This window comes from Cryptomeria japonica, chromosome 11 (genome assembly GCF_030272615.1).
Source record: "Cryptomeria japonica chromosome 11, Sugi_1.0, whole genome shotgun sequence".
NCBI classification, from domain to species: Eukaryota; Viridiplantae; Streptophyta; class Pinopsida; order Cupressales; family Cupressaceae; genus Cryptomeria; species Cryptomeria japonica.
Window position 1 is genome coordinate 114,708,817 of NC_081415.1, and position 144,179 is coordinate 114,852,995.

The following is a 144,179-nucleotide window of genomic DNA, read 5'->3' on the forward strand; positions in this document are numbered from 1 at the left end:
TCTTTGGCCAACGATCACTTCAATTAGATACTACCATATCATCTAGTTATTCAATGCCACAATTTGCCTATAAATCCCCCACCATATTGGATTCCCTAGCCAATCTAATAGTGGTGCAATCAAATATACCCACTTTTGCAACTTTAAGCTATTGGCTTTTCTTGCTATTACTTCTTTTATACATATTTGTGAAAGCCTTTCAATGTCCAAAATCCTTAGGGTTTTTTAATGCACAACTTAAGGCCTTCATAGAGGGCTCTCAACCTCATTGTTAGTCTTGATCGGCTCAAATGAAGATTCACATCCATAGGGTTTTTTATGCACAACTTGTGGCCTTTATAGAGGGCTCTAAACTCAAACCTCTTGTTAGTTTCAATTAGCTCATATGAAGATTTGCATCACACCTCTCAATATACAACCCAAACCAAAGGCCTCAAAAATTATCGAATTATAAATTCAATCTTCCTTCCAAGAGGAGCCATTACAATTTTATTTATTAAAAATAAAATTTAGAAAATAGAACACCGCTATTCAAAAGAGCCTACACTGTTAAAAAAAAACCATTACTTCAGTTAAGACTGATAAAAAACCCACTAGTTAAGGTGTGAAAGAGCAACCCATGAACATAGATTAATTACTCACTCTACCAACTAAAAATGGCCGACTAGACAAATCCAGTTACAAGAAAGGTAGACTAAATTTACTCTTCTCACAAATTAAATTGAATTGAAAAGTTCTACATTTATTTAACTTATATTAGCTTGCACATTAAAATGATAATGTAATTGTTTGCTAGAAGCCATGCATAAAACAACAGTACACTTTAATCACATACAAATAACTAAAATAGAATTAATATTAAACGATTCACTGGCATAAATACAATATAAAACTATAGCCAAATTGTAACATACAGAAAACTGGAATATATTTTAACAGAAGCTTTCTATCTTATATTAAAATAAAATAAATTGACACAATAAGCATGCATTTGAGATAGAGCGACGTTAAATAAAGCGAGCAAAAATGCTCTTAGAACTTAGCTTACAATAGAATGCCGACCAAATTATGAATGGAATAAGGGTATCCCCTCTCAAAATAAGTCGCCAGCAATTAGGGCATTCGTTAACAATAACTATGGTTGCCCTATGGTGTATTCTTTAACATCATAATCACTCTTTAAAAAGGGCTTTCCTCCTAGGGAAAAAAATGTCCTCTCCCCACCAAGTTTAAATTGACGAGGACTATTGCGCACCATTACAAGTCAACCTGCACAAAATTTTACGTCTGTAAGCATTCCAGCTACAAATTCTCTCCTGACTTCACATGATTGTTCTCTTTTGCCATCTCCTTATAGACCAAACTATTTTAGAACTGGAATCTCTATAACTGATTGAAACATATTATTGCAGTTTATGGGATTTAAATCATAGCAGCAACTCACAAATCACAGAAATCTCGTGTGAACATCACTAGAAATATATCTAACTTGTGAAGTTGCAACATGGCAAAGAAAAGAATTTCATATAGAAAATTTCACACAACCACATGTTCCTCAATACTGTGGTGCTTCATCAGAAATTATAAAACAAAAGCCCTTAAGTTGCTGGTTCTGGTTCAGATCCTGGTTTGGGTCAAGGGATTCGGAAAAAATTTAGAGTTGGGGCCATTTTGGATTTGTCCGTACAAAAAATATAGACAAATCATAAAACTAAATATTTACAGCAGAAACAAAACATATAGTTCTTAGAATTTTATATACAAAATGTTTATAAACCTTATAAAATAGTAATAAAATTAAATTAATAAATATTTATATAATAACATAATATTATAATATACAATTATCAATAAATTAAATAAAATACTAATAATATAACATTATAATAATTATAACAAATATCTATATATAGTACAGGCTCCTTGCCACACTGAATCGGATCCTGAATCTGGTTCAGACCAGACCCAGATCTGGCTGCTTGGCCAACGGATCTGGTAACATAGCCAAAGACATTTAAAAGGTTAAAAACTCTTAAAACTCGAGGAATGTCCACACCCAACGAAAGCAAGTGAGATAGTCATTCATGATGACCATTATCTATGAAAGAAACCTATTATCACTGCATATAAATCATTCATTCCTATACATAAGGATTATAAAAACGAATGTTAAGTTGTAAAATGCTAGAGCACAATGTAGGACACTATAAAAATACACATCAATATATAAGATTCATGTCAGAGGGATATCCCAAAAAAAATCAGATTTGACAAGAATGTACACACTAAATTTCGTAGGACAAGTTGCCTGCATATGGATTTCTTGTCCATACATATCACAAACAATTTTGCCCACCATGCCGAGAAAATTAGAAATCCAAAGACGTATTTGTTGTTTACAGTTTTTTCATAGAACACAGCCAAGATGTTGGATATTGCTGCTGCTAGGATATGTTGTTGTCATTGATGTCAACATATTCCTGAATTTTGGTGTTTCGATGATTGCAGAGAGTTAAGTTGGTATTTGATCTGTTGTACTCTGGTACGATCATATCTTTGGCTAAGGATTTGATAGAATGTTTGGAATGTTCTTGTGTATCTTCAATTCATATGGTTCGTGATTTGGTGCTCCGCAAGTTATCTTTCTTGTCCAAATTGTTGTTGTTGAGTGTTAGCGTGGTTATCGATGAAGATTTGATTAAGTGGTGTTGGTGTAGCTATTGCGGATGGTTCTAACGTGCTTTTGGTGTTTCCTAATTGTGTCCTATTTGTTTTGCTGGTCCGCATTGATCATTGTGCCCATTATTGAAGATCTTATGGGTCCGGTGATGTTCTTCGTGTTATGCAACATTTTCGATTGGTGTAGTGTGTTGCAAATGATCTTGGCAAGATTTCTGGTGGTGTTGTGTGTTCGAGGATTTGATTTGGGTCCTGTTGACGTGTTTTTTGTACACTATCAAACACAGAATAAAATACCCAAGGGTACCTTATCCTTTCTTGAGTAAAGCCTCTGATTGCTGAAGGTATCGCGAAAAAGGATCAATCAGGATGACTCCAAGGTTCTTCGTTGTAGGATCTCTACGTGTGGATAAGCTCTATGTGGTATGATGTGATTTGCTGGAATCACAAGGGGACTTACATTTGATGATTGAACGTCTGATCTGCTTTGAATATTGTTGGAACACAGGCTCTTACTAGCTTTGATTTGAAAAAAGGAAAAAAGATGAGGGCGAGGAAAGGATCTAATCCTAACACTAAGAATGTAAGAGCAATAAATGATCTTTGATGAAATTCTAACTAAGTCTTGTTTTGACATCCCAGGACCATCTCCACAAGGTTAGTGCGATCTTCGAAGGAAAGCTTTATGATGTTCAAATCATCACTGCAGGCATAGACACCATCAGGTTGATGCATATCAATGAAGAAGCGACAATTGAAGTTAAGCTTAAGCTGAATGATTCCAGTTGACTACACAAGGCAAGTCTGCAATCAACAAACTGCTAGTAGTATGGATATACAAATTCCACCATCAATCAAACACATTTCTTCCACTCATCTAATAACACGAAATCAAATATGAGAAGTATAGAGACCATGCAAATTGTCGAATCGACCCATAAATTTCACCATTTCTTCAATGAAGTTACAAGTCTTTTACAACAACATCTTGGCAACAACCTTTGGCTTCTCTCTCTACTCTACTCTAATTGCTATTCTAATCACCTTCTAACTACTCTCTATTCACTAACTCCTTTCTAACTGCTTTCTATCTAATGCCTTTACAAATGAAATGTCAGGGCTTATATAGTGCCCTCAATACAATTCGATGGCTTAGATCAATTCAAGATCAATGGCCAAGATTCAATAATGAAAACCCTAATTAGGGTTTGTTACAACCATTACATAACATTTAATGCTTGACCAATGAAATAATTGTATTGCTTGGACACATGTCCTCTCTGGAAAATTCCACCAATGAATAGCCGGGGTAGGTACATTGGAGTTTGTGCCATCTCCCATGAGTTAGGTACATTGAATCTGGACATGTTGAGGTGGACCACACTGACTGGAGAAATGATGACTAGGATGCCACCTCGTCTGACACTTGTAACTTGGTAGATATTCAACTTGATGTTGTTGAGAAGCTAGCTTTAATTAATTCATCTGGAACTATCTGCTTCTTCAACGAACCCTTGCTCTAACTTCTTTCATCTTTGATGTGCAGGACGATGATGTACCTCGCCTTGGAATGCTAGATTGGAAGAAGTCGCCCTTGTTGATGTTGGATCGAAGAAGGTCATCCTTGTCGATGCTTGACTGGAGGAGGTCGCCCTTGTCCTTGCTTGATCTTCTTGGAGGAGACCGTCCTTGATCTTGCTTGATCTTCCAACTCCGGGATCTCCATTTGATGCCTACACAAAATATTAAAGTTAGTCTTTTGAGCATCAAACCTCAAAGCATGAAATTTAAGACCTTTCAAAGGTAAAACTTAAGATATTAATTTGAAAAAAGTCATGATAAATCAAGAACTTCTTCAAAAAAGTAAATCTTCATACCTTCCCTTGAGTACTTAAGTACAAAACTTTGAAAAAAAATGATGAGAGAAGACTGGATTTTGATGGACAAGCTTAGATTATAGTCCTCCCTTGGATGAATTACGCCTCCTCTAGCTTGAAAAAGAATAAACTCCACTAGCCTCTTCAAAAATCTGGAAATTCGCCTTCAAATACCTTCAAAACATCTGGAAATTATCCTCCAATTTAGCAAGAAATTCGCCTCTCCAATGGCCTTCAAAATGAGTTTCGCCCTCCTTAGTCTCCACACTTAGTAGAAATTTGCTCCACTCCAGCTAGATTTCACACCTTCAATTAGCTCTCCAAATTCGCACTTGAAAGGATGATTGAATGATTTAAATTGTGAAAAAACACCTCCAATATATAGAGCGCTCACCTTCCACTTACCCATGAGGCCGACCTAGCAAATAAAAGGTGAAATAATAAATAAAACCTCAAAAGGAGTAGGCCGACTTGTCAAATAAAGGCAAAATAATGCCTTGTGCGCTCAACTTTTAATTTTAATTTCACAAAAATTAATTTTAAATGCCTTTATAATAAAAATTTGATTTTTTTTTAGGCCCAAAATTAATTTATTAAATGCCAATTTAATTGATTTTTTCAAATATTCCAAAGTTAGCAATTTGGCATCTAATGCGATTTGGAGGATATTAACGCCCAAATATGTTAAAAAATAATGAATGCCATTAACTTCGCTTTGGTCCCTTGGAGAGGGACAGGGGCGCTTTTCTCAATCTAGGCCTTGCATTCCTCATTTTCACGTTCAAAACTTCATCTAGGCATTTTAAAATGGCATTTTTGATTGGAGTCTTGAGTTTAATTCACTTGATCTTTAGAAGGAACGTGACTTTAAGACATTTTCGCCCTGGTCCCTGGGTGAGGGACAGGAGCACTTTTTCACTTTTGTCCTTGATCCTTCATCTTTTAATTGCCAATTCTCGTTGTGGGGTAAGCGATGATCCCTTTCACTTGTTCCATGCATGCTTAACTTGTTTTTGCAAGGCAAAATTGATTTTCCAAAGATTTTCGCCCTGGTCCCTTGGAGAGGGACAGGAGCGCTTTTTCTATTTTAGGGTAGGATTCTCAAATTTTGACGTCAAATCTTTGTTCACCATGCTTTAGAAGATCCTTTTCCATCTCGCACAACCTTGGCTTAGCATAATCTCGGAGGGAAATTGTTGATTTTATAAAAAATCGCCCTAGTCCTTCAGTGAGGGACAGGAGCACTTTTGAGTCTTTGTGCAAATTCTTGATCACATTAATCTTCAAATTACTCTCCAGGCGTAGAATACCACATTTCACTACTTCTTGAGTCTTGGTAATAAAAATATCATTTCAAAATGCAAGGTAAATGGGCATATTTGGAGATTTCGCCCTAGTCCCTTGGAGAGGGACAAGAGCACTTTTGCCAATTGTCATCAAAATTCGCAAGTCTTGCATCTCAACTCCACCTCGAAGCATTTCAAACTTGTGCCTCGGCCTCAATTTGTCCAAAATTGGCGAGAAAGGCTAGATAATATGTTTTTCGCCCTGGTCCCTTCATGAGGGACAGGAGCACTTTTGCAATTTCAAGCCTATCCGTCCTATGCTAGCTTTCCAAATTATCTTCAATGGGCTAATCATATCTTCTTTCATTCATTTCGATCACAAACTTGCCTTGGCTTTGCAAGAAATTTGCACTTTTTAGAAAATTGCTCTAGACCCTTGGAGAGGGACAGGAGCACTTTTTTACATCTTGGTGTATTTCCTTGTCTTTAAAACCCTCAATTGCGTCTAAGGCATAAAACATCATTCGTCCTTCCCATCCAAGTCAAGTTTTGCCATAAAATCTCAAACAAAGAGGAGAAACTTGAAAAAACGCCATGGTCCTTCAATGAGGGACAGGAGCACTTTTTGTCATTTGGGTTGATTTACTCCTTTGTAGACCACTTAAATTATATTCAATGGATAAATCATGTTTTCCTTGGTCTCTTCAAATCATAAAATTGTCTTGATCCTGCAAGAACAGTGCAAATTTGAAAATCAAGCTCCGGTCCTTCAGTGAGGGACAGGAGCGCTTTTTGCCCTCTAGGTCAAAATGCTTCATCCTTCATCTCGAAATTCCTTTGCTAGGGAAAATATCATCTTGTTATACGCCATGAATAAAAGTTCAAGCCCAAGAAAGGTCTAAAAATGTGTATATGAAGAAAATCGCTCTGGTCCTTCAGAGAGAGACAGGATCGCTTTTACCTTTCTAGACAAAAACTCCATCATTTCATTGTCTTTGATCAAGTCTGGATGTTCTATCACATTCATTTCGTCCTCCACCATGCCTTTGATGTCTCAATTTGACCAAACAAGGTCAGGAATGACTCCAACAAGCTTTTTCGCTCTGGACCCTTGGTGAGGGACAGGAGCACTTCACCTTGGACCCTTGGAGAGGGACAGGAGCGCTTTTCGCTCTGGATCCTTAGTGAAGGACAGGAGCGCTTTTTGACTTTTTGAACTCTCTATCAAGATAATTTTTATGGAATATAACATTTAAGTATAAGTCTTATACTTTAAGTTATATTCCATATATACTTTCAGGATGTTTGAGAGTGGTTTCAGACCTCCAGGAGTTATATTGCAAAATCTAGTTTTTTGAGGTTTTTCAGTTTCCAGACTTAGTCAAATTTCAGGATCAAGACTTTCAGACTTAGCCAAAATTTCAGGATCAGGACTTCACTCTAGCAGGACCTGCTATCCATGTGATCCCCTTGGCGACACTCAAAATGCAAAGGCTAACGGACAAAACCCTAAAAAACCTAGAAAACAAACCCTAAAAAGCAAAACAGCAGGGGTCCCCATTTGCAATGGGGCGATGTGTGAAAATGTCACAACAGGTCCATGCTATGTCGTCTATGGCATTGTATTGATCCAGTGGTTAATTTATGTATCGTATGATGTAATTTTGTAATTAGGTGTTTAGGGTTGAGCCAACCTTGTAGTCAAGGTTGATGATTTGTATAAATAGGTGTTATACTCATGTAATTTGGTGATCGGTGATGTATGGTGGTTCTGTCTACATTATCAAAGAGTCATGTATGTGCGAATAAGCGAATTCATCTTTTAGTGTGAAGTGTTGATCAGAGTGTGTTGCGGGCAGACAATTGTGCTTAACCGAAGCTATCATCAAACATTTGGAGATGTTAATCTTCAATTCATCTTAACCGGATTGTAGTCCGAATGTTATTGTAAGGTAGTGAACCTTCGTTGAGGGTTGTAGCCTTCCGAGTCATTATATTTTGAGTAGTGAGCTCTACGCAGTGTGCCTGAATGCATGTGCATTCCCCATTGTAATATTTACACATACTACTGCAGAGTATCATCTTATTGTGGGTAGGTTCTCACCGTGGTTTTTCCTTTAGCCAAGTTTTCCACGTCAAAATCTCTGTGTTATTGTGTTTATCTTTATTCTTGCTGCAGTTGATCTAATCTGAGATTGTGCTTAAATTGTCTAATGAGGTGAAAATTTAATCATCTATTTTCTTAGAGAGGAAGATTTATTCTTCCTTTATACCTATCGGTGGTGCCCCTTTACCAAGGGTCACCACTTTTCCAAGTTGGCCCTCAATAATAATATCATTATTATATTATCACAATAATATAATTCTCAATATTATTACAACCTCTATGTCAACCTGAAGGAATCCGACTATAGCTACAATAACATTAACAAAATAAGGAGAGGAATGCTCCTTATATAGAAAATTACAAGAGGATCTTTCCATAACTGAAACGATCAAGAATAGAAACATGAAAGGAGACATTCTAAAAAGAAACTAAACATGAAAATGGAAAGATCCTAAACTAACTGAATGACCATTATAGAAAGATTACATAATTACTTTAATATGTTTATAGATATATTAGATGAGGAAAAAAATATACATACCCAACTTTTGAAAATTCTTCCTTCAATAATTTGGGATGTTTTTCTAAAGAAATTGCCAAGACTACCAACTAAAAGGATGTTTGAATTGTATCAGGATCAGAAATTGTGTCTAAGACTCTATTAAATCAATGCTCTAAAAAGGTTTGGGTACCCACATTCAACAATTCAAATCAAACGGGCCTTCGGAGCGACGGTTTACATATCAAATGTTGTTCTATTTCCCTCCCCTTTGTATTTTGGGTCATGGACTGTTGGTCCATTTTGTACGGTGGCAGCCATTTTTAACCAGTGTTCCACGAGCGTTGGGGACGGTGGGGGGGGGGGGGGGCAAGGGCCTAAGTTTGGGGACGGTTTGGGGACGGCAGTGGGGGGGGGTGGCGGGGTGGTGCTGCTGATATAGTTATACATATACATATAGTACTTGAAAAACTAGTTTTGACAAGATGTATGACAGTATTACAGTATAAGAATTACATTTTCAAATGAGACTATAAGAAATTTGAAATACTAAATCTAAATACCAATTACCTAGATTTCTAAGTAGTGTTGTTATATGGAGCCTAATCAGACTCGGAGGTTAGATTTTCCCTACTTCTATCGGCGCGGTTTCCCCCTATATTTTTCAACGGGTTTTTTGGAGGCAGCGCCCACAAGTTGGGGTCAAGGGGCAGCGCCCCTTGCGCGTTGAGGCCAAAAATACTTTTATTATTTTCTAAAGGCGTTGGGTGTTATTTTTCTATTGGCCCACGTCCAATTAGAATTACCCCTTAACCCCCAAAAAACTTAAAAAGTCACCTTTTTTTTTTAATTTTAATTTTAAACATTGCATATACATGGGGGCGACAGGAGACGTCTGGGCGTCTGCACGTCTCTTGAAGGACGGGGAAACGTCTTCCAAGGAGACATGGAGGCGTCTCCATGTCTCTCTGGGAGACACGGAGACGTCTCCCCATCTCCGGTGGCGCTTGGGTGGCAGGACGGCGGGGGATGTTGCGTCCCTGTCCCCCTGTCCCAGAGACGTCCCCATCTCAAAGACGCAACCAATAAGAGGGGGGGGGGGGGGACGTGTCTCCGTGGAACACTGTTTTTAACATACGAGCTTCTAATGTAATTGGTTGGCCACGCATGAACTAAGTAAATATTTTTTTTATTTGAAATTAATACAAAGAACCACAACAAAAGTTGTCTTATCGAGAAGAAATAAATTTTTTAAAAAAAAACAATTCACATCAAACTTAGACTAAAAAATAGAACTACATATATATTACAACTTTATGATTATCCCATTCGAAAGTGCGAATGTAGCCAGTCTGAGTAATGAAGAATGTTATTAGAAAGTGTTGTGTACCCACATTCGACAGTTCACATCAAACTTACGAGAATAGAATAGCATATATTACACCTTAATCCTATTCGGAAGTATGCAGGCAATCTGGGTGACGAATAATGTTACCAATACTCAATTTTTTTAGGCAAGGTTAAGAGATATTCGAAAAGTTGGATATACTAACCCACACTCAACAACTAATAAATTCAACTTAGTAACTAAGCAAATTAACTTAAGAAAGAAACACACTAAAAACACAAAAGAAAACCTCAAACTAAATTTCAACATAAATTAAATTCATTGTATACTCGGAAGAATCTTGAATAGATTTATTTTGACTTCCCAAAGTTTTAGGCCAAACTTCAAGACAAGACTCAAAACCTTTTTATTTTATATAATCCTAAAAACAATGGCATCAATGCACTTCCATTTGGCAATGTAGTTTTCAATGAGAGACTAAAGATCCAAATGGTAATTATGAGTCGAAGTCTATGACCAGGGCATTACCTATCTCGTTTGGATAGATGACTATCATGTATGAATGGATGTCTATCTTGTTTGGATAAGTGTATATTTGTATAGACGGATGCCTATCTTGTACGGATGGATGCATGTCTCATATGGACAGAAAATACCTAAGCATACAGTTAAATGAACTAATTGAAATAATACTTAGATAAATGCAGCATGCAGTAAAAAATGGGTGAAATTTTGAGATACAGCTTGAGGGTTGTTACAAACACATTTCACAGGTTGTAAGCAAAGACTGAATAATAAAAGGATCCCTAAATTTATTTATTTTTGACTAACTAGTTAAATGTTTTAATTAGGAGTAGCACATGCTTCTGGTTCACAAATCATGGAAGGAATAATGATTAATAATTTCGGTTCTTGAGATGAAACAACATCAAAAAAAGGTGAAAATCCCATTAATCTACTAGTGTCCCTTTTTTGAAATTTCACCAAGTTGAAACCCAAAATGCCCATCATACATTTCCAATGGGTTTTTGGAATTTTGCACTCAGAAAATGGGATTAAAATTATAATAAAGAGGGTCTCACATACAGCTAAAATATAAAATAAGGTCTTATAATTAAAGTTTATTTGAAATAATTCCTCTCAAATATAGGTGAAGAATTATGCCTTTCAAAGGAAAACTCTAAGATAGGCCAACCAAGGAAAAAGAGGCACATTAATCATGCATTCTATTTTATAATTTCTACTCCTTATTGAAGCATCGGACTTTGGTTCAATTAATCTGAGAATGAAAACCCTCTAGGTTTGGAATTGGAGGACGAAAACACACAATTCCTTGGAGTGATTTCAAACATAAATCACCATTGCGCAGACTTTTCCAAATTTTCAGATGGTAATCAAGATATATCTTTCTAGATTTCAATGATACCATCTAGGGTTTCAGGTGGGTTACTTGGTGATAGTTCATGGCAATTTGTAATCGGTTGATCACATATTTAAAGGCAGAGTTATACTTAAAATCAGCACAGCCATTTTAGGGTTCTAGCTGCTCCATTCTTGAGAAAGTTTGTGGCAGTTTTAGATCTGTTTAGGACAGATAGGAGGGCAAAGTCAAGTTGGAAAAAAGTGCCCACACTTAGGGTTATGTTGACGTGTATTTTGTACACCATCATACACAGAATAAAATACCTAAAGGCATCTTATCCTCTCTTGAATAAAGTCTCTAACTGCTGAAGATTCGCATGAAGGATCAGTTAGGATGACTCCAATGTTCTGGTTAGTAGGGTCTCTACGTGTGGATAAGCTCCAGTGGTATGATGTGATTTGCTGTGTCCTCAAGGGGCCTTACACTCCGAAAGTCTTACTAAACTAAAGAAGCTTTGCAAAAAATAACAAAAGGATAGGGTTTGTAAGAGGTCTAATCTAATCTAACCCTAAGAATGACTTCATGTGGACAAGACTTGGCAAAATTCTACCAACTTCAATTTCGCCATAAAATAACAACTCAATTGAAATTGATGCGATCTTCTAAGGTAACGAAATGATTTTCAATGCATCAAAGATCAAAGACACTACCACGAAGGTACATATCCAAGATGCAATAATGGTTGAGGGTTAAGTGATTCAAATATCTCCAGTCGACCACGCAAGGCGTTCCTACGATCAGCAAGAAGCTAGTGGTTTGGATTACGAATCCTACCAAAGATCAAGTCTCACACTTTATCCTTCAATTTAACACACTACTTTGATTGAGCATGATTCAAGTAAATTGAACAACCATGAAGATAACCAAGAAAGTTGCAACAAAACACCATAACTTCAATATTTCATTGATTTCAAAGTCATCATGTACAACAATTGTTTGAACTCCTTTCCTCAAACTCAATCTTGCTACAAAAGTAAAATTGCTTCTAACTCTAATCAAACTCTCTCTCTAATCTCTTCACTATTATCTATTACAAATGAAATGAAAAATGAGGGTATAAATAGCATCCTCAATTACAATGAATGGTCCAGATTGAAAGCAAATCAACGGTCAAGATCATGACACCTAAAACCCTAATTAGGGTTTGTTACAAATGGCCTCCTTTTTACTGAACAATATTAAATGCATAGCCAAATATTAAATTTGGCACAAAAACCTAGGAGACATAAACCAATGACAATTAAGGTGCCATGTCATCTATAACAACCTATCATCTAGAATCTTATTCCCTTTCCAATGTTCCTTTTTAGCATATGCAATGAATCTTGATACGATTCCTTCGATTTCAGCAATTGGAATCTCGGGAAGATTCTTCATACTTTCTTCCAAGTGGATGACCTGATCGAATGCATCTAGAAGAGCTGTGTCCCATGTAAGTTCAAGTTCCTTTGTTCTTTCAATCAGGAGCATGGTGGAAAACATCTGATCATATTGCTCGTCTGTGACATTAGCGTCCTTACAACAGATGACCTTGATTCTATCCTCCAATTCCTGCATATCCACATCTGTCTCGACCTCAATCCTCCTACCAAGAATGGTACGTAGTACCTCAAATACTCTGTCCTGGATCGGATTGATCACCTCCTCAACTTGACTGCATCTAGTACTGATGTCCTCAAAGAAAACACTCTTCATATGGAGTAAGGTTGACCACTGAAGCAAACTGTGAGGTCCTCCATCCATGATCTTTTCTTGCGCTAAGACCTTCCTTGATGTGTGTCTAATTACTTTCAAGACAGGAATGATAACATCTTTGGTATGAGCAAATGCGGCCACTATTATCATCAAATTGTGGATTATCTCAAGAACCTGGATAGCTTGATGAATAGTTTTCATCATCCTTGTTACAAATTCTATGGCAACTGTATGAGATTTATCCATCCAAGTACTCGTACGCTGGACCATATTCCTGAATCTTTCTGCCTCATTAATTGATTGAAGGGGAAGTGCCTGCACTGGTGATCTAGCTGGATCCTGACGTCCCAAAGGCTCATTGAGATGACTGAAATATGTCCTCCATGCACCGACCTCTCTCTCAAGCTTTCTATTCTTCTCCATTTCTTCTCTAAGCTTGTCTTTCAATGCCTCAAATGAATTGGTGGTATCATCTAGTGTCTGCTTTGTTGTGGATGGTCCTAGCTCAAAAGTCTGTATATCATATTCCTCTGCTAGGATCTCACCTTCATATTTGTCTACTGCCGGTGTAGCTATCTGCAGTTTTCTGGATCCAGTCTCATCTCTAATCATCTTGGACATCTTGGTAGCCTTCCTCTTCTCTGTTACTTCGTGAGAACGTCCAACAAGGCTTTCTAAATCAATTGCATTATCTTCATCCTCTATCACGATCACCTTGGTTAATCTTTTCTTCAACCAATCTGGAATGGCCGATCTTGTCTCTTGAACCTGAATTTCCTTATGCACTACTTCTTCTTCTCTGGGAGGAGATGTTATTTCGTTATTTTCTCTATCTTCATCTAGCTCATAATCCTGGAGAGATCCATCTGGTGACCCTTGCGGTGCCTGTCCTTCTTCCTGCCTATCGTTCTGTACCATCGACTCCATGGATTCTTCCACTTGAAGTGTCCTCTTCTCTGGTCTAGAAGAAGTACCGGATGAACGATCTCGGTTAGCCCCTTGCTTCCTCTTGGAAGATTCCTTCTTTTTTGATCTTTCTTTCCTCTTCGAACCTCTTGGATGGAGATTGCCTTCACTGGCACATCGAAGGTTACCTTCACCTGAATTTCTAGGATTAGGATTGCCTTCACTCACACTGGCTCCACCTTCGGCTGGTTTCTCTTCCAAAGTGAAAGTCATAGTTATGCCTTGCTCTCTCAACTTCTGATGTTGTACGTCAACCCATCTGCGAGTACAAGACAAGACTGGAGCCATCAAAGCATCTAAATCCACGACCTCGGGCTCATTCCAATCTAACCTTATTGTTTTACTTTCTCGATCATAGGATGATTGGATATGTCTGCCACTATCCTGTGCTTGGTCGGCCACTCTGTAAATCCTGCATTTCCTGATAAAATCCAAAGGCAATCTAGAATGCATTTTTCGTTTCACTTCAAGATCATCTAAGAGATTCATCATAAAATCTTCTATTTGATACTCATGCTTAAACTTCCTGCCGACTGTCTCCTCTAAATATCCATGTGGATCAAAGCTTTCTCTCAAAGCAAAAGATGAAAAAGAATACAAGGCTAACTCCTTCTCTGCGTCATCCATGGCTAAAGCATTAGGACATACCTCAACTGAATTGCCCAAAATGATAGGTACAGGAACTCCATTCCCATGTCTGTGTCTGAACGCCTTCGCATATGCTGCCAACTATCTTGTTACTTCAAGTAACACAATTCTGTCTGTCGGATATCTCGGCAACATGTATGGAGGTAAAGGACATCCATGAACTCTGATATAAGTAAACTTCGGAAATTGAATAAACCAAGCACCATACCTCTTTATTAATTCCTGTGCATCCTGAGATAATCTGTTGTGAATCCCACTTTGCAACGTCCTTGTGATGTTCATCGTGAAGGTATCATTAACTAGCTTGTAGTTGCTTCCTGGCGGATGATGCAAATGGACATAGGAATCACAAACTCTGACCTCGTCGGGTCCTCTTCCAATCACTCCTCTGTGAGGTAGTCCTGCGTACTCAAAACTCCTAATCAAGGCATAGATGACGTATGAACTCATGTGGAAGGACTTGGTAGCCTTGAGTCTCCTCAACTGTACGTCCAAGCAATGGCTAATCATTCTAGCCCAATGTATGGTTCCTTTCCCTTGAATAATCACCTGGATGAAGTAGAACATCCACTTCTCAAAATAGAAGGCGTGAGGGGCTCCTGTAACTCGGTTGAGCATTGTGATCAAATCTCTGTACTCCTCCTGGAAATCAATCCTGTGTGGTGTGTTCGGGATCTTGCTCAGGCGAGGACGGCTCTTGAGTAACCAATTCTTGTTGATTATGCTTAGACAAGCATCTGGATCATCCTCGTACATTGACCTGGCTCCTTCAATGCTCTTATATATCATGTCTCTGTGCTCTGGAAGATGGAAAGCTTCACTTATAGCTTCCTCTGAAAGGTACGCCAAAGTGTTTCCTTCATTAGATATGATCGTTCTGGACTGAGGATCATAATGACGAGCACACTCGATCATCAACTCATGGCACTGAACAGCTGGAGGGAAGCCGACCGCCTTAATGATGCCACTCTCGATTATTCTCCGGGCGACAGGTGATGGCTTGCCAATGTAAGGGACCTCTCGAAACTTCTTCGTGCTGGACGACTAGTGGATGCTCCCGCCTTCGAGGTCGCCATACCTACACAACATTTCATAATGAGAAACTAGATTTTGCAATGCATAACATAGATTAGAGAATAAATTTTAGGAAACCTCATGATAAGTCTTTGAGTTATCATTTCCTAAAAAACGATTGAGGTAATGGAATTCAAAATTTCAAAATTCAAAATTTAAGCTATGACGATCAACGTTCAAAATTAAAACAACAAAACCAATATCGCCATACCTCACTAGAGAGCTAACTCTAGAATGCAAAATAGAGGATTCGCCTAGGCAAAATATTGAAATTAGATGGCCCTTTTCACGTGGTCTTCAAATAAACGTCCCCCTTATCAATATCGCCACCCTTGGAGATGTCTTTGACGTGGTCTTAGGCAAGTTCTCCTTAATTCAAACTCCAGGTTCGCACTCCTTGGATAATACTTCGCACCTCCTTGCTTGAAATGAAATTCGCACCACCTTGAATACAATTTGCACTTCTCTCTTGTCTTCCTCAAATTGCATGTGAATGAAGATGGTAAAACGATAATGTGAAAATGAAAATCTTCACCTCCCTTTATAAGCGCTCATACCACCCATCCCCTCTAGGCCGACTTTTATAAAATTAGGCAATTTAAAATGATCTTTGAATAAATAACAAAGGCCGACCTTCATAAACCAAGCGCTCCATTTAATTTTTTAATTAATTAATAATTAATTATTAAATGCCATCGTTTTTTTAATTAATAAATTCAATTATTTACAAGGCAAAAATAATTAATTAATATTTTGCGATATATTTTAAATGCCATTTAATTGAATTTTCCAACTTATCGAATTTTCTAGCATTTAAATAAATTCAAAAAATGTTTGTTTTGGCGCCAAAATTTGAAGATGAAAAAATACAAACCTCATCGCCCTGGTCCCTGACTGAAGGACAGGAGCGATCTATCAACTTGGTCTTGATTCTTGCACTTTTGACGTTCAAAATCTTCATCCTTACGTTGAAGTTGGCATTTTTGCTAGGAATTTCAAACTTGGGTGACTTGACCTTGAAAATGAATGTCCTTTTGTGGTGATATCGCCCTGGTCCCTTGGAGAGGGACAAGAGCGAACTAGATGTTTTCTCCTCGATCTTGTATCTTTGATCTCCAATCTCCATCATAAGGCGAGTAATAACGTTGTTTCTTTACTCCATGCTTGTATCACTTGTTTTATCAAGGCATTTAGATGTTTGGAGGATTATCGCCCTGGTCCCTTGGTGAGGGACAGGAGCGATCCTTGTGTTCTGGCTCAAATTTGCTAACTTTTAATCTTTGCTTCTTGTTCATCACCTTCCAAATGGCGATCTTGATCTTGTTCGACCTTGCTTTGACATGATTTTGAAGGAAAATTAAGGATCCTGTGAAAATCGTCCTGGTCCCTGACTGAGGGACAGGAGCAATATAGCTTCCTTGGCTCAATTGATAATCGTTTGACGTTTGAAACCTTTGTATATCACCTTCCTAAGATACCTTAGACTCTTTACCACCTCGCATGATCTTGACTTAACGTGATTTTGGAAGGATTTGGCCAATATGATAAATATCGCTCTGGTCCCTTGGAGAGGGACAGGAGCAATCTTCAATGTCTTGTGCTCATACTTGCTTTCATCAATTTGCCATTACTTTCATCATGTAAAATGAAGTCCTTTTGATCCCCTTGGACACTTAAAACGTGATCAACTCTCAAAATCTAGGCTCTCATGAAAATTTCGCTCTGGTCCCTGACTGAGGGACAGGAGCGAACCTAGGTATTTAAGTGCAAATCCTTCATTTTGGTGGTCCTTTGATACTTCGTTCTTCATTGAGACGCCTCAAAACGTCCTTGCCACCCTTCACTTTGACTTGGAGTGGTTTGAATTTGAAGAAAGGGCAATATAACCAACATATCGCCCTGGTCCCTGGCTGAGGGACAGGAGCGATCTTGCTCTTGTAGGCTTCATCTCACTTTGCTAACCTCAAAAATTATCTTCGATGGTCTTGTAATGCTCCGTTTTATTCACCTTTGGCTTGGAAATCATTCAAACTTGGCAAGAAATTCGTCTAAGGCAAAGATCGCTCTGGTCCCTGACTGAGGGACAGGAGCGAACTTGGGCATTTGGGTCCCTTGTTGATGTTTTGTAATCTTCAATTTGTCTTCAACGGGTTCAATTCATCGTCTTTGCTTGCCTCAAACCTAAAACTTACTTGATCTTTGCCTGAATTTTGCCTTATAAGAAATTTCGCTCTGGTCCCTGGGAGAGGGACGGGAGCTACAATGGATTTCGCCCTGGTCCCTGACTGAGGGACAGGAGTGATTTTGCATGTTAGTGCATTTTTCTTCATGTTTGTGCCTTCAAATTATATTCATCTGGTAAAATGTACTTCCTTGGACCTCTTCAAATCGTCAAGTTGTTAAAATCCTGCAAGGACAAAGCAATATTTGATTTTAAGCTCCGGTCCTTCACTGAGGGACATGAGCGATTTTGCTTCCTGAGGCATTTCCGTGTTCGTGAAATTCTTCAATTTATATTCAATGGAAAGATCACGCCTTTCTTTATCACTTCCAATTCGAAATTTGTCCTGATCCTGCAGGAACAATAAGATTTTTGAAAACGAGCTCCGGTCCTTCACTGAGGGACAGGAGCGATTTTGCTCCTACAGGCCAAAATATCATGATTTCACAAGTTTAATCACTTCACAAGGCAAAAACAAATCATTCCCAATGCCCAGGATCAAAAATCAAAAAACTCAAAATTTGATCAAAAATTACTTAATTGAATAAAATTCACATTTTCATCATCAACATTTAGACAAATTAAGACTCTGTACTCAAAATTCCAATTGAAAATAGACCATTCTGGCGAATTCATTTCATTCAAAATTGCATCCTACAAAAGGAAGCTTAAAAAGCTCTCAAGACTGACTGGACTCTGGCCTGAAAAGATCGAAAAGGGAACCCTAAGGCTTGACCCTAATCCAGACAATTGACAAACTACCAAAACCCTTAAAAAAACAAAACGAAAGGCGAGCGCAAAACGAGCAAAAAGAGGGGGCCCCCATTTTAAATGGGGCGATGTGTGAAATGGTCACAACAGGTTACAGTGCTGTAATTTGAAGGACAGCTCAATGCTCAACAACCTTAGAGAATGTGATGGTTTTCAAGGCAGAGTTTAGGACATAACTATTGCTAAAACAACACCATATTTCAGGGAGAAACCATTGTCTTTTGTGGTAAAAAAATTGCAACCATTTGAGGTATTTGTAAGTACCATTCATTTCTGATTATGGTTTGGTGAACTTGTGCAAAATGTTTGTGGCGACTCACTTCCACAATGTTAACAGACAAGGAGAAAGACAAGGTCAGCAGCACGTAAGGAAAAATTTATAAGTATGAAAGTTAAAAAAATATCCTCTAAAAAATAACCTTACAGGTAAAATAGGAGAAAATCCAATAAAAATTGAGCCATGACAATCTGATTATCACTCAAATAAAAGGTAAAGGCGAGTTTTTTTGTCATTGATGTCAAGAATGTTGTTCTGTTTCTAGCAAAGAAAATTGGACTGTTTGGTTATGTGTGTGTGGTAATTTCTTGAGTGTCAACGTGTTCCAGATAGCTGTAGTGTGCTTCTGCAGATTCGGATTCCAGTATAGCAGATTCAGATTCAATTTTAGATTTCAGCGTATGAATCTTTTTCGCTGATTGTTTTAGATTTGGTATCTGTTCTATATGCTAAGTGTTATTCTTTTCAAACTGTGCAAACTGTGTGTACAGAGGCGTTTTTTTTTTTTATGATATTTACAATTTTACGGCAGTGGTAATGCAGTCTTTACACCAACACAATCATTTAAGATCTGGCGCACGTCGGAAGTGTACGGGGTTTCTTTTTCTTTGGCACATATGGAGCATAAACGTCTTTTTTGGAAAAGGGTCGATTTGGTTTTTCAGAACAGCAGGTGTCGGTTTTTTAATGAAACTCTCATAATTGCTAAAAAATGTGTACACCTTGCACAGAGCTATGAGGATGAATAGGGTCGTTTTTTTTTCACAAAAAAATTAATCCTCTCATTTTTTTGAATATGTGTGGCTTTGTGAGATTTTACGGGGCAGGAAAAAGGGTGTTCGAATGCCTATTTTGATATTATAGTTTTGCGATACAGTAAGGGGATTAAAAAAAAAATTAAATGAGAAGGTAGTGATGCCTGTCAGTCTATGATTATTCTGCAGGAGAAAAGATGTTAGAGGGATGTCTTCAGTTTCTATAATTATAGTCGACTCAGAGGTTCAGTGCAGCAACTTCAGTTTTTATAATAATGGTAGACTCAGAAATTTGTTACAGCATTTTGTTTTGTTAATGCATGTTTATTTCTGGGTTATTTTTTGAGTTCTCTCTTCTGGAATCAGGGTCTTTTTTGGACAATGAGATTATCATCTTCTGGGTACAATGTGAGGAGAGTTAATACTGTAATGTGCAGAGACTTTTTTAAAAAAAATATGGCAATGCGAAGTGAGCCTAGTAGTTGAAATACGTGGAGAACTTACTTTCGTTTTAAGATATACACAGCTGGGTTGGTTTTTGTTGGTGGTGGAGTGTGTGCATACGTACAGATGAACTTCAAAAAGAAAAGTTTGTAAAAATACTTTTGCAGCTGTGCCTGATTGAAAGCAGTATTTATAGTGGACCTTATTGCAAAGATGAGTCTTGCTGAAGGTGTCAAGAAGATAATCAAAGAATTCGGTATACACTCTAGAGGAGATGTTCTTGCTATCTTCCAGTGGTGTCAATACTTCAGAGACTGAGTTTGTTTTATGCAGACAAGAATGTATTGAGTCTTATGTGTTTTATTTATAGCTGAATAAAACAGTGATCTTATTTTTGTAATCATGCCCTCAAATCTAAAAATGGTACTTATTGAGTTGGTGCTCAAGTAGAGGTTGGAGCCTCTAGTGCTTTGAGTTGGTGCTCTTGTTTGTAACTGGGTTGAAGCCCATTGGGTTGGTGCCCATATCTGATAATAACAACTATTGTATGCTGTGGTTTGCCCGAAAGGGTTTTCCACAAGATAATCTGTGTTTTCTTTATGCTTAGCTGTTAAGTTCTTTTCTTTTGGCTCAATTTGTTCAAAATTCTTGAAATACTGATTCACACCCCCCCCCCGGCCCACCCTCTCAGTATTTCTGGTTTAGCTTTCAAAGGCCAGGTACAAAATACAAACATGCAATTTACCCGATTTCAACTAAAATGAGTATTAAACTAGGGCATAAAAGTATTGAATGTAGCCACCTATCCTTTCACTATAAAACAAGTCACTATCAAAAGTCTTGCAATTTCAAAAAGCCACATGATACATCAGCGGGTAACAAAAAATAAGACTCTTAGTGTAATTGCCATTATTTCACTACAAATGATTTCAATACCATAAAAATTTAAAATGATGAAAAGATGTATTACCAGCCATCATTTTTTTCCACCAGTAACATTAAATTTAAAAAGGATAATGTCCCCATCCTGTACTACATACGTCTTCCCCTCCTGTCTATACTTGCCTGCAGCCTGCATCACTCCAAAATTTGCACATTAATTAGAAAATACTTTTCTAAGTGTAAATAAAAGGAGAGATATCATAATGGGTCAGGTGGCATAGATAGTACCTCTTTAGTTGTGGACAAAATGTCATCTACCGACTAAACAAAATATATCTTTCATTTTTGTTTTTCCATTCTAGCAATTTTAATAAATATGAAATGCTAGCTTATTGGACAAAAGACTGCAGCTGAATTCATTATTGAAATGATATAATAATTAGCAAAAATGTGATACTGTTCCCATATAGTGGAATCTACAACATAATGATAAGAGGCTGCTTAGCCATGATTTGGCATCCCAAGAGTAATCGATATTTTGATCAGACTTCGGCTCACAGGGTTATCTCTTGGGATGAACTCAGGAGAAATTTGGTCTCTCTGAAAATAATAAAAGAAGTTGCTCAATGCTGCTTTGCTCTTTCATTGTTTTTCTTTCGACTGACTTGCAAGCTGATAAAAAAATTGTTTTGACAAAATTAGACGAAGAGATGGACCTAATTTGATGAGGGCCAGTTCTAATCATATATTGCTTACTTGCATTTTCAAAGATGGTTTTTACCAAATTCAATAATGTGTGGGAGATGTGCAGCCCTCCTGATATGTAATCCAAAAGGGTCAAACATGTTTGAACATCATGTCTTAATACAAAAAAGGCATTTTTTAGATGGTAACTGTTGCTTAAAAAGTTAGCAGTTGGCTTCGTGTGTCCCTTACTTATTGATAAGATGTTGTTCTGTGTGTGCTAATGTTGAGTCTGTCTAATGTTTGTTCTTGACAGTCCCTATGCTCAAGTAGTTTGGAATGTCTTTTCACTACCTTGGAGTAGGATTTCTGTTCAAAGCATATCAGTCAGTTTGATGTTTTATTTGGTTCCCTTTCCAGTGCTGTCAAGAACAAATCCTTATCATAACTTTGGTGCATGATGGCTAAAATTCTTTAATATTTATAGAATGCTAGAAATAAAGATGTGTTTCAAGGTTACAGAAAGGCTCATTGGCTTCCCTCGAGAAGTCACTCTACATTGTTATGCTGCAGGTTAATTTACAGGCTAGTGCTGAAGTTAAAAATTAAAAAAGAGAAATAAAAATTGTGACTGAGGATGAACCAATTCCTTATCTTGGGGATCATTGCAAACAAAAAGATGCAACTCCTTGCAGGACTGCAGATGTGCAAAAGGGTAACTATGGTCATAATGGGCAAACTATTTATGACGTTGACACAGACAAGCATTCCAACAAGCTTCACACCTGCTGATATTTTTCCTCTAGCAATTCAATCTGATTTGTCTTCTGATATTGAAATGAAGCTGGTTCTCTATACAATCCTTTTCCTTGCAGGCTGTAGCCACATTACCGGCTACAGTAAAGTGTTGAACAAAGGATAGAGCTGTTAGATAAGAAAATCAATGCGAAGAACAAAGCTAAGAACACAAAAGATAATTAGGAATAATTATTTTTATATTGAGATTTTCTTAGTTTATGTCCTAAAGATGTACAGTATTGGGTCTGATATGTATTTCGGATTTCCTCATAAATTTGTTGTGTTTGAACTTTGAACATCATAGTTTGATTTGTTTTGTTATGTATATCTAGTTTTTGCTGCTCGGCTTCTTTGTTGTTAGTGAGGTTAATACTTTGGACACCTTCATATTTTGATTTATCACAATTATTTTGTTACAATGATGCTCAACTGGTACTGTGTCCATGAGTCATAAATATTCATTGCAGCCTTGCAGCCTATTTATAATATGACCATAACTTGATATAATTTTCAAGGATGGCAAAATCCACTTCCACAAACGTATGTCTGTTGTACAAAAAATATATTCTCTTGAGATTGTGCAAGAGATCTACCATTCTTTGGAACAGACATTTATGTCTTGAAAGTATTTTATTAATAGGTTCCATAATACATGCATCACTACTTATTGGCAAAACGATTTCACCAAAGAATAATTTATAGAAATGAATCAAACCCTTTCTCAAGGTGTTCTTTTGATAAAAATAAATAAAATCTACTTCTTGTTTTTCCTCAGAGCAAAGTTTATAAGCTGTCTTACAAAATGGTTCATTGTTGGCACTAATTCAATTTCATACTCTGCATCTTTTAGGGTTGCTACCCTTCCCAGGTTCCATGTTAAAGATGTTAGAAGTTGGTACAAAGGTCTACAAGCTATTTTGTTACAAGGCACTAATTCAATTAAAAATTGTCCCTTTCCTAGGTCTGTTTCCATACTGAGGATCCATGTTGAAAGTTGTTTGCAATGAAAAGAGGGCACAAGTGCAATCCATGAGAGATTCACTTATTGCATATGAATGTTATCAATAGAGCAAATATAAAATATTGAGTGAGATTAAACTCATTCAAAGGGGGGGACATGAATGGACAAGCTTTGTCAAGTGCAGATGATGACCAAGCTAGATGAATCTCTATGTTGTCTTCTGTGTTCCCCTTGGTATGATCACCAAGAAGACAAAAAAAATATTAGTAAAGGTCTTTTTGAGTATAACTAACTGAATATGACAGTATAGACGAACAACTCATGAATGACACATCTACTTCATTATTTTAAGTAGGAAAAAAAATCAAATCAAAAATTTCTAACAATTATTTACTATGTTGCATGATACATCTGGTAACCCTCTGGTTTCAGTACCTAAACACCAAAAAATTGAAAAGAAAAAGACCACTCCTGTTGCTGGAACCAACTCAAGACCTTCAATGACTACCACAACTATCTGAAAGCTGTTTACACTATAATCTCCCCACAAGAGCCCACTTATCGCCCAATCTTTCATTGAGACAAGGAGAATGTCACAGCCTTCGAGTCTGATATCTCAAAAATCTTCTTTGTTAATAAATTAATAACCATTGTCCTTATACTTCCACACTTTTCTATATGACTTTTTGGAAACTTAGACTGTGTAACTGTTCAAAATAGCAAATTACTTGGAAAGTTACCAATTAATGTCTATTGGCAAATTTTCATTTTTTTGCAGGGGTAGACACATTTGCAATCTGTCATATGATTGGACGCTGGTAGATGACAATTTCTATAGATAGATTTTCACTTTTTTTTGTCCTTTCAAATGATGTATCAACAGTTTTTACAAATCAAATAAAATAAATATCTGGAAATTACAATCATGCTATTCAAGAAATAAAGAAACTGAACACTACCTTGGCGGCTGCTTCACTGCCCAACTCCTTCAAATCCTCAAATTTCATCACCTGCTCATAACTTTAAAAATCAGTATTTTATTGATGCCTTGCGGTCTTGTGGCATGTTTACTGACTACATATCCAAGGATATATTGATTCTAAGACACCTTTAAAACCAAACACTACAAATAGCTACTGTTAGTTTCATATCCAAATGTCCATAGCATCAAGAGAAACTACAACGAGTCAATGAGTAAACATGATCAACAAGACCTCGTAACTGGGAGAAATTACAAACCCATTTAAAAATTTATCTGCATAATTTGAACGAAACATAATCCCCATTGATAGGTCCAGCCACAAAAAGCATAAGAGGCGAAAGATCTTGTGTAATCACCAAACCATTATCACTTGGATGCCAGTGTTACATCATATAAAACTTGACCCCTGTAATGTCCCCTCTCCTCTGGTCATCACTCAGTTGCATAGTTTTGCCTGTTAGCCGTCTCCGCAGGCAAATGCAGAGGTTAGGATGATTGGCTAACCAAGGGGCACCTTACTTAGTCATTTGTCTGGCCTTGGTAAGCTTATAAGGTGAAAACTTTATAATATTTCATTATAAGTCACTTTTTCTAAAAATAGAAATATTTTATATAGTGACTTTATAATGAAGGTTAATTAAATAAGAAAGATAAATTATAAAGTTAAAATAAGTTTTATATTAAAATGGCCGCATTTAATGATGTGTTAACCCTCAAAAAGATATGCCTAAGTTGGGAGGGAATATTATTTGGAATCTTGGAATTTGGAGACCTAATTTGGGCGTAGGATTTGTGTAGTCATAAAACATCATGTACGGCAATCATTTGGACATTCTCTTCAAGCAATTTTTTGTGATTTTCTCTCCATGGAAAGGGACTGCAACAGCTGATACAGAATTGTGATCAGTTTTGAGGACGAAAACCTTCAACCTTTTGGTGTTTGGACACAAACCCCACACATCAGCAGCAAGTCAGCACTCATTAGCAAACTTCTATCAGGCTATTTGGGAGCTAAAATCAGAAGTCTTTTGATTGTGACAGGGACTGAATTACAGATCTGGGTGGAATTGAAGACCATTTTCAGCAAAAGAACATTCATTATTGCAAATAATAAAAGGGTTTTAAGTCTGGAATAAGCAACAAAATTTGTTGTCATCAATAAATAAGAGCAGATCAGGGGTTATTTTGGAGCCAGCAGAGCTTATGTGGTTTGCATCAGCAAATTAGTAAGGAAAATTGTCAGAAATTGGAAATCTTGCCTGGCCACCCTGAAGGATTTACATCATTCTTTCAAAAAATTGCTTTTAGTAATTATTGTGGAAGGCAATAAAGCACTTTGGTGCTGTTGGAAGTCCTTGGAAGACTCTGTATCACCTCAATTAGCAGATCCATCAATAAATCAGGCTCATCCAGGCTAGCGTAGGACACCTGGTATGCCAATTTGGGCTCTAGATGCTAAAATTTGCTCATTCTTTGCATTTATTAATTGCTGGTAATAAAATCAGAATTCTGAATTTTGTTTCAGTCCATTATTCTTTCATGTATTGCATTTATAATCCATTCAGCATTGTCAAACACTCAAGCAAAAACCTCAGAAAACTGAAAACCCTGAAAAAAAAACCAAAAAATACTTTGCTGGTCAAAGATTGAAAATCAAACCAAAACCATCAGTTCGGCAAGATTCCTAGTTGGCATCTTACAACCCCATACAAGAAAACATATTTTTGAATAATTTCTTAAAATAGAATTTCACAACATATTTTCTATATCAACGACATCTGCAAAAATAAAACCTAATCCAACAGCATAAGCTAAAGGAAATGCATTCAAAGAATCACCTCAGCACAAATGAAGCCCCTTTCAAAATCAGTATGTATAGTGCCTGCAGCCTGAGGAGCCTTGATTTGCTTTCTAACTTGCCAGCATTTTACCTATAAAAACATCTTTTTTGTGCTCAATATTTTATAACAATAACTTATTATGATCAACAAGAAAAAACTCAAACAAAAATAAAACACTGTATTTCATAAAAGAATGCAAAGCCACTAAAAGGGCCACAACAAAATAGTACATCCAAAACAAAACACTATTTACATTAGGATTATGGCAAAGTTTGATCATATGTTATCCAGGGTGTGATTTGGACCTGACAATTTGCAGTTCTTTCAATCGTCTGGGAAACACATTTTTGAGAAATGTTTTACCATCAAATTTTGCACAAAGGCATTTTTTGATAAATGTTTTGTTTGTGTAAATAGTGACTTTATCAAACTAGTTAGCTTATGTCAAACTTACGGATTTTTAGAGTTTTGTCTCACATTATGTGGTTGAGACATATGTCATCACTTTGTGAGGCACCTATTGTATACATACTTGCCATTTGCTCACAAACTTATCAAGAGAACTCACAATTGTCCCATGTTGGAGAGGTGGTCAGTCATAGTCTCCTACTTTCTCACCTCATCAACCTTGCCTATATAAGCAAGGTCACTATGTACATTACATATACTCTCATTGTGCATGTCAAATATTGCCATTTGTGCTAGTTTGGTTTCACTTTTAGAAGGTTGTATTGTGCATTCTGATTCTGGCTAATTCCAACATGCTCGAGGGGTGTTCGTGTAAATAGTGACTTTATCAAACTAGTTAGCTTATAGCATAATACCTAGAGAGAGTCCTATTCACATTACTTTAGTCTTCACTTAGGGATTTTTAAAGTTTTGTCTCACCTCATGTGGTTGAGATATGTGTCATCACTTTGTGAGACATCTATTGTATACACACTTGCTCACACACTTGTCAAGTGAGCTCACAAGTGTTCCATGTTTGGATGGGGTAGTCAGTCATTGTCTCCTACCTTCTCACCTAATCAACCTTGCTTATATAAGCAAGGTCACTGCTGTCATTTTATGACACCCTTGGTCCATTAGTGAGAACCGATTAGAGATATGTTCCATGGACCAGCACTGCCCCAGTTGATCAAGGATAAAAGCAGTATAATCATGGTTTGAAGTGTTGCCTTGTCCGAAGTTCCTAGGCCCTCTTTTTCTCTTCCCCTCCGAAACTCCGGAACCCCGAGGTTCCGAAGTTCTTTACCTTAGCCGCTTTCTTTCCCGCTCCAGAATTCTAGAACCTCCAGGTTCCAAAGTTCCCTTCCTTCCCTTAGCTTTTCTCCAATTTCTCTAGAATTTCGGAACCCTGAGGTTCTGAAGTTCTTCTCCCTTCCCCTTCACTTCTCCGGAATCCTTCCCTAGCTTAGCCCCTCCTCTTCTTCACCCTTCTCCCTCCTCCGGAACCCTAAGGTTCCTAAGTTTCTTCTTTCCTTCTCTCCTTTCCCGAAACTTCGGAACCCCGAGGTTCCGAAGTTCCTTCTTTCCTTCTCTCCTTTCCCAGAACTCCGAAACTCTAAGGTTCTGAAGTTCCCTTCCCTTGCCTTCTCCGGAACTTCGGAACCCTCCCTCCTCGCCCTTCTTCCTTCTTTTCTTCGGAACTCCGAAACCCTGAGGTTCCAAAGTTCTCTTGCTCACTTCCTCTTCTTCTCTCTCCAGAACCCCGAGGTTCCGAAGTTCCTTTCCTTCTCTTCCTCTCCTATCTCGAAACTCCAAAACCCCGAGGTTCCGAAGTTCTTCCCTTGTCTTCCCACTTCGGGAGTCTAAACTTCCAAAGTCTCTGGACTTCCTTCCGACTGGCGACACTTCCAGATGGCGTGATCGAAACTCAAGGCTTTTAATGCTCCGACAGTTTTGGTGACTTGTGCACTTTCTTTTGTGGAGCCACAAGGGTACATTAAATGTTTTTGGCAGGATTTCCATCAAGGGGGTACGGGGCCATGCTTGATGACTTATGTCATGTCTGCCTTTCAAAGGTTGGTCAATCCACCTTCTCAGAATTGCCCCTTGTGGTTATGGCTAGGTTGCTTTGCATGTACAAGTCAGGTGCATGCACTTCCCTGCACTTCCAGACTGACATGCAGGGATCATGATCACCCTTGTAACCTTTTTTTTCTATATAAAGGTTGTTAAGCCTCATTGTAAAGGGTTCTCTCCCTGTTGGTTTGAGCTATTCCATGCTCTCCCACTTCTCTTGTATTTATCTTGCATTTATGCAAACTGTAAGTTTCGCCATTGGCCTTATAATTAATTGAAAACCACCATTCTTGCCTTCTTTCAACCAATGTATGTTATGTATGTTTTCTTACCTTCATTATAGGTGTATGTCTTTTGGCTTTTCTCTCCATATATGCTGTGTTAACTTGTTTTCTAAGTGTGGCTTGTGGGAATCCTTCTCCCCTCATGCAACTGAATTTTGTGCATCTCCTGGGTGTTTCAATTAATTCTTTGTGTCTTCTAGGTAGGCTTAGGAATTAGTTTTAAAGTGTTGAGTTGGTTCAACACCTGCACCTATTTGAAGAAGGAAGTCGGCCTTCTCTAGAGATTCAACCCCTTGCGCAAGGTCCCACACTTCGGGGTTGTTTCCATGTTTCACAAGGATGTTGGGTTGATAGCTTAGCAAGGGTGCATGCTTTTGTGATAACAGTCACTATGCACGTTACATACGCTCTCATTGTATGTGATAGATATTGATATTTGTGATAATTTGGTTTCACTTGTAGGATGTTGTATCGTGCATTATAATTTTGGCTGATATCAACGTGATGTTAAATCTAATCTTGGTTGAAGATGCTACTTTGATGCTTGCATGAGATTGCTCGACTTTCTTGGCTTCTCGCATACCAATTCTCTATCCAAGTTTGCAACTCTCCTTCTTGCATCCAAGTGACTCCACACATAGTTCTCCATTAGAGTGTCATAGAGTCAAACTGTCATTACCATTGAGTACGAAAGGTCCAAGAAATGAAAAAATACTCTTTGTTTGGTGAAAAATGGTAACTTCATTTTTTGCATTTTTTTTGCTACTGTAAACTATACTATATGAAATTCCATACCATACGAATTTTCCGATGAAAAAGCAATTTTTTTAGCAGAGGGCTAATGATCCCTTGCCCATTTCATATCTTGGCCATTTTGGCTTGTTTGGAGGGTTGAGTGCCCTTTATTTTCGAGAGGTCCGTCTATGTTTTGCATGTACCCTTTATGTAGGCATTATACATGGTGGGGCATTTTGATCCCAATTGACTAGTTGACTAACACTCTCCAAAAGAACATCATTCCTCTTCATGATTCCTTCTAAGAGTTCTTTTTCTTCTAAATCAAACAAAGACAAAGTTAAGGCACTTGCTATAGTTGTAACTTCCTCTTCTAGACCATGGGTTCTTCACTTAAATGGCTTCTAAAATTCTACTAGAGATCAATTCTTGGTATTGAAGTCATATTCTACACCTCAAATTTCATGGGTGATGACTCTCTAGTAGAAGTTTGTCTTATATGTTTAGTTGATGTGGGTGAAAAAAAAATCCATGATGTTCTTTATGCCCTCTTTATCAACCAAATTCCTTTCAATCTATTAGATCAAACACAAGTATAGGAAAAAGGTTTGATTTCACTCTAAATTCAATTGTACATCCCTAGAGGACTAGTCTCGCCTCAGCTCACCCCTTCCTGGCCCCAACTTGGCAATAAGTATGCCCAAGGTAAGGCAGGTTGGCCGCTAGGCTAGGTCGGGGGGATACCTCTAGAGTAGAAAACAAAAAAAAAAAAAAGTGTACTACAAGATCATTCTCAAATCGAAGTTGGTAAAGTAGATCATTAGTCTGAATTGTATGTTTTCTCTCACTTTATGTCAACCATCTCAACTACCAGTTTCTTCAATAGCTAGATATAGTCACGAGACTTCCTTAGCTCTGATGAAGTCTCGGTAGGCTACACAAGTTTTAAAATACGTATCAAAGTCCTTTACATCCATATCTTTAATAAGGCCCTACATGTTCCAAAATTTATTTTTACAAATTTTCCATATTCACTTAGGTCTATTTTCTTCGGCAAAAGAATGTGATGTTTGATCACTTTAAAGACTTCAAGGCTCTTGCAAAAAAACAATTTAGAGAAGGTATTAATATTCATCAAACAAATAATGGTGGCAAATATCTCAACCACCGCTTTGAGCAATTCTATATTAAGCAAAGTATTGACCTTCAACATAAAATTTGTCAATCAAAAGCAAAACAAGGTTACTCAATAGAACAAATCCTCAAAAAAAATAGTCAAGTATATAATTCATTTTAGGTCACTTGCTCGAGTATCAAACCAATATGTTGTAGATGGAACAATTGACAAGTCCAAAGCAACACTTTGGCAAAAGCGTTCTCTCAAGCTCCAATGACTCATTACAATGAGACCTCTGTCCTTATCGCAAAGATAAGCACCAACCATTTGACACTTGTCAGTGCCGCTACTCAAAATTGGGATGTACAATAGATGGATGTGAAGAGTGTCTACCTTAATGGAGAACTAAAGAAGGGGATATATATGGAGTAGCCACATTGTTTATCTCTACTTCTTTGGGGAGTTGTCTCTCTTTGTAGGGGAATTTTTTCTACATGGATATCTTAACATGCCTATTTCTTGTCAAGACCCATCTTCCCCAACTTGAGTTGTATTTGAAGGGGGTATTTGGTATGTTTATGAATTTATTACCCCTTAGATTAAGCTTACTTAATTTCAGTTTTGTCTTTTTGGAATGAGGTGCCACCCTCTTCCATGGAAGTTATGTTTCTCTCATTTGGACATTGAGCGGTCATATCATTCCATGTGAATTACAGTTCTTGGAGCATGAGTTATCATTGTCCTCACCTTCATGAATTTTCTATAAATGTGTTGTGACCATTTCACACATCGCCCCATTGCAAATGGGGACCCCTACTTTTTGCTTTCTAGGTTTTGTTTTTAGGTCTTTTAGGGTTTTTTCTGTTAGCCTTTAGCTTTCGAATGTCACCAAGGGGATCACATGGATAGCAGGTTCTGCTTGAGTTAGGTCAAGTTGGTGAGAAATTTGACTAAGTCTAGAATGTCCTGATCCTGAAATTTGACTAAGTCTGGAAAACTGAAAATCCTCCAAAAACTAGATTTTGCAATATAGCTCCTGGAGGTCTGAAACCACTCTCAAACATCCTGAAAGCATATATGGAATATAACTTAAAGTATTCTATCTTTCTTCTTTCTTATACTTAAATGTTATATTCCATAAAATTATCTTGACGGAGAGTTCAAAAAGTCAAATTTCGCTCCTGACCCTTCCTGAGGGTCCAAAGCGAATTTCGCTCCTGACCCTCTTAGGAGGTCCAAGGCGAATCTCGCTCCTGACCCTTCCAGAGGGTCCAGGGCGAAAATCAATCTAGGACTCATTTCTTGCCTTATTTGACCAAATTTTGACTTGCAAGGCATTTTGAAGGGAAAGTTGGAAATGTTTGAAAACCTTGAAAAAATGATGGATTTTGGCCAAGATTAGGAATTTCGCTCCTGACCCTTGCTGAGGGTCCAAAGCGAAATTCATTATAAACTTCATTTGCCACCTTGTTTGAGCTTGAAACCTTGTTCCTAGCCTTGAAAATGATCTTACCTCGCCCTGTGAAGTGGTTTGAAACTAAAAGATTGAGCAGTTTAGCCTAGATTGTGAATTTCGCTCCTGACCCTTGCTGAGGGTCCAGAGCGAAAATCTTATTGGAGCTTATTTTTCACTAATTTTGGCTAAATTGTGATGTGCAGGGTACTTTGGAGGGAAGCTTGGACATTCTTATTGCCTTGGAAAGGTTGGAAAGCATTAAAGATGATGAATTTTGGACAACAAAGGTAAAATCGCTCCTGACCCTTGCTGAGGGTCCAGGGCAAAAATTTGAAAATCCCCTATTTTGCCTTGCAGGAACGAACCAAGCTTGGATGGAGTGAAAGAAGAAGACCTTTACCTAGCCTTGAAGGGTGGATTCAAGAAAAGTTGATGAAGGAGTAAGCACAAATTTGAAAAATCACTCCTGACCCTTGCTGAGGGTCCAGGGCGAAAAAAAATCCTAAATGCACTTTTCTTCCAAAATTCAAGTGAAATCAAGCCCAAACTCCAGTAAAAGATGCCATTTGGAGTGCCTTGGTGATATTTTGGATTTGCAAAAATTGGATATTCAAGGTCTAATTTGGAAAATCGCTCCTGACCCTTGCTGAGGGTCCAGGGTGAAATTATTGTCAATCTTCATTGTGGCCTTAATCAAACATTGATATTCCTCAAATCCCCCCAAAATTGCTAACTTCGAAGCCTTTGGAAAGATTAAATCAAATTCGCATTAAATTAAAGGCATTTTAATTTAATAAATTAATTTTTGACCTTGAAATGATCAAAAAGGACATCTTGGAGGCATCTAAAATTAATTTTTTGAATTAAAATTTGTTAATGAGCACTCAAGGCATTATTTTGCCTTTATTTGGCAAGTCGGCCCACCTTTTTTAAAGGTTTTATTTATTTTTTTACCTCCTTATTTGCTAGGTCGGCCTCATGGTTGATTAGGGTGAGTGCTCTATATAATGGGGGAGTATTGCTTTAAGTTTCAAATCATTCATTCATCCTTCTAAGTGCGAAATTGAGGAGCAAATTGGAGAGGAGAATTTCTTGCTAGATTGAAGGATAATTTCCAGATTTTGGAAGGTATTTGAAGGCGAATTTCCTGATTTTGAAGAAGCTAGTGGAAGGTAGAGCTCTTTTGAAGACTAATGGAGGCGTAATTCATCCAAGGGAAGACTTCAATCTAAACCTTGTCTCGGAAAATCCAGTCTTCTTTCATCATTTTCGAAGGTCTTAGAGTTAAGTACTCAAGAGAAGGTATGAAGAATCATTTTTGTTTGGAGTTCTTATTCAAGATTTGTTTTGATTTTCATAGGTCTAAGTCTTGAAAATCCAATTTTCATTCATAATTAATTTGGAAATTTAGAATTTCTGGATTTATCATGTCATTTTCAAATTAATGTTTTAAACTATTCATTTGAAAGGTTTGGAATTCTATGCTTTAGGGTATGATGCTCAAAGACTAACTTTAATCTTTTGTGTAGGCATCAAATGGCGACCCCGAAGTCGGAAGATCAACTACTTGGCGGACCCTCATCAAAGAAGATCAAGTCAAGACAAGGACGACCTCCTCCAGTCTAGCGTCGACAAGGATGGCCTTCTTCAGTCAAGCATCATCAGGAAAAACCTCTTCCAATCCAGCATTCTAAGGCAAGGTACATCATCATCCTGCACATCAAAGACAAAAGAAGTCAGAGCAAAGGTTCGTTGAAGAAGCAGATAGTTTCAGATGAATTGATCAAAGCTAGCTTCTCGGCATCATCAAATTGGATATCTACCAAGTTGCAAGTATTAGACAAGGTGGCATCCTAGTCATCACTCCTCCAGTCGGGTTGGTCCACCTCAGCATGTCCAGATTCAACGTACCTAGCTCATTAGAGGTGGCACAAACTTCGATGTACCTACCCCAGCTATCCATTGGTCGAATATTCCAGAGAAGACATGTGTCCAACTAATACAATCATTTCATTGGTCAGAATTGAGTTTGTGTAACAAACCCTAATTAAGGTTTTCATTGTAGAATCTTGGCCATTAATCTCAGATTGATCTTAGCCATTGAATTGTATTAAGGGCACTATATAAGCCTCGACTCTTCATTTGTAAAGGCTAATAGAGAGTGGTTAGAAGGTGAATAGTTAGCTAATAGTAGATAGTCAGTTGATAGAATAGCAATTAGAGTAGAATAGAAAGAGAAGGCAAAGATTGTTGCCAATGTGTTGTTGTAAAAGACTTGTAAAACTTCATTGAAGAAATGGTGAAATTTATGGGTCGATTCAACAATTTGCATGGTCTCTATACTTCTCATATTTGATTTCATGTTATTAGATGAGTGGAAGAAATGTGTTTGATTGATGGTGAAATTTGTATACCCATACTACTAGCAGTCTGTTGATTGCAGACTTGCCTTGTGTAGTCAACTGGAATCATCCAGCTTAAGCTTAACTTCAATTGTCGCTTCTTCATTGATATGCATCAGCTTGATGGTGTCTATGCCTGTAGTGATGATTTGAACATCATAAAGCTTTCCTTCGAAGATCGCACTAACCTTGTGGAGATGGTCCTGGGATGTCAAAACAAGACTTAGTTAGAATTTCATCAAAGATCATTCATTGCTCCTACATTCTTAGTGTTAGGATTAGATCCTTTCCTCACCCTCGTCCTTTTTCCCTTTTTTTCAAATTTAAGCCAATGAAATCCTGTGTTCCGGCAATATTCAAAGCAAATCAGACGTTTAGGTCGTCAAGTGTAAGTTCCCTTGTGATTCCAACAAAATCACATCATACCATAGAGAGCTTATCCACGCGTAGAGATCCTACAGCAAAGAACCTTGAAGTCATCCCGATTGATCCTTTTCGCGACATCTTCAGCATTCGGAGACTTTATTCAAGAGAGGATAAGGTACCTCTAGGTATTTTATTCTGTGTTCGGTCATGTACAAAATACACATCAACAAAATGCAAGCTTGGTGAATTTAAAGCTTGCAATTATTATTGACAGATCATATGGAATAGCCATTATTTTTCTTATTCGCATTTCTTGTTGTTTGAACTATTTACTTGTTTGTAATTAGTTTTAGGCATTTTTGTAATGTCCCTAATCTTATGTATGAGGATGTCAAAGTCATTTTCCAACCTTGGGCAAGATTTCAGACTTTCTCAAATTATCATACCTTTGTTCCATTCCCTACTAGTATGAAATATCGCAAAACCCCAAACCCTAGCCTCCTACCCCCTTGCTATTTGCAAACCCATAGATTTTTTATTCCTTGAGCACCTAATATCACCAACTCTAATCCTTGCTCCCCCCAACCATTGCATCCTTTTGGCAAGCATTTCCTCAAACCCTGCACTAAAGAATGCACTTCCACAAAACACCACTATATTTATTGTTTTCTACCCCCTCTATTATCTTTAAATAGAGGGTGTGTTCTTTTGTATTTTACATGTAGGAGCATAACAGAAATTGACTATTAGAAATCTCTATTTATAGAATCAATATTGGATCTTGTAAGGCTTACCCCTTCTCTTTTGTTTATAATTTCTGAATATTTATTTCTGGTGTCTTGCTGGAAGCACAGATCTCAAGATTGAATACCAAATCTTTCATGTAGTCACCATGGATTTGGAGCAGATTTTATTTATACAAGGTACAATCATTGAGTCGTGTTTTTGTTTACAATCTTGTTTAGGTATATGTATATCCATGCTAACAAAGGCCATAAGCAAGGCTTATAGCCATCGGGATGCCTGAAGACGTTGGGGATGTCCAGAAGTCTTGGGGACAGCTGAAAGTCTCTTGTTCTGGGACGTGAGAAAAAGCATTTTTTTTTTTAAATGGTGAAAATGGAATCCTTGTCTTCAAGTCAGTCTAATCCTCTTCATCAGAATATATACATGAAATATAACATTTAAGTATAAGTCGTAACTTATACTTATTTCATGTATATATTGGCAGGATGTATGATTATGGTTTCAGATCTCTAGGAGTTACAATGCAGATTTTAGGTTTTAGAATATTTATAAATTTTCAGACTAGTGAAATTTCAGTAATCAGCAAAGCTCCTATCAGCATTCCCCCGCTCTCTATCTTACTCTCTTCATCTCTTGTGAACTCTAGACCTATCTCCCTCCATATCACTCTTCCTCCAAATCCAAACGTATCTCTCTACATCTCTCTCTCTCAGCCCGACTCCCACAAGGAGTGCTACCCTCAACCTCGTTTTGGTGTTTCCCCCAAACCCCATGAAACTATAAATCTAAGCAAGTAATAGGCCAATTATGAATCATGATCATAAAAATCTACCTAATACATATCCCTTGGTTGCAAATATCTGCATGTTTCATTTACAGTTCTTATGCTTATTCCTTACACATCTTTTTATAGCTAATTTTGCAAGTACTATATGTATTTGCACCACCCCCTTGCCGCCATCCCCAAACTTGGGCCCTTTGTCCCCATGTCCCCCTGTCCCGAAACTCTCTAAACACTAATAATAAACTAAAATCTCGATCTAATTACAAATTTGTAAGCCTTGTCACATAGGTGGCCAGTCTGGTCATACAAGAACTCCTTACCACAGATGGCCAGACTAGTCATACAAGAACTAAGTGTTGGAAGAAATTGGAATGAAGAGCACACAATTATACTTGCGGGGGTGAGAGGCCGAATCAGTATAATAACAAACTTTTACTTTTCAACACTTAATTAATGACAGTAGCAAAACTTTGAAAATTAATTAACTAAAAATGCAAGATCAAGCAAGTAGAAACACAAGAACACATGATTTACATGTTAACCATTGCAGGAGAAAACCATGGTAAAATATTCCTTCTGCATTAGAAACTTCTTACAATCTTTGTAGGCACCAACCCACAGGAAAAACCAAACCCCTTTAGATGATTTGTAGGCACCAACCTACTAGAGACCAATCCCTACAACTGCTTCCTTGCCCTTTCTGCCCTTTGAATCAATGACATTTTCCAACATGCAAGCATTTGAGGAAGCAATAAAAAAACATAAGACCATTGATTCTTCTCATGTCTATTCCAAAGGCAAATAGAAAGCAACCTTCACTGAAGCATTTGTTGCATCTTCAAACAATTGGACCATTACTTCAAGGGCTTTACATTACAAGACACATTCACATGAGCTTCTCACTTCTCTCATCAATAGGAGCACTTCTACAGAGTGCAATTGATCTATGCACTCGGATCTAGCATAATTGAATTCCTCAATGGATGCTTCAATAATGTCCTTTATGTAATAAAATACAATAGAGTTTTCTCTATATGCGTGCTTTGGGGCATTAGTTGTAAAGACAATAGAGTATTTTCCTCCTAGTGTTGTAATCAGACTTCAAATATCCCAGGGTTATTGTTGATCATGGTTCACGCTTATCTAGATGTAATGGAATTCAATCTTTAACAGATTCATTCCTAATTTCTTATGTTGATTCTTTCAGCAAACTATGGCATTAATGTTTTGGACAAATGACTTATTGGTTCTTACAACAAATGAGCAGGCAAGATTTGGTACTTGACCTATCGTGTCTATCATGGTTCTATCCCTACCAAACATTATCAAAACCATTTTCCCAAAGGAAAACTTGTATGTGCTAAGGTTCCCTTAGAGTTCTTTTGTTTTTAAAGGTCATGAATGTGCTCACTTCAATAGATAATTTCTCACAATGCGCAAGTACAAAAGTGAGGTCTTTGCAACTTTCAAAACCTTCAAGGCATATGTTGAGAAGCAATCTTCTTGTCAAATCAATATGCCATGCAAACATAGCAAGCAGTGAAGAGCACGCAGTTATACTGAGAGGGGGGGGAATAAGTATAACAACAATCTTTTACCAGTTTAAACTTTTTAAACTTCAATCATAAATATATAACTTATCTCATGAACATATTCATTGAATCCAAACATTCATATATGATCTAACTAAGTAGAACACAAGTAGAATACGTGGAAACCCTTACGGGAGAAAACTACGGTAAATCAAAGCTTTAATATATTTCTTTTTTTACAATATTTCATAGGCGCCAACCTACTAGAGGCACCAACCCCTAAGTCTGTTTGTGAGCACCAACCCACTGGAAGCACCAACTCCCTAATCTGATTTTTGTGAGCACCAACCCACTGGCAGCACCAACTCCCAAATCTGATTTTGTGAGCACCAACCTGTTGTGACCACATCATACATTGCCCCATCAAGATGGGGACCCCTCCTTTTTTAGTTTTTCCCTCTCTAGGATTAGTCTCTCTTTGCTCTCTCCTAGTGAGTGGAGTGGAATAGATTATCAAGTGTTGCAAAGAATTGATTAGTAGATGAAGGACTCAAGATTCAATAAGCTAAGCAAAGTTACGTGAAAGAGATAAAGAAGAATCATCCATAAGGTCGCCTACCTTGCCCCAGTTTGAGAACAAAATTTTCATCAAAAACCGTCATTGGAGCGAAATTTGCTTAAATGCCTTGACCCCATACCTTGCTCAAGTCCTAGAGCGAAATTTTGTTTTAGGTCCCATCCTTCTGAAGGTCACAGAGCGAATTTCCTCTATAGGTGTTCTTAAGGGTCAAATTTATGATGCTTTCATGTGAAGATATTGGAAAACTTAAGGCTCAAATCGATGAGGTAAAAGAAAGTGGTGTATTCCAAGTCATGTCTTTGGATAGGTCCTAAGGCGGATGTTCAATTGATGTCCTTGGAAAGGACATAGAGCGAATTTTTTCTTCAAGTCCTATCCTTCCAAAGGACGTGGGGCAAACTTCCCAGTTTGACCCTGTCCTTCCAAGGGACATAAGCGAATTCCATTATGTGTCATGTCCTTGCCAAGGTCTTGGAGCGAAAACCTTTTATAGGTCCTGTCCTTCCAAAGGGCGTGGAGCGAATTTCCTATCTTATTCCTTGTCCTTCCAAGGGTCCTAGAGCGAACTTCATGCCTTGTCCTTGTTGAGTGTCCAGAGCGAACTTTATCATTTGAGCTTACCTTAGAAAGGTCTTGGAGTGAATGCCATTATAGGTCCTATCCTTGGAAAGAACACGAAGCGAATTCTTGATTTAGGTCCTGTCCTTGCTAAGGACATAGAGCAAAATTTCTTTTTCAGAGTCTTGTCCTTCCAAAGGCCATGGAGCCAAGATTTCACTAAGGTCGTGTCCTTACTAAGAACATGGAGCGAATTATGTGTGTATCTTACAAAGGACCTAAAGCAAAATTCATCAAGACAAGCATTTTTGGCGCCTAAACTTGTTCAAAATTCGAATTGGTAAAAGGAAAACTATAATGTGTCAAGTCGGCCAGCATGAGGAAGACAATTTGTGATTTTATTTTTGCCAGACCAAGTCGGCCTTTTACCCAAAAGACACATCTCTACCCTAAATCGCATATAAAAGAAGGATCAAGATATTCATTTTAATCATTAATTCAAGTATTTTCTTCTTTCAAGTGCGAATTTCAGAGCAGGTTGAGCGAACTTCTCCAGCAAGGAAGCGAATTTCATCCATTCATGAGCAAATTTCACCTAAATATAAACGAATTGCTCCAACACAAAGGTGGACTTGGACATCAAAAGTGCAGACCTGAGGATCAAGGCAAACAAATTTAAGCATTAAGGATACAGCTATGATGTTTTAGGAAGTCGAACTCACCTTAAAGCACCTGAATTGATCAAGAGGAAGCAAATTTATTCAGCTAGAGGCCTATCATCAGTGAATTCACCTTTGGACAGCCCAGATTTGTATTAGGCTCAAAGTCAGAGGTAAGGACTGCATTTTAAGATTAAAATCAGGTCTGATTAAAGACTGAAAGGCATAATTCATTCAAGTTAGGATGCATGTTCAAAGTTAGGTCAGTCTTATGAAACATTCAATTATCTTTAAAATGTAGGACTGGTTTAATTCAGTACTTCATCTTCATTTCTAAGGTTTTGCAAGCTCAAAGTCATTAATCTTCATAACCTTGTCAAGATCCTAACTTGAGCATCTCTCATAGGTGAACGATGGCAGCACCCAAGACAAGCGGATCTACCTCAAGGCAGGCTCTCATCAAAGAAGACCAGAAGAATGATGACTTGGAGACCAAGATTACGTCCCGGTGGAGCAACATTGGAGATACAAATCTTGGGAACTTCAATGTGAAGAAGTTTTGTGAGGCACCATACATTGGCAAACCATCACCTATAGCCAAGAGGATAATAGAGAGTGGCCTCATCAAAGAAGTCGACTTCCCTCCTGCAATTAGATGTCATGAATTGATGATTGAATGCGCCAAGCACTATGATTCACACTCAAGGACAATTGTGGCCGAGGATGGAACCGTTCTTGCCTACCTATCGAAAAAGGCCATAAGTGAAGCCTTCCACCAAACAAAACAGAGGGACATGATTTATAGAAGTGTAGAAGGAGCCAAATCAATTTATGAAGATGATCCTGATGCATGCCTATCAATCATCAATAGGGATTGGTTGCAAAAGAGTAGACCTCGCCTAAACAAGATACCTAATGGGCCACATCAAATTGACTTCCAAGAGGAATTCAGGGATTTGATCACCTTGCTTGGTCGAGTTATAGGTGCTCCTCAAGCCTTTTGTTTTGATAAATGGATGTTCTTCTTCATTCAAATAATTATTAAAGGGAAAGGAATGATCAATTGGGAAAGAATCATTAGTAATTGCCTAGATGTACAATTGAGAAGGTTAATTCCTACCAAGTCATTCCACATGAGCTCATATGTCATATATTCTCTAGGAAGGAGTTATGAATATGCGGGGCTACCACATAAAGGGTAGAGTTGGAAGAGGGCCCGAAGAGATAAGGATTTGTGATTCTTATGAAATATTGCATCACCCACCTAAACAACACTATAGAACAATCAATGATACTTTCACAATGCACGTCACTAGGACTCTACAAGGTGGGATCCATCAAAGATTGTCTCCAGAGGCACAACAACTTGTCAAACAATATGGTGTGTGGTTTATTCAATTTCCCAAATTCACATATATAAGGGTTCAAGGATGTCCTTCTCCTCCTTATATGTTGCCACGTTATCCCACAAACAGGATAGTACTTCTCGAGGTGGCAAGACAATTGTTAGCATGTACCAAGTCATTGAGGTACAAACACGGAGCTGTCATCACTAATTCCATTTCACTTGAGAATTCAATAGAAGTTTGTAGAAGAAATGGTTGGAAGACAGCATAAGCATGTGTTTCAAGTAGAAGATTTTTGGATGAACGTACAAGATGACTTCGAGATAAAGAAGAAGATGCACTCCCGACTGCCTCTTGATCTCATCAGGAAATGCAAAATCTATAGAGTGGCCGATCAAGCACGAGATAGTGGTAGATATATCCAATCTACCTATGAGATGGAGGATAAAGAAATAAAGATTAATTGAGATGAAAAGGAAGTCACAGATATGAGGGAATTAATGAATCAAGTTTTAACTTGCACACGAAGATGGGTAGATAGTCAACATCAAAAATTGAAGGAGCAAGATGTGACAATGACATCCAATTTGGAGACAAGGATAGAAGAAAAAGAAAGGGTAAGTGTCCGTGAGAACACCTCTCATTCCAAAGGATCAAAAAGGAAGAATGAACAAGAAAGGAAAGAAGCATCCAAGAAGAAGCAAAAGACAAATTCCAATCAGCCTCCTAGCGCTTCTTCTAGACACAAGAAAGAAAATCAAGGTAAAGATCAAAGAATAGATGAAGGCATGATCCACGAAGTAGATGAATCAATAGAGTCTACAATACAAAATGACAAGAATGATAGGCAAGATAAAGGAAAAATGCCTCAAGAATCCTCAAATCCAGCCCTTCATATCCAAATTTGTGATGATGAAGAACAAGCAGACAATAATGAAGTAACTTCCCCTCCCAGGAATGAACTATTGCCCGAAGAATTGCAAGTAAAAGAAGGAAGATCTTCTATCCCCGAATGGCTCAAAGAGAGGCTTACCAAAGAGGTAATAGAGGAAGAAGAAGAACAAGCATTTGATTTAGAAAGTCTTCTAAACGGACCTCAAGAAGTCATTGAGAGAAAGAAAGCTCCAAAGATGTCTAAAATAATAAGAGATGATGCAGGCTCCAAAAAGATACAAATTGCCACTCCAATGGTAGATAGATATGAGGATGAGATTATGGCAGAGGAATATGATTTGGAGACATTTGACTTAGGTCCACTCACTTCTGAGCAAGCCATGGAGGAAGCAACTGACTTAGTGAAGGCGGTCAATGAGAAGCTAAAGGCCGAAATAGAGAAGAACAAAAGGTTAGAAAAGGAGGTGAATGCATGGAGGAACTATGTTCAACAATTTCAGCAACCATTGACACATCAAAGTCCGGCAATCACACCACCTCCCTTGCTTCCCGCAGAGTCAGTTGATCATATGGAGAAAATGAGAAACTCAGCAAAACTTCTAGAAGCATGGATCAGCAAATCCTTCACAATGGCCAATGAATTTGCAAGAAATATGATGAAAATACTTGGTAGAGCCATTTGAGTTCCTGAGATAGTTCATAACCTCATGGTGAGAGTTGATGCCTTCACTCATACTAAGGACATCACCATTCCAGTATTGCAAGCAATAAGGAAAGCATCTAGACAAATACTGGCACAAGAAGGGGTAATTAGAAAAGAATCAACTCCTAATCTGTTACAGTGGTTGACCTTGCTTCAAATGAAGAAACTCCTTTTTGAAGACCTTAGTAACAAATGCAGTCAAGTTGAAGATACCGTCCATCCTATTCATGACAAGATAATTGAGGTGATGTGCATCATTCTTGACAAAAGGGCAGAAATTGAAACAAATGTGGACATTCAAGAATTGGAGGATAGGATAAAAGTATCTTTCAGGGAGAAGGTGGACTGATCACAGAAAAACAGTTGGATCTTATGCATGCCACTATGTTCCTTATTGATAAGACAAAAGAACTTGAGCATGGATGGGAGATAACACTTCTTGCAACCTTTGATGAAGTAATACACCTAGAAGAACGTATGAAGAATGTACCTGAGATTCCAATTTCTGAAGTTGAAAGTATGACATCCAGATTCATTGAATATGCCAGAAAGGAGAAGGAGAAAGGAAACAAAGTTCTACAAGAAAGTTTGTTATGATTCCACTTGGCATTTCATTTCCCTATTGGAGGATGCTTCCTCGATTTTCATGTCGGCACATGTTGTCTTCTTATTGGTTGATTAATGATGATGATTATCTTGATAGGGTTTTCATTTGTATTAAACCCTAATTAGGGTTTAGGTGGCAAGATCTTGGCCCTTGATCTTCATTCGATCTCGACCCTTCATTGTATTTCATTTGTAATGGTTAATAGCAATGTAATGATGTTAGTAATAGCAATAGAGTAGAAGAGAGAGTAATAGTGTTAGAATATTGGCAAGAGAAAGACTTGAAGAATTGTTGTTGTTTGGCTATTGGATCAATGAAACATTGATTTTATGGTGTTTTGCTCAATCCTTGAAGCTTATTGCATGGTTCTTTTGTAATCTCAAGTCAATCTTTCATGTTAGTTTTAGTAGATTAAATGATGGAATGTCGCACTTGATATATTGTGAAACTCGTTATCCATACCACTAGCCTCTTGTTGATTGTAAGGGAGCCTTGTGTAGTCAACTGGAACCTTTGAAATTGCTTAAGTTTGATTATTGCTTAATCATTGATATGCATTCAATTGATGGTGTCTATGATTAGTAGTGATTTGAAAATCTCTAAACAGCCTTAGAAGATTGCACTAGTTCTAGTGGAGTTGTTCAAGCTATGGCGATGCTATAACTAGTTGAGTTTCACTTGTGTTATTTCTTCATTCATTCATTTTACGATAGCTTAGAACTTCTCTAAATCCCTATCTTTTGCCATTTTTTGATAATCATTTAGTAGTCTTAGGAAGAAATTTCATTGCATATCATCTGCCAATCACTTTATGAAATCTTTTCGAACCATAAATGCCCCTTGATGAAACAACAATCACAACGACCAACTAAGCTTATCCACACGTAGTGATCCTACATATATGAACCTTGGAGTCTTTTTGGGTGATTCTTAATGTTGATTTTAACACTTTCAAATTGATATAAACTCAGAATTTATATTTAGTTTCTAATTAGTTTGATTAACTGAAAGAAGTTGGAATTAGTGACAACATAGAAATGGACAAACTGAGAACAAGACACAGTTACCCTGGGAAAACCTTCTAGGAGGAAAAACCCAGCCAGAAAAGATCCTTAGATCTGATATGGATTATAGTTATGTAATCATTACAACACTTATCTCAAGTACTTGTAGGTTCAGATGTTGCTGTCACAAGAAGGATGGCAGATTGAGGTGGTTGCCTTCAAGATTAGCTTGTTGTCACCTGAGTGATGGTTGCTGCCATTTTGCTGCTCATTTAACGTAGATTGCAAACCTTCAAGGAATTCACTGTGTATTCACCAAGTTTGCTGACTCCTAATGATGAATTTCGCACCTCAACTAGCAGATGTAAATTGCTGATGTGGCAGAGGTAATTGTTGTAAGTGCAGATGTAATATTTCTCGCTGAAGTTCGCATTAGCCAGGCATATGCATTTTGCATGAATGAAAACTGAATGATTGAATTGTGACGTGAGGTTTATACTTATTTATATGTGGAGCAATACTCCTAAACATGTCGGCTTGCCCTATGAATTAAAACCTTTTTAATTTATTTAATGTGAAATTTATTGGGATAGGGTTGGCCCTATCATGATGGCGTTTGAATGTAGCATGGAGACTTTAGGAGATGCCGAGAGGTATAGGGTCCTGCCCTACACGTTGGAGAAGGGGTTGGCCCCCTTAGGCGGATTCCAATGTTGCCCAAGGCAATTGGAATCCGCCATCCCTAATTACAAACAACACTCCCTCATAATTAGGGAAGAGAAACAAAACCATAATCTTCCATCTTGCACACAAGCAAAGTATGGATTACATAGTCAGAATATTGTAGTCTTCCATCTTGCACACAAGCATATAATGGAACTACATAATTTTAATCTTCTAGCTCGCACACAAGCATAGACTGGATCCACCTTATATTGCCCGCAGAGGGTGGAGAGGATCTTTTCTACCATCTTACATTGCCTGCAGAGGATGGTTAACAATTACACTTCTCCCTGAGAAGATTACAATACCATCTTACATTGCCCGTAGAGGATGGTTAACAATTACACTTCTCCCTGAGAAGATTACAATACCATCTTACATTGCCCGCAGAGGATGGTTAATAATTACACTTCTCCCTAAGAAGATTACAATACCACCTTACATTGCCTGCAGAGGGTGGTTTGATACAACACAATGTATCACTGAGGTTGAGACTCCCTCTCAATCAGGGTTTCATTTCCACAACACCAAATCTGTCCCTGAAGTACACAAACTTCACTTTGGACAGAGGCTTGATAAGAATATCTGCAACCTACTCATCAGTGCTGACATACTTCAGCTGAATGGCGCCTCTTTGCACCATATCCCGAATGAAATGATAATGAGTTTCCACATGTTTTGACCTATCATGAAACACTGGATTGATAGATATTTTGATACAACTCTGATTATCACAATGAATAACTGTAGGATCCCAAGGCTAACCAAACAGCCCAGCAAGAAGCTTGCAAAGCCATATTGCTTCCCTAGAAGCTACACTTGCTGCAATATATTCAGCTTCAGCAGTACTTAGTGCCACTGACGATTGTTTTCTACAAGCCCAAGAGATCACTGCGGATCCTACATTGAAGCAAATGCCGGAAGTGCTTTTCCTGTCTTTGACGCTTCCAGCCCAATCTGCATCTGAATAACCTTCCAAGGTTATTGAAGTTTTAAGTGGATACTTCAGCCCATAGCCAATTGTGCCTCGCAAGTATCTTAGAATGTGCTTGGCTGCAACAAGATAAATATGTTTGCGCATGCTCATAAACTGGCTCAGAGCATTCACTGAAAAACATATGTTTGGTCTAGTGTTAACTAGATACATTAGTGATCCAATCAACTGCTTGTACTCTGATGGATCTGCAAAATCAGAGTTAGCTGCAGAAACACTTAACTTCTTTAAGTTAGATTCCATAGGAGTAGACATAGGTTTACAATCCATCATTCTAAATATTTTCAAGATATCAATAGTGTACTTTCCTTGACTTAGAATTTCGTTAGATCTTTGCCATAATTCTAGACCTAGAAAATAATGTATTAGACCTAAGTCTTTCATTTCAAATTCTGAAGCTAGTTCTTTCTTACATCTAATGATAAGTTCATCTTTACCAGTAAGAAATAAATCATCCACATACAGAACTAGAATTAGCATTTCATTATTGGATAACTTAAAGTAGATGTTAGAGTCAGCGTCATTTTTACAAAAACCTAGACTTAACAAATATTTATCAATTCTTTCATACCAAGCACGAGGAGCCTGTTTGAGGCCATACAGAGTTTTCTTCAACTTGCACACATGAGTTATTCTATCCTGAATCTCATAACCCTCAGGTTGTTCAATATAAACCTCTTCCTCAATGACACCATTAAGGAAGGCAGTCTTAACATCCATCTGATGTAGCTTCCAACCTCTAGCAGCAACAATAGCTATTATAGTTCTAATAGAAGTATATCTAGCAATAGGAGCAAATGTTTCTTCATAGTCTATGCCTTCCTTTTGAGAAAAACCACGAGCTACAAATCTAGCCTTATACTTTTCAATACTACCGTCAGCATTTTGTTTAATTTTAAATAACCATTTAGAGGAAACAACAAATTTACCTTTGGGTCTAGGCACAATATCCCAAACATCATTCTTGATGATTGATTGATACTCTTCATCCATAGCAAGCTTCCAGGCATGATGGTTCAAGGCTTCTTCAACATTGCAAGGTTCAGATTCAATGAGATTGTTCATCAATGCAACGTAGTTGGAGAATACTTGAGGTCTCTTGATTTCACAGAAGGTCCCACTGGGAGCAGCAAATCTTTTGGATTCTTGAATGGTGTTTCTTACCCAAAGTAGCCTCTTTTTGGTAACAACAATGTCACTAGGAATGTCAGTGGGATTCATGGGCTCTGGTGGATCATCATGTTCTTCTTGAGGTGGAGGTTCAACAGGCTCCCTCTGAATCTCAAGGTTAGTATCAACATTCATGTCTTGATTGTCATTAGCTTCATCAATAACAAAAGAACCTTTTGATTTCTTAAAAGCAATATCTTCTTCAAAGGTAACATCCCTACTTACCTCAACATACCTTTGACCAGGGATGTACATCCTAAATGCCTTGGAGGATTCACTGTATCCGACTAGCATGCCTTTCTTCTTGGAGGGTTCCAACTTGGTTCACTTTTCCTTGGGCACATGAACATAAATGGGAGTTCCAAAGATTTTGAAGTGACTAATGTCTGGTTTGGATCCTATGAAGGCTTCTTCAGGGGTCATGTTCTTTAGAACACGGTGTGGACATCTATTCTGGATATATATTGTTGTTCTAGAAGCCTCAGCCCATAGGAAGGTCTGCAAATCTTGATCATGAATCATAGTCTTTGCAGCCTCAACAATAGTTCTATTCTTCCTTTCAGCAACTCCGTTTTGTTGAGGATTGTATGGAACACAAAACTCCCTCTTAATTCCTGACTCAACACAAAAATCATAGAAACTACTGGAGGTGTACTCACCTCCATTGTCAGATCTTAAACATTTAATTCTTTTACCAGAGGAGTTTTCAGTTAATGCTTTAAACTCTTTAAATTTACTTAAGACTTCATCAGATTCTTTAGATTTTAAGTAGATCCAAGTTTTCCTAGAAAAATCATCTATGAAGATTACGTAATAAAGAAATCCACTAGGAGATGCTATAGACATAGGAACACATAAATCAGAGTGAACAAGTTCTAGTTTATCTTTAGCTCTATTTTCACTTTTATGAAATGGACTTTTAACATTTTTACCTATAGCACAACCTTTGCAAGTTTTATCATGAATTTGATTGAGTTTAGGCATACCTTTGACTAACTTTTCAAGAGAGGGAAGTGTTTGATAGTGTAAGTGTCCAAGTCTTCTATGCCATAGCTCACAGGATTCGGGAGCCTCATTAATGAGGGTTTGAACAAGGTTAGTAGAGAGCTTATAAAGACTATCATATCTATTACCAATTACACGAGCAGATTTAAAACTAGATTTCTTAGGCCAAGCAAGCACTTTTCCCTCAGAAAATGCAATTTGATAACCTTAATCTTCTAGAGCAGAAATGGAAATTAAGTTTCTTTTAATTCCAAGAACAAACAAAATGTCACTAAGATGCAGTGAAATACCAAAGTTTAAATTTGAAGTAGTGCCAAAACCTCTTACCGAATAACGAGCATCATCACCAATTACCACGTGAAGGCTGGTATCCTTTTCTACTAAGTCTGAAAGATGATCACGGTAGCCTGTGATGTGCCTGGAAGCACCACTGTCAATCAGCCATGTATTACTATCTGTAGGTATGCTGCTAGACAGAGCAGAGATGAATAAGAAGTCATCGTTTTGTTCTGAGACGTCATTTAGGTCGACATCTCTTTGAGTAGGGTTATTCTGACATTCTTTAGCATAGTGACCAAACTTGTCACATTTGAAACATCAAACACGCGAGGTATCTCTTAGTTTCTTCCAAGAGTGCTGGGAACTAGATGGTCTGAATTCCCTATTTCTCTTTGGATAAGGCTTCTTCCAATTTCCACCTTTCTTGAATTGGGCTGCAAGCATGTGTTGATCATCTACATGAGGACTTTTGGTTTGCCCTCTTGTGATGAGGCAAGACTCTTCTTGGATGCAATCATTCTTAAGGCGATCAAGGGTAGGTAACTCAGTTCTACCACTTATGGTTTGAATAAATGACTCCCATGAGTGTGGTAAACCATTTAGGGCAATCATGACAAGGTCCTTATCTTTAGTTCTGAAATTCTCATAAAATAGGAAACAGCAGAATCTTCTTTTGACATTTTGATATTAAGTAGTTGTTGTCTTAAGGTAATTGCCCTACTGAGATTGTTAATTTCATATGTACCTTGTAGATGATTGAACATTTCCCTTGCAAAAGTAAATGAGGCAATGGAGGTGACAAGGTGGTCTTTAATTGAATCAATGAGGAGCTTTCTGGCCTTGATAGCATCCTTCTTGAATTGTTTTAGCTCAGCAGCATCTGTAGGTTCAATTAGCTCTTTTGCTTCTATGAAGTAGAGAAGATCTTCTTCTTCTAGAGCCAACATGATTCAAACCTTCCATGCAGCAAAATTGATATTTCCATCAAGCCTATCTTCAACTTTCAGCCCCATTGACTTGACCTGCAAATGAAACAACAATCTGGAAATAAAGGAGTACTAAATTCTGAAATCTGAAAGTTGATCTACCCTATAGCTCTGATACCATGTTGATTTTAACACTTTCAGATTGATATAAACTCAAAATTTATATTTAGTTTCTAATTAGTTTGATTAACTGAAAGAAGTTGGAATTAGTGACAACATAGAAATGAACAAATTGAGAACAAGACACAGTTACCCTGGGAAAACCTTCTAGGAGGAAAAACCCAGCCAAAAAAGATCCTCAGATCTGATTATGGATTATAGTTATGTAATCATTACAACACTTATCTCAAGTACTTGTAGGTTCAGATGTTGCTGTCACAAGAAGGATGGCAGATTGAGGTGGTTGCCTTCAAGATTAGCTTGCTATCACCTGAGTGATGGTTGCTGCCATTTTGCTGCTCCTTTAACGTATATTGCAGACCTTCAAGGAATTCGCTGTGTATTCACTAAGTTCGCTGACTCCTAATGATGAATTTCGCACCTCAACTAGCAGATGTAAATTGCCGATGTGGCAGAGGTAATTGCTGTAAGTGCAGATGTAATATTTCTCGCTGAAGTTCGCATTAGCCAGGCATATGCATTTCGCATGAATGAAAACTGAATGATTGAATTGTGATGTGAGGTTTATACTTATTTATATGTGGAGCAGTACTCCTAAACATGTCGGCTTGCCCTATGAATTAAAACCTTTTTAATTTAATTAATGTGAAATGTATTGGGATAGGGTTGGCCCTATCATGATGGCGTGTTAGGCTTGAATGTAGCGTGGAGACTTTAGGAGATGCTGAGAGGTATAGGGCCCAGCCCTACACGTTGAAGAAGAGGCTGGCCCCCTTAGGTAGATTCCAATGTTGCCCAAGGCAATTGGAATCCGCCATCCCTAATTACAAACAACACTTAAGCTAGTCTTCAGCATCCAAGAGATTTTATTCAAGAGAGGATAAGATACTTAAGGTATTTTATTCTGTGTTTGCATGCGCCTAAAACACACATCAACACAACTCACAGGAAGCACCAACTCCCACTTCAGAATTCGTGAGCACCAACCCACTTCTCATAAATCTGATTTTCCACCTTTACAATGTCGCTATAACAACGGATGATGGATTCTATTCTTCTCAAATTTCCTTCTTCAAACTGTTACAATGCTGATGATAAATCTGCTATATGATGACAGAATTTTCTTCTCATCAACTACTTGTATATCCCTTCTCGGATATGATATATAGTATTCATCTACAGCCCTCTAACACTGAGCTGTATATGAATAATTATTTATTTCATAACACATATACACAGCATACTTCTCTTCTTACTGTTTTCTTACTTTTGCTTATTTCTTCAGCATTTTCTATCACATACACCACACACATCATATTCTTCTTCACACTAAATACGTGATTGTCTTCACACACACATCATACATACACAGCACATTCCTCTGCTTAAAATCTGAAACTGTATTTTTTATATTCTTTTTCTTTCACACTCACACATGTTATCTTCTTTATACGTGAAACTCCTTGTGCATATGAAATGTACCTTATTCTTATAATAACACACTTCTCTCAAAACACCAATTTCCTTCTACATATATATGTTTTATTTTATGAGTCATGCCTTTATCGAAATGGCATGTCCTTTTGTTAAGTTTTGTTAATTATATTAATCTGAACCAATCGCAACCTTATGGATTGATATCTTAATTAAAGCGCTGCCTTTAATTAATGATTTCTAACTTTACAAATATAAAACTTAACCTTAAAAATCGTTCAGCTTCCTTTAATGGAATCGCACCTTATATAAGTCAATCTCGTCTTATTTAACTTTTGTCTCATCCCTATTTTGTCTTTTTCTGGGTTTTGTCTTTTCCTGTGAATAAGACAAAGGAATTCACCCTTTTTGAGTGAGACGAATTTCTCCAATTTTTTGAATAAGATGAATTTTCCCAGTTTTTTTAATAAGACGATTTTCCCCAGCTTTTTGATTAAGACAAGTTGTCTTATATGCCTTAAATATGGATCGCTGTATTTCCAACCTCTGATTGCTGTCTTTCAAGACTCTCTTAATATGATCAGTGTCATAGTGTTTTGTTTAAAACAGACTGCTACCCTTGCCAAGTGTAAAAACTAGAACATACTGTAAACTGTAAACATGCTGTCATTGTATAATCAGACTGGGACTGTAATCACTTTATGATCAGACTGTAAGTTGTTTTTTTTTATCAGACAGAGACTATATTGATCAACGAATTCAACCTTTCAGTGTATGAGATCAGACTGTAACTGTAAAGTATCAATCAACATGTGATGTAAAGCATAATGTAAAGCATAGTAATCCAAACTTAGTATGTTATATACTGTTGTTCTTTGACAGTGTTTATCGCTGCTTTGATGGACTCCACTTCTTATACATTAATTGCTTTTATAGGCTACACACATCAATCACTGCCCATTAGATATCTGGAATGAATTGCTACACATAACATTCATCTGTGTTTATTCCTTTCCATCACTGCTCCATTGCCTTTAATTTCTGTCTTAAGTCACTGTTCTCTTATATTGAAAATAAAGTTGCTGCTTACAATGATAATGGGAGTCTCTTCTTAAAATAATTGCAGCTCTTTATTCTCTTTCCCAATCACTGTCTCCTTGTCACTAATTGCTGCATTATATCCTTCTCACTAATTTCTGCTAATACATTTATTACTTCCTTTTATTAAGATTTCCATCAATAAAGTCGTTGTTCTCCTTATTGTCTACTCTCTGCTCTTAATGACAAACACTGATTCTTCTTTTGTTCTTTGGTTTGCTGCACCATAGTCTCATATCTTTCTTACTGAGTACTCATAGTGACTAATAGATCTAGTTTATTCATCTTACATAGAATGCTACAACTGTACAAAAACTGATATACAACCTCTATATAATGATGTTCATGCATGACTATTATCTGTAATCTGAACACAAGAATTCTCCCTGAACTTTGACATCAATGACTAACACTTGACATTAGTGACAACATTGTCTTTGCTCCTTTGACATCAATGACAACATCTCCTACAAGCAGAAGTATGTCAATTAAGCATTTTAGTATTTTTATTAAGTATAGGATACAGTTGACACCATCAATATACAATCCCTTACACAACTCAACAAAATGTTGTTGCTAAAAGGGGACATAGGACTGAAAGAAATGGCTAATTTTAAGATTCATCTAAAACATGCCACCTACCTTTTGTGTTGAGGCTATCAATTGTACCAACTACATATAGAACTACATGCACCACAAATTCTTGGACCCACGTCAAGGCTAATGTTTCTTCATTCATAGTATATGGTAAATCTCAAGCATTTATCCCTAATGGTAACACAAAGCCATGGACACAAGAGTGAACAACTCATTTTTCTTGGTTACCACAAGGATGTGAAAACTTGTCAATTGTTTCACCTAGTCACACGTCATGTTCTAATAGAATGTTAAGGTTAGATCATACATCTACAACTTCTTCCTCAATCACTACACTTCCATCTCTTGAGAATTCTTTACTTCTTGAGGATGATGATGATGTCACCATAGATCCTACTCCACCACCTGTTGTTGCATAGTTTTTGCCCCATTGGGTTCACACAACTTGACAAGAGGCAAGCCCTTTAACAAATGACCTGACAAAAACCACTGTACCCATTCTCATGCTATTTCAAATAATCCACAAAAAATTTCAAATGTGATAGGACACACTAGAGTGAGATGACGCTATGACTAAGCAGTATGAAGAATCACACTTGGGATCTTGTACCTCTTTCTAAAAGAAGAAAGTTGGTTCAGAGAGAGTGGGTCTACAAGACCAAGTATGTAACTGATCATTCCATTGACAAGTATAAGGCACATCTTGTGTCCAAGGGCTTTTCACAAATTGAGGGTATTGATTACTACATAATTTTTACAACAGTTGCCAAAATGGACTCAATTCACCTTGTGCCTTTATTAGCTGCCTCATGGGAATGGTCCACATACCAAATGGATGTGAAGAGTGCTTTCTCACATGGTGCTCTCCGTGAGGAGATTTATATGGAGCAGCCACCAAGTTTTGTATAGGATTCTTCATTTGTAAGCAAGCTTCAACATTCAGTATATGGTTTCAAATAGGCTCCTAGCATGGTATGTGAAGATGGCCAATTTCCTGCTTGCTTTTGGTTTCACCCATTGGCATTCTAACCCCACAATATGCACTCAAAGGGATGGAAATGACCTTTTGATTCTTGTCCTCTATGTTGACAACTTGATCCTTACACATAGTTCTCTTTCTATGATACAAGGTATACAGCATGATTGGATGAAGCAGTTTGACATAAGCAACTCGTGATTTCTGCATTATCTTCTATGGCTAGAAGTCATCTAGTCTTCCCATGTGATCTCCATTTATCAATAGAAAAATGATCATGACTTGCTTCATCATTTTGGCATGGCTGATTGCAAGCTTGTCCCCTCACCTTTTTAGTCCAGGATTCAAATATTCGCCACTTGCATTTCACCAAGAGTTGATTGTACTTTGTATCCCCAAATGATGGGTAGTATTTTGCATCTCACACAATTATCCCAGTATCTCCTTTGCAGTTGGTCAACTCTCAAGTTTCTCCCAGGATCCTCATGAGAATCACTGGAAACAAATCAGACGTATTATAAGGCATATTCAAGGCACTTTACACTTAGGCAAACAATATACATCAAGAGCTACTACTCGGATTGTGGATTTCACTAACTTAGATTGGGCCAGTGATATTAATGATCAGAATTCCACTTTTGGCTTTATCTATTGGCTTGGTTCTAGTCTAGTTGTATGGTCACACAAGAAGCAAACGGTTATTGCATTATCATCTAAGCAAGTTGAGTATTAAGGAGTTGTTCTAGCTACTAAGGAGGTTCTTTGGCTTCACCTATTGATGACAAAGCTTGGCTTTTTATCATGATTATCCCACTACTCTTTGGTGACAACCAAAGTGATATACACATTTGTAACAACCTAGTGGAGCATCAATGTACTTGCCTACCAAGAAGCAGGTGGCAGAAGTCTTCACTAAGCATTTAGCATCATCTCATTGTCTTTAACTGCAATCAATGCTTGGAGTGAAGGAAGTTGTCCTTGAGGAGAATTTCTCACAAGTCCTTCCTTCATTGCTCCCATTATACATTGTTACTTGGTCAAGCCTAGCTGTCAAGATCAATAATTGAGCATCATTTTTCACTACTCTTTCTCTCCTAAGCTTACACTTTACACTTAAGTCAGGGGCAAATGCATTGAAAGTTGTCTATTCTAACCACTCATTTATTCTTTTATAACACCTCTATTTTCTATAAATAGGAGGTGTGTTCTTCCTGTTTTATCTTCATATTCTATATGTAGAAACATAATAGAAAATTGAACATTTGAATTCTCTCTTTGTAGAAGCATTACCATGCTATGCAAAGCTTCATGGTTATAACAGGCAAGCATCTTCAAACATGGAGGAAATCCAAACTTGATTTTCTATGGTCAAAGATGATGATTTTATTGTATTGACACAATACAAGGATACAAACTATGCAAATTACCTGAGGATAGTCATTTCAAATACCTTGAGATCAGCAGTTGGAGAGAAAACTTCCAAGTTCCAAACCTCTTCCATACCACTGACCACATATTCTCAGTACTCCACCATCAGCTATCAATGATGAAGGTAAATTCTTTTGGAAATTTCATAGATTATGAAGCCACAATTCATTTTTTATAAATATTAAGCTAAATAAGAGTAACAGGAAGAAAGCCACCACTTTGGTTGGACAAAAACATATTTCCTATGTTATATGTCACTACCTTTTAAGAGATTGCTATGCAACTCGGTACTTTAGAAAATTTAATGGCCTTGGCTTCGGCCAATCTTGAAGACCAGCCATACAGAAGCTGAAGGATGGACATGCTATGATTGTCTAATTTAATTCATTAATTAATAATTAAAATGATAAATTAATTTTTAAAGGTGCCAAAATATGCATATTTATTAACTAATATCATTATTTATGAATTTTACCACATTAATTAATGTAATTTTGTCTCAAAGGGCCTTATCTACAGAGGAAAAACCAAATAATTTTTAAAAAGTACTGCCAAATTAAACACAGTATCAGAAACAGTAGTTAAGTAACTATATATTCCATTGCGTCATCCTTTAGCTTTCACCATTCCAAACATCGTCAGTTACCTCCATAAATAGTTAAAGAGAAAATGACTATGAATTGGAAATATCAAATTGTAAAAAGATGTACCTCATCTGGCCCTGCAGTGAAAAAGTAGATGAGGTTTATTGCAGCAAAACCAGTCTTTATAATCTTTGGAAGGCAACTGCAAAAGAAATTACAGAACTTTAGAAAAAAAATTATATGTGATGTATTATTTCACCGTGCACATTTGAGTTGCCAGTATGTGTATCCAATCTAATTTTACAAACACAAGTAGAATTATGAAATTCAAAAATTAGGAGAATGAAATAATGCAAGAAAATAACATATTATTTATGAACCCTGTTCAATTCAATCACATAGAGGAGCAATCACATTATGACAAAAATCTTCTTGCCATTTCTACAGGGAAGAATGTGATACATGATGAAGAAGAAGAAATATGTTTCAACAAAGTTGACTGTAGGAATATTTTATGCACTCCAGAAAAAAAGTTACCAAATTGAGGGAAGCTACAATAATTGTTTCTGTACATTGCTGTTGATAAAAGAAATGCACCACCAGCATGGTGTTAAAGTGGTAAGAAATTCCTTAGAATCTTAGCTTTAGAATTACAACTGAAAAAAGATCAAACTGTATGGATGTTCTTTGGTAGGAAGAAAGCCATATCATCCAACTCACCATATATTACCAAAAAACATTTTTTTCAATCCTTGACAGATTTTGAAACCTATAAATCACTGCATCCTAAGGAAACAACTAACCAACCCAAATGAAGAATCATATCCTAAGAAAACAAGAGAGTGTCTCAAAGAAAAAACAACATGATCTCAAAGAGAATCAAGCATCAAAACACTTCGATGCAGAAATTTTTATATCACACAATTGATAGTCAAAATCATCTCCTATACCTGCTGCTATGACACAGGTTGTGAAAAATCAAAAGCACCTATTGATTTAACAAAAGAGTTGCAAATTGGCTTTAAAAAAACCCACAAGTTGGTAAGATCACAAACTAATTCAATCCATCAATTCCTTAACTATAAATATTTTGTGAAATTAGCTACTAAAGATCCCAGTTCACTTTATTTTTTAAAAATCAAAGTCAATTACTTGTACCTTTACTACCCTTCGTTCCACGAAATTTGAGGTTACTAGACCCAATTTAAATTCAATGTCCCTCCAAGTGAGAGAATTCATACATCCAAAAGGAAATGGTATAAATGCAGCTAGTAATGCATATGATTCTTTCCAATGTGAACTAGACCCACATACCCCATCATACCAGATTTTCAATATGGACTTCAACTACATGTTCCTCATAGTCACATGCACTGGTGAATACTATTTCAGAAAGACATCAAGCAGCTAGTAATGTAAATGATTCTTTCCAATGTGAACTAGACCCACATACCCCATCATACCGGATTTTCAATATGGACTTCAACTACATGTTCCTCATAGTCACATGCACTGGTAAATACTGTTGCAGAAAGACATAAAAAATTCAAATGAAGCACAAAGCACAAATATCTACACACCTAAACTACCATATCATAGCAAATTTCATCACAAGCCACATTGCTGTATAATAGCTGCTCATAAAAATTTGAATTCCTGCAATTGTGGTCACCAGGAAATATTCTTACATTTGCAACTGCAAAGTTAGTTATTTTAATTTACATGTTCCTCATACTCACGTGCCCTGATAAATACTGTTACAGAAAGACATCAAACGAAGCACAAAGCACAAGTATCTACACAACTAATCTAGTATATCATAGAAAATTCCATCACAAGCCACATGGCTGCATAATAGCTGCTCACAAAAATTTAAAACTTGAAAGTAAACAATTGAGTTTTATATGTTTCTTTAACCTTCCTATCTTGTCTAGTTTCATGCTTATCAAGTTATCAAGATGCATTTTAATTTTCTACCTGATAAAAATAACTTGTAAACAGGATCTAAAGTAAAGTTAACTTTGTTGTCCCTTTATTTTGTTTTTCCTAACAAAATTTGGCAGCTTTATCCAGCAACATATCAGCCAGCTTCTGCTCAAGCTAATTATTTTAATTTGCTGCTCAAGCTAATTATTTTAATTTGCTGCTCAAGCTAATTATTTTAATTTGCAGTGCCAGTATTAAGTATTCTCCATAAATTTGATATTCTTGTAATCATTACTCATATTGAAACTTCAATGTGGACAATAATCCTTCATGTGTTTCTTTCATCTTTCTATTGTGTCCAATTTCATGCTTATCAAAATTACATTTTACCTGATTGATATAACTTGTTAACAGGATCTAAAGTAGAGTTAATTTAATGTACCTTTGAATTTTGTTTTCCTCACAATATTTGGCAGCTTCGTCAGGAGGCATATCTCCCAGCTTCTGCTCTAGAATGCCACTAAAGGGAATTATGGGTTCACCTCCATGCTCCTGAACCCTGAAACCATTAAATTTATGAAAAGCCTATCAAAAGGAGCCTAACAGAAGCACATATAAATAAAATAATATTTGGTTTGAATTTTGATCAAGCAGACAGGAAGATTGGCCATAACACCACAGACATTAAGATGTATTTGCAAGCAATAAACCACAAGTTTCATGGCTACTTTTTTAAAATAGCAAAATGATGGGAACCAAGGTAGCAAACTCAGAAACATTGATAATAGAGAACCTTGAGATAACTAGTAACATTGAGCCAATTTGCAACTATTTGGTAAAAGCTACGTATTGTCACGTATTGCTTGTTATCATACAACTAACAGGCTGCAAAGAATTTTGAATCAGTTATTAATTCCAATTCAAATATTTATAATTGCATAGAACATAAAAAAGCTAAATGTTTTCACTCATCAACATTTTAGACCATTATATAAACTTATATATTGATTGAATCCATATAGATCAAAAGCACAATTTGTGTATATATAAAATATGTAATATGTGCATGCATATATAGAAGGAAAGAGAGATAGGGAAAGAAGAAGATAGAATTTAACAAGGATAGGAAAAAAAGTACAACACTGACTGATGATGTTACTTACCAAGAATGTATCTTTGGGAGGTATTTGTTCTTCTTTCTATGGTAGTCCTTTTCTGTCATGTTCACCTGCATGGTATTGGTCATTAGATTCACTATAGCAAATAGAATTTTAGATAATCAGTCTCTTCCTTTGGAATGGAAACCATGTTTAAAATATTAAAGAGAACACAAAACTATGTGTACACCCATGCAAGAGAGAAAACAAAAATATTTGAACTCCAAGGAGGATCTTGTATACAAAGTGGTCCAAAGGAGGAGGCATTCTTAAGTGTTCCCAAGAAGCAATGCCCTTAAATTTCCAAAAGCTTTTGCAGTAAAAGGTCCCATACAAAATAAAATCTGAAACTCATCTGTCAGCGTTCAGGATACTAATTAGCAAATTAAGCTAAAATTGTCCTTAAAAAGTTTTCAATAGAGACAGGCCACTAGAAAACTGCCTTTCGTAGATATGACAAGCACTTTTATTTAGAAATATTAGAAGATAGTTCAAACTTCTTGCCCAACCATTGCTAGTAGAAGCTCCAATTTTTATTTCTGAAAAATGGCTCTTCCATTTTTTGTGGAAGATTCTAAATTTTGAAGTTTCGAAGTCTTTTGTGGGACCATCTGCACCACAGAAATAGCAGGAATAGTTTGCTGTAGAATCTTAAGAAAACAAAAAGGTGTAATAGCTAGCTGCTAAATATCTACTTTAACACATCAGTAACTAAACTTGGAAAGCACAGCCTCATGAAATTATGTGAAGCTTTAAATTAAAATGAGAGCATGAAGTTAAAATGATTACAAAATTGCTTTAATGGTGTCCGGATGACATGCCTGCAATGCTCCAAAGCCTCCAGTGGGGAGTATTTCATCTCTAAATTGGCAGATTATTCCTGAAACATCTCTGTGAACTTGATTGTTCCATCTTTTGTTAATTGGGCATTTTGCTGGCATGTCTATTGTGAATCCAAAGGTGGAAACAAGCTATGAAAAAAAGTAAAGGCTGTGGGTGATGGCTCTCATAATCAGAGAAGAAAAGCTCCCAGTGGACTTTGCAGTAGACGGTGAGAAAGAGAAAAGATGATGCAAGAATTACTGGTGCTTATTGCGTTGACAATGGTAAGGTGGCAGTGAGTCTCATGGTGACCCATTACAAGGGTCCTATTGAGGTTTCTAGTAACCATACCATTCACATTTTTTGTGATAATAAAGAGCATAGATCTCAGCAAGATAAGGTGATATTCCATGGTGTTTGTTTCCCATTGCTCATTCCTTATGTAGGCAGGGAAGATGGCTAGCACTTCAATTGTGGTTGTGGTTAAGGATATTCTTGGAATGGGGTGAATGGACAATTCTGGCTTTGGAAGGTGGGCCATGTACTGGATTTGAGTGGTTTTTGGTTGGCTGGATAGTATGTGTTGGCACATAGTAACTATGTTTTTGTTTTTGGCTTCAGTTTTTAGCTAATAGGATCGATGCTCACACATTTGATAATGTTGGAGACAACAACAGACATCTTTGTTGCATGTTGCCAAGATGGCAGCATGCTACTGATCATGTGGCTATCCTGGGCCAGATGGTTGGTATTCTTTATTAATAAATGAGGACTTCATTCAACATCGCAACCACTGGCTTCAGTGAAGATAAGTAATCAGAAACCCCTAACACATGCTTAAGAAATGTAATTTAATAGAGGTTCTGCAGGAATCCTGGGTAACAGATTCTATCAGCTTTGATCCTGCAAAAGTATTAAGGACTCTGGCCAAAATTTTGGATGCAAACAGCTCTGCTGGAATGATTCAAGCCTCAAAAACTCAGACTCGTGATCTTACTCAGGAAATGGTCAAGCACACATTCCCCGTTCCTTCAATATTGTTTTTGCTTCAAATGCTATACTGTTTCATTTAAATTCTTACTGTTTCCACTATCAGAACCATTCAATTTGGACTTTTTCTGTTTTTTGAGTGTTTCAGGCCAAGGCCAACAACTCTACATTGTGAGACTTTGGTAAGTTGATGCAATGTAAAAAGGATGCTGTAAATTAGAACTACTAGTCTATTTATTGACTTGCAAAGGAGTATAGACCTACCAAGTAAACAACAGGCTTCGCACTTAGCAACTGAAACGAATTCATAATCTCAACTTCAGCAGCTTTCCAATCGCCCAATCTTACGTCTTTTCCTCCCTCGAGCCATGCTTTCACCTGCCAAGAATACTCAAATCTTTGTCAAGAGTGAAATTGCAAAGGCTGCATGCAATTTCTAGCATATATGCTATTTTAACACTATTCTGTCAGCTAGAAAAGCATTCAAGATGTGCAGAGACAAACCATAGATGAGGCCTAAAATTAAAATCAGAAGGCTTTTGAGGGAATATTTATTAAAATATCACTACATTATTTTGACACAATGCAAGCAAAAAGAAAATCAACAATTTCTCTAATCTAATTTGTTATGAACCTCCCTATAAAGTTTTAGAAATACCAAATGATAATGTAAAACAATTCACTAGATCATCTGCAAGGAGATCTTGGCAATAATAGAGCGAAAGCGGTAGTCAGTTTTTGCTTTTATATTCACTCAAAAAAGTTGAAAATTTTAGGACCCAACCATCAATAATGATGGTAAACAAACATAAAAGAAACAGCATTTAGATTTTAGAACATACAAAGGCATATAATTAATCAATTACTATGACATCTGCCATGAAATCTCATAACATGCATACCAAAGCATAAGTCATATTGAATCAAGGCATCTGAGATCATATTCTGCTCACTTTCAAGTACCAGGTCTCAAGATAAAGTAACTGAATAATAATCATCATTGAAAAACAAAAGAAAAAATAAAATTAATAAATATAAATACAATGATCCAACAATCTGCCCAAACACAAGAATAAGAACAATATAAAAGGCTTGTGAGCCTGCAGATGTTTCAATCGCTTTGGCTCCTTTGTTCTTGAAATATTATAGAAATTTTCTGACAAATTTTCTGGCGAATCTCTCCACCAACTTCTCAAGAAAAAAAAAATCTTTTGAAAAGAAGAATATACAGCAGCAGTTGGAAAAAAAAACACAATCATCTTCCTACACTACACATGGCCAACAACAGAAGATTTTATGCTCTACACAGGTGCCTCTGATTATGCAAGGGGAGGTGTCCTTTGCTTTGTAAACGAAGACAAAGAATTTGTAGTTGAGCATGCTAGCGGACTATTTGTTGAAGGAGCCCAAAAGTGGAGTTCATCTGATAAAGAGATATATGGGGTAAAGAAATGCCTAAAAAAATTTGCTCTAAAACTCATGCATCTCTCAAGCATTTCATTTAAAAAAAAAATCATTGTACTAGATTCTTAACATTCAAAGATAAGGATCATGGTCGCAAGGATGGGAGAGTTGAGTATGTACAGTGGAAAGATTATTTCAATCAGTTTAATAATGCTACTCAACATATTCCAAGAAACAATATTGTAGTAGACTGGTTGAGTAGAGACTTCCCTACAACAACCTCCTAGACCTCTAAATCCTCCTCTTATAGGCTTTAATTGTTTATTTCATGTTACTTTAATTCCATGCAAAGACATGTCCAAATGCAAATATTAAGACTTGGTATAAATGAACAATATAATCATTATTCAAAAATTGCTCACCAATAGTTAGCAAATCTGGCTTACATCACCACCATATATGGTAGGGAATCAAGGACATTTTGTCATATTATGAATTAACACAGATCTATCACATCTAAGATTCATTGCTCTTGTAAGATGGCCAAAATTTGAATGGAGAATTTCAATCCAAGCAAGACTATCAGATCAGTTATATAAATTAAATATGCAGGAACTCCATCCCTCCATCAAAATGAAGAATTCACATCAATCTTAGCAGTGACAAGCGACAACTATCATTCATCGAAACTAGTTAGGAACCTTATTTCACAATCAAACTCAGGCAAAATGATGATGATACAAACTGGAATTTACAATATCACTTTTAAACCACAACTTTATGAAGACCCATTGATGTTGAAGACCTATTTAATGGGACCAACAGAACTATATTATTCTAGAATCTTCATCTTCCAATATAGTGATGGAACTTCCCACGGTTCTCAAAACCATAAGAACCTCCAACGAGATTCCTAGTTCCTACATAGCCTCTCAGAGAAAAAAAGACAAGTTAACAAGGGTAAGACCAAGAGAACCAGGCATAAGCCTCCAATAAAGTAATAAAGGGGGCCCACACGAGAAAAGGAGCCAAGGCAATAAGAAGGTGACAGATAAATTGCAGGCGGCAACAAAAAGAACAAGAAAGAGGATGTTGAAGCTTCCCATGGATCTCGGAACCACGCAAACCTTGAACAAGTTCCACTTCCCACTTACTCCCCAACAAGAAAAGTAGAAGACGGGAGCAAAAGACCAAGAAAAAGGAATGCAAATAGAGAAAGGTAAGCAGTCAGATGTTCCCAAGGTGTTGGAAGTCCCAACAGAAAAGAGAAACATTACAAAAGACCAAAAAGAAGAGAAAGAGGATGATTAAATGAGAAGGTAAAGAGTCGATGATTTTGATGATTCCTAGAACTAGTGCAACCTCCAACTATTTCCAACGACCCATTCTTTTACCAATTCGCACTGCTTTCTGCACCTGCGCCCTCTATAAAGCCATTAATCATTCACCAAACCCCCCAGTGACATAGGGGCTTCATGAAGGCCTTTAATGCATTTTTATCGTGATTATTGGGGAAAAGGGGCAGCCATGGTTCATTCATTGTTGCAGACCCACTTTTCCATCAGGAAGCCTTTACTGGGCCACCATTTTCAACAAATTCATGAGAAATTTTTGCAATTCATCCTTAAAGTTAAAATCATCAATGCAAAAGTACAGCAAGGGTATTTGGGATGAGTTTCCACACCTTCAGCCGTTATTTTTTCGTTCAAACATGTCAGATTTTGGCAGGGTCGTGGCTAGAGTTTTTCTCCCTGCCACATCCTCTCTCTCTCTCTCTCTCTTACCATTTTAAGGAATAACAAACATTTTGCATTCAAGGAAAAAGGTTCTTCCCCTGTTTTCTTTGGCATAATATGTATTTTTTGCATCTTCTGCAACTGTAAACTAGCTCATGCCTCTTTATTAATGAAAAATTACCATTTTCACCTCTTCTCTCTTCTTACATTCTATGTTAAAACTTATTACCTCTGTGCATGAACAAATGTTTACCTTTTTTTTCATGTTTGCATGTTATATTTGTAACGCCCCGCCAGGAAACCCTGGAGGGATTAAACTAAAACACTAGAAAGAGTGCAAATAATTTATTTTTTTTAAACTTAATAAGTTTAATGATACATTGAGTTAACATTAAGTTAGATTACACAACGGAAGACTTAACTTAACACCTAAAGGGTTTCCCAACTTGGTTAACTAGGTTTACCACTAACATCACTAACGAGAATTAATCAAATTATGTTGATTAAACTTAATAACGTAATTACACTTAATCAATGGTTAATTCATCCAATAGTCTAAAATACAGATGGCATGTTTAAGTTCATTCATTAGGAATCTAACCATAACATTACATCTAATATTTAAATGAAACATATGCATTACAATAAATTTTCATACATTGTTTGCATCATAAGGTAGAAATTACATTGCATTCCAATAATCACTAAGTTACAAAATCCGATAATGTTACATTACAATTTACATCTTGTCATGAAGGCATAAATGTCAATTTAATAACAACTGGCCATGAAAGGTCCAAGATATACAAAAAATGATCCATAACAAATGGGATCCAACTAGATAACAAAACGTTCGAATCCAAGCGCAACTGGAACACCTATGAAGCCAACTCTCGCAAGGGACAAACACACCCGATGGAAAGTGGCACTACCACCCGACCATGTGGGTCAAAAAGAACCACCCCACCGTGCTAAGAGATATAAATAAGACCTACTAGCACCCTATAGGTATGCACACACACACGGTCAAACTCACAACATCGGAGAAACACACATGAAGTAAAACTCGCAAAACATGACTCCACATCAAAATCAGATGTAACCAACAAGACTACACACTAGTGACTATAAGGGAAGAGTGTCATCACATAGCTTGGTATGGTTACCCTGGCAGGCCTCCATAGGTCCCAGCCCCCTTCTTGGGTTACCCTAATAACCTCTCCCAAACCTCCGGCCCCATCCAAGACTCATGTGGACCCAAACAATCCTTCCGTGAGGACAAGGTTGTTGGTTTGCCATTCTAGGCCTTCTCATTGCATCCTGAGTCTGTACTAGCACTCAACCATGAGCAAGGCATAATTATCTTACTTGGTGTTTTCATCTACCAAGCCCCCTAATGTATTATTAATTTATCACTTACTTAAGCAAACTTTCGATGGTTTACCCTGCTAACCACTTTCGGTGCGGCCCCCTATCAAAAGCCACTCTCCCTTATGACACTTAACCAAAAACCAAACAAACTCCCAAAACCAAGGTACACACATGAAATAGTACACGGAGTTCAAAACAACAGAAAACCACTTGGCCAAATCAACCCTCACACAAGGTTAACTAACTGACAAATCCTTGACAAGAAACAATCACAGCCATGAAGACAACCACATAACATTATCTGATACATTCGACAAAGGACTCGCAATTTCGAAAATAAATGCGAATACAGTAATTAAACACGCATCTTCACTAATCTAAATTGACAATAATTTTCCATTTCGTTTAAAATACAAGTCGACCAAGGTTTTCTAATTCATCTATATTTCAAATTACATCATAAAAAAATATCACCATCTCACAATAAATTAAAAAACCAAAATCTCATTTATATAATTATACATATTTGCTATACATATAAAAAATATAAATTAATTTATATATTAATTAAACTAATATTGATAGGGGTGGGTTGGGAAGTCTAGTTATCTAACCTGTATTGTCCACGAAGCCCTACTATCTATAGGCTCCAATTATAGGCGGCTCGGGGCAAGGCTTTAGCGACTAGGATAGGAACTAACCGACCTTAAATTTTAAGCACAGAGAAGAGTTTAGGTACTCGACCGGTAGATTGAATGGACCTATCGACTGAACACAACCCCACCATCCATGAGGAATGTATGGGTGGCTTTTAAGAAGCGCTGGGTGGATAGATCCAATCTATAGTGAAAAGGTTGACTGAAAGTCGCTCCGTTTTTCTAAAATAAAAATATTATTTAATTCCCAACAATAACTATTTCTCTTATTTCATTTTTCCAAATTTCTAAATAACATATTTTTTTTATAACCACTAAATATAAAAAATAGAAAATATATATATATAGAAAATATATATATATATTAATAAAATAAACTTTATTAAATTAAATAATAATAAAAAATAAAAAAATAAAAAAAAACTTAATTTAAATTTTATTTTTAGCACCATATAATGGTGATGCCACTCCACGCAACCCTTCCATGAAGGGAGGTAGTGGCTTGGGGGCCACCGCAGCCCATGGCTGTGGGCTAAGTCACAAAGTTCGAATTCGAATTCGAATTCGACGGCCATGAAATTCGAAAAAAAAAATTCGGATAAAATTCGCCTTATATAATTTTGTTTATTTTTTAAATATATGTATACTTCTAATAAATTATCAAAATAGCTTAACATTGCTAAATAGATTTGAAGTCATTATAAAAAGATGGCACAGTTATAAAATATAAACCATAAGAAACATGTGAAATCACGATTACGAAGATGTTTTCTTTTCAAAAAGTTGCAATAAAAAGTTAAGACTTTAGAACTTCAAAAAAGCTCTAAGTCATCAAGTGCACTTGGCTCAGATGGTGTAGCATCATCATCTGCAACTGGAACTTCTATGTCTTGTGGAATGCGTTGTTGTGAAGAAGATGTGGAGTCGCTTGCTGATTTGTTCATGAACAATTTCAAATTGCCGCGAACGTAAACAAGATCTCCCAACTTTCCAGACAACAATTTGTTCCTCTTCTTGGAATGGTTGCAGAAGTTCAAGAGTTTGTGCTCCATAGCTCATACGCCATCTATAACTAGGTACCGCATCTCGTTTCATATTATATTTGGCTCCTACCACTCCAAACAACCCTTCTACTCACTTGTATAGCCAACTTTGGTCTCTGATTAGACATCCAATTGCTGGATCTAGTTCAAATTTGCTAATGGCTTCATGAAACCTTGCCATAATTTCAAAATCAGCTTGTCGATCAATATGAAATAGCTTAGGCTCAAAATAGCAAGTTGTTGGATGTAAAGGTGTGTGCATCATTTTCCATCTAGAATCAACTGCTGCCCATATCTCCATGTACTCTGCATCTAAATTATTTAGTGCTCTCTGAATAGCTTCCTTACAACGATCCATGCTTTCATAAAGCATGCCAAGGCAAGGTTTGTTACCATCAACCGTACGAAGCACATCAACAATTGGCTCACATATACTCAAAACCTTCGTTCCACTTTCCCAAAAGCTGCTATTTAAAACAATTTGCTCTATGTTCTTGCCCTTGGCACTTTTAGAAAGCGCTGAATTTTCCCACTCATTGGAACAAACAACTGATCTCAAAGCTGCTTTCTCTTCAACAACTCTTTTCAAAGTGATATAAAATGTAGCAAATCTTGTGTCACAAGGCCTCAACAACTCCCTAGATGCATGTTGCCTGTAAAGACTCAATGTGAGACGATGATTTCTTATGAAGTTTGCAATTGCTCTCCCTCTATGAATTGCTTCATGTATCTATGGAAACTTAGCCAAATCATGAAGCAACAAATCCAAACAATGTGTTGCACATGGACTCCAATATATTTGTGGGTATTTCTCAACAATCAGCTTTCCAGCTCCCACACAATTTGTTGCACTGTCAGTTACCACTTGAAGCACATTTTCCATCCCTACTTCAAGAATGGCTTCCTCTAATATTTGAAATATGTATTCAGAAGTTTTCTTGTGGTTCATGGTGTCAATCACTTTCAAGAATGCAACACCTTCAGAACAAGCCACCAAAACATTGATCAATGGCCTTTGACATATATCTGACCATCCATCACTCAATATGGTGCAACCTATTGCCTTCCAAGAGGCTTTGACCTCAACTAGTTTCTCAGTCACTCTTTCCTTTGACCTCTCCAAAAGACTTGTCCTGAAAGCCTCAGAAGTGGGAGGTGTGTACCCTTTGCCAAACTCTGCAACTTTTTGAATTGCATTGCGAAAATGCGGATTTCTAGCTACATTGAATGGAATAGCACTTGTGTAAAACAAATATGCTAGTGCATCATCCACCTGTTGTTTCTCTACTGGTTTCCAAAGACTCTTCAAAGTTCCACTCTCTTTGGATGTCCCTGTGGCCTTGGGTAGACTCGAAGAGGAAGACATAATAGATGTGGATCTAGACACATCCTCTTCAATTCTATATTTCTCTTGTGCCGCCAACATCTTTCCTGCAATCGAAGAGGCTTGCTCTTTCTCTAAAATAGCTCTAATTTCTTTGGACACATTTGGACATGCACTAACACCTCCACCTTTACCCCCTGAAATACTAAAGCAAGTGGTCCTTTATCCTTGTTAAAGTTCCGGTATAAACTTTCAGGCACAAGTTGCAATGAAGATAAGTACCATTGCGGGTCACATGTTTCCATCCCTCTGAAGTTGATTTGTTGGGAGCCATTACAATCTGTACAATTTAGAAGAAAATTTATTTTTAATATTTAAAAAATGGACTAAATTTTATACTGGAATTGAATACAGTAAATAAAATACTGGAATAGAATACAGTAAATAGAATACTGGAATAGAATACACTTACAATAAATAAAATAATACAATAATACAGTAAATAAAATCATACAATAATTAAAGTAATATAGAATACAGTAAATAAAATATACAATAATATTATACATTGTATAATATTATTGTATATTTTATTTACTGTATTCTATATTACTTTAATTATTGTATGATTTTATTTACTGTATTATTGTATTATAATCTAATAATAATAAAATATACGAAAGCACAAAAAAAAATCACTATAATAGAATATATATAATTCCCAATGCTATATGTTAAGATGAAAATCACAATAATAAAATATATAACACAAAAGAATATATCTTTAAAAAAATAAAAAATAAAATAGTTTATAAAACATATAAAAAAAATATAAAACAATGCAAACTATATTATTGCGTTATATATTTATGAACTATATTTATCATAATATATAGTTCATAGTTCATAGTTCATAAAATTGAAATCACCTATCTGAACAAGCAGCGATGCGACGACGGCAGGCTTGGCAGCGACAGCGACCCTTGAGAAGGCCTTTGTAGCCCCACCACGAACTCCAGTCTATTGTAAATCCGGCGATAATCACTGGAGTGATTACCGGCGACGATTTGCAGCTTTTTCAGCCACGGGAGTGAATACCCGACAGTCGATACCCGTGACCCAGCAGACACAAGATCACCTCTTCACGCCGAAAATCACCTCCCGCCGAAAATCTAAGAAAAAACCTAAACGCTTTTTAAAAACCCTTTTTAATTGTTAGCTTTAATAAATAAAAAATGACGTCATGGTCGTACGAATATATGGCCGAATTTGAACGAATTTTTGAAAAACGTTTGAAATTCGAAAAAAATTGGGCTTCATGCTTGAAATTCGCCGATTTTTGTGACTTAGGCTGTGGCGAACCACGACGTGGTCCCAGCCACGGCTCCCCTCCCATGGGAAGGGGGGGACGTGATGGCTGGCCCACCATGTAAACCCCAACAAAAACAAAAAAAAATTTAATTTTTTTTTTTTATATATTTTTTTTTAATAAAAATTTCTAAACAAATTTTACCAGCAAACATACAGAGAACTTAGAAAACATACACTCAAAAATTTTCCGAGTCAAAATAATAACCAATAAAATTAAATTTTTCATCTACTTTTTTGTTTTTTTTAAAGAAAACCCCCAAAATAAGTATACTCAAAACAATTTCTGAGTCAAAGAAACAGAGAAAGGATAAAAAATTTTGAAAACAATCAACTTCCAAGCAACCAAATCTGGGCAAATTTTGTAAGCATAACCCCATACAGGGGTGAAATTCAACCAATTTCAAACTTTCCCCAAATAAAATACAGTGTAAAAACTAATTTTCTATTTTATAAACAAATGGAAAACTTCACAAATGAAATCTTTTTCCAAATACACAGTGAACAGCCATTCACAAATTTCAACTTGAAACTAATTTTTTTTCAACAAATTTAAAAATGATTGGGAAATAGAAAAGAACTAAAGGGGTTTAAATTCCAAATTTAAATGCTACCTTTCCCTTTTTAACAAAACTAAAATGAGTCTGCAACCAGATGAATTCAAACACAGAGAGATTTTCTTCAAATAATAAACTTGAAAAACAGAGTTTTTACAAATCTGAGAAGAGCTATATCCTGCAACTGAACAAATTCCTTCACCAGAGATGAAGACCAAATTTCCAACCAAAAACTCTTCCTTCTTTCTTCCCGTGAAAAACACAGATAAATAGAAAAATTTCAACCTAAAAGTCTATTCTAGGTTAAAATTATTTCTAACCAATCAAAAATTTCTCATGAAGTACATTTCCAAAAAGGCCTTTCTCCTCAAAATTCCATTTTCCAATTTAAATTAAAACTAAAATTTTCATTTCAAAAAGTCAATAAGGAAGATATTTTCTTTTTCCAATTTCTATTTAATATTTTCAAAATGCATACACATTTAATTTCAAAATTTAAAATAACCATTAATTAAATTCTCTAAATTAATGAATTGAACCAATTGATTTAACAATTTATAGTATTAAGGGGTCTAGTTAACTTTTATCTCTTTATTAAAATATGCAAATAAAATACATTAACTAATTAAATACTTTAAGATTTAATAGTTAATTTTACAAAATGCATAACATGCAACTCAAGTAAACCAAAAAAACACATGACCCGCATACCAAACATACGGAACTGACGGACGATGCTCACTTTGAACAAGGGTAGGATTAAAATGTAAGGCCTTGCAACTATCTCCTCCACTTCCATCGGGTCAATAAGGTACGCTGAGACCTGTGAAGCCAGGCAGAGACAATACCCTGTACCTACACAGTACTTGTACCTGCAATTCCCTGCATCAACGAACCACATATGCATATATATACAACCACAATAAACACACCGGTGAAAGAGAATCGTGACGTTCCACGTCTCATCGAAGTGAGTGAAGAAAAATCATCTCCTCACACCCCATACACTTACAAACATGAAGCATGTATATAACGCATCGCACGTATAAAACAAATGTGTCAGTCCATGTCAGTAATCCAATAAAATAACATTTAACCATTATTAAGGGAAATAATGCGTAAACAACATACACTGAAACTTAAATCAAAGTATAACACATCATCGCATAATGTCTGAGTATACTTTGATTTAAGTTTCAATGTATGTTGTTTACGCATTATTTCCCTTGATGATGGTTAAATGTTATTTTATTGGATTACTTACATGGACTGACACATTTATTTTATATGTGCGATGCGTTATATACATGCTTCATGTTTGTAAGTGTATGGGGTGTGAGGAAATGATTTTTCTTCACTCACTTCGGTGAGACGAGAAATGTCACGATTCTCTTTCACCGGTGTGTTTTCTGTGGGTGTATATATATGCATATGTGGTTCGTTGATACAGGGAATTGCAAGTACAAGTACTCTGTAGGTACAGGTTATCGTCTCCACCCGGCTTCACAGGTCTGAGCGTATCTTATTGACCCGATGGAAGTGGAGGAGATAGTTGTAAGGCCCTACATTTTAACCCTAGCCTTGTTCAAAGTGAGCATCGTCACTTGCCCATCAGTTCCCTATGTTTGGTATGTGGGTCATGTTTTTTTTTGTTTACTTGAGTTGCGTGTTATGCGTTTGTAAAGTTAATTATTAAATCTTAAAGTGTTTAATTAGTTAATGTATTTTATTTGCATATTTAAATTAAGAGATAAAAGTCAATTAGGACCCCTTAGTATTATAAATTGTTAAATCAATTTGTTCAATGCATTAAATTAGGGAATTGGATTAATAGTTATTTTAAATTGTGAAATTAAATATGTGTATGCATTTTGAAAAGATTCAATAGAAATTGGAAAAGTAAGTATCTCCCTCATTGACTTTTTGAAATGAAAATTTTAGTTTTTAATTTAAATTGGAAAATGAAATTTGGAGAAAAAAGGCATTTCTGGAAATGCACTTTATGAGAAAAATTTTGATTGGTTAGAGAAAATTTTAACCTAGAATATAGACTTTTAGGTTAAATTTTTCTATTTATCTGTGTTTTTCACAGGAAGGAGAAAGAAAAGTTTTTGGTTGGAAACTTGGTCTTCTTTGGATTAAAAATTTGCTGAGTTGCAGAATTTAGCTATTCTCAGATTATCTTCCAAGATAGCTCATTAAGGTTGGTTTGTAAAAACCTTTGTTTTCAAAGTTTACTTGATTTAAGAAATATCTCTGTGTATGAATTCATCTGCTTGCAAACTCATTGAAGATTTTGTTTGGAAAAGGAAAAGTTGCATTTTATCTTGAAATTTAAACCCTCTTGTTTCATTTAAAAATTTTCAATCAATTTCTTATTTATTTGTTGAAATAATTGATTTTCAAATTAAAATTGGTGAATGGAAAAAGATTTCGTTTTTTTTTTTTAAGTTTTCCATTTTTTTACAAAATAGAAAATTAGTTTTATTTATTATGGTTTTGATTTGGGGAAAGTTTGAGATTAGTTGAATTTCACCCCTATATGGGGTTATGCTAGCAAAAATTGGCCCAAATTTGGTTGCCTAGGACTGGAAATGGTTTTCATAAAATTTATCCTTCGTCTGATTATTTGACTCAGAAATTTTTCTGAGTACACTGGTATTGGGGGTTTGTGTTTTAAAAAAAAAAGGTTCATTCTTTGTTTATTGTCTCTGAAAATTTCTAAGTTTACTATATGTTGGGGGTTTGATTTTAAATGTATTATTTAAAAAGAATTTAAATTTACTATTATAATTTTGACTCAGAAAATTTTTGAGTGTATATTTTCTGAGTTTGTGTTTCTGGAAATTGTGTTTTGTTAAAAGAAATTTTTAAAATATTTTTTATTATTTTACGTGGTGCGTAGGGGAGTTCGAGGGCTCGACCCCACACACCATGGTGGGGAGCGCTGCAACCACATATATGTGGGCAACATTGTTACCCACATGTATGTGGGTCAGCCCCCAAGTGGGTATAAAATATGTTTTATTTTTATTTTTTTTGTATTTAAAAATTATTTAATATTAATTAAATATATATATATATATATATAATGTTTAGTTTTTTGTTTTTTTAGTGGTAAAAAATATATACTTTGGGAAAAAGAAAATAGATATTTATTTATTTTTTTTAAAGATTATTTTATTTTGAAAAAAAAAAAAGAAATATTAGATTAATAAATGTATAATTATATAGTTGTAATTGTGGTATTTATTTTATAGTGAAATAATGATTTTTTTTATATGATGTATTTTGAAGGGTAGATGAATTAGAAAACCTTGGTCGATTGGCATTTTAAACGAAATGGAAAATTATTATCAATTTAAATTAGTGAATATGCGTGTTTAATTACTGAATTTGCATTTATTTTCGAACTGCAAGTCCTTGGTCAGATTGTTAGATGTTGTCATGTGGTTGTCTTCATGGTTGTGATTGTTTCTTGTCAAGGATTTGTCAATTAGTTAACCTTGTGTGAGGGTTGATTTGGCCAAGTGGTTTTCTATTGTTTTGAACTCCGTGTACTCTTTCATGTGTATACCTTGGTTTTGGGAGTTCGTTTGACTTTTAGTTAAGTGTCATAAAGGAGAGTGGTTTCGATTGGGGGTCGTGCCCAAAGTGGTTAACAAGGTAACCCATCAAAAGTTTGCTTAAGTAAGTGATAACTTAATAATACATTAGGCGGCTTGGTAGATGAAAACACTAAGTAAGATAATTATGCCTCGCTCATGGTTGAGTGCTAGTACAGACTCAAGATACAGTGAGAAGGCCTGGAATGGCAAACCAACAACCTTGTCCTCACGAAAGGATTGTTTGGGTCCACATGAAACTTAGATGGGGCCGGAGGTTTGGTAGAGGTTACCAAGGTAACCCAAAATGGGGGTCAGGACTTATGGAAGCCTGCCAGGGTAACCATACAAAGCTATGTGATGACACTCTTCCCTTATAGTCACTAGTGTGTAGTCGTGTTGATTTCACCTAATTTTGATGTGGAGTCATGTTCTACGAGATTTCTTTCATGTGTTTATCCAATGTTGTGAGTTCGACTGTGTGTGTGTGCATACCTATAGGGTGCTAGTGGGTCTTATTTCTATCTCCTAGCACGATGAGGTGGTTCTTTTTGAGCCACATGGTCGGGTGGTAGTGCCACTTTCCATCAGGTGTGTTCATCCCTTCTTGCAGGAGTTGGCTTCATAGATGTTCTAGTTGCACTTGGATTCGAGCATTTTGTTATCCAGTTGGTATTAAAATATTTAATTATATTTTAGTCACCTATATTTAGTTCCTTGTTTAATGGTCATTTAGTTTTTTAGTTAATTAGCTTTTAAGCTTTATTTAGCATTTAGCTTTTTCTTTTTAGTTAATTAACTTTTAAGCTTTATTTAGCGTTTAGCTTTTTGGTAGTTCACTTTACACAACTTGTTCTTAATTTAGAACGTCATCTTGTAATCTCTATAGATACGCTTGTATACTGTTGAATAGATTATCCGATTATTGAATCATTCATTCAATTTATTTTTCATGGTATCAGAGCGGGTCGATGGGATTTTTTAAAGTTTGGCGAATTTTTTAATAAAAAATCATGGCCTTCTTTCTGGAATATTTTCCAGATTTTTTTAATTGTTTTTTTATAAAAAACCATTTTGCTTTTTTGAAGGCTTTTTTAGGGTTTCAAAGGTTTCTAGTTCGTGGGCGAATTTCTTTGTGTTGGGCAGCAGTTCATGTTTTTTTTAGCATTCTGGAGATTTTCGAGCCTGCAACCTAGCGTTTTCTTTTGCAGATTGAAAATTTTCCTAGGGTTTCTACAATTTTCGACTAGGGTTTTGACCCTTCAGTTCAAGTCGAAATTTTATTTTGCTTGCAGATTCTTGGTGGGTTTTTCGAGCCCTCAACTGGGTCGTCATCAGATTTTTCTAGGTGCATTGTTTTCCGTGCCTCGATTTTTGAGCTGTCTGATCTACATTCTATTTTCAGATTCTTCGTGGGTTTTTCAAGAGCTTTTCTAGGTTGGTCTCAGATTTTTTGGGTGCCTCGTTTTCCACACCTCGAATTTTGTGCCAACAAATTTGCCTTGGAATTTAAAAACAGTTCACAATTTCTGCAATTTCTATGGACGTTGGGATTTTTGCTGTTTTTTTTGGCCACCATTTATGCTATTTTAAGTTTGCAGAGATTTTTTAATTTCTGGGTTTCTTCCAAACCTCGAAATTTGCACCTTAGAATTTGTGTCAGAATTCTCCTCCAGGGTTTAAAATTTTTTGTGTAGCTGCTTTTATTCTGATTTTTGAATCAAATTCTTCTGTCTCATGCTTTCACTAGGCTAACCTTGTTCAACCTCCATTTTCGTGATGGCATCTTTGACCAACATCATGTTGGAACACAAACAAAAGTTCAACAGCTACCACAACACCTGGAAACAGTGCATGTTCACGATATTTGAATATTGTTGCCTTGATCAGATTGACTTAGGCCAAACCTCGTCTTACAGGTCCCAGGGTTTTTACGATTTTTTCCTGAAAAATTGTCTGTCGGTTTTTTGATTTTTTCCACAAAAATCATGGAAGGGTTTTCACGATTTTTTCCTCAAAAATTGCTCGCAGGGTTTATAATTTTTCCTTAAAAATTATCTCATCTGTAATCTGCGATATTCGCGTAAGATTTTAGTTATCTGGGTTTTACCCTTTTTTTCCACAAAAACGATGATTTGTAACCTCAGATTTCTTGGTTTTTCGATTTTCTCCTCAAAATCGTAAATCCTCTTTTCAAGGGTTCCCATTTCAGGGTTTGACGGTTTTTTCCTCAAAAATCGTGCTTTGTTGCAGTCAAATTGGGTCGTACCTGCTAGGGCGAACATCTGCAACCGTGGTATCTTGGAGTCAATTTTGGAGTTGGTACTCTTCTGCAAAAGGGTTTGCTGATTTTTTTCTCAAAATCATTGTTTCAGGCTTCAGTAATTCGCATGTGTCAAATCTCTAATTAGCGCGTGAAGGCTACATTAGCTTGGATGGCTTTTAGTATTCTTGGTCATTAACACTTTTTAGATCTAGGGGGGGTCTCCACCACAACAGAGTGTTCTTTTCATTTGTGATCAAAAGACTTGCAGTGTATACTAAAGGGTGGTTAGTAGATAGAATGACCATTAAGGGAGGGTATTAGAATATTTAATTATATTTTAGTCACCTATATTTAGTTCCTTGTTTAATGGTCATTTAGCTTTTTAGTTAATTAGCTTTTAAGTTTTATTTAGCATTTAGCTTTTTCTTTTTAGTTAATTAGCTTTTAAGCTTTATTTAGCGTTTAGCTTTTTGGTAGTTCACTTTAAACGACTTGTTCTTAATTTAGAACGTCATCTTGTAATCTCTATATATACGCTTGTATACTATTGAATAGATTATCCGATTATTGAATCATTCATTCAATTTATTTTTCAGTTGGATCCCATGTGTCATGGATCATTCTTTGGATATCTTGGACCTTTCATGGTCAGTTGTATTAATTTGATATGTATGCCTTCATGGCAAGATGTAAATTGTAATGTAACATTATCTGATTTTGTAACTTAGTGATTTAGTGAAATGCAATGTATTTATTATCTTATGATGCAAACAATGTATGTATGGAAATTTAATGTAATGCATATGTTTCATTTGAATATTAGATGTAATGTAATGGTTAGATTCTTAATTAATGAACTTAATCATGTTTTCTATAATTAAGACTATTGGATGAATTAACCATTGATTAAGTGTAATTATGTTATTAAGTTTAATCAACTTAATTGGATTATTTATTGTTAAGTAATGTTAGTGGTGAACCTAGTTAACCAAGTTGGGAAACCCTTTAGGTGTTAAGTCTTGCGTTGTGTAATCTAAACTTATTGTAAACTCTTTGTCTCATTAAACTCATTAAAGCTTCAAAAAAAAAAATTATTTGCACTCTTATCTAGTGTTTTAGTTTTATCCCTTCGGGGTTTCCTGGCAAAGCGTTACATTATATTAATTTGGTTTGTACGAGCTAATTGTGGATCTTTAATTTCCCTCTTAGTTCCTTGTCAAACCCTAACCTCCATGCAAACCTCTAGAAATCAGTATAACAGAGAACATCCCACACCTTGTAGATCAATCCCATTGTGTCATTGGAATGTTGGACCAGTTCCAGCAACGTGACAGCAATTATAAAACAAGACTTTATATCTTTAGGAGCAAAAAATTCCGTGATTGTCATTGTTAACATATAGTATTCAACTTAGTTTCTGACACATCCCTTAAATACCCAGCTTATGTCATTAGATTTTGCATACTAAGATTATTACTTAGTCTAAAAATTCTCCAGAGATTTTGATAGTTATCTAGCACAAGACTTCCAACTTAAGAATAAATAATCTGTTAACTTTAGTACTTTCAGATTGAATAAAACTCAGAAAAATCAGAATTAGTTTTAGCTAGGTTAATTAATTTATTGTTTTCCAGATTTAAGCATAATAAAAAAATTGAAATGCAAAAGGAACAAAACACAGTTACCCTGGGAAAACCTCCTAGGAGGAAAAACCCAGCCAAAAGATCCTCAGATCTGATTATGATTTGAATCCAACTGAATATTACACATTTATCTGGAGTCTAGATATTGCAGTTACAAGGGAGATGACATAGAGGCCTTTGGATGTCATGAATTGCAGTCCTTACGACTTGCTGATTGTAACAATGGTGGCAGCAACCCTTTAATGAAGTTCTTTATTTCTTTGGAGATGATCTGCTGCCTTACTTAGGTTCGCTGCCTTCTTTTATCGATCTGCACATCTCTTAGTATAGTTCGCTGTGACTTAACTGCCTTAAAATGTGATTCGCTTCCTTAGAATATTTTGCACCTTATTCAAAAGACTGGAAAAAAATATGAATGTACATTGTGTGTAGCTTGTGCTTTATTTATAGGAGAGCAGTTTAAACATATTATTCATGTCGGCCTTCTTGCATTTAACATATTATTCATTTAATCCCTTTTAACCAAAATGCATAGGGTTGGCCCTATCAAGGAGTGGCGTGGAGACTTGTAGCGTGGGGACCTTAAGTGTAGCGTGGGGTCCTTTTGGAGTGGCCGAAGTGTATAGGACCTGGCCCCATATTGGAGAAGGGGTTGGTCCCCTTAGGCGGATTCCAATGTTGCCCAAGGCAATTGGAATCCGCCGGGCTCTACTTATAACCAACATAATCCATTAATCAACTAAACTTGAATTGTACTCTTTACATACCCAACTTATGTTCACACATCAATCATGCAGGCAAGGCTTATTATTTATGAAACCACATTCAACAGGGTTGTTTGAGATAGTCTAAATCAAAGGCTTCAAATGAAGAAACAACAGTATAAATGAATTGTTCCAGAATATCATCAGAGGAATTTTAGAATAATAAAGGATGATGCCAGTAAGCAACAATTAGAGCCATTTAATCTGCATTGTTTAGAAAGTTGAAAAAATAAGGCACAGCTAATCTAACTTGATAATCAAAATAAATGTGTAAAAATTGGAAATATCAAAACTGTTACCTTTTGACAGCACTCCATTTCAACTTTTAACTGCTTATCATTGCTCCGCTTCATAGTCTTTTCTAGATCTTCAATGCGCCTTTCCATAAATTCCAGATCCTGCAATGAAGATGACCCAGAACCAGATACAGAGATTAAATTAAGCCTAGGCATATTGAGGGCACAATCTTAAGAGCAAAAGATAAATATCAAATATGCATACACAAACACAGCAATACAAAAAGATTATGCATGCATAGTAGAATGTCAAATGCTTCATTAAAACAGAAGTAAAATGAACATCTCACTTTCAGTGCATTAGAAACTAGCAAAAGAAAGAGTAATGCTTAAGATTTAATCAGGAAAGCTCTACAAAAAACATCCCAAATCTTGCAGCCTAGTCACACAACATGATGATTTCCACAATTTTAAGGAAGCATCCTTGTTCCCAAACTATAAATGATCACAATATTCATTTTGGAACACTGCCAATGCAATGTTTAAATATGGAAATAATGATCATTATGGTATCATTTACTTGATATATATAATAGTTGATCCTTCATACTGACATACCCAGCTGTTAACCAACCTATGTGATAACCAGTAAAATATTATATTAAAAATGTCTCATCTATTTGTCACTTAAAAGGATGAATTTCAAAATAATCTTCATAAATGATATTATAAGAAAGACAATGGGCTTGATATGTATAAGATTTGGTTGTTCAATTAATCTTCCTTAGATTTTAGCTGAGAATATATTTACTATTAGTTCAGTTCAGTGCTTGTATATCATTCAAAAAATTAGATTGCATTAACTAAGATTGATTTTTCCAAAATCTGTAATTTGCTTCTAATCAACCTTGTTCGAGTTATCATACTTGTTAAAGAGAAATAAATAAGCAAAAAGCTAAATGAAAAACAAGCATAAATAACTGAACCCTACAATAACACTTCAAGAGAAAAAATAATTCCCAACTGAATAAGTAGTTATCCCATTCTGTCCAAACAAAAAGTTCAAAATCTATATCACCATACATTAAGCCATCAGTAATCTGACATTACTGACACAAAATCCATGAAAACCAAATAGCGCCTTCTAAATCAATGGTGTCCTTACCCTGTTTCCAGAAAAATAAATCAATCAAGGAAGAAAAGGCATTTGTGCAACTTCAACTAAAAGTATTATACTCCAGAAAAACTGACATGTAAAATTCACAAGCCAGATAAACTGGTACATATTTAAAACAAATCTTCGGTCCGAACTCTGACCTTTCCAGTTTCCACAATGCCAATGATAAAGAGAAATACAAAAAAGTAATTTGTAAAACTAAAGACTGATAGTCTCAACAAAAGGCTATTCCAAAAAGATAAGCTAGACAATGAAATATTCAGCTTCTCCTTTGTTGCAAAAGTAACCATAATGACTACAAGTGAAAATGATATAACATTCCACCAGCCATATAAAATTAAATTTACTTTACAAACAAAAGGAGTGCCCCAAAAGATATCTTCTGATATACCTTTAATCGCAGTTCCTCAGTTATCACCTCTAGATCCCTTACAGGGTCCACAATATCCTCCACGTGAATAACTTCTGGATCATCAAATGCTCCTACAAACCAAAAGACATATTCATAAATTCCAGAGAACAACCAAAACAAAGTCGATTGTACAAATAAACACCACCTGAGTCGTGTAATTTCAAAATCAACCCAAGGCCAATTTTTATAGGATTATGTTTTATCTCAACTAGGTAACATTCATATTCAACAAACTCAAGAATTCTATTATTATTTAGAACACATAAATATTTTTTCACTTACTTTCACATTGTTACCATTATACTGACTTTGCAAAACCCATAGAAATCAATCAATCGCTTATGACACTTTTAAGCCATTATAAATTTATAATATGTCCAATAATTAGATAATACACAGTATACTTCTTGAACTTATTAGTGGCAAGAAAATTCTATGTTTCCTTTTCTGTTGGAATTATGTGTTATAAGAAAACAAAGGATACATTTTTCCTTAATTTCATACTTTCACCCAACAGAATTTGAAAGAATCCCTTGGTTGATAGTCACTAAATTTTCAAGAATATCTGCCATATTATTACGTAAATCAGTTTACCATTACTAAAATTGAGATCTGAGAAAAGTAGACCTCTCCTTTCCATTTCTGCAGAAAAAATATGGAAACGCTGGTGCAATCCTAATTAAAGTTCTTCAGAGTTTCAGAATGGGGAGACAGGGGGGGCCAAGCACCTAGATTGAGGAACGTCAGAGATAAAGCAGGGGAACACTGGCACACATAATATATAATAATAATAGTTATTTAAGTATAATTAACAGTAAATTATAATGTATAATAATATAACATAAATATTTTTTAATAATTATTAATTAATATATTAATATTTATAAGATTTTAAGAAATTATTTATAATATATTAAATTCAATATATGCAATTATATTATATAATATATTTAATATTTTTCATAAATAATATTATTATTATATAAATATTTACATATAGTTAAAGTTTAATATTTATTTATTAATTAACTAATAAACTATGTTACAATATCCACCCACTGAAGCTGTATGGACACGGATACATATAGGGCCATTATTGAAGACCCTCAATATGGATACGGCTGGATAGGACATTCATATAAAACACATACACATATTTTTAACACAATTTCCTAAGTTATTAGAGGAGATTTTCATTACTTCACAAGCAATATAGACATAATTGCTACATAAATAATTATAAGTTGATTTAACAATTTACAATATGCAAAAAAAGTAGAGTTGCATTGGAAGATAACCCAAACAATGGGTCACTGAAATAGAAAAACATTTCGTCAAATTAAATTCAGGAAGATTTATGTCAAATTTTAAAAAAACAAATCACATGGTATCCAGCATGGTTGGAAAATCAAGGTTTTTGGGGCACGTGTGGGTACAGTATCAAATACATATTCAGGCCGTATTGGATATGTATCTGTTTTGGATACAGGGATATGTGTGCACAGGGAGGGACAAAGGAGTTTCTGGCTACTTTGCCATCCACAGATCAGCTGAATCCAGGTTCCGTTCAAACTGGAGCCATGTTTCAATACAATCTGCCTGTGGGCAGGTTGTGGGAGAGTGGGATTGTATTCATCTAGGACAAAACATGAACCCGAGGATGATCCAAGGGAACCTAGGGCAATCTGTCCGTTGATTGTTGAACTTAATTTAACCATTTACACTGCCCTGTACAATATTTCAGACAGGAAATTTGCACAACTTTAGCAATTTTTATTACAATTGGCTATCCTCCTCCATACTGGTGTTAATAATTGTGGAACTTGAGACCCCATTTTTGTCACCAAATTTTCACCCAACTCCAGCAACACCTACAGCAGATGTCAACGATAGCAAGGTTTGAAAATGGTATCATTCAATGATCATCTAAAACAGAAACATCTTAGATTTCTGGGTCTAGTATTTTTTGTCCGGAACCAATATCTTTTTATTTTTGCAACTTAAAAGAATTTAGGGTTTCCATTTTTCACAGTTTTTGGGGACACTGGAGTGACCACCAGCTGTCCCTAACAGAAAGGGCATTCCAGGAATGTCTGTGCTTCTGCAGATGGACCAAGGGCATTTCTCTTCTGCTGGTGATGATGGCAGGGTGACAACTCCCCAGGGTCATCCCTATCCCAGATACACGATAAAAAGAAGTTCGATGGGGGGCATCCCTATGGAACATTGATCCTAATTTAGTCAAAGCAATAGTAAGTATGGTACAATCTTATACAAAATGTCTAGTATGAATCAGATCACCAGATCACAAGGCAAATTTTACACAGATTGCAGATCCATTTAGCAACCCTGTTCATAAAAACCACATAAGCTGAAACGACCTGACCTCAATCATCTTGGATAGCATCATCATGCCACTTTCACCCTGAATTTTAGTTTGATGCTCCAACACGAATGATTTGCAGATGGCACAGCTGCCAATTTCAAAGACTGCAGAAAGCATTGCTTTGCTGTGCCACAACTGGTTCAGAAAATAATGATCCAGATTTTTTCTCAACATAATTAAGAGTTTGATTTATGTACTGACATATTCTGAAATCATTAAGGCAATGTAAATTGGTAGACCCTTCTTTGACTGTCGGGAATAAAAGAAACAGAGATGAATCTCTTAGACAACAAATTGCAGAATTGACACAATGTTGAAAAGTAATGACATTCAACCTAACCTGATTAACTTCCATAGTTCACTGAATTCAGCGAGTCTAGAAAAGAAGGTCAAGACGGAAGAATATTAAAACCAGATATTTAACCAACTTAAAGAAACTTTTAATCAACTGTCACAAAGTTTGATATAAATCCCATGGTGGAGAAGCCAAGGGTGTTCTGTAGCTAGAGTCAATCTATAATGTTTCTCAAGTTAGGATGTTTACCAAAGGGCACATGGTTGCAGAGGAGATGTCCAACATTATCCAAATCCATTTTTTCTTCACTGAAACTCCCACACCAAAACCAGGAAGAACTTCTCAGTGCATTTCAAAATATTGGAACAACTATATGCAAAGCAAATCTGTACAAAAACCACATGATTGCCTATGAGATATCCAACCTTATACAAACCATATTTCTTCACTGAAATGGACAAGCCAAAACCAGGAAGAACTTTTCGGTGTGCTTTGGCATGTGGAACAACAACATGCAAAGGAACAGCAAAAATTCTGTCTCTTAATGATTGGACGGGTAAATCATGAAATCTAAATGTCAAATGGAACCCTCCATCACTTGTTGGCTCATGCTGAATGCCTGCCACTGCATTCCCTGAAGAACACTAGGCCATACTGGATAAAAGTGGACATATGTCAAAAACACAAGGAGACACCCATATTCTGAATTGCCTTTGACTTCAGCAAGTTATCAAATAACATTACCGAAGCATATGGGATTTCATATAATGTGAAGGCAGCCCAAGAGCACATTGTCAACATCTTATTTTAGAAACCAATGCTCAAATTTTGGGGAACTTCTCAAGTGTATTCTTCAAATTCTGCAAATTGTTTGCCAATTGCACATGATTATCAAAGAAAACCATCACCTCCTGAGGTCCTTCTCCCTCATTTGAGTGGCCCATCAACCTTATGGAAGGAACAAAGAGGTTGCATGCGATTAGGTCATGCATACGTGTAGCAAGCCCTTAATATTTTACAAATGCCATAGAAGGTACCCTGAAAGAAGTCAAAGAGAAGGTTTCAAAAGACAACTAGAAGGTTCCAAAAAGAATTAAGTAGAGATACAAGATAGAAATGGCATCATAGAGCACAAACACAAGTTAGAAGAGAAAAAAATACTAAGGAGAAAACCAAAGTAAAGCAAAAAAAGGAGTGATCAGAACATCCATTACAATTACTGTGTTCCTTATAAAAACGTCCTTTATATGTATTCTGTTCCTCAAAAAATTATCCATTATAATTGGTGTAACACTGATGAGGACATTCATCACAATTAGTGTTTTGGATAAACTATACCCACCTCAAAATAAGTATTTTGATACCCACCTCAACACCTTTCTACCTCCTCCGATAGTTGAATACAGTACCATCAACACCATGTCAAACTTTCTCCTATCACTTCAGATATATCCCACTTGTTTTCCTTTAGCCAAATTTAAATTCAATGAACCAATAAACTCTTTATTGCCCATTCCATTTCTCAGTTGTTCGCTACACCTGATCCTGCATGAACTTCCTCATGAATCCAAGATGGATTCTTCACAACTTTAGACTTGGTATCTTATCCTAACATGTATTGTGTTCTTAAGCAAAGAGAACATCCACCAGATCTTCTTTCAGCAACTCTTATGATTAAGTTGCACAGTACAAAAATCTTTATATGAGGATTGTTTTGGCATCAGCAAAGCCTTTAACTCTGCAGGATATTTCATTCACAGATGCTGCAACTCTTCTCATTCAACTCTATGCTTATATGAGTTATGATGCAGTGGTAAAATATTGAATTCGTTCAAGAGAGGTCCCCAATTCAAACCCCAATACATGCCTACATAATAATATGACAGTTTACAGCTTTTGATCAACAGAAGCATTCATCCACTGGCAAAACAAAATATGCATATACTTACATCAGTAAACCCTGAGGTTGCCTAATGGATTTCAAGTGATTCATCTTGTTATAATTTTTCTTCTTGCTATAATTTCCAGTTCCACTTCAGTCCCTGCAGTTTACCATGTATCTTTTAGTACAACCACAAACGCTGGCACTGGATATAGATTGTGTCCTATCGATCAGCCACTCTCCAGGACTGATGGTGAACTATCCAAGTTGGTCCTGCTCTCAGTTTAGGTCACAACACCTGGTTTTTCTGTGGCTACTCTTAATGGAGTTGTTGGCTCCACTTTGCCTAGCCGTGATCTTCTTCATTCCACTGTCCCATTTGTCACAAGGAGTCAGACACCTTAGGGGGCATTGTCATCTCCAATGGTGCTCCTAGGGTTGTGGTTGGTGTTGTTCCAAGGGATCTTTGTTCCTCTTTTAAATCAGTAGTGGGCATCAAAGTTGTAATGGAGGTGCCCTCAATTCCTCGCTCAAGGCAGTCCACCCTGATTATCTTGGGTTCTGAGGTTATATCAAAAGAAGCTTGTTATGTTGAAAAGGGTTTGATTTGCAAATGCAAAGGCCAATCTTAGCTGGTCTTCATTATAAGAACTTCAAGACTTGAACACATTTCTTGGACTTAAGTGTAGACATTTACCTGTATCCACATCGATTTTATGTTATTGTTTGTCAATCCTTTTTGGATAGGAAATTTATTTTAAAAAAGGGGCCCCCAGTTTGAGGGTTAATGCAGCTCTGTTGTTGAAGTGCCTTTAATCATCTTTCCGAATCTTTTTCAATGACCATTGTGCAGGTCGGTCTTCCCAATCTTCCTCTTCAGTTTTAGATTGATTCTAGTCTTAAGGCAATTGGTAATACCTTGGGGTATTTTCTTTCTTTCTCCTCCAAAACCAATTTACTCCCACAGCCTACTTTTGCTTGGATTCTTATTAAGACAGACTTGTCAAAGGAGTTAATGGCTGAAACTCAGGTCCAAGAGAGAAATTAGGTTTGATTCAACTGTTAGACTATGAGAAGCTGCCATTAAGATGCCATATCTATTATAGCCTTGGACATTTGGCTTCACAATGTGTCAAAGCAAAACATATTGCTTGTGGTTTAGCTTGTTGGTGGATGGATGCAAAACTCCACCTTTATGTGTATAGAGCTCAAAATCTCTCAAAGGTGTCTAATCCTCCCACTTTATATGCCCCTTTATGTTGTAAACCTCTAGAAATGTCTAAGAAGGTTTATCCTAGGACTTTGGTTGAGTCTTGCACTTAGGCCTCCCTTGTTATTCTCAAAACCTTAGGTGTCACCAATTGCTCTAGGTTCTTCTCAGACCCTGGATCCACCTTCTATTAGTAGTTTATCCTCTCCTTCTGCAACTATTGGCACTTCTCACCCTCCTTTTGAACATTCTTCTTCCTTATTAGCTTGTAGGTAGATGTCAAGGATCGTTCTGATTGGCCTTTGTTTGTTCCCACGGAAGCCCCATGTTCTTCAATTCTCATGGTAGTAATTTCATTGGTTAGCTTGGCTTCTTGCTAGAAAGTAATCTCAAATCTTGATATTGATGCTTCGAGTGAGGATGTTTGAACTATAGTTTCGATTAAGAAATCTTCCTTAAAAAAGCAAGCTTCTGTTCAAATGTTTTAAGGATCTCGTAAGCAATATAAGTAGTCTAGCAACTTGAAGGCTAGTTATTTAGTTTATTTTGTTCCTCGATTTTGGGGCATTCAACTCCTCCTTGTATACCTTGTTGGCCTTTTTGTTTGTTTTCCCCAAGTAAAGGCCCCCGTAGAGCACACATTTGATTATCAAAAAACAACTTGAGGTTACTTGATGGTAAAGGTGTCTATACTCCAAAATCATAAGTTCAAACCTAAAGGGGTGCAGCATTGTACACATTGTTTAACAATGAAAAGAAAAATAAGAGAGAATGCTTACATAAATGAAGTCTCAATTACCAAATTTGTGTCTCATCTAGTAGTGAACTAAGAACCACCTTTATCTTGATACCATTACAACCATCTTTGGATTCTAACATCTCTATTTGTAGTTAGCATGTACTTTGAATCCCACCAAATCCCATTTTTTTCTAGCTCATCTTGGCAGCTACAAGATCATTTTAATTCACCTATGTATGTGGGTGACAATTATTACAGAAAGTAATGACACAAAGAATGATTAATATTCAAGTTACAAACAATTTATCTGATAAGGATCATCGCCAACCAAGAAATGTAGAAAACTATAAGAATAAAGAATATTCCTAAAGTATATCCTAACAACTTAACTGACCATTATAACTAAATAATACAACATTGCTTTAATACCCTCCTTTAATGCTCAATCTGCTAGCTACACCACAAATTTGTCAAGACACAAATACTTGGTAGGAATGTTTGCAGTTTGGTCCATAGTTGGAACATACTGCAACATCAATGATCCATCATTTACAAGATGTCATATGAAATGACAATAAAGCTCCACATGTTTTGTTCGCTCGTGTAAGACTGGATCCTTGGCCAACTTTAACACCCCTTGATTGTCACAAAACAAGTGTGAAAACCCTATTTAAGACATTTACATGTTTGAAAGCATCCTCCATAGCCATGCTACCTCACATGTTGCTTTGATTGTTCTTTGATACTCTGCTTATGTCTCAAGGAAATAGCTACTACCTACTACTTCTTACTAGTCCATGTGACTGCACCTATACCAAAACTAAATACATACCCAAAAGTGAACCTCTTGTCATCAACAAAACCTGCCCAATATAAATATATGAACCCAACTAGTCTGAGATCTTCGCTTTTGCTCTACAAAATGTTAAATTCGAGCATCCCTTTCACATATCTCAACACCCTCTTCACTCCAACCCAATGTTTTACCGTATTTGATGTCATGAACCTTGAAATGTAACTTACAACATAGCTCACGTCAGGTCTAGTGGCTTTAAGATAGAAAAGGTTGCCCACTAATTGCCTGGATGTCGACTCACTGACCACCTTTGAGTCTGTTTGGCTGAAAGCTCTAGCCTTTTCTACATAGGTGTAGATGAGATCTTGCTATCTACCATTCTAAACTTGTGTAGCAATCTACTATCATATTTAGATTGAAAAATGAAAATATCACGCCACCTATGTGTTGACGTGTATTTTGTACACAATCATACACAGAATAAAATACCCAAAGGCATCTTATCCTCTCTTGAATAAAGTCTCTAACTGCTGAAGATATCGCAAGAAGGATCAGTTAGGGTGACTCCAATGTTCTTTTTAGTAGGGTCTCTACGTGTGGATAAGCACCAGTGGTCGTTGTGATTGCTGTGTCATCAAGGGGCCTTACGTTTCCGAAGTAGAATTTCCTATACTAACAAGTTCTCAAAAAGATCAAAAGAGTAGGGTTCACAAGAGATCTAGTCTAGTCTAACCCTAAGAACGACTCAATGTGGACGAGACTTGGCAAGATTCTACCAACTTCAATATTGCCATAAAATAACAACTCAATTGAAATTGATGCGATCTTCTAAGGTAACAAATGATTTTTCAATACATCAAGGATCAAGGACACTACCATGAAGGCACATATCCAAGATACAACAATTATTGAAGGTTTAAGTGATTCAAGTTTCTCCAGTTGACCACGCAAGGCGTTCCTACAATCAGCAAGAAGCTAGTGGTTTGGAAAGTGAATCTCATCGACGATCAAGTCCAACACTTTGTCCTTCAAACTAAAACTACTTTGATTGAGAATGATTCAAGAAAATGAACAACCATGAAGATAACCACGAGAATTGCAATAAAACACCATAACTTCAATATTTTATTGATCTCAAAGCCATCATGTACAACAATTGTTTGAAATTCCTTCCTCAAAGCTCAATCTTGCTACAAAATAACTTGCTTCTAATCTCTAATATCTTTCTAATTCTCTAATTTCTCCTTAATCTCTAGTTTTCTAGTTACAAAATGAAAGAAATGAGGGCATAAATAGCATCCTCAATTACAATGAACGGTCCAGATCGAAAGAAGATCAATGGCCAAGATTATGACACCTAAACCCTAATTAGGGTTTATTACAAATAGTCCCCTTTTTACTGAACAATATTAAATGCATAGCCAAATATTAAATTTGGCACAAAAATCTAGGAGACATAGACCAATGACAATTAAGGTGCCATGTCATCTATAACAACCTCTCATCTAGAATCTTATTCCCTTTCCAATGCTCCTTTTTAGCATATGCAATGAATCTGGAGACGATTCCTTCGATTTCAGCAATTGGAATCTCGGGAAGATTCCTCATTCTTTCTTCTAAGTGGATGACCTGATCAAAAGCCTTGAGAAGAGCAGCGTCCCATCCAGGTTCAAGTTCTTTAGTCTTCTCAATCAGGAGCATGGTGGCAAACATCCGGTCCCGTTGCTCATCAGTGATAACATTAGCATCCTTACAAAAGATGACCTTAACTCTTTCCTCCAATTCCTGCAAATCCACATCTGTCTCAACTTCGATCCTCCTGCCAAGAATAGTACGTAGTACCTCAAACACTCTGTCCTGGATCGGGTGGATAACCTCCTCAACATGATTGCATCTAGTACTGATGTCCTCGAAGAGAACTTCCTTCATTTGGAGTAAGGTTGACCACTGAAGTAAACTATGAGGTCCTCCATCCATTATCTTTTCTTGCACTAGGACCTTCCTTGACGTTTGTCTGATTACTTGCAAGACAGGAATGATAACATCTTTAGTATGAGCAAAGGCAGCTACCGTTATCATCAAGTTGTGGATGATCTCAAGAACCTGGATAGCTCGGTGAATAGTCTGCATCATCCTTGTTGCAAATTCCATAGCAACTGTATGAGATTTGTCAATCCATGAGCTCATAAGCTGGACCAAACTCCTGACTCTCTCTGCCTCACCAATTGATTGAAGGGGAAGTGCCTGTATGGGTGATCTTGCTGGATCCTAAAATCCTAAAGGCTGATTGAGATGGTTGAAATATGCTCTCCATGCACTGACCTCTCAAGCTTTCTATTTTTCTCCATTTCTTCCCTAAGCTTGTCTTTCAATGCCTCAAATGAATCGATGGCCTCATCTAGTGTCTGCTCGGCTGTGAGTGGACCAAGCTCAAATGTCTCTACATCATATTCTTCTGCGAGGATCTCACCTTCCTACTTGTCTCAGGTCTCTCTTTCCTCTTGGAGCCTCTTGGATGGAGATTGCCTTCACTTGCGCTTCGAAGGTTGCCTTCGCTTGCATTTTTGGGATTAGGATTACCTTCACTTACACTTGCCCCACCTTCAGCTGGTCTCTCCTCCAAAGTGAAAGTCATAGCTATGCCTTGCTCTCTCAACTTCTGATGCTGCACATCAACCCATCTGCGAGTACAAGACAAAACTGGAGCCATCAAAGCATCTAGATCCACAACCTCGGGCTCATTCCAATCTAACCTCAATGATTTGCTTTCTCAATCATAGGATGATTGGAGATGTCTGCCACTGTCCTGAGCTTGGTCGGCCACTCTATAAATCTTGCATTTCCTGATGAAGTCCAAAGGCAATCTAGAATGCATCTTTCTTTTCACTTCAAGATCATCTAAGAGATTCATCACAAAGTCTTCTATCTGAAACTCATGCTTGTATTTTCTACCGACTGTCTCCTCTATATACCCATATGGATCAAAGCTCTCTCTCAAGGCAAAGAATGAAAAAGAATACAAAGCTAACTCCTTCTCTGCGTCATCCATCGCTAGAGCATTAGGACATACCTCAACTGAATTCCCTAATATGATAGGCACAGGAACTCCATTTCCATGTCTGTGTCTGAATGCCTTCGCATAAGCTGCCAACTGTCTAGTTACCTCAAGTAACACTATTCTGTCTGTCGGATATCTCGGCAACATGTATGGAGGTGAAGGACATCCATGAACTCTAATATAAGTAAATTTCGGGAATTGGATAAACCAAGCACCGTACCTCTTTACTAGCTCTTGTGCATCCTGTGATAGCTTGTTGTGAATCCCGCCTTGCAACGTCCTTGTGATGTTCATTGTGAAGGTATCATTAACTAACTTGTAGTTACTTCCTGGTGGATGATGCAAGTGAACATAGGAATCACAAACTCTGACCTCGCCGGGTCCTCTTCCAATCACTCCTCTGTGAGGTAGTCCTACATACTCAAAGCTCCTGATCAAGGCATATATGACGTATGAACTCATGTGGAAAGACTTGGTAGCCTTCAGTCTCCTTAACTGTACGTCCAAGCAATGGCTAATCATTCTAGCCCAATGAATTGTTCCTTTTCCCTGAACTATCACTTGGATGAAGTAGAACATCCACTTCTCAAAATAGAAGGCTTGAGGGGCTCCTGTGACTCGGTTGAGCAGTGTTATCAAATCTCTGTACTCCTCCTGGAAATCAATCCTATGTGGTGTATTTGGAACCTTGCTCAGGTGAGGACGACTCTTGAGTAACCAATTCTTATTGATGATGCTTAGGCAAGCGTTCGGATCATCTTCGTACATGGACCTGGCTCCTTCTATGCTTTTGTAGACCATATCTCTGTGCTCTGGAAGATGGAAAGCCTCACTTATAGCTTCCTCTGAGAGGTAAGCCAAAGTGTTTCCCTCGTTGGACACGATCGTTCTGGACTGTGGATCATAATGACGAGCACACTCGATCATCAACTCATGGCACTGGACTGCTGGAGGGAAGTCGGCCGCCTTAATGATGCCACTTTCAATTATCCTCCTGGCGACAGGTGATGGCTTGCCAATGTAAGGGACCTCTCGAAACTTCTTCGTACTGAAGTTGCCCAAGTTGGTACCTCCAATGTTGCTCCACTTAGACACAATCTTGGTCTCCAATTCTTCGTTCTTTTGATCTTCCTTCATGAGAGCTGGACGACTGGTGGATGCTCCCGCCTTCGGGGTCGCCATCGTAACACCTACACAACATTTCATAATAAGTAATAGATTTTGCAATGTAAAACTATAGATTAAAGATTAAATTTAGGAAACTTCATGATAAGTATTTGAGTTATCATTTCCTAAATACGATTGAGCTACAGGAAATTCAAATTTTCAAAATTCAAAACTTAATTGAAGACTATGACGATCAACATTTAAAATTAAGACAAAAAGAAGACTTCGCCATACCTTGCTCAAGAGCTAACTCTAAAAATGCAAAAATAAGGAAATTCGCCTAGGCAAAAATCGAAGTTTGAAGTCTCAACGTGATCTTCCTCTAGCAAAGGCATCTCCCTTGTCAATTCCACCACCCTTTGGGGTCTTCAATGTGATGATGGCAAATTCGCTCCACCTCAAACCAAGTTCGCACTCCCCTTGAATGGAAATTTCGCACCTCTCCTTGATGAAATTTGCACTTCTCCAAATCGCATGCAAATGATTGTTTAAATGATGATTTGAAATGTATGAAAGTACCCTCCTTATATAAGCGCTCATCTCCTTAATTACCTCTAGGCCGACTTTGTAAAAATAGGCAAATAGAAACAAATTTTAAATAACAATAGGGGCCGACTTTGTAAAAATATGAAAATATAATCCAAGCGCACTCCCCTTTTTATTTAAATTAATTAATTAATTAATTAATTGCCTTTGTAATTAATAGTTTCGATTTTTTAAAGGCAAAATTAATTAATAAATGTTTCATGCGCACCCATTAAATGCCAATTTTAATTAAAAATTTCAAATTTCATCGAATTTTAGCATTTAATATAATTTGAAAATTCATTAGCGCCAAAACATGGGAGATGTAAAGGGGTACAAACCATATCGCTCTGGTCCCTGGGAGAGGGACAGGAGCGATTTAGCATTTTGCTCTTGAATTTCTCGCCTTTTACGTTCAAAACCACTTCCTCTACGTTGAAACTAGCATCTTCATCGGGAATCCTGAACTTGATTGATTCAATGTTGTAAATGAATGCCCCTTAGATCATTTTCGCTCTGGTCCCTGACTGAGGGACAGGAGCGAACTTGCATTTACTCCTTGGTCTTCGCCTCTTTAATCACTAATTTATATCACAAGGCAAGTAACAACTTTATTCTTTCATTCCACGCATACTTACTTGTCTTTTACAAGGCAAATTTGATATTTGAGTGAATATCGCCCTGGTCCCTTGGTGAGGGACAGGAGCGAACTTTACATTCTAGCTCAAATTTGTCACCTTTTAACCTTGACTCCTTGTTCATCACCTTTCAAATGACATTTTCAACCTTGTGTAAATTTGCTTTGATGTGATCTTTGAAAGAAAATGATTGATTTTATGAATATCGCCCTGGTCCTTGACTGAAGGACAGGAGCGATTTTGCCTCTTTGCTCAAGTTAGTCACTTTTTGACGTTTGGTTCCTTGCTTATCATCTTCCCAAAGACATTTTCGACCTTGTGCGACCTTGCCTTGACGTGGTTTTTGAAAGAAATGACCAGTCTAGTGAATATCGCCCTGGTCCTTGACTGAAGGACAGGAGCGAACTTTAGTCTATGGTGCAAATCCTCCATCATATTGATATCAAATTGTCTTCAAGGCGTAAAATGATGTCCTTTATTCCTTCTTAAACGTATGAAATGGGAGTGACATTCAAAATTTAAGCACACTTAAACATTTCGCTTTGGTCCCTAGGAGAGGGACAGGAGCGAACTTTAACTCATAAGCTCATTCGTGCTTTGCCAACGTTTAAAACTATCTTCAATTGATCCGCCATGCTCCCCTTCACTCATCCTTGACATGGAATTTGCTTCATCTTGGCGAGAAATTTGTCTAAGGAAGAAATCGCTCTGGTCCCTGGGAGAGGGACAGGAGCGCCTAGGACAATATGGGCTTTGTTTGGTGTCTTGCAATCTTCAAATTATCTTCAATGGATTCGTTACGCCCTTTTTGCTTGCCTCAAACTTAAAACTCACTTGATCTTTGCCCAAAACTTGTCTTATAAGGAAAATCGCTCAGGTCCCTAAGAGAGGGACGGGAGCTATCACTAAAATTCGCCCTGGTCCCTGGCTGAGGGACAGGAGCGATTTTGCTTCTAGGGCCAATTTTCCTCATGATGGCACTTTCAAGTTATATTCAATTGATAAACTGTACCTCCTTTGATCTTCTCAAATCGCGAAATCGTTCAAATCTTTCAAGGACAAGGCAATTTTGGATTTTAAGCTCCGGTCCTTCAGTGAGGGACAGGAGCGATTTTTGTTCCTGGCACATTTCCTTGTTTGCAAATTTCTTTAAATTATATTCAATGGACAGAACATGCCCCCCTTTATCTCTTCCAATCCAAAAATCGTCTTGATCCTGCAAGGACAGTGAAATTTTGAGAAACAAGCTCCGTTCCTTCAGTGAGGGACAGGAGCGATTTTTGTCCTTGAGGGTAAATGTTCATCCTTTCGTTGCAAACGACTAAGTCTGGACACTCCATCATGTTGATTTCACCTTCCATCACGTCCTTAACGCTTTAGTTTGATCAAAATGAGGTCAAAATGGCCTAGGCAAGTCACTTCACCCTGGTCCCTGACTGAGGGACAAGAGCGATTTGGCCTCAAACTCCAAAAATTTGCCATTTTGAGTCTCAAAACTCTTCCAAATCTTTCAATTCGCGTTCAACTACATCTCCTGGCGACTCTGCACAAGACAAATGAAAGAAGTCAATTCACAAGATGCATAGAAATATGATTTTCGCCCTGGTCCCTGAGAGAGGGACGAGAGCGAACTTGCTTCCATAGGGCAAAATATCAAGATTTTAAGGCTTTAGTCACTTGACAAGGCAAAATTAAGCCATTTCCAATGCCTAGGATCAATTATTAAAATTTCCAAAATTTGGTCAAAATCATTCAATCAGACAAACTTCCATAATTCCATCATCAACACTTAGGCAAAATTTGGACTTGCATTCAAAATTCCGACTAAACCTAGACAGACTTACTTGACCTCTGACGAATTCACCTCATCTCAAAATTGCATCTTACGGGAGGAAGCTCAACAATTCTTCAAAATGGACTGGACTCTGGCCTGAAAACACTAAAACGGAAACCCTAAGGCTTGACCCTAGTCCAGACGACTGACTCACTAACCCAAAACCCTAAAAGCAGAGAGAAGGACGAGCAAAACCGAGCAAAAAGAGGGGGTCCCCATTTCATGGGGCGATGTGTGAAATGGTCACAACACTATGCAATAATGGAGGAGGCCTAAGTTTATCATGTTAGAAACCTTGCTCAAATTCCATTTGATTTGCTCAATCAAATGTGCCTCACTACCTATTATAATGTGATATCGTCCACATAAATGACTAGAAGGATGATGTCATTGCCTACACTTTTGAACTAAAATTTAGGATCTGAAGGACCTGTCTGAAACCCCTATTCATCCAAATACTTGTCAATCTTTGTGTACCATGCCCTACGTGCCTATTTTGGGGCATTAAGAGCCTTAGTCAATCTACATACGTGACACTTCTTTCCTATAACCTGAAATCCCTAAGGCTGAGTCATGTACACTTCTTCCTCTAAGTCACCATTGAGGAAGGCACTCTTTACGTCAATTTGATGGGCTTTCCAACCAAACTGTGCTACAATGGTCAAAACCAATCGGATGGTGCTCATCTTTGTTGTAGGACCAAAATTTTCCGTATAATCAATACCTTCTCTCTATAAGAATCCTTTAGCCACTAACCAATCTTTGTACTTGTCAAGTGTACGATCAGCTTTGTACTTGACATTGTACATATGTTTGCAGCCAATGGGTTTCTTCCCTAGTGTAAGATCTAAAAGAGCCCAAGTTTTAATCTTCATAAGACTTTGATGTTCGGGTTCCATGGCCTTTTCCCATTTTGGTTTACCTTTCGCCTCTACAAAATCTTGTGGCTCATAAACACTTTGAATTGTAGGCATAGGAGTAAAGTTAATTGTGTTCTACTTGCTCTTGCCTCTAGATGAGATATCTGTCTTTGATCATTTCATCATCCCAAACAAGACCAACAAATTTTCAACACCACTTAGGTCTCTTTGTAGAAACCCCTTTATCCAAATCAATGTGGCCATCATGACTTGGGCTGCCTAGTACTATATCATCTAGATGCTAATCCAAGTCCTCCTAAAGACAATTTGTTGGACTATACCAAGGAGATTACTCTTGTTCAAAATCATCAGTCCCCCTTTCAGGTCTTGCTAATGGAAGACTTAGGTGTAGATTTCTCTTGGACAACTAAATCTTTAGCCTTCATAGGGTGATCTTCAAAACTCTTGATGTCAAAAGAAAGCTGAAAATCTCAAACTTCTTCATCAATCACCACATCCCTGCTGAAAGTCAAGTGGTCAATGTCCACATCAATCAGCCTGTAGGGTTTATAATTGTCATTGTTCCCTGTTAGCATTAACTTTTGACTCTTGGAGTCTAGTTTGATTCTCTTGAGATTTGGAATCCAAATGTACGCAGTAGAACCAAAAATCTTAAGATGGCTCTTTCCTTGTTTCCTCCCAAGCCATGCTTCCTCTAGGTTCTTCTCCTTCACTCCCTATGTCAAAGACAAGTTGAGAAGGTACATTACAATGTAAACTGCCTTTGCCAAAAGCTTCTTAGGAACACTCTAGTTCTCCAACATACATCGAGCCATCTTCGTAATCGTATGGTTCCTCCTCTTAACTACACCATTCTGCTAAGGGGTATAGGGTGTTGTGAATTGATGCTTAATACCCTGTTTAGCACAAAAGTCTGTGAATTCCTTTGGGCAGAATTCATCCCAATTATCAGAACTAAGAGTTATGATTGCACATCTCAACTCTTTTTCTACTAATTACTTGAACTTCTGAAATTTTGTAAACACGTCTGATTTTTCTTTAAAACACTTGCATTTTCCTACTATAGTCATCTACAAACAAGAGAAAATACCTGGCACTAATGACCGATGTTGTATTCATTGGTCCACATACATCTTACATGAACCAGCTAAGAACCTTCTGCGTTCTCCAAGCCTACGATTCTGAAGCTCCCCCAAAGCACCGAAAACTGAAACTGATGACGCCGAGATGTAACTGATGCTGAAGAATGAAGTTGGGTGCCAAAATAGGCACTTACTAAAAATAGAAATGTTATTCAAGAATTGTAGAGAACAATCCAGAGGCCAAAAACACTACAACGAGCATCACCACCAACTATAATACCAACTAAACATGCACACAGTTGTCAAAAGCTAATAAAAATGAAACTGCATTCAAAGACTCAATTTTCTTATCAATATATAACTTGTGTGACAACTTGGTGTCTAAATTACTATCAAGATGTAAATCTTAAGCAAAGATATTAAAATGGAGGAAATATAGCTAATAAATAAGGTTAACTAGGGTGTGCAAATTGTTAAAAAGATCGTGTGATATCTGTCGATCCTAAAAAAATATTGAAATTTAAAAATTGTGGTGGTTTTGTTTCAAAATAATAAAGAATCCATCAAATATATGAAAAACCAAAGAAAGCCAAAACTAGATGATAAAAATGTCAGAAAAAAAAAAAAAGAAAGAAAAATGGCAACATATAACCTCTAAAAGATAAACAACTGTGTGGAAAGACAACAAGAACATAATCGATGTGTAGAATACTTACTTACACAGAAATTAACTCTAATTAACTCTAATGTCTAAAAGATTATTGGAAGTTAAGAAAAAGAGGAAATTTGAACCATCGACTATTATATAAACAACTACACAGACACTTATGACTATCAACTGTCAAGAAAGACAGCTCCACCAAAGTTTTGGGTTTCACTATCCCAAGAAAAGTAAGCAAGAGGAAATGGAGGGCAAACTTCAGCAAGAGCACTGAGGGAAAGTACACAGAAGCAATGCTAGAAAAGAAACAAAGAAATTTGCTGCTTGCTTTAAACAGAGTAGAGGAGGATTATGACAATCTCAAATGGTAAGAAAACAACATGAAGACAAGATCGAAAACAAATACAAAGTGCAATGGAAGAAAATAAGGCAGAAACAAAGAAAAAACAAATGGTTAGTTTAACAAATCCTTTGAAGAACATAAAAAACGGAAAAGGCTTGGCTCAGTCACAAAGTTGATCAAAGCTAGCCCATGCAGCAAGAGTGATTGCAATCAAGGACAATTAAAGCTTGTGTTTTAATATAATGCTTCTTCACAAAAACAACTCTACCCAGAAAAGTGGCATGACTCTTCCATATAAGCCAAAAGCAGTGGACTCAGCACTCTCAAAAAAAGAAGACCCAAGGGAAAGAAACAAGTTGAAGGCAACTTGCAAACAGGCTTCTCCATTTTGAAAAACCAGTGTATTTCCTTCGCCAGTACCAAGGCCCTTATTAAGTATTAACATTCCCAGATTTCTCACCTAAGTAAATGCAGAGATAAGAAAAAAAAAAAGACATAACACAAAGAATTCTCAAGTGTAGTGGTAACTAAGAGCGATATGAGAATGTTGTTAACTACAACTTTGCTGATGAATTCATTGATTTTGCATGGATAAAACTTCACAGTGACAAGTGTTATTCCAAGTATGAGGGCAGTAACTTGTACACATCTATATATAAGATTGCATAGAACTTGGATAAAAGAATAACAACAAAATGAAAACCGAAGCTCCATTTTTTAAACTTGCCAGTGCTTAAGGATTTCTTATGAAATTGATAAGAGCATTAAACTAGCAAAGTTTTGAATACACTTACTGCAAACATGAAAAATTCCATCAACTGCCCTTATGTGAGAAAGAAAGTTGTTTCCGAGTCCTTGCCCATCATGTGCTCCTCGTACCAACCCTGCTATGTCATGCACTTCCAAAAATGCAGAAACCTGCAAGAAATAGTAAAGGAAGATAGAAGTTAGTCCACTTAAAATCATTATCACCCATTTATACCACCCCTTATCATTGCCATATTTACTAGCTGATAAAATAATTAGTAGTCCACCCACAGCAATGTAAAGTTGAAGTTACAAGAATAAATACATGTCATAAACATCTAAACCAATTTAAATCTTTTGCCCTTTCTATGCCTTCAGAAAATTGATAGCAAGAGACATAATGGAAAACATAAAGAATCCTTCCAGGCAGACAAGTCAAAGTAGAATATTCTACAAGTCAAGACCTTGCCATTCTACAATACCTTCATTGCTGCCTATAGAACTCTCAAAAATACCTGATTTATAATCTTTAATGGAATAGACTGTTTTTATTTCAATACATCAACTCATACTATAAGAATCAAAACATTAACAGTCAACCCACATTAAATCATGTGAATAAGTGCTCAAATGCAATCATTTTTATACAATGTGTGACTTTGCATAAGCACAAAATGGATATAAAGCTCAAATAAGCTCCACGCATATCAAACAAATAATTTCTAACATTGGTTTACTTCTACAGATTTGAGTTCTTATTTTTCAAAATACAATACATGGACCAACTAGAACTTGAACCTAAAACCTTACAGATGCAACTCAAGTTCTTTCCACTAAGCCAGCAGCCCTTCACAATTTCATAAGTGTGGATTGAACCTGCGACACTTTTGTAGACTATAAAAAGTAGCTTCTCATTTATTTTGCTAAGATGTTGTGCAACCTTTCAACTTATAAAACAGAAAAACGTTTAACAGATTATTTAAGTGTGACATGACATTAAAAAAATCAAGCAAATTACAACGTAATCTTCAGTGTTTTGTTTCAGGCATACAGTTTCAGCAACAGCAAAAGAAGTCCATATTTTGGGAAGGGCAGAGGCACAGCAATTAAAAAATTATTTAAAAAATAATTACAAAAAGGCTCAATCACTGAAAGAAGCTTCAATTTTTCCCTGCTTGTGGATTGATAGTTCATAAGAAAAATGGAAATGCAAAGTGGCAGGCTCTAGAGGAGTTAAACTAAATTTGAAGGGGTGTTCCAAGGCAACCCTGAGTTTACAGTGGCAGGATATCTCATTTGTGATTCTCAAGGTGATTTTGTACAGTGGCTCAATGCATATAGGACAGAAGTCAGCCAATAAAGTGGAATGGGAAGACCTCCATGCTGTTATAAAAGTGGCTTATGGGGTAGGTTATTGATCTTTAAAGATGGAGGGTGACTTAAAAATTGTGATTCAAGCAGTTAAGCAATTCTGTCCTGACTGGAAGCTCCATTACAAATTAGAAAAAATATCTAATAATATATTTCTAACACATTGCTATAGAGAACAAAATGCCCTATCTGACTATATAGCTATAGCAAGATACTCAAAAACCAGTTTTTTCTTTGTTTAAAAATGTGTATGCCAAAGATTGGAGATTGTTCCTAATCCAGTTTGTTGGAGCAGCCTCTACAAGCATAGTGTTAGGCACTAAGTTTATATATTTTTGATAACTTGCCTTGGAAGTGCATGTTTATTTGATGGGAGATCAAACATGCTCAATCATTATTTCATTACTTGTTCTTAATTATTGCATGGTGAAGCTAGGCGTATGTAAGGCACAAAGATGAGCTGTATTTGTATAGCAATGGCAGCTTCATGTGATGTCATGTTTGCTTTTGATAGTCGGTAGTTCTTTGTATTTTGCATTGGGGTTCCTATCTCTTAGGAGGCATACAAACTGGTAAAGGAGTCTCTTGTGACCCATTCCACCATAGTATAAGACCATTGCCTACAAAGGAAATTCAATTGTTTTAGGGTTGTTTGAAGGTCGTTAAAGCTATTTAATTCCCAAGGGTTTGTGAGAGAATGGCACAATTAGGTTATGTGGTACTATCTTAGAGGAGTTCAAGCACAATATAAAGGTGGAAGTCAATATGCTGCAGTTTGGGAGAGCCTAGAAGAATTGTTGTTGGCCTAGCCAATGGAGGAGTCAAAGGATATGGAAGAGAAGGATATTCAAGACAGGTTGTGGCATTAGGTCAAACATAATGCAAGGGTTTCTAATGAGAATGATGTTGATACGAGGCTTATATAAGCTAGGGTTATAGTGCATATGGAGCATGTTTGGGTGCTAGAAGATTATTGCTAGAATATCAATTTAGTGCTGAGGCATTTGGTGGTTTCACATCACAAGGATGTTTTAAAAGTCTTGAATAATTATACATTGCCGAAACTAGATGATGAGCATACCGTTCGTGCAGTTAAGCAAGCAAAATTAATCACAAAGGTTAAGATCAATGGCTTCATGAATGCCCAAGGCCCTATGTCACTAGTCCTAGAGCTACTATATGTTTCTAGCAATGGAGATACATAATAGACATTAAATTTCCACAATCCGTGTAAATGAATGAGTGCTTCTAGTAGAAAATTGTGTGAGCATGAGTACATAGTCATACATTTGATCATTGGAAAACACTACCTCAATTTGCTGGTTTAGGAGAATATGGAATTTCAGATTTGTCAAAATGATGTGTGCCTATGTCTTTTTTTTTTGGATCTGCATATTTAGCGCATGCTTAAGATTGTAGTAAGTTGTGTGGATTTTAATATTATGTAAACCTTGATCTCCTGCTATGCCCATTACAAGGGTCATTCATGCTGGATAATATAGAAACTATATGTTTTGTTTTAGAAGGATGAGCCCCCTACAATAGAACCCTAATACTATATCTAATAAAAGAAGCTACAATTTATCATTTATCTGAGAACCGAGGAAAAGAAGCTGAAATCTATAGAAAATTAGACAATTTGACATTCGAATTATCCAAATTATCCAATGATCAACAACAAGCATCTATAGCATGATATTTAATTTATTCTTAAAATTCAAGGCAGAAGAATAACATAGCAAATAAAATAAAATGGTTAATCTAACTCACCATCCAATGAGAAAGTAGTGGCATAATCTTCCTCTTCCTCTCATTTTCTCTTCCTCTCATTTGTCTCCCTATTTTCTTCCTCTTCTTCATTTTTCCTTTTTTTTTTCTTTTGGTGACTACAAAAGAACATTGCCCACAGTTTTTTTTAAATTTTTCAAGGTTGGAAGGACTTGGTGGTCAGCCTTTTTAGGTTAAGAATGTTGAAGTTGCACATATAATTTCACAAGAGCAAGAATCTTCTACAAAACCAAAAAACCTCCCACAAGAGGAAGAAGCAAGAAATAATGCTATATTTCTGATATTAGTACAACAGATACAATTGCAAATATACAAAGATACCCTTGTATGTAGATAGATGTTGTGTCTCACCCTTAGGCAAGGGTGAGACAAGACAACATGTAATGGTGACAAGTGTTAGGATTGAATGACTTTAGACACAAAAAGTAAACGCCCCAAGTAAACTTAACTAACTAGGTGTGAAAAGGATCCAAAAAAGAAACCAATTAGGTAAAAGCCCTATCCACACCAAAAAAGGATTAAGATATCATTTTTTTTTGTTTGAACTTTTAAAATAGGGTACACTGTAACACCCTAGGATGGCTGACGAATGTTCAAGGGGGCCCAAGGAATCCCAAAAAAACAAAAATTAAAAAGGGAGACATCCCTTGGATATCCTTGTAAATTCATCAAAAACTGGAAAGATGGGTGGTACATTCCTCCCTAGTCCCCATGTCCCTAAGACATCCAAAATGTGGGGTTAGAGCACGAGGGTATGTCCCTACGGATCACTTGCAATTTTGAAGTTGATAGACACTGCATTTCCACCTATCAGACCATGTTCTAGTGGCAAGTAAAAGTGATTGCATCAATATGACATTTTCAGCACCATTTCTTACCCTCTAAAAAGTTGAGGGAAAAACATAAGCTTGGCAGATTATTGTAGGGTGATCCAGCCTAAAATTGCTTAAAAAAGTGAAAACATAGAGCATGTTAATGCAAGTAGCTTTAGGAGTTCTACCTGCGTTGGGATGCAATTCTTCTTGCTGTTATTTCTCCCTCAGTTCGTATCTTCTGTTCATTACCGTGAAGTTGTCTCTATGGATTTATTTTTTGCTCCAATGAAAGCTGTTTATGTTTCATATTCCTATGCTTGCCGTCATTGACCTTCATCTCCGACTTGTGCGTTGTCCATGCTGGCACGACTACCGTCGTTATTGATTTCATCCATTGTGATGCAGTCATGTCTCACCTTCAGTTCCTGTCGGTGGTGGAGTAAGGAACGGCATATTTTTTTGTAACTGTCGATGAGCTGTTTGGTGCCTCTTGGTCTTTCGTCTCCACCGTAAAGAGATTCTTGGAGCCTTGCGCATTTGATATATTTCACTACCTGTTTAATTTGCGGGTTGTGAAAATTTCTAAAAGGAAGACAATCTATTTCTTTCGTATCTGTCATCATCCGTGTTGTGTTCGAAGAAGGATATCTCTGCAGCTACCTTGGCCTGTTCGAGTTTTTCTAATATAATCTTCATGTGTTTGATTGGTGTGTAATATCTACATATGGTAAAAGGTGTATATGCTGTATGAATGGTAGAAGCTATTTTTCAGAAAGTTTTATTTATCATACTGTCGATTGTTAAAGTGAAAACAATCATTGCCTGTTAAGCGTGAAAGCAGTGTATCAGATTTGTGTTGATAATAAAGTTCAATTTTGGTGTGGCTGGGTTTTTCACCCTCAAGTGGAGGGTTTTCCCAGGATAAGATTTTGTGTTTTGTGTTCTTGTGAGAATTCTTGTTTCAGATTTCTAAGTTTTATCTTTCTGGTTCTAAATTTAACAGAGCATGGCAATGAACAAAGTTGCCAGGAACTATTTTAGTTATAACTTATTAGCCTTTAAACTTGACATGTTTCTGTCCATTGTGCCATGGTCTAGCAGTAAGCATAACAATTGTCGTGCTATATTTTTCAGGACCTTTTCTTATCACCTAACAAGTTACTAAAATGTGTTTCCCAGATAGCTTTAGATTGGCATAGCATTAAAATTACTGAGCAGAGAAAGCAAGGTAATTTAACACATTAATTGGTGTTGTGAGAGTTTGGCCAAGATCCAAAACCTAATAGATTTTCACCTTGATGTGTTTCCATTTGTCAGGCCATAGTCTAGCAGTAATACAAAGTGATTACTATGATGATGACCCAGTTCCAGATCCCAACAGGATTGGTCCTCCAGTGTTATGTAGGTATATTATTTAATTGCCACAATTGAATAAGGTGTGATCCGGATTACTTCCACTTGTTAACTAAATTTCACTGAATCTACCAGAACATATTTTGCACGCAACAAAATTTTCACTAATATTTGCCAAATTTCCATTTAAAACATCCATAATGTTCTTAGATCCACTAAAAATGATTAACCGTAAATGCTGTTTTCTGCAGAAATGGCCTCAGAAGATATACTTCAAAAATAAAGATTCAAAAACACTCTATAGTTGTTAAAAATTTCATAACTTAAATTTTCCTTTTCTCACCTTTGACCAAAAGGACATTCCTCACCATGGCTTGTTAGCCAAAAGGTTTCCTGTGTTTAATTGCCTGCTAGTAGTAGTAGTAGTTAATCGTTTCCTTATTTACTCAAAAACTGGAGCATGAGAACTAAAAAAGACCTAAAATATTTGTTAAACATGATGTTGTTTGAAAGAGTAAATTGATGCTTCATTTTGTTAAGGATGTAGCCTCATTCAGATTGAAGCAAGCAATACATTATGAGTGAAATAATATATATATATGTCTGAATAGAAATATATATATATATTAAATCATATACATATTGAATGAAAATAACATTATCATATTATCGTTGTATTAACCGATGACTTTCAAGTCATGTTCAATATTACTACTATCGTATTGTTATTGTTAATCACGATAAGTATCGAGCACGATAGATGATTCAGCACATAACTAATGGCGGTTGACAGTATATGGTGAAGTGCTATGGATACGTAGGGTCATGACCCTACGTGGCATAAAGCCACGTAGGGGTCATGCCTCTACGTAGACATAACCCTTCACCGATATATATATGCCAATGATATCGGTGCTTGCTGATAATGAAATCAATAACCGTGGCAATTACATTATACAGCAAGCAGTCGCTAAGTAATATATTCATCAGTCATTATTTGTCAGAATCGAATACATATCAGCAATCACTTTGAAATAAAAGACTATTATTTTTCTCTATCACTGATCTGGATTCCTTAACATGGTATCAGAGACAAGTTGGTAGAGAAATAAATAAAAGATAGTGACATTTTTTAATTAAAATTCAGACTTGCATTCCAAATCAAAGGAAGAACAATCATGGTGAACAGTGTTAGAGTGGAGGATAGACTCGAAGGCTCATCCAATTTTGTCTCATGGAAAATTCGAATAATAGCAATTCTTCAAGAACTTGATTTGGATGCATATATAGAAGAAGACACAAAAATGCCCGAAGACGAACCAGAGAAAACAAACTGGAAAAGACACAACAACAAGGCTAAGAAAATAATAATTGATGCTGTTAAAGATCACATTCTTCCAACCATATCAAAACTAACTACAGCTTATGATATGTTCAAGACCATCCAAAATACATATGAAATAAATAATGCAAGCAGATTTCTTACTTTCATACAGCAATTAATGCATATCACATGAACAAAGGAGAAACAATCACGTCCTATATTATGAGGATTTCAGAGTTGAAAGACCAAATGTCAACTATTGGAAATAATGTAGATGATATGGAGTTATCTCTAATAGCACTTAAGGGATTACCATCCAGTTGGGAATCCTTTATTCAAGGCATTAGTGCTCGACCTACACTACCGAAATTCGATCAACTCAAGAACAATTGTGCTCAAGAAGAATCTCGACTAATTACAAGAGGGATGGGTCCAAACAAAGAGGGAGAAATTCAAGCACTACATGCTAACACAAACAACAAAGGGAAGAAAAAGAAGTTCAAACAGAAGAGAGGAAATAACAATCAAAATCCAAAAAACAGAGACTTCTCCAAGATTCAATGCTACAGGTGTGATAAATTTGGACACACTCACAGGTTCTGCCCGGAAAGAAAGAAAGCCCAAGCAACCATAGCTGAAGTCAAGGAAGTAGAGAATCCTCTATTCTTCTTAGCCTTATCAAGCGAGCTAAATTCAAACAAAAATATGTGGATAATCAATAGCGAAGCATCACGACACATAACCGGATTTAGAGATCAATTTGAAACCTTTGAAGGGCATTCAACTGAAGAAGTTACAATTGGAGACAATTCCTACCTATCCAGTGAAAGGAATTGGGACCTGCTCAATTCAATTAAGAACAAGAGTTACATTACAATTGGAAGATGTTCTTTTTGTACCGAGTATCAAAAGAAATTTGGTCTCTATTTCAGGACTAGCTGATCAAGGATATCGTGTCACCTTCCATGAAGGTAAAGTTTTACGCTGGCCTAAAAATTCTAACATAAAGAATGCTATTCCTATAGGATCTAGAGATGGTAGTTTATATAAACTATGTAATGCTCAAAAACATGCACTAAATCATGAAGTATCAAATTCTAATGAAATTTGGCATAGAAGATTAGGACACCTTCGGTTTAGTGCCCTACCTTCTATAGGAAAGACCACCACAGGATTACCTAATCTAAAATCTGATCATGTTGGAACTTGCAAAGGATGTGCTCTAGGAAAGAACTCAAAAGGGTCTTTTCCTTCAAGCGAACACAAATCAAAAGTTGTACTAGAACTTGTCCACACTGATTTGTGTGGTCCAATGTCATTACCATCACTAGGGGGATTTTTGTATTACGTGATATTTGTTGATGACTACTCTAGGAAAACTTGGATCTATTTCATAAAACTTAAAGAATCAAATGAACTGTTATTGAAATTCAAAGAATTTGAAGCCTTAGTGGAAAATCAAACTGGGAAGAAAATAAAGACTCTAAGATCAGATAATGGGGGTGAATATATCTCTGAAAATTTTAAAGAATTCTGCATTTCTGTTGGGATTAAGAGAGAGTGTACAATACCTTATAATCCTCAACAAAATGGAGTCGCAGAAAGGAAAAACAAAACCATCATTGAAGCCGCTAAAGCCATGATGCATGATCAAAATCTACATATCTCATTCTGGGTCGAAGCCTCAAATACAGCTGTGTACGTTCAAAACAGATACCCTCATTCAATCTTAGAAAATATAACACCTGAAGAAGCCTTTACAGGGAATAAACCAGATTTAAGCCATCTAAGAATCTTTGGTTGTCACGTGTATATTCATGTTCCTAAAGAAAAGAGGACCAAACTAGAACCCTCCGAGAAGAAAGGCATATTTGTTGGCTACAGTGAAACCACTAAAGGATACAGAGTCTATATTCCAGGACGAAGATCTATTGAAATCAGTAGAGATGTCAAATTTGAAGAAGATGCTGCTTATAAACTCTCTCTAAGTGCAAAAGATGATCAAATCACAGAATCAGATGAAAATCTTACAATTGAGAATCAAAGGGAGAATAGCATAGAAGAACATGAACCTCAATCATCTAATTTTGAGAATGCTGAAAATCCTAACAACAAGAAAAGACCACTATGGGCAAGAAAGATGATTGAAGAAAATAATGTGGAACCTGATGAAATCTTCAGAGAGAATAAGAAAAAAAGAAGTCAATCATGCTATGTTGCACTCATGACCAAGCTTACAAAATCTGAACCATCAAATGTTGAAGAGGCTTTAACATGTCAAGCTTGGAAAGATGCAATTATTGAGGAATACCAATCTATCTTAAAAAATGATGTCTAGGACATTGTACCTAGACCAAAAGACAAATCAGTTGTCTCTTCAAAGTGGTTATTCAAAATCAAATATGCACCAGATGGTAGTAAGATTCGTTGCCAGGGGGTTTTCTCAAAAGGCTGGAATTGATTACGAAGAGACGTTTGCTCCAGTTGCCCGATATACTTCTATAAGAACCATTATTGCCATTTCAGCGTCTAAAGGGTGGAAGATACATCAAATGGACGTAAAGACCACATTTCTGAATGGTGTTATTGAGGAAGAAGTATATATAGAACAACCTGAAGGCTTTGCTACACATGATAGAAACCTCTGTGTGTAAACTGAAAAAAGCTCTCTACGGCCTTAAGCAAGCTCCCAAGGCATGGTATGAAAGGATAGATAGTTATCTCTCCAAGCTAGGATATTCCAAAAATGAAGCAGATCCTAACATATACTTCAAAATATCGGATGGTTACATGTTAATAGTTGTTCCCTATGTTGATGACTTGTTGATAACAAGAGAAGATCATCTTATTGCAAAATGCAAACAAGATCTTGTGGCTGAATTTGATATGAAGGATCTAGGTCTTCTGCACTATTTTTTGGGCCTAGAAGTATGGCAAAAAGAGAATTATATTTCATTAATCAAGGAAAATACACCACTGATATCTTGACCAAATTTGGTATGATGGATTGTAAACCTCTATCCACTCCAATGGAAACAAATCTTCACAAGCTTAAAAGTGAAGCAGTAGATTCAGAACCTACAGATCCTACATACTATAGACAAATTATTGGATCTCTTATGTACTTGGTAAACACTCGCCCTGATATTTGTTATGCTACTGATGTGTTAAGTCATTTCATGTGCGAACCTAAGAAGATTCACCTAATGGCTGCTAAGCATATTATGAGATACTTGCAAGGTACTATTGGACTTGGCCTAAAGTATGAAAATGTTGAGATACAACTCCAAGGGTATTCTGATTCTGACTGGGCAGGCAGTTCCATTGATTGTAAAAGTACTATGGGGTGTTGTTTCAGTCTTGGATCGGCTATGATATCCTGGTTTAGCAGGAAACAATCAGCAGTTGCTCGGAGTTCTACTGAAGCCGAATATATATGGCTGCCTCCATGGGAGCTCGTGAAGCAGTGTGGTTAAGGAAATTGCTAGTTGGACTATTTGGGAAGCCCCTGAACCCCACAGTGATTCACTGTGATAATCAAAGATGCATCAAACTTTCCGTAAATCCAGTTTTTCATAATCGATCCAAGCATATAGAAATCCATTACCATTACATAAGAGATATGGTAGACAAAGATGTTATCAAATTGGTCTACATCAGCACTGAAGAGAAAAGTGCCGACATATTCACTAAACCTCTTGCAAAGTTGAAAGTGGAGTACTTTAGAGGTAAACTTGGTATGACCAAATTGTGATTGAAATTTCTGACATTAAATCTAAGTCATATGTAATTTGATATTCATGAATATTTTGGATGCAATATCGCAATTGTGTGTTATGTCATGAAAGGTGACGATCTTTCATGTGATGTATGTGTAAGATCGCTATTGTAAGGTGACGACCTCAACAATAGCTTGATATGTTATCAAGATTGACTACATTAAGTTGCTGTCCCGGAATGTGCCGGAAATCTTGATACTAAATTTGTTATGTTTGAGTTATTGATTTGTTGTCATTAAGTGTTGTCTCAAAATGTGTCGGAGACTATGATAACAATCATATCATGATTGACTACATTAAATTGCTGTCCCGGAATGTGTCGGATGTCATGATACTAAAATTATTGCTCCTGTGATAATGACAAAAACTAATATGTTGAAGAACATAATACCTATGATAATGACTATCTTACAGTTGTTACTAGAATCAAGGTTGTTATCTGATATACTTCATATAGTTGTTGTCCCAGAGTGCTAGAGTGCTGGAAATCAGATAATCCATATCTTCATGAGATATGAAGTATTTCACTAGTAAGCATTACTAAGTGAATGTATATGCTCATGCCAAATGAATATATATCTAGAATGTTGTTCCTTAAACATAATTATGAAATTCAATCCTCTTTTCGCTAAGAGGGAGTGTTAAGGATGTAGCCTCATTCGGATTGAAGCAAGCAATACATTATGAGTGAAATAATATATATATTATTTAAATTTAATCATATACATATTGAATGAAAATAACATTATCATATTATCGTTGCATTAACCAATGACTTTCAAGTCATGTTCGATATTACTACTATCGTATTGTTATTGTTAATCACGATAAGTATCGAGCACGATAGATGATTCAGCACATAACTAATGGTGGTTGACAGTATATGGTGAAGTGCTATGGATATGTAAGGTCATGACCCTACGTGGCATAACCCTACGTGCCAATGATATCGGTGCTTGCTGATAATGAAATCAATAACCGTGGCAATTACATTATACAGCAAGCAGTCGATAAGTAATATATTCATCAGTCATTATTTGTCAGAATCGAATACATATCAGCAATCACTTTGAAATAAAAGACTATTGTTTTTCCCTATCACTGATCTAGATTCCTTAACACATTTCTTTCAACTTGACGAACTGAACAAATTTTGAATTATTTAAATTTACTTGGACATATGAATAAATAATCATCAGCATAATAATGTACCTTAACCAAATGCAGAAAATCAATTTATAAAATATGAAGTTAATATAATACAGAGAGCTTCAGTGTAGTAAACGGCAAACCACATACCTCACTCTTAGGCTTGTACAACTGGCAAAGCCAATCAAAACGTTCATCTGGAACATTTACACGTGCTTCATTGGGCTCAATTGTGCAAAAGGGAAAATTCTCCGCTGGTATTGAAAGCTTTGTCAAAGTATTAAACAAAGTCGACTTCCCCACATTTGGCATGCCAACCTTTTAACAAATTAATATCATTAGATACCTTGGCAAATAATACATGGCTGAAAATGACAAAAACTTAGTTATAGTTGTCAATTTAAATCTAAAATCAGGAAACCGTAATATGGAATGAGGACTTCAACAATCAAGCCCTAGAATTGGATTCTACGATATGTGATAAAATGTTAAACAGGCTGCTAAAAACAAATTAATAATCTCAATTCAAACAAATTATTAATCTCAATTCAATAGTAGTGTAACTCCCAGATCAATCCCTGCTCGAGTTTTGGATCTTAGGAGAAATGACAATGTGTTGAAAGTAAAACTCACGGTTTAAAAATTAAAACAATTAAATTTAGTTCTAAATCTCAATTCAATACTAAAAGAAAAAATGATGAAGCGTAGTAAAAGTATTCAGGTTTTACTGTTGAACTTGCAGCTAAAAAGATAAAAACAATTAATTTTTTTGTTTTGAATGTCAATCCAATACTAAAAAGAAAAAAAGTCAAATGCTATAAAAATATAACCAAGTTCTGTCCTGGGGTTCAAATCGCGTAACATGTAATTAAAGTGTTCAAATCATGGCTTAAAACCAGTTAAAATTTAGTTCTGAACCTCACTTCAGAATCTACGGCCAAAAGATGTCTAACGTGATTAAGAGATAACCTTGGCTCCAACCTTAGGAGACATGATAAAGCGTTCAAACTCATGGCTAAAAATATATCAAATTTAGTTCTCAATTTCAACTCAAGTCTTAAAAGAAAAAACATAGTAAATGTGGTAAAGCCCCCAGTTGAAACCCTCGGAAACATAATTAAGTGTTTAAATTCATGGATAGAAATAATTAAAATTTAGCTCTAACTCTCAATTCAATCTGGAAGCATGAGCTCGCGCCCAGGCTGAAATCCTAAGAGTGTGATATTTTAGGCATTTTTATTCAACAAATTGGGTTAAACTTTTAAAAAACAGTTCAAGAGGCATTTTATTTAAATAAAATCGGTTAGACGCAAAGCGGGCATATTAAATAAGGCTTTTGAATTCGATAAAATACTGCATCCAAGCTGCTAGGCAGGACGCATTCAACGGGGGAGGGAGGGTGTAAAATTCCAGGTGAATTTGACGGAAAGAAAAAGAAACAGATTATTTTTAATTTAGATTGTCTACCCGACGAGACAGTGTATAAAATCCGGGTAAATTCTACAGAAAAGATATCCCACCTCAAGCAGGTAAATGAAACATTTGTCTTAAAAAACTGTAAACTGAAGTAAAAGAAATTGATCAAACCAAACACCAATAAATCAGATTTTTTTGTATGGAAAGAAAACTTACAATGCCAATCTTGAGATGCGAAGAAAAGCGGCCCAAAATGAGGCGCTCTGGAGGGGCATCCTTCTTTGCTGATTTGGGAGGCATTTTGCGGGCTGCGAGACCGGAATTTTTCTTTAAAAATTACAAGCGAATTTCTAATAGCAATTTCTGATTTGGAAGATTACGCCAACAAGGGGAGAAAACCAAAACCCAAAACCCTTTCGTTGAATTTGTTTATTTATAAACCCTAGGCTAGCCTTGGATATGGGATTTTGTAGCGTTGGTCATACGCTGTTTTTACAGCATCTTAGGTTGTTTATAATAAAAATACGATGTGGAGAATCAAGAAAAAGGTATGAAACTTTTGACAGGGAATAATTAAACAGATGACACTTTGATGTCCAATAATCGTAAAAAAAAATTCGAAAATTTTTGAGGTGGTGGTTGATTAATATGAAGGTATGTTTTTTGATTATTGGGTTAGATGATCATATTAAATTTTGTTCTTCTAAGGAACATTGTCTACTTTCTTAAATTAAACTAGCAATTACACCTTGGTGTGGAATAGGTACGTCGAAAAGGTGTGGAGGGTTACAAAGGGAAATTTCTTGTCTATGTTTGTATATATTCATATAATACATCATAGGGGTAAGAAGATGGAGATGAAGATGGAGAGGGAGATAAAGATGGAGAGGATATGGAGAGGAGAGGGAGAGATAAAGAGATAGAGGATAGAGGAATATATAGAGAAGGAGAGAAATATATAGAGAGAGGGAGACATAGAAAGATAAATACATAAATAGGAAATGATATTCAAGAGAGGTGGAGAGAGGGAGAGATATAGGGGTAGAAAGAGAGGGAGAGTTAATGAGATAGGTAGATAGAGGGAGAGATGGAAGAATAAATGTAAAGAGATCGAGATATAGAGGCAAAGAGATATATAAATAGAGGTCTAGGACTTGAGGGAGATGGAGAGAGATGTAAGGATAGAGAGAGGGATAAATATAGAGATAGGAAGTGATAAAAAGAGAAGTGGAGAGAGGGAGATTGGGGGTGGAGGGAGATGGAGAGATGGAAGAAGAAATATTAAGAGATAGAGATAGAGAGGCAAAGAGACATAGATATAAATATATGTTTATGAAGAGAGAGAGAGAGAGAGAGAGAGAGAGAGAGAGAGAGAGAGAGAGAGAGGGGGGGGGGGGGATAAGAATGGGGAGACAAATAGATGGAGAGATAGAAAGAGGGAGATGATGAGATATAGATAGAGGGATATAGGGAGATGGAGAGGTATAGAGGAAGAGAGAGGAGAGCTAGAGAGAGAGAGAGATGGTGAGATAGAGTGATAGAGATATAAGGAGATATAGAGAGGGGGAGGGAGAGAGAAAAAGATTAACAACTAAAGAGAAGTAGAGAGACAAATAGGGAGGGAGGGAGATATATGTGAAGAGGAAGAGAGATATAGAGATATGTTGGAAGAGAATGGGATAGAGATGGACATGGTGGATAGGGAGGGAGCGGGGGATGGAGAGATGTGGAGAGAGAGAGAGAGAGAGAGAGAGAGAGAGAGAGAGAGAGAGAGAGAGAGAGAGAGAGAGAGAGAGAGAGAGAAGGAAAATAGCTCAATATAGAAAAAGGGGGAGGGAGAGGGAGAGGGAGATAGACCTATAGCAAGAGAGTTATAGAGCTAGGGAGATATAGGCAAATAAAGTTATGGAGAGAGAGAGAGAGAGAGAGAGAGAGAGATAAAAAAAATAGAAGAGCAAGAGGGAGACGAAATGTGAGATATATAGATATAGAGATATAGAGCAAGAGAGATGGAGTGGACGGGAGAGAGGTAGAGATACTGAGATATAGATAGAGATGAAGAGGGAGAGATAGGGGGATAAATATAGAGGAGGAAAGAATGAGAGAGAAAGAAGGTGAAAGATATAAGTAATAGAGAGAGGGAGAAAGAGATAGAGAGGGGGGAAGAGAGAGAGAGAGAGAGAGAGAGAGAGAGAGAGAGAGGAGGGAGAGATGGAGAGAGATATATAACTTGGGAAAGATAGAGGGATTGAGAGAGATATATAAAAATACAAAGGGAGAGAGGGAGAGGAACAGGGAGAAATACGGATAGAAAGAAGGAGACGATGAATGAGGGGGAGATAGAGATAAAAAGATAAAGATGTAGACATATAGAGAGAGAATATGAGAGATGGATTTGATAAGAGAGTGAGAGGGGGGCACAAATGAGAGACAAAGGAGGTGATAGAGACAAGTAATAGAGAGAGAAGAGTGTATGTGAGAGAGAGTGTATATAAGAAGACAAAGAGAAGGATTTTAAAACATATTTCAATTTTCTTATTTATTATTACTCTTATTTTTTTCCAACTATTTATTTTAACAAGGTAGATACATAAATATTGACATTGCTAAATTCAAAATATTAAATAAAATTAAAATAATAAGTTTTGTATTATAATAATAAAAAAAAGTGTTTAGTTTTTAAACTTAAATTTAAATTTAATATTAAAATAGAATAAATTGAATGTAAAGTCCAGATGTATCAAAATCCAAATATTAATATAATGATAATTTTTTAAAAATTAGAAATAATAATATTTTTAATGTTAAAATTAAATACTTTATTTTAATAAATATTTTATTTTTAAATAAATAAATTTAATAAAAAATCAAATCACATATAATTTTTTCAATTTAAAAAAATTTATAAATTTAAAATAGAAAAATATAGAAATAATTATTTTTTTATATAACACTTAAATGATCCTCATATTTCAATGTTTTTTCTTAAAAATATAAACTATTATGTGTGGCATGGACAAGCTTTTATAGGAATAAGGGGCATTAATTTGTGTAAGAAAATAATCGCATAACTTATTTGGGGGTAAGTTCAGGGTGGGACTTGTCCTCAAAAACTTCAAACTTTTTCATTTAATTTTGTACACTCGACGATACTATGGTGGCGTTTTCCTCGAGATAAAAAATGATAAGGTAGATTTTGTAGAGAGATCTACCACATAACTATGTGGTAAGAAAAAAAATATTTTTTAACATTAATGGGTGCTTACGTACTACGAAGTTTACAAAAAGTGGGTTGCATTATCAACAATCTTTGAGTTCAATAATATCAATACAATTGCCATGTCAATACCATTTACCATCATTTCTCGTAGAAGTTTGTGAGGAAAGTGCTACCCTGGGTAGAGTTTGCAAGATAGAAACAAAATAAAAATTTGACGAAAATCGATCGACGGCGGCAGACATTTCGATCGTCTTGCATGCCTCTATGTAAATGTAAACCGTTGATTTGAGATATCAGGTCATCCATCAAATAAGGAGATGCCTTCAACATAATTAAAGATGTGCTTTTTTTTATATGTATGTTTATTCGACATATTAAAATCTATTTAAATAGTAAAGATTTTTTTGATATTAAAAGCAGCAAAATAAGGATGTTGACCCTTTACACTAGTAGTCTATTGGTAACATTAACAACTAACAGCACACTAACATGCAGTATACTAACAGGATATAAAAAATAGAATAGAGTTTTTAACAAGATAGTAAAAACAATATTAAGTATTAACGGCATAAACCAAAAGGCCTAGAAAGCTAAATCCAACCAACCAATGGCTATTTGAGCACATGGCTCTAGTCGTTAGTGAGGAACTTGAATAGTTCCTTATAGTTCCCTTCATTGTCAACATCTTTCCCTGGGGCTTTTTTTTGCATCAAACACAATGAAAAGGTCGAGTTGTGCATCACCCTCAAACTGAACTTGGAGACATTGATCATCTTCTACTCTAACTTTGTCACCTTCATCTTCGGGGCCTCTAATTCCTCCATCGTTGTCCTACAATTAGCATAGTTACACACACACTCCCCTTGGTGGTTGTCCACCTCCTCTGGCATGGCATCTTGGGTCAAGTCCAAGGGTTCATTTTTATCACTGTGCTCAGAGTTGTTGCTAGTTACTTTGTTCGAACTCTCAGCCTTCCATGTGCCATCCTCAATGGCGTCCTCATTGTCAGTTGCTTCCTCCTTCAATTCCTCCTCACGATCAAATAATAAAGATGTTAGGGTTGATATAGTCTAGTTGTTTGGAAAGAAGCATTTTTTGGAAGGTTTTATTTGGTCTTTTGTTGTGTCACTTAAGTAAACTAATCATTTTTGGGGTTAGATCTTTTGACTTCACAATACTTATCTTTATAGGTTTGCTTCATAGTAATTTATCATTTGAGTTTAGTTTATTTGATAGTAATTTTTTATTTTATTAATACGTGTGTCAATTACTATTAATAAGAAAATATAGTACATATATCCACACAAAAAAATTAGAGGGACACAAGTTCACCCCTTAGAGTCATGCGAGAAACGCTCAAAAAGCAAAGTCGCATGGCATAGCCTAAAAAGTAGGAAACTTATCCAAACAAAATAACAATGGGCCAAGCCTAAACAACAAATAACAGAAAGATAACTAAGCAGCTAGTGCAATCCTGGATGGGGGCGGAAGGGGGTCACGTGTTGAACACTATCAAAATTTGAGAGGGGGGATGAATCAGCATTCACAAAATATTATCAAATTAAAGTGATTCTAACTTCATCATTCATCCATATCAATGAGCTGAAAGTAATTAATAGTAACGACAAATAACATTGACACAATAACACCAGTTTTTTACATGGAAAACCCAAACTGGGAAAAACCGTCGTGAGAATTAAACTCACAATATATAGTAACAGTTCTACAAAAGACAAGGCCTCCTGCCAGAAAGAGCTTACTGCTCTGGACTTGCAAATTGAGGCACACAGCCTCATGCAAGATACAAAAAGAGAGACTTGCTCGATTGAAGATCACTTATTTAAGGTGTAAAGCAGAAAATCGCAAGCGAACCCTAAGTGTTCCCCCCCACCACTCCGAGGAGAGGGGAAGGAGGTCACTAGGGTTGACGGTTTTCACTTAGGGGAGACTTTACATTCAAAAGAGGGGTTGAAACCCACAAGATCCAATCCCACACAATGCAAGATTGGATTCTAAATGAGTTTCAAGGGTTAAGACAGCAAGGCTACCCTCTTTTGTAAAGAATGTAGATAGAAGGATCAAGCTAGGAATGCATGAAAAGTGAGAAAGATTCACTTATAAACAGAGATAGGAATATAGGATGAAGTTGCGGACCTGGAATTAGCAGTAAAATGTCGAGATGATGTTGTTCTGCAAATTTGAACGAAAGTTGACAGGACGATGGCGCCCGGCGTGCACACGGTCCTCCGAAAAATCCGTGAAACGAAGGGGGATCTATTTGTCTCTGCATAAGGATTCCAGATCTTCAATTACAGCTGCATACCTGCCACCTACACACAGAAAAGCAAAGACGATTGGGGGGTTAGGGATTAGGGGTTTGCCCTCAGGTCAAACCCCGGTTTTGGAATTAACCAAGAAATGAGAATGTTGTAAATGTAAATGTTTGTAATGTAAAACAAGTACTAGTACCTTGTTGTAAGAATGTTTGTATTCTTACATGCGAAGGTGTAGATGTTGTTATATGTTGTATGTTGTATGTGGTATGTGATCTCCTCTTCAATGGTTGAATCCTTGTCTTGAATGCAACACTTAGCCTTGAATGGAGACTTAGAATGATCAATTGCTTGAAGGAATGCTTGAATGCTTGAATATCGTTTCCACCTTTTTTCCCATCCACAAAAATGGGAGAGGAAATGTAGTTTATATACTTGTCAATTAGGGTTAAAATACTAATTTTTCCGACCTTAGGTCGACCAGGAAACATTATTTTCCAATTTGCAAACATAAAGACCCGAGACCCAAAAGAGACTGGGCCCAAAAATAGGGCCAGGGACCAGGGCGCTGGGCGCCATGGTCCCACCTCCAGGGGCAGCAGGGTGCAAGGAGGATCAGGCCTGGATGCTGAAAAATGCAGTTTTTGATGTCATGAACAAGTTTCGGGGTCTCCATTCAGGTTCAGTGTTGCGTCGCCATCGTGAAGACCCAAATGCGGTCGAAATTGCAAGTGTCACAATTTTAGGACGCTACATAAGGTAAGATACAAAACTGATCTCATAAAGGAGTAGGAATAATAGATTGAACTATATACAAAAAACATTGTTAGAATGTAGATAACAGTTCTCTAAATATACTCACATGTGTGCTTTATACACCTTCGAACCTCTGCACTTACTCACTTTGCATCTATCAATCATTAATTTCGCTCTATGTATCCACGCATTCACACCACTTCTCCTTTTTTCTCATCGTCCTTATCTAACATAGCCAATTTGCTCAACAGATACCAATTGGATCCAAAAACAATCAATGCTAGGTCGGCCAAAAGAGTATGTAACATGTACATAGCATTGACCCAAAAATATATTATCCAGAAGGTAAAAAGGATGTGTACCAAGTTGGCATTCCTTCCAATCAATATCAAAAACATTTTACACCCAACTGCTTGGACCAAAGTGCATAAACCGATAGAAAACTTAATCTGCGCAACACATTATTTAATCCAAACCAAAAACAAATAAAGTGATTCATCTAAGAGAACCATGACATCTGTCTCATCAAAATAGCTACCTATAATCTCTTGAGATGTATCTGATATAAATGCTTATTCTGGTACATGATAAGTTTCTCCAAAGCAAACAATAGGAGTACTTTTAGACCAGGTGAAGAACACCAAACCTTCAAAAACATACTGAAAGATCATTTAATATCATTTCATTAGCAAAATGTGAACCTATATATATCTCTACATCATAGTATCAAGAAAATAAACATCCAAAACATCTGGGCCGCCAACTACACATCAAATGAGTCTATCCAATTCTGGATCACTAATAACAATCGAGGCAACATGAGATTGACAAAGGTTTGATATCAACGACAATAATGGCATCCATATTGTAACAATCTCCCCTTTTGTCATTGATGGAAAAACAAAAATATATTCTTTCTCCCCCTAACAATATTTCTCCCCCTTTGACAACAATGACAAAGGGTAAATACCTTTAAAATAGAAACATACAAAACCAAAATTACAACCTCCTTCAACAAAATATTTTAAAAAACAAATGAGAGAAAAGAAATGCCAAGCAGACATTCCAAGCCAAATGTCCTTGTATTGATTCTTCAAACCAATAATCGATGAGTTCCAAGCATGCATAGTGGTAGACAAGATCTTGTTCTGAATTTCACAATCAACACATAAATTTACCACAAAATCAAAGATATTAGAATTAAATACACTTTGTTCAACTTTTTCTACATCAGCCAACAATCTAAGAAACAAGGACAACCACAATTCCATGGCATCTTAAACTTCACATAATCTTCTCTTTGCTTATGTCTCACAGCCAACTGGGAATGAAGATCTCGAGCCTTGGATCTCATGGAACTATTTGCATCTTTGTAAATATTGAATGACAAGACCAATTTTGTAAGTTGAGACTCAATAGAGTCTATCTCATCTTTGAATTGCTTCATCATTGCAGTTTGCCTTAGACAGTATCTATTAGCTGAAATACAGTGTCCACCATCTTCCTAAAATTTATCAAATTTAACTTGAGATCATGGTGTGCCTTTAGACACCTTTCAATCATCTTCTCCAATATATTACCTTTAGTGAAAGGTTCACTGGATTCACTTTCTTCTCTGGCAACTATGGTCATCCTCTCAATCAACAATTCTATCAATACCTCTAGGAGAACATCAACAACATTCAAGGGAACAAGATTGTTCCAAAGCAAATATGTAGCACAAGCCTGCTGAATAATGTCATGATCATAGGACGAAACAATGAGATACAACTCACCAACTCTTTTCAAACCATCGAGCTTTGAGAGCATCTCAAGAACTATATTCTCATCAAATGTACCTTTAGGGGAAGCAATCACCAACTTCATAATTGAAGCACCCTTCTACACATTAGCCTTCGCCAAATCTTCATCATCACTCTTTATTGTAACAGCTTTTGTGGATCCCATTGAAATTCTTTTACCTTTTGACACTTTGGAGGAAGAAGTAGATGCTTCATTAGATGATTTTTTCACTTTCTTTCCTTTCAACACCAATTCAATCTGCTAGATCTTTTTCCACCAGATTCACTCATAAAATCTTCAAAAAGTTCCAAATCTTCCTACATTCACATCCTTAGACATCTTAAGGAATATTTCAGTAATTTCCATACACTCATCTTTAGATACTTCATAAGACAACTTATCAACCCATGAAGTTCGAGGAGTAACAACCTCAATAAAACAATTGTCTTTATCCACTAGGAAAGTAATGTCCTCTTTGTACCACTCAACAATCTTTAGAGGAATCCAATTCCTCATAATCAACTCTTTTCAAATATCCAAAAAGTACTTTTGACAACCAATATCACAATAATTCAACTTCAACAAATAACCTTTTATCCGAACACTAACTGGAATATCTCTTCGCCATGCTATATTGGTCAAACTGAGTAAATCATTAAGAAAGTAAAATAGTAAACACACAATGAGTGATCCATGCTAGAAGGGATATAAATCAGTCTTCATCAGTTAGAGATTATGTAGCAATTGACACCTCAACAATTCACACAAATCATAGTCAACATTATCCTTTACCATCTTATAAGCCACATACACAACAGTAGAGGAAGTTGAACCTTCTCGATTCTTGTAGTACACTTTATAAGAAATACCCATGTTTGCATATCTGATAGCTAGGTCATCAATAGTGTCAATTCGTAGGGCTCTTTTATTAGACACAACAGTGGTCAACTTGTTCACTTCGTCATTCTTAATGGACTTCAAAGCAGGTCAAACACAACACCAGTCAACTTGTTCACTTCATCATTCTTAACGGACTTCAAAGCAGGAACAATTTTGAACAAACATAAACCAATTAAGTCACTTAGGGCCAATTTCAAAATTTGATATGGTCGATCTAGCCATAGACAATCCTCACGAGTTCTTCTGAAAACTATCCTTATAATCTTCTCATCATAAAATATAGGAAAATCGCTTCATGCATCCAAACCCTTGTGCCCTAAAATAACATATTCAACCCTTAATCTTTGTGCGTTATCTATCAAATGAATTCTCTTGAAATCTCTAAGCTTGTTATGATCATATTCTTGCAAAGGAGCATTAATATAACTGAAAATATCTTCTTTGCATACCACATTGTTGGGAATAGCATAAAATGCTCCAATTTGATTGCTTGATGCCAAAATAAATGGTCTGAATTTTGAACCAGGTCTTTCCTATTCATTATTATTGATAATTTTAGGATTCACCATCCAAGAAAGATTTAAACAAGCAAAATACCTTGAAAAATTCTCCTTCACTTCTCCTTGCACTCTGCTTCTCTTCAATCACAATTTGTACAAATGACTTTTGAATAAGCAATATATAATCGTCAATTAGGCTTCTTCTAAAAAGTTGAAACATTGTACGCCCACAATTGCCAAAAATGTTATGAAACACAAAAGTCACTTAGAATCCACCCAAAAAAAATTCCACACATCTATAATGTTGAGAGAAACCCAACACCAATCTAAGAGGGAATGAAATATATGCTTTTAAGATCTCCCCCTCAAACACAGTTGTCTTAGCTAATTACTGAAAGAAGGGTCTGCACCCACAAAAGGTGTGGATTCATCCTCAATCTTTTCTTCAGTCTCAACGTCTGATTTCTTTATCCATTTCATCTTCATCTTCACCTTTTCCTTATTGATATCAATTCTCCTTTTTGGATCATTAGATATTTTTGTTCTACCTTTGCAATGCCTCGCAATATGACCCATCTTGTTACAATTATGACATGCCAGACCTCTCTAAGATTTGCCACCATTCATCTTGATGTTTCCAAAAAAAATGTTTTTCTTGCACTCAACATCTTTGTTTCTATATGTATTGCAAGCATATCATATTCCATTAAAAGCATGAATATAGCTCAAATTTCGGTATCCATTCACCATCATTCTACTTCTACATCCAATAGCCCTGTGACTAAACTTGTTTCAAGAATAACATCTCATACCAATTGATTAATTTTGTTCTTACTTCTACATTCATTAGCTCTATGCACAAATCCATTAAAAGAAAAACAGTTACCACTAAAAGAAGAATACCTGATAGGAGCAAGAGGAGCTCTCAGGACATTTATTGAATTTAGAAGCTATGGTTATTCTGATCTTTTTTATCCTTAAACTTGTCTTTTCCTTTGTCCTTTTTTGATCACTCACCTTCCTCAAAGACAAGTTCACTCTTATCTCTATTCTATCTCTAAGAATTCAGTACAACATCTAATACTTCACTGGCACCTTTGAGTTTTAACCCATTATCAATCAATCTTTTGCAATTTTTAGTTCCTCCTTAAGTTTGACAACTTCTTTAACAATCTTTGCACATTCTTTGGTCTTCTCATCGAGAATAGTTTCAAATTCATCAATAACCTTCTTTCCTCTATCCAACAAGGTTCTTAAAAAGGAAATCTTTTCAACTACCTTCATATGCTTCTCTCTTCTATCATCCAAATCTATAAAAGCCAATCTCCATTCTCCTTCCATGTCAACTATACCATCCACATCATTCCATCGATTCTAATCATCCATGTCATTCAATTCTTTTTCAAACATAATGTTCAAAATCCAAGATCTACCTCAGTGGTTAAGCTGACTCTTCAGGAACCAAAGCTCTGATACCAATTGTTGAACACTACCAAAAGCTGAGAGGGGGGTGAATCAACATTTATGTAAAATATTATCAAATTATAGTGGTTCTAACTTCATCATTCATCCATATCAATGAGCTAAAACTAAATAGTAGTAACAGCAAAAAAATATCCATATAATAACACCAATTTTTTATGTGAAAAATTCAAACTGGGAAAAACCACAGTGAGAATTAAACTCACAATATATAATAACAATTTTACAATAGACAAGGCTTCCTGCTAGAAAGTGCTTATTGCTTCAAACTTGCAAATAAGGTGCACAACCTCAGGAAAGATACAAATAGAGAAACTCGCTTAGTTGAAGATCACTTCTTCAGGGCAAGATGCACAATTGATCTCATAAAGTAGTAGGAATAATAGATTGAACTATATACAAAAAACATATGTTAGAATGTAGATAAAAGTTCTCTAAATATGCTCATTTGTTTTCTCTGTACATCTTGAAACCTCTGCACTTACTCACTTTGCATCTACCAGTCATTCATTTCATTCTATGGATCATTTACACCAGTTCTCCTTTTTCTCATCGTCCATATCTAACATAGCCAATCTGCTAATATATATCGATCGGATCTAAAAACAACCAATGCTAGGTTGGCCAAAAGAGTATGTAACATGTACATAGCATCAATCCAAAAATATATTATCCATAAGGTAAAAAGGATGTGTACCAGGTTGGCACTCCTTCCAATCAATATTAAAAATATTTTACACTTGACTACTCAAACCAAAGTGCATGAATTGGTTCAAAACTTTTTCTACACAACATACTGTTTTATCCAGACCAAAAACAAATAAAGAGGTTCATCCAAGAGAACCATGACATTTGTCTCATCAAAATACCAACTTATAATCTCTTGAGACATATACAATATAAATACTTATTCTGGTCCACTATAAGTTTCTCCTGAGCAAACAACAAAAGCACTTTTGGAGTAGGTGTAGAACACCAAACCTCCGGAAACATATTGAAACATCATTTGATATCATCACATCAGCACAATTTGAACTCGTAGATAACTCTGCATCATAGTATCGAGTAAATAAACATCTAGAACATTTGGACCACCAATTGCACATTAATTGAGCCTATCTAAATCCAGATCAGCAATAACAATCGGGGCAACAAGAGATTGACAAAGGTTTGACATCAATGACAGTAATGAAATCTATATGTGTAACATCCCGATCATCTAATTTACCCCATACATCAACGAGGTCCAGAGTGACATTAGGAATGGACTACTTCTCATCAACATTTGTCTCAATCTCCTCTTTATCTTCAATCCTCTTTAGCAAAATAGCCAGATCTAGTCGAGGGAACCACTTTGAGTTATCTGGTTAACCACTACCACCACTAGTCAAGGGCCAACCACTACCACCATCAGTAATTAGCCTTGCTTCACCTAAAATCCATCCAAAGGCAAAGCCTCCATGCAGAGGAGAAGAAAAGTGTCATTGAGAACCATTGTTGCCACCAAAGTGGCTATAAGGGGCCTAGGATCTAGGAGAGTGCAGTGTCAAGTAGAGAAACCTCGATATTGGTCATGAGAGGTGGAACTATCTAGGGGCGCCCTAGCCACAATACAAGGGGCATTGCCCCAATGACCAAGTAATTCATGAAGGTGATCAACCTCCAGAGTCACCTTGTTGGCTTGAACTTGAATATGCAATATCACATTATTACAAATTGTAGCTTTAGCATAAAGCAAAATTAAAGTATCAATAGTGTTGTCAGCAAAAATAACAATATTTCTATCTTTCCATAAGGAAAAAAGGATCTCCACCCTCAAAGCATTCTAAATCAGGGTATACTTGGAGGGAATGTGAATCCAGTCCCCCAAAAGAACCATGTGCCAAGAAAAAGGTTATGGCCAAAAGGGACAAAAAAGTCATGAATCTAACTCCCCAAATTTTGAGCACAATGGAAAAACCAAAAAAGGTGTTTGAAAGTCTTTGGTTGGTCGTAGAACAAGTAACAAGGGTGCAAGACCCAATATGCCTTAGACAAGAGCCCATGAGCAAGCCTTGGAAAAAAATACACCAAGCAAAATGAGCAAGCTTAGACTCTATAATAATCAACTAGACAATATTAAAATGTTGTGTCAGACTATAAATGCCAAGACAAATTGAGGGCCAAAGTGATAGGAAGGTGAGGAGAAAGCCACTCATAGGCCAACCGTGGCTTGTAATTACAAAAAACAGTCTTAGGATGCCAACACCAAGCCTTCCACCAAGGCTTGACAAGTAAAGTGATTTTTTGAAAGTGATTCATAATTGGCTCAAATCATGGCATATTACAGGGTTAATACTAGTTATTGATTAATACTTGACGTGAAAAAACTAATTGTCTGATTAATGAACGAAACAAAGAGATTGTTGATCAATTAAGTGGTTGAGAAGTTTTGAAGATCTAAATATCTATTTAAAATAAATGTGCCACCCATGATCGCCAAACATGGAAAGCCTCACTAATGTTGGACAAATCTTATCATTCAATCTTAGAATTAGTGTCTCCCTATTTATTCTACTTAAGCCTAATTGTGGGAAGGAAAAGGGATGGAGATGCAAGAAAATAAATGACATGAAAAGAAAAAGCTTGTGTCAAATACATGTTCCTTTATAATTAGAATACAATTTAGTAACTCATGATAGAATAGTGAAAAAAATAACAATAAAACAAATGTACATTTAGAAAAAGCATACACATTATTAAGAGAAAACTTTGACTATGTTTAAAGCAAGTTAAGAGTGCAAAAGAAATTAAAATCTCCTTTCAAGCAAACATGAGATAATTTGGTGATAAAGGTGCATTCTACACAAAAGGAAAAGAATAATTTGAAAAGGATCAAAGAGAGAAGGAAGGGGATAGATATAGATTCAAATATCTCCTTTTGTGGAAAAGAGGAAAAAGAACAAAAAAAACAAAGAATAATAAGTGTAACAATGGAAACAAAACCAAAGACCTGGAGAAAGAAAACAACATTTTTTTCATGGTGGGAAATGTGAACATAGATATAGATTAAAAAATCCCAAGCATTTACATCCTTGATGAATACTTGAATTCAAAGGTGGAAAATTTGAAAAATATTGTGGTCATAGCTATTTTTTTTGGCATCTGCTTGGAAATGAATAGAATTAAGGAGTGGATAAATAAAAAATAACATTACTCAAAACTAGAGGTAAGCTTCCCAACACTTGGGTTTGTACAAATTGTTTTCCAATCTAAATGTGACAGGGTATTAGTGCTCAAAGGTGGGTCACAAGTGGTTTATGGTAAATGTGAGATATTATATTTGCACTTGAAATTTGATCTTTGATCCATACTTAGTGATGATCCAAGATTCACCTTCACGAATAAGGATGATTAAGATTCCATAGGAATTATGGTTCTAAGAAATCTTTAAAATGATTGAGGATTGATTTTGAGAATATTTTTTGTTTTAACATGACAATAAATAATCAATTGTATTCTTATGTGATAATTTGTGTTAAGATCAATCTTGGTTCTAAGAAATCTTTAAAATGATTGAGGATTCATTTTGAGAATATTTTTTTGTTTTAACATGACAATAAATAATCAATTGTATTCTTATGTGATAATTTGTGTAAAGATCAATCTTAGCCAAACTCTAGAATGAATGCAAGAAATGGATTACGAGTGTCTTCCCATCAAATGTTTTAGATGGGGCAAACTTAGATGCTTAGTGTGAGGTTGAAAGTGTGGAAAGACAATGAAATAATCCAAGAGATAGTAAGGGAGGAATATATGGAGAAGATGAATGGTGATGCCCCCTTAGATAATAACAATGGCGGGGAATGTTCACCACAAACCCCACCTTGTACAAAGTGAAGTACTCTTAGGGAATTGGGTATTAACCGAAAAATGGCACTAGTTTGGAACTAGGGGAGATTGGAACTCAAGCCCAATCTAGAATGGCATGGATAATATAGAAGACTCAATGAATTATGGTAGAAACACTAAATTGATGGTGAGTATCTTTGAAAACCCCATTCAAAGAGGAAGAAAGCTTCGACATAAAAGTACCCCCTGGGTGGATGTGAGGGAAGGAAATAGGAAGGGGGGGGAGACTAATGTAAGAAAGGCTTTGGAGGACTTTAAAAAACTGCATTTAGAAGTCAACACGAAGATTTATCAAAACTGGAAGTGAGAACCTTTGTACCTCTAAAAAATAATGAGTGATTACCTGGAACATGTTTGGCCTAAATGGCTGAAAAAAATGTCTCCTCGTGAAGTGACTTATTAGAAGGAAAATCTAGTTATAGTTTGGATTCAAGAGACCAAAATGAAAGGTGAGAGTGTTAAGGAGGTGTTACATAGAAATTGGAAGAATGGAGACAAATTGATGTTTGATGTATCTTTGGACTAGTTAGAGGCCTTATATAGTCCTCTGGAACAAAAACATATTTTTGGCATCCTTATGTCTTATTTGAAAAACTTCATTTCTACTAAGTTTATAGAAGTTATGGTACTAGGTTCCTTCCTAATCATGATTTTTTTTAGGCAACATAATATTAGGGAGCATGCTAGGGTCTGGGAGGATATAAAATTTTTTAGACATTGAAATCAACATGATAATTGGGGTTCTAAGGGGATGCTACAACTATCTTATGTCCAAAGGAAAATCAAGGGGGGCAAAGCTTCCTTTTCAACTGATTCTATAGATTTTGAGAAAATTTTTGAAGATGTTGTGGTGGCTAACATTGCTTCAAATTTTGGTTGGTTCAAGTGGAATAAAAGAAAAGGGGAAGAAAACACCTTTTGCCAATTAGATAGTGGTGCAGGAGCACCTAGTTGAGTAAAAACCTTCATTTATTTATTTATTTTTGAGTATTTCATGCTTTCATGTTTGTAATGTCTCATGTTAGGTTTATGATGTTGTTTTAGGTTGTTGTGTGTCTTTTCAAGTGGTTTTGATCTCATTTTGTGCTCAAGAGGTCAAGTTTTGCCTTTCAGGATTTGAGTTGACAATTTGGGGTTTCTAGGCCAAAAAGGGCAAAAATGTGTAAAATTGCCTAAAAGGTCTAGAAATGCTTTCCAAAGTATTGCAACATGTTTGCTAAGTGTTTTTAATCATTTCTTAGGTGTTTAGATAAGTTGATGAGGTGAGGTTGTCAAAAATGTCTCTTGGAGCAACAAATGTTGTCATTTGGGCTTGTAAAAAGTTGTCATTTTTTTGGACATTTCTAGTACAATGAAGTTGTGGAAGCCTTATGTCCGTACTGGGCTTGATAACTAACTTGAAAGACTATAAAAATGCCTCCCTTTCCTTGAAAAAAGGTTGGTGATTGTATTGACAAAGGAATCCTAATAGAAAAAGATGAAATTATGGCTTTTTACTATGTTTTTTCCTTCCTTGGAGTAACAGTCCGTACTATAGCACATTTGGTCCGTACTGTACCTTTTGGGAAGTGTTCCTATTGATTTTCCAATTCTCTCCAAGTGATTATTGTACATGTTTTCCATTTGCAAGTTGGTTGAATAAAATTCTTTCATTTTGGTGTGTTCTCTGCCCTGTCAAGGGTTTGAGGCTTAAAAATGCAACAACTTGACTAATCCAAGCCTGGGCTCCCAAAAATGGACTTGGACAAGTTGGTATGCATGTGCATAGTGTATATATGTTTCATTTTGTGCCAGAGCTATGATTGGAAGGAGGATTTGAGTGAATACTAGGCAAGTATGGATTACTCGGCTAGTATCATGGACAAAAAACTCAAAATTTGCACCCAAAACTAATTGGAGTGGACAAATCTATGAGACAAAGGTCTGAGCATGTTCCCAAGGGTTTTGAGATTCATTTTGGTTTGTTAGAGTAGGTTGTTTTCTATAAAGCATTCTTAGTTTGGTTGCATAACAGTGAGTTCGCTGTTTTTGTGAATTTAAAGACAGTTTCAGTTTGAATGCCATATGTTTGGATTAATGCCTGTAGGATGGCAATAGAGGAGGGCTCCACATGGTGTGGCAGAAGAGTCTTGACATTTTGGTAGCTTGGTTAGTGAAGTAGAAGTGATTTCCAATGTTGTTTGGGTCTAAACCTTAGTAAACCCTACTAAAATGCCTAAAATGGTGGACAGTCCCCAAACAACCTCCTCAGGAACTAAAACTACAAAAATCCTTGAGTTTTGACATTGTTAACAACATCCAATACAACTCCTAAGGTGTAATTGGCTATCGTTGGTTAGTATGAGCTAAAATACCTCAAATTAGGCCTACTCGGCCTAGTAGCCCTTTTAGGCCTCTTACACACAAAATGTGGAACCCGATCACCTTGAGCTCGTTGGGTTTGGAGAGATCTTTGAAGGATAGTCCAAAACAATGAAGAAACCTTAAGAAACCTCTATGACATATGTTATGCCTAGCATATCTATTTCCCCATTTGGTCTCCTTGAGTCAAAATGTGGCTCCCTCTATTTTTTTTCTTTCTTTCTTTATGGTTTTACCTCGAAACTCCGGAGTCCCGGAGTCCCGAGGTCCTTTTTTTGTTTTACCTCGGTACTCCAGAGTTCCAGAGTCCCGAGGTTCTTTGTCGTTCCAACCTCGGAACCCCAGAGTCCCGGAGTCCCGAGGTCTTGGGTCTTTTGACCTCGGAACTCCAGAATCCCAGAGTCTCGAGGTCCTCTTTGTCTTTTGACCTCGAAACTTCAGAGTCTTGAGGTCCTCTTGTCGTTCCGACCTCGGAACTCCGAAGTCCTGGAGTCCCAAGGTCATTTTGTTCTCCTCTTGTCGTCCTGACCTCGGAACCCCAGAGTCCCGAGGTCATGTTTATGGTTCTCGTACGGACGAGTTTTCGGGAGGCTATATATATAAGTTAATGAACTTTTAAGTTCATTTGTGCAATCGAACCTCTCCTCCCTAGCTCCAAGTCGCGAACCTCCGGTCTTTCGAGTCTCTCTTTCTCTCGACGTTTGTTGGTTTTTTGATTCACCAGGCTGGTGAATCTTCCCTCCTTGCATGTTTTTCTTGTTTGCTTGTCCTTTTGTTTTTGTTTTCGTTGTTGTTTTTTCTTTCTTGTCTATTTTTGGGTGTGCCCTAGATCCACCTTAGAACCCTGGGTCCCCGGAGTTTCGAGTTTCATCTTTATTTCCACCTCAGAACCCCGGGTCCCCAGAGTTCTGAGTTTCATCTTTAGATCCACCTCGGAACCCCGAGTCCCCAGAGTTCCGAGTTTCATCTTCATTTCCACCTCGGAACCCCGGGTCCCCGAGGTTTCGAGTTTCATCTTTAGATCCACCTCGGAACCTCGGGTCCTCGGAGTTCCGAGTTTCATCTTCATTTCCACCTCGGAACCCCAAGTCCCTGGAGTTCTAGGTTTCATAGCTTTCTACCTCGAAACCCCAAATCCCCATAGTTCCGGGTTACCTTCCCGCATTCCTACCCTGGGACCTCGAAGTCCCGAAGTAGATTAATATTTATGTTTAGCATTGTGGTCTAAGACTTGGATTTTGCCTGCAAGTTCCAGGGGTTAGATGGACGCATCCGCTAACAAGAGGGGCAAGGAAATTGATAGACTGCCAGCCACCATGAAGTACCAATATCAAGGACAGGTTCATGTATTGAAGCTAGATGATCAAATTAGATGGGTCACAAACACTGAGGTGGGACATATAGAGATTGGGGATATTGCAACCCAATTAGATAAACCTAGCCTAGATGCTCTCCAACGAAGAATTAAGAGGTCAGGTCTTGTAGAAGCTATTGTATTCCCGTAGTCCCTACAAGCACCAGAGTTTATAATGACCATTGCCCCATTCTATAATCTAGACACCAGGAAGTGCACAGATGCAAATGGAAAAACTGTTATCGACTTATCTCCAGATATGCTGGGATTTGTCTTTGGAATCCCAAATAGGGAAGAAGCATTCTTACTCACTGAAGAAGAGGCCTTGAAGGCATGGAACGACAAGGTATCTGCTAGCAAAAGACACATGAATACCAACTGGCTGGAAGAGGAGAGGAAAACAAGGCTCAAGGCTATAGAGATCCTAATGGCTGACTTCAAAGAGCCTCAAAGAGACTTGATTATCATGCTCAGCAGGGCCTTCGGCAAGCCAGACTGCAAACACTTCCATCCTTGGATGTTCCAGTTTATGACCACCATTCTGATAGGGAAACAATACTTTGACTGGCCATAGATCCTCTTTGACAACATCTATAGGCAAATGAAAGAAGTGCAGCAAACACATAAATTCTTCTTCACATCATATGTCATCTGGGTAGCTACCAGAGCTGGAAAATTCCCAGGCCTACAAGTGGATGGGCAATTAGGGGAGAAAGAGGGACAGAAGAAGATATGGGAATATTATTCCCAGCTTACTCTGACACATGCAAAGATACACTTTAAGAGGGTTAACGATGCTTTTATCTTCCCTATAATTATTAAGTTGACTGGAGACACCGGATACCGGATTAGCCCTGAAGCTATGGCTATCATACGGGAGAGGGCGTGTTGGTTCATCAAGAACCCACGTTCCACCTACATCAGAGTGAGTGGATTCACAGGGAATCCAATGCTGTTGCCTTGTTACTGCAATGATAGGGTGATCCTGTTGGAATATGTGAGATAGCTTGTAGGCCTCCAATCACTCTTATCATCGAAGCATAAAATAGGAATTGATTTCTCGGTGTCCATTGGGTACTTCGCCTGCTCTAAAATACAAGTGGCGAAATCGGCCGAGCAAGAGCTTCAGGATTTGAACCTGAAAGATTATAATCATACTAGGGAGTTTTATGATCCCCACGGGAAGCTTAAGCAAGCTATGCCTAAGGCATATGAGGGGCATAGGCCTAGATTGGAAGACTTTTGGGCCAATTTGCAGGACAACTTTGAAGTCAGAGAAAAGAATTATAATAGGTTGTCCATACCACAGATTAGAGACTTTGGTATCAAGACCAACCTCCCTAAAGACCCGAGGGATGATGGAGACTTACTCGATTCAATTTATAAAGAATTACGGATAGATAAGAGACCCCTCTCCCCAGTAAAATGGTCTGCAAGCGAGGAGACAGATATGGAAAAGATTTCTCAGGTGGTCATCAACAGGACTGAGCAATGGTTGAGCTAGAGGGTAAGGTCGAGCATATCAAAGGTGAAACAGAAGGAATCCACATCAGGGGTACCTCAGTCAAGGGGCCACAAGGAGTACGCCAGAAAGACAAGGTCAGCCTCAAGGCAGAATACCTCCATCGACCCAGGTGAGGAAAAGGAGTCACAAGAGAGTACTGAAGACTCGTTAAAGAAACTTCAAGAAAAGATGAGGGAGTTCAAATTGCTGAAAAAGGCTACAGACTTAGGGGTGACTGATGGGCTAGGCGCGGTTCCACTTGCTAAGGTTCTCCCACCAAGAACCGCTAGGCCACACCGAAGAAGAGGGTGCCTAGGGACAAGAAGAGAATTTAGATGCCACCAAGGAGGTGCCTGCTCAGCCACCCTCCACAGGTACAACAGGTCCTTCAGACACCACTACTCCCACACCATCAGTTGTTAATGTATCTACGGGGCACCCCGGAGTGCAAGGTTTTACACCTACTACCGAGAAAGTGAATATTAGAAATGTCAAGTCTAACTCTGACCAAGAGGAAGAGGACCTCGACCAACAACAACTTCTCGGTAGTGAGCAAGAAGGAGGTGAAGCAGAAGATATCTTGAATGAAAGGTTGATCCTGACTCCTCAAGACCAAGAGGATTTGCTTAAGGATATAGAAGCCAGCAAAACAGAGATGGACCTAGGGAATGAGGAAATAACATTCAATGAAGAAGTTAGTGGTAAGCTAGGAGAGTTACACAAACAACAAACTCTCCAAGCTAACTTAGCCCGCCAAAATTCATCATTCCAGGTTCTTGGCCAAACGGGAGTTGAAGTAGAAGAGAAGCTAGAGGAGCAGGCAGAGGTGCACGTTGTAACTGCTGAGATCGTGTCACATCAAGGTGACAAAACTGAAGATATACCAATGGTTAGAGTTTACCTTTGGAAAGAAAAAGAGAAAAGCAGAGCTTCCAAAGGTCACTCTACAACAAGCAATCACCGAGGAACCGACAAAGATTAAAAAGTTAAAGACGGTTCACCACCTGTCAAAAACTAGTTCCGGTGAAGTGATTGCAGATGTGGCGGTTCCATCACAGGCTGAAGGACAAGCTTCTCCCAAGTACCAAGTATCACAGGTAAACTTAGGTAAGCAAACCAAGTGGGGAGAGTTGGATACCTTGGAGCTGGCCACGAGTGTTGTCAGAGGGCGCGTAGAAAAAGAGCATAGTTCAAATGTAGAACTTAAAGCGCAACTTGGACAATATAAACATCTCCTGGTAGAAATGTGCAAGCCTTTGGACTCCTGTAAGACGGATGACTTGCCTTCAACCTCATCCTTGCTAGAAGAAGATGTAAAGGCACTATTAGAAGTGAGACGAGTAGCTGTGGCCGCCAAATCTTGGGCTCAAACAAATGCAGCTAAGATTAGATTATTTTTACAGAACACAATGGAAATATACTGTAAGGTGGTACAGGCAGGAGGAGCCTTGGCAACCTGTTCCACACAATGGGAGCGGAAAGAGAACACCTTTAATAAGCAACTTCGAATCTTGAAAAGGATATTACGGTTAGGAGAAGAGCTGATAATACAAGAGGACCTCTTAGGAGGGGATAGTTGTGAGAATCTACAATCCTATGTGTACATTCTGGAGTTGAAAGTAGAGATGTATCAGCAGTATGCCAAGGAGATTGCTGATATTCAGGACCCTCTCCTCAGAGAGATTTTATCGTATGAAAATTTTGTAACAAATGTATTGGGGCCTTTTGGCATCAGAATAGCTGATACTGGAATAATGGACCAGCAACAAGTTTTGAATCAATGGGATGCATATGAAGCACGAAACCTAGGACCTGCTACCCAGTTCGATGCCGCCCTAATGGATAAATACACACATTTGATCACTTAGTGTCAAGAGGTGGTGGAAACCGTGAAGGAGTTAGAGGAATAGGGAACACATGGAAATGAGGCTTTGAAGAAATACAAATTTAGAATTAAGCATGTGGCCAATCCACCAGCCTAAGCAGTTGCATGTATAATTTAAAATTATAAGGCTTTTACCAAGAAGTAAAAGATATTGTCAGAATTGCTAAAGATAACAAAGCTTTTTTTCTTAACTGCTCCTCTCACTCAAGTCCCAATTTTGAAAGAAATTCTACATGATTACGAAAACGTGGCTCACCCAGCATGGTCTTCTTAATGCTCATGCAGTATTAGTTTTGTAGTTGTTAGGTGGAGTGTCCAAGCATAAACTTGCAAGTTAACTGCGACTCCTTTTTCTTAGTTCTTAATTTAAGGTAGAGTTATTTCCTAAATAATAGGGTGTAAGAACTTCTATAAATTGAGAAGTTGAATTCATTTGTAGAGGTCCATGAATTGATGATTTGAGGTCCAATTAGAGATTTTAGAGTATTTTTCAGATTGTTAAGAAGTTTGACTTATTTCTGTTATACATTCATGGAGATTAATATGAAAAGTAGCTCGTAGATTGCGTGATCTACTTTATATTCTACCAAATTATTCTGTGTAATCTGGTAACGTCTATTATTTAGAGTTAGCAACATGGTTTAATCTTTTTGTCTATCACTTTATGAATCATATTGCGCACGACAGTGGTGTATGAGAATTGTTGTGATAGGCCATATTGATGATGATTTTTATTTCCATGTGCTTGTAAATTTGATGATTTTGTAGGTTTGTTGGAGGTTCGTTGTTGAATGCTAACTTGGATAATATTTGATAATTACTTGGATTGCAGGGAATTAATTGGATAATTCATTAAGTTGTCATTATATTGGTCCTTATTGTTACTTTCTTGTTTCCCTTACGCTTCACATTTTATTTCCCCAGAGAGTCTTAAATCATAAAATACAAAAAAAAAGGAAGTACAACTGTTTGTAAACCAGTGAGATTTAGTTCTAACTAGCAGGCCCCTTTATAGGTATAACCATACTAGCCATTGAGTTATCCATCACTGTTGAGACCCGACTATAGAGACCTTGGGGTAGTGAGTTCTTCCGAATCTGTTACTTTTCAGGAGAGGTGGTGAGTGTTTGCATAAACTACTTGACTGTTAGTGGGTGTGTCAAAATGCTTGTCAACAACATCCTTGTGAAGCAATTTTGGGTTTTGAGACCTAGGAAGTTGGGTTTGAGCAAGTGAATCAAGGAAGCCAAAACAACAAAATGAAGCAAGCTTTTGAACAAAACCTTTACCTAGTTTCCTAAACCATTTGGAGGAGCTTATAATGTCAGAGAACAGTCAGATTAATGCCCAGAGGACAGAGGAATGTGTTGGAAAGAATGTAATGGTACATAATGAATAGTGGATGAGTAAGGGTATGAACTGACTCAAAAAGGGAGTTTGTTTGGAAAGTTATGCATGAGGTGATTAGCATTATAACCTCAAATTGATTTTTGCAAACATATATGGCAGTCACAAACAAGTCTTTTGGAAACCAATATAACCACTAGACCTAATTCACCTTGTTGAGTACTTTCCTAGCATTCTCCCTATCATAGTGGTATCAGAGCCATTGAAAGATTCAGGAGAAAAGGATCATTAGAAGAAAACATGGTGACTAATGTTGAGTTAGCCAAGAAGGTCAAAGACCAAGAAGAAGAAAATAGAGCACTCAGAGAGAGGTTGGAGTAGCTAGTAGTGAAATTAGTTGAAGCAGAAGTCAAAACTGAATAAGTCCATGATAAGGTTCGAGATCGGGGCAAAATGATGGCAATAGAAGATGAGGTTCCCATACCTGACCCTGTTATTGAGCAAGAACCATTCTTGAAGGCTTTGAGAGCTATGAGTGGTAAAACCTTAGAGGGAGTGGCTCTTTTCAGTGGAAAGATGGATCCAGATGCACTTATAGAATGGATTGAAGGCCTAGAAAACCATTTTGAATGTGATGGAATAAATGAAGCACACAAGGTTAAAGTAGCAAAATCAAGGTTGAGAGGGGCAGCCTTAACTTGGTGGAAGTTCATCCAAGAGGAAAAGGTGAAAGAAGGTAAGTAACCAATAGCCACCTGGAAAGCAATGGTATCCAAAATTAGAGAAGCCTATCTTCCTGAAGACTATGAAATCCAACTACATAGGAGAAGACAAAACTTGAGGCAAAAAGACTTAGATGTCAGTAGCTACACTGAGGAGTTTCAAAAACTATGCATTAGATCCAAGGTAGTAGAGGATGAGAGTATAAAAGTGGCAAGGTATTTGAATGGATTGAGATGGAACATATAGGAAGAGATGAGTTTTTTATGTCCACAAACAGTACACAAGTGTTATCAACTAGCACTTAAAGTGGAAGAGAAGAGTAGGAGAAAGAAAGAACAAAGCAACAGGGGAAGAGGTAGGGGTAGAGATGGTAGAGGCCACAGAGGAAGTTTTGGTGGAAGAGGAGATCAAAGATCCCAAGGAGAATCCAAACTCATTGAGCAAAGTGGGGATTCATATAGCAAGAGCAGCTATAGAGGAAGAGGATCTAGCAACCCCAGTAGAGGTAGATCTAGTGGACTAGGAAGAGGATCCTACTTCTCCACCATGAAATGCTACAACTATCAGAAGTTGGCACACCCTACCTATAGATGTCCAGATAAACCCATCTCATCACAGGGGGGTGAAAGAAGAGTGAATTATGTGCAAGAAAATGCAGCAAGTAGTAAGGCTCACGAAGTGAGCTTAACATCATAAGATGGGAAAAGTCTGATGATGAGAATAGTCTTGATAAAAGAACCAATCAAGGAGGAACCTACTCAAAGAAGGTCATTGTTCAGTATTAAGTGCAAGATCATGGGAAAGGTATGCAAGGTGGTCATAGATTTTGGATCCACAGATAACATAATCTCAGAAGAAGCAGTTGGTAAACTCAAACTTGAGAGAATTCCAAACACACATCCCTATAGAGTCACATGGTTGAATAGGGAGCATCATGTCCTTGTAAATGAACAAACGTGGGTAGAATTCACCATAGGAGGGTATCAAGATAAGATCCTACGTGACATTCTTCCAATGGATGTTTGCCATCTACTTCTTGGTAGACCTTGGCAATTTGATAGGAAAGCCATCCACATGGGGAAAAGAACTCCTACTCTTTTCCAGAAGAAGGTAGTTACATACAAAATTCAGTCCATAAATGATGAGAAAGAGGGCAGCAAGTAAGAAAATTAGAATGTTTTAATTGTGAATGAGAAGGAGTTTATAAGTACACTTGAAGATGGTGAAGGAGTGGGATTTGCACTCACAATGAAACCCAAGGAAGAAAATATAGAAAGGAAAGTTGAGATACTATGTGAGGTGCAACAGATCCTTGATAACTTCAAAGCAATAATCAGTGATGGCACACCTGCAACCTTACCACCTCCTAGAGCCATTAGCCATCAGATTGATTTCGTACCCGGAGCCTCTTTACCCAATAAGGCAACCTATAAGATGACCCTTGAACAAAATGAAGAAGTAGAAAGACAAATACAAGAACTCTTAGACCAAGGGCTGATTAGGAAAAGCATTAGTCCTTGTGCAGTACCTACAGTGTTGGCACCTAAGAAGGGTGGAACATGGAGACTTTGCACAAATTCTAGAGCCATAAACAAGATCACCATCAGATATAGATTTCCCATACCCAGGATAGAGGATTTGATGGATTGCTTGGGGGGTGCACACTATTTCAGTAAGATTGACTTGAAGAGTGGTTACCATCAGATAAGAATCAAAGAGGGTGATGAATGAAAGAAAACTTTCAAAATGAATGAGGGTCTCTATGAGTGGCTTGTCATGCCATTTGGACTCTCTAATGCTCCCAACACATTCATGAGACTCATGAATGAAGTTTTACATGATTTCATTGGCAAATTTGTTGTTGTGTATTTAGATGATATTCTTATTTTCAGTAAAACTAAGGAAGCGCATCTGAAGCATTTGGCTATTGTTATAAGAAAGTTATCTGATGAACAACTAACCATTAATCTATAAAAGTGTGATTTCTTGAAGCAAGAATTGGTCTATCTTGGTTTTGTTGTATCAGGAGGCAATCTGAAAATGGATCAATCTAAAGTTGTAGCAATAACTAGTTGGCCAACTCCTAAAACAACCAGTGATGTCAGAAGCTTTCATGGTTTAGCCCAATTTTACAGGAAATTTATTAGGGGATTCAGTGAGATTTGTGCCCCTATGTTAGACACAATAAAAGGGGGTGTAAAGGTAAAGTTTCAGTGGATAGATGTAGCCAATAAAGGGTTTGAATTATTGAAAACTAAGGTAGCTTCTCAACTAGTGCTCATTTTACCTAGTTTTGACAAACTTTTTACTATTGAATGTGATGCTAGCAATATTGTTGTAGGAGTTGTTTTAAGTTAGGACAATATACCAGTTGCATTATTTAGTGAGAAGTTAAATGATGCCAAGAAAAAGTACTCTTCCTATGATTTATAACTTTATGCATTAATCCAGGCACTTAGGAAATGGAGGCATTATCTTCTTCCTAAAGAGTTTGTTGTATACACAGATAATCAGGCATTAAGTTTCTTGAACTCACAGGATAAACTGAATCATAGGCATGTTAAATGGGTAGAGTACTTACAAGCTTACACTTTTACTTTTAAGCATAAGAAGGGTCAGTTGAATAAAGTAGCAGATGCTTTGAGTAGGAGGTTGTTAACTGTTCATGAGATTCAAGTACAGAGCATTGGTATTGATAGTTTTAAAGATATGTATCCTACTGATGATGATTTTGTTGAAGCTTATAAAGTTTGTCAAGATTTTGAAAATCATTTCCATGGTGCATATGCTGATTTCACTTTGCAGGATGGTTTGTTATTCAGGGGTGGATAGTTATGTGTTCCAAAAGGTTCTATGAGAGAGAACCTCATTCAGGAGAAGCACAATGGGTGCTTAAGAGGACATTTTGGTCTCAGCAAGACCTAAGAGTTGGTTCAAAGATTCTACTATTGGCCCAAGATGCAGATAAACATCAGAAGGTATGTGGAGAAATGTTTGGTATGTCAGAAAGCAAAAGGTAATTCCTCCAATGCTGGTTTATATCAGCCTCTTGCCATTCCACATAGGCCTTGGGATTGCATTAGTATGGATTTTGTGGTAGGATTACCTCGAACTCAAGCAGGATTTGATAGCATCTTTGTAGTAGTTGACAGATTTAGCAAGATGGCTCATTTTATTCCTTGTAAGACAACACATGATGCAAGTCATATTGCTTACTTGTTTTTCAAAGAAGTTGTTAGAATACATGGTTTGCCTACTAGCATTGTTTCAGATAGAGATGTGAAATTTCTTGGTCATTTCTGGAAAACATTGTGGAAGAGACTAGGTACTAATCTCTCTTTTGGTTTAGCTTATCATCCACAAAAATTGATGGCCAAACTAAGGTTGTGAACAGGTCTCTTGGAAACTTGCTTAGATGTTTGACAAAGGAATATGGACAGAGTTGGGATCAGCTCATATATCAAGCAGAATATGCCTACAATGATAGTGTCAACCAGTCTACAGGTAAAAGTCCTTTTGAATTTGTTTATGGTATGCATACAAGAGGCATAATGGGGTTTAGAGATATAGCTAACTTGCAGCCTAAGAGTGGAACAATAGATGACATGGCTCAATCCATGAAAGAGGTTCATGAGCAAGTGAGAAAGGCTCTTCAAGATACCTCCCAAAAAGTCAAGGCAAGAGTGGATGCTACAAAGAGAGATGTTCAGTTTTCTGTAGGAGATTATGTGATGGTTCATTTGAACAAGGCTAGGCTGAAAAAAGGAGTTCCCAGCAAACTTTAGATGAGGAGAATAGGCCCTTGCAAAATCTTGGCTAAGTATGGGTCTAATGCTTACAAAGTTGATTTGCCTATTGATATTTCTTTGTCTCCCATTTTTAATGTTGCAGATTTGCTTGCTTTCAAGGGGAAGCCACCCGAGGAGATTCAAAGGGTTTCGGATGTTACATAGTCCCTTTCTGATCTTTCTTTACCTCCTCTCTCTATTCCTCTAGCCGAACATGTTCTAGACTCCAGGGTTCCCAAAAAGATAAGGAATCACACCTATATGGAGCACCTCCTCAAATGGAAGAATAAGCCTATCTCAGAGGCCACATGGATACCTAAAGTTGAATTTCAGAAGGCTGGAATACCTTCTTCTTTTCTGACTCAGGGAGTCACATGACTTCTTTATCTTTGGGGGAGTATGGTGCAGGAGCACCTAGTGGAGTAAAAACCTTTTTTTTTTTTTTGAGTATTTCATGCTTTCATGTTTGTAATGTCTTGTGTTAGGTTTATGATGTTGTTTTAGGTTTTTGTGTGTCTTTTCAAGTGGTTTTGATCTCATTTTGTTCTCAAGAGGTCAAGTTTTGCCTTTCAGGATTTGAGTTGACAATTTTGGGTTTCTAGGCCAAAAAGGGCAAAAATGTGTAAAATTGCCTAAAAGGTCTAGAAATGCTTTCCAAAGCATTGAAACATGTTTTCTAAGTGTTTTTAAGCATTTCTTAGGTGTTTAGATAAGTTGATGAGGTGAGGTTGTCAAAAATGTCTCTTGGAGCAACAAATGTTGTCATTTCGGCTTGTAAAAAGTTGTCCTTTTTTGGACATTTCTAGTACAATGAAATTGTGGAAGCCTTATGTCCATACTGGTCTTGATAACTAACTTGAAAGACTATAAAAAGGCCTCCCTTTTCTTTGAAAAAGGTTGGTGATTGTATTGAGAAAGGAATCCTAATAGAAAAAGATGAAATTTTGGCTTCTTACTATGTTTTTTCCTTCCTTGGAGTAACAGTCCGTACTGTAGCACATTTGGTCCATACTGTACCTTTTGGGAAGTGTTCCTATTGATTTTCTAATTCTCTCCAACTGATTATTGTACTGGTTTTCCATTTGCAAGTTGGTTGAATAGAATTCTTTCATTTTGGTGTGTTCTCTACCCTGTCAAGGGTTTGAGGCTTAAAAATGCAACAACTTGACTAATCTAGGTCTGGGATCCCAAAAATAGAGGAGGGCTCCACATGGTGTGGCAGAAGAGTCTTGACATTTTGGTAGCTTGTTTAGTGAAGTAGAAGTGATTTCCAATGTTGTTTGGGTCTAAACCCTAGTAAACCCTACTAAAATGCCTAAAATGGTGGACAGTCCCCAAACAACCTCCTCAGGAACTAAAACTACAAAAATCCTTGAGTTTTGACATTGTTAACAACATCCAATACAACTCCTAAGGTGGAATTGGCCATCGTTGGTCAGTATGAGCTAAAATACCTCAAATTAGGCCTACTCGACCTAGTAGCCCTTTTAGGCCTCTTACACACAAAACGTGGAACCCGATCACCTTGAGCTCGTTGGGTTTGGAGAGATATTTGAAGGATAGTCCAAAATAGTGAAGAAACCTTAAGAAACCTCTATGACATCCTTGTGAAGCAATTTTGGGTTTTGAGACCTAGGAAGTTGGGTTTGAGCAAGTGAATCAAGAAAGCCAAAACAACAAAATGAAGCAAGCTTTTGAACAAAACCTTTACCTAGTTTCCTAAACCATTTGGAGGAGCTTATAATGTCAGAGAAGAGTCAAAGTAATGCCCAAAGGATAGAGGAATGTGTTGGAATGAATGTAATGGTTAAACATAATGAATAGTGGATGAGTAAGGGTATGAGCTCACTCAAAAAGGGAGTTTGTTTGGAAAGTTATGCATGAGGTGCTTAGCATTATAACCTCAAATTGATTTTTGCAAACATATATGACATTCACAAACAAGTCTTTTGGAAACCAATTGAACCACTAGACCTAATTCACCTTGTTGAGTACTTTCCTAGCATTCTCCCTATTAGATAGATTCCTAGTCTCCTCAAATTGGTTTCTCACTCAAAAAAATCAACTAAAAAATTATCCACTATGGAGGATCTAATAATTAGCTAGTAGAGTTGAATACTAATAATGGAAAGAAACCTCAAGGATGTCCATTCAAAATGGAACGATTCTAGTATGAACATGCAGACTTCAAACAAGCTTTACATATATGTTGGGAAATAGAGATTAATGGATGTTGGAGATTCATCCTTCAAAAAATTTAGTGGAAGTTAAGAGTCAAGCTAGGATTTGGAATAAAGATATCGCAGACAACCTATTTAGAAAAAAATTAGCATAAGAGGAGTTATACAAGATACAACATGATAACACAATTAGTGGGATGATAGAAGAACTAAATTTTTTGGAGATAAAAGCTATGAAAAAACACATTAACTTTTTTAGGATGGAGATCTTTTGGCAAAAAAAATCCAAAGTTAAATAGTTGAAGGAGGAATATAGTAACACAAAAAAAATAAAAATAAAAATTTATTCGCAAATATTAGAAGGCAGAGCAAAAAAAAATTCTGCATTCAATTACCCTGAAGGAGTTCAGTCAAGGATATGGAGGCAATAAGAAAGGAATGAGTTAATTATTTTACGGATCTATTACACTTGGTACTATAGGAAGATCAAGAAGCATTAAAATTTGTTGAGTAACCTCCTAAAATAATCAACGAGATTCAAAATGAATCCATAATGAAACCTTTCACAATGGAGGAAAATTATATTCCACCTTCTCCTTACAGTCCATGAAAGCACCAAGATTGAATGACTTTGAACTAGAAAATTCTAAAAAAAAATTGGATCTTGTAATTGATGATTTATGGAAAGCTACTAAGGAGTGTAGAAGTAGAAAGGTTGTGCTAAAAGCTTGAAATGTCACCTACATAACCTTAATTTTGAAGGTTCGGTCCCCAAAATTCTTTGCTAAGTTCGAATTAATTTCCTTATGTATACTATTTATTAAATTATTACTAAGGCAATGGTTATTGCTCTTGAGAATTGTTTGTAGGGAACAATCTCTAATGAACAAAGGGGATTACTTAATGGTGGATAGATTTTGGATTGCATTGTTAGTGATATGGGTTGTGGATCTCAAATCCCTAATGCTCGATAATCTCCCAAGTGATGCGGGTGCCAAACTTCGGAAGATTACCACAAACCTATAATTAGGTTGAGTAGCTTAGGACCAATATTTGAGGTGGGTAAGACCTTCACTTCTAGATTTACAAGACCAAGGGGATTTTCCCTAAGGTATTGTAATGGATATTTCTATAGGAGTACAATATTCACCTTAACAAACTACACCCATCATATAGTTCACTCCTATTTCTATTTTCACTTCATGCCTACATGTAGATTTGCAATATTCAAGGTCAAGCACCTTATTAAATAAAATAATCTACCATGTGAGTGTTTAAGAATGTGCTTTATGGTAACTCCTTATGCTATTATTTATATTTAGACATGAGAAATGGAACACACTAAAATGGACAAGACTAAAACTAATGATTGTATTCATATGTTATAAGTGAGTTGAATTGATAGGGAGATGGAGATAGTAGTATACCAATGCCTTTATCAAGTTGGGCCATAGATTATTGAGTTCGTAAAAAAGATGTAATAACTAAAACCAAGGTGATACCTTAATTAAGATACCACAAAAGGCTATGCCTTTCAAAATGCACAAGCAAGCTAGGCTGTACACATACATTAAAAAAAATGGTTAAAAAATATTAAGTGAGTCTACTTAGTAATCCATGAGCATACCCAAACATTTCTTGTATTATGCTAAAAAATATATCTTACAAATGATTTGCAAGGATTTATTGTCATCTGGTTGACCAATTAAGCACCACATCCATAAATATATATATGTAGTCTCATAAATTGTATACCTTAACAATTTCACACTCTATTTGGCACCTACTTTAGTGTGTTTCCCCCCAAACCATTTTAGTCTCATTCATCCTCTATGCCACCCTATAAGTTTATTGTTAAGCTCACAACTTAATTTTCGTAAAACATAAAATATGAGACTAGGTCCTAATTTTGGACCCTAACACTAATCTCATCTCTTATAAGCTCCCTTTTGAGTGGACCGACATGCTCAATGCCCTAGTTCCTCCAAAAGGGGCCCAAACTTTAATATTTGTGAGTGTTGGCCTCTATCAGTTGTGATTCGGTCTTGATCTTTGTATTTGATTATCGATTGCTGGCCTACATTTGAAATACCCTTGCGATCTTTATATAAAGGACATCTTATATCATTCATAAAGTCTAAGGAATATAACCGACAATTCTAAGAGCCAATATTATCAAGCAAACATTACAATTCTAAGTTGTCGACATATTGAGTAGTGGACTACAAGCATTCTATATTCGAGTATGAATTTATGTTTGTTATTTATTATTATATTGCATTAACACTTGTAGGACTGTCGGGGATGACCCCACAATGCAGCGGTTAGTTGCGAGCCTCCTACGTGGGAGGTCTTGGGTTCAAATCTGCTTGAGCCCCATGTGTCCCACACATAGGAAATGTAGAGATAAGATGGTGCTTGGATGTGGAAGATAGGATGAGATAAGGAGATAAAAGGGTGTTAATGCCGAACAAATATGAGGATGAGGCCCCTAAAAAATGTGGTCTCAATGGTTCATAGCTCCAATCAAAAGCGATTCATCTTCAACCCATTATCGAACCAAAAAAAAAACACTTGTAGGACTTCCAAAAAGAGCACTGCATGTACAAAATAACCGTATTTGGTTGCTTTTTGTGTGTTCAAGTTCAAATCCGACAACAAAAGTGTTACAAGAGTGTAGACCAGATAGTTACAGGTTGTGATACATTTTGAATAGGCAAAAAACCTTGAGCTAATTCACTAGGCACCCTTATCTTGCTATTTTGGGTTGAATTTTTGGGAGACACCGTGTCAAATCCTCTTGACCACATTCTTTCTCACCTTTGTCAGTTGCAAACATCTTTAGGCTAGGGTTTCCAACACCCATGTCCAACACTTTCTGATCTAGTTTTCAGATCTAGGTTCCTATCCATATCTATGTTCCTAATCTAGCTTATTGTGTCTATTATGCTTTCTATGTCTATTATTTATTATTTAAATCAATCATTTTTCTATCACTAAATGTAGATCTCATACACAAATTCCATTGGAACGAAGGAACAAAATCTAAGTGCTCAACTCTCTTATCAAGACTGTTGTTGAGCCTATTCATGTTCCAATATTATGTAAGAGAATTTGAGATCTTAG

The 144,179-nt window shown here is 36.7% G+C and overlaps 1 protein-coding gene across 1 annotated transcript; it reads right to left on the bottom strand.

The window, feature by feature from the left end:
* Positions 1-930: 930 nt before the first annotated feature.
* On the bottom strand, positions 931-111,629 carry LOC131037607 (obg-like ATPase 1). Its single transcript, XM_057969788.2, has 13 exons — positions 111,324-111,629; positions 109,842-110,009; positions 98,160-98,283; positions 79,848-79,939; positions 78,343-78,441; positions 60,571-60,684; positions 58,501-58,565; positions 57,780-57,896; positions 55,538-55,613; positions 26,216-26,308; positions 24,355-24,405; positions 21,041-21,142; positions 931-1,269 (listed from the first exon to the last, which is right to left on the bottom strand). Exons 1-12 carry the CDS (start codon positions 111,405-111,407, stop codon positions 21,047-21,049), a joined length of 1,179 nt encoding a protein of 392 aa, XP_057825771.1. The 5' UTR covers positions 111,408-111,629; the 3' UTR covers positions 931-1,269; positions 21,041-21,046.
* Positions 111,630-144,179: the final 32,550 nt, after the last annotated feature.

What these genes read in the sequence shown, in the direction of transcription:
- LOC131037607 (XM_057969788.2), bottom strand. Translation starts at nt 111,407, where the DNA reads ATGCCTCCCAAATCAGCAAAGAAGGATGCCCCTCCAGAGCGCCTCATT. An exon ending in TGGAATTTTTCATGTTTGCA is followed by an intron (nt 79,940 to 98,159) that starts GTAAGTGTATTC and finishes TTTGGTTTGTAG; the next exon opens with GAGCATTTGATGATCCAGAA. An exon ending in GAGGAAAACAAAATTCAAAG is followed by an intron (nt 55,614 to 57,779) that starts GTACATTAAATT and finishes TTTCTTTTGCAG; the next exon opens with TTGCCTTCCAAAGATTATAA.